The following is a 124,991-nucleotide window of genomic DNA, read 5'->3' as shown; positions in this document are numbered from 1 at the left end:
ACTGTCGCAGCACAGAATCAAGGAAGATATGGGATTCCTTTCCGAGGAAGCGGGTCTTCTCTCACTCTGACAGCACTGCTGGCCCCCAGCTCAGCTCTCTGACGGCACTGCGGACCCCCAGCTCAGCTCTCTGACGGCACTGTGGACCCCCAGCTCAGCTCTCTGACGGCACTGTGGACCCCCAGCTCAGCTCTTACTGACAGCACTGCGGACCCCCAGCTTAGCTCTCTGACGGCACTGCGGACCCCCAGCTCAGCTTAGCTCTCTGACGGCACTGCGGACCCCCAGCTCAGCTCTTACTGACGGCACTGTGGACCCCCAGCTCAGCTCTTACTGACAGCACTGCGGACCCCCAGCTTAGCTCTCTGACGGCACTGCGGACCCCCAGCTCAGCTTAGCTCTCTGACAGCACTGCGGACCCCCAGCTCAGCTCTTACTGACAGCACTGTGGACCCCCAGCTCAGCTCTTACTGACAGCACTGCGGACCCCCAGCTCAGCTCTCACGGACGGCACTGTGGACCCCCAGCTCAGCTCACTGACAGCACTGCGGACCCCCAGCTCAGCTCACTGACGGCACTATGGACCCCCAGCTCAGCTCTCACTGACGGCACTGCGGACCCCCAGCTCAGCTCTCTGACAGCACTGCGGACCCCCAGCTTAGCTCTCTGACAGCACTGCGGACCCCCAGCTCAGCTCAGCTCAGCTCTTACTGACAGCACTGCGGACCCCCAGCTCAGCTCTCTGACGGCACTATGGACCCCCAGCTCAGCTCTCACTGACGGCACTGCGGACCCCCAGCTCAGCTCTCTGACGGCACTGCGGACCCCCAGCTCAGCTCTCCCAGGAGACCCCTGCCCAGCCACAGGAGGGTGCTGTTGAGCAGTGAGCTGCCAGTGACGAGAGAGTCCTGCTCCCAGTGATGTCTGGACTGGGGGGTTAATCTGCGCTCTGGGCTCCTGTTCACTGTGAGATTTTCACTTCCATCTGGAGTGGCCAGACTGGGGCCTTGGAGTGGAGAGATAGGAGGGACAGGGACAGGCGGGACAGGGGCAGGGACAGCGGGGTGTAACACCAGGAGCCTGCATTGCGCTCAGTCACTGTCATCTGCCAGCGGGATCGTTACTGAGGGCTGGCGTCACAGACTCGTTAGAGCAGATCATTCTCGTTAGTATGGACAGTGCTGTCATGTGTAGGATACCCCACTGTCTGTGGGGGGTGTGTGTCTGTGTACTGTGTGTGGCTGTGGGGGGGGGTGTCTGTGTCTGTAGTGTGTGTCTGTGGGGGGGGGGGTGTCTATGGGGGGTTTGTGTCTGTGTCTGTACTGTGTGTGTCTGTGTACTGTTTGTGGCTGTGGGGTGTGTGTGACTGTGTACTGTGTGTGTCTGTAGGGGGTGTGTGTGTCTTTACTGTGTGTGTCCGTGGGGTGTGTGTATCTGTGGGGGGGGGGTGTCTGTGGGGTGTGTGTCTATGTGGGGTGTGTGTGTCTGTACTGCTGGTCTCTCTCTGCTGTCCTGCTCCTCTAATTCGATGTTCCTCTGCTCTTCCTCTCCAAGTGTTAAGCTGTGACTGACGCAGGCTGAGATAAAGAGATTCTTCTCAGGACAAAAGCTTGTTATCATTCTGCAGGAAAACAATGACTCACCTCACACTCCCTCCTACTCTCAACGCACTTCTTGGGACTAGAAGAGTCCAGAGCCCTGTAACTGGGCTGTGTCAGTGTCCACAGGGACTAGAAGAGTCTAGAGCCCTGTGACTGGGCCGTGTCAGTGTGTCCACAGGGACTAGAAGAGTCCAGAGCCCTGTGACTGGGCTGTGTCAGTGTGTCCACAGGGACTAGAAGAGTCTAGAGCCCTGTGACTGGGCTGTGTCAGTGTCCACAGGGACTAGAAGAGTCCAGAGCCCTGTGACTGGGCCGTGTCAGTGTGTCCACAGGGACTAGAAGAGTCCAGAGCCCTGTGACTGGGCCGTGTCAGTGTGTCCACAGGGACTAGAAGAGTCTAGAGCCCTGTGACTGGGCTGTGTCAGTGTCCACAGGGACTAGAAGAGTCTAGAGCCCTGTGACTGGGCCGTGTCAGTGTGTTCACAGGGACTAGAAGAGTCTAGAGTCCTGTGACTGGGCTGTGTCAGTGTCCACAGGGACTAGAAGAGTCTAGAGTCCTGTGACTGGGCTGTGTCAGTGTGTCCACAGGGACTAGAAGAGTCTAGAGCCCTGTGACTGGGCTGTGTCAGTGTGTCCACAGGGACTAGAAGAGTCTAGTCCTGTGACTGGGCCATGTCAGTGTGTCCACAGGGACTAGAAGAGTCTAGAGTCCTGTGACTGTGCTGTGTCAGTGTCCACAGGCACTAGAAGAGTCTAGAGTCCTCTGACTGGGCTGTGTCAGTGTGTACACAGGGACTGGAAGAGTCTAGAGCCCTGTGACTGGGCTGTGTCAGTGTCCACAGGGACTAGAAGAGTCTAGAGTACTGTGCCTGGGCCGTGTCAGTGTGTCCACAGGGACAAGAGGAGTCTAGAGCCCTGTGACTGGGCCGTGTCAGTGTGTCCACAGGGACTAGAAGAGTCTAGAGCCCTGTGATTGGGCTGTGTCAGTGTGTCCACAGGGACTAGAAGAGTCTAGAGTCCTCTGACTGGGCTGTGTCAGTGTGTCCACAGGGACTAGAAGAGTCTAGAGTCCTGTGACTGGGCCGTGTCAGTGTCCACAGGGACTAGAAGAGTCTAGAGTCCTGTGACTGGGCTGTGTCAGTGTGTCCACAGGGACTAGAAGAGTCTAGAGCCCTGTGACTGGGCTGTGTCAGTGTGTCCACAGGGACTAGAAGAGTCTAGTCCTGTGACTGGGCCATGTCAGTGTGTCCACAGGGACTAGAAGAGTCTAGAGTCCTGTGACTGTGCTGTGTCAGTGTCCACAGGCACTAGAAGAGTCTAGAGTCCTCTGACTGGGCTGTGTCAGTGTGTACACAGGGACTGGAAGAGTCTAGAGCCCTGTGACTGGGCTGTGTCAGTGTCCACAGGGACTAGAAGAGTCTAGAGTACTGTGCCTGGGCCGTGTCAGTGTGTCCACAGGGACAAGAGGAGTCTAGAGCCCTGTGACTGGGCCGTGTCAGTGTGTCCACAGGGACTAGAAGAGTCTAGAGCCCTGTGATTGGGCTGTGTCAGTGTGTCCACAGGGACTAGAAGAGTCTAGAGCCCTGTGACTGGGCTGTGTCAGTGTGTCCACAGGGACTAGAAGAGTCCAGAGCCCTGGGACTGGGCCGTGTCAGTGTGTCCACAGGGACAAGAGGAGTCTAGAGCCCTGTCACTGGGCTGTTTCAGTGTGTCCACAGGGACTAGAAGAGTCTAGAGCCCTGTGACTGGGCCGTGTCAGTGTGTCCACAGGGACTAGAAGAGTCTAGAGCCCTGTGACTGGGCTGTGTCAGTGTGTCCACAGGGACTAGAAGAGTCTAGAGCCCTGTGCCTGGGCCGTGTCAGTGTGTCCACAGGGACAAGAGGAGTCTAGAGCCCTGTGACTGGGCCGTGTCAGTGTGTCCACAGGGACTAGAAGAGTCTAGAGCCCTGTGATTGGGCTGTGTCAGTGTGTCCACAGGGACTAGAAGAGTCTAGAGCCCTGTGACTGGGCTGTGTCAGTGTGTCCACAGGGACTAGAAGAGTCCAGAGCCCTGGGACTGGGCCGTGTCAGTGTGTCCACAGGGACAAGAGGAGTCTAGAGCCCTGTGACTGGGCTGTTTCAGTGTGTCCACAGGGACTAGAAGAGTCTAGAGCCCTGTGACTGGGCCGTGTCAGTGTGTCCACAGGGACTAGAAGAGTCTAGAGCCCTGTGACTGGGCTGTCAGTGTGTCCACAGGGACTAGAAGAGTCTAGAGCCCTGTGCCTGGGCCGTGTCAGTGTGTCCACAGGGACAAGAGGAGTCTAGAGCCCTGTGACTGGGCCGTGTCAGTGTGTCCACAGGGACTAGAAGAGTCTAGAGCCCTGTGATTGGGCTGTGTCAGTGTGTCCACAGGGACTAGAAGAGTCTAGAGCCCTGTGACTGGGCTGTGTCAGTGTGTCCACAGGGACTAGAAGAGTCCAGAGCCCTGGGACTGGGCCGTGTCAGTGTGTCCACAGGGACAAGAGGAGTCTAGAGCCCTGTGACTGGGCTGTTTCAGTGTGTCCACAGGGACTAGAAGAGTCTAGAGCCCTGTGACTGGGCCGTGTCAGTGTGTCCACAGGGACTAGAAGAGTCTAGAGCCCTGTGACTGGGCTGTGTCAGTGTGTCCACGGGGACTAGAAGAGTCTAGAGTCCTGTGACTGGGCCGTGTCAGTGTGTCCACAGGGACTAGAAGAGTCTAGAGCCCTGTGATTGGGCTGTGTCAGTGTGTCCACAGGGACTAGAAGAGTCTAGAGCCCTGTGACTGGGCTGTGTCAGTGTGTCCACAGGGACTAGAAGAGTCCAGAGCCCTGGGACTGGGCCGTGTCAGTGTGTCCACAGGGACAAGAGGAGTCTAGAGCCCTGTGACTGGGCTGTTTCAGTGTGTCCACAGGGACTAGAAGAGTCTAGAGCCCTGTGACTGGGCCGTGTCAGTGTGTCCACAGGGACTAGAAGAGTCTAGAGCCCTGTGACTGGGCTGTGTCAGTGTCCACAGGGACTAGAAGAGTCTAGAGTACTGTGCCTGGGTCGTGTCAGTGTGTCCACAGGGACAAGAGTAGTCTAGAGCCCTGTGACTGGGCTGTTTCAGTGTGTCCACAGGGACTAGAAGAGTCTAGGGCCCTGTGACTGGGCTGTGTCAGTGTCCACAGGGACTAGAAGAGTCTAGAGTCCTGTGACTGGGCTGTGTCAGTGTGTCCTCAGGGACTAGAAGAGTCTAGAGCTCTGTGACTGTGCTGTGTCAGTGTCCACAGGGACTAGAAGAGTCTAGAGTCCTGTGACTGGGCCGTGTCAGTGTGTCCACAGGGATTAGAAGAGTCTAGAGCCCTGTCACTGGGCTGTGTCAGTGTCCACAGGGACTAGAAGAGTCTAGAGCCCTGTGACTGGGTTGTGTCAGCGTGTCCACAGGGGCTAGAAGACAGTAGACGCTGGTGTATTAAAGGTGTTTCTATTAATACTGAGTGATTCTGGGGTAGGGAGGTCATGTGTGAACAGTGAGCTAAGTTTAGTGGCTGGTATAAATAATGATTGTGCACTGAAACTTGGTTATGAAATGTTCTTAGTTAGCGCAACCCAGTATGGGAGCTCTCTGCAGCTGAACACGTGCCGCTCAGGCCTGTGAACACAGTGAGTGTGTTGTCCTTCCAGACCAAATTCAAGTGTTTTTAGGAGTGCTGTGTTCTGTCACAGTGACTGTAAGAGACACTTCAGTCTAATCTGCTGATCTGACAACATATGATGTGATTAGAACTGAGGTCACCTGTGTGTCTGTCTGTGCGTGTGTGTGATTGTGTATGGTTGTATGTGACGGTGTGTCAGCACACTGGCAGTGGGAAGGATCTCTCAGGCCCTGACACACTGAGGGACAGTCTGTCTGTGTGTGTATGAAGGACAGGGCCTCAGCAGTTCATCTCATTCCACAGGAAGTGGCCTGATTTAGATCATTAACACTGCACTGAGAGAGAGAGGGGTTCATACAGACACACTGACTGGACACTCCAGTACATTAACACTACACTGGGAGAGAGAGGGGTTAATACGGACACGCTGACTGGACACTCCAGTACATGAACACTGCACTGAGAGAGAGAGAGGTTAATACAGACACACTGACTGGACACTCCAGTACATGAACACTGCACTGAGAGAGAGAGGGGTTCATACAGACACACTGACTGGACACTCCAGTACATGAACACTGCACTGAGAGAGAGGGGTTAATACAGACACACTGACTGGACACTCCAGTACATTAACACTGCATTGAGAGAGAGAGGGGTTCATACAGACACACTGACTAGACACTCCAGTACATTAACACTGCACTGAGAGAGAGAGGGGTTCATACAGACACACTGACTGGACACTCCAGTACATGAACACTGCACTGAGAGAGAGGGGTTAATACAGACACACTGACTGGACACTCCAGTACATTAACACTGCGAGAGAGAGAGAGAGGGGGGTTAATACAGTCATGGCACTAGGAGAGAGAGGGGGGAGGGGATAATTAGTCTGTAATTAGGTGGTCAGAGGAGTAAATCTCTCTCAATCTGTTGGATCCGAGAGGGAAACAGAGCAGCAACACAGAGACAGAGGACAGAGACTGAACGCTCGGGTTCGATTGCGAGAGGGGTGCAGTGACCCAGGACCAGGAGGAGAGCCGGAGCTGCTGATCAGACGGAGGTGAGAAAGTAGCACAGGGAGCAGCATGAGCTGTAAAGACACTCACACAGTCAGGTCAGCTTTCATGTTTCTGTTTATTTAACTGCTGTCTTTCACACAGCCAGCCTGTCTGTATCTGTCCGTCTGTCAGTTTGTCCGTCTGTCCGTCTGTCTATCTGTCTGTCTGTCTGCCTGCCTCTCTCTCTCTGTCCGTCTGTCTGTCTGTCTGTCCGTCCATCAGCCTGACTATCTGTCTGTCCATCTGTCCGTCTGCCTCTCTCTGTCCGTCTGTCTGTCTGTCTGACTACATGAATCAAAGTAAGATTTTCAATATTGAGATTGGTTTAATTCCTCCAGTCCCAGTTATTTTGAGGAAGGGTGATATTTTCTTCTTTACCAGAAATTCTTGAGATTCTGCCTAGTGTTGTACACTGCTTTAATGATATGATGATATGATGGAAAATGAACAAGGAAAAGAAGCCAGCTATCAAGACTTATCCATGGACACCAGCATGTCTACTGTGCAGAACAGCAACAGAAAAGAGTATTTTAATACTGGAGACAATGTGAAATCATCCATATCCATTTCCACTCCCATTACTGGTGACAGTGGGATTCAGGTTTAATCCACATCTAATTCAGTACAGATCTACTGCGTTGGGAATGTAGCTCCTACTGTAACAGACTGGTCTACTGCACTGGGACTGTAGCTCCTATTGTAACAGACTGTTCTACTGCACTGGGACTGTAGCTCCTATTGTAACAGACTGTTCTACTGCACTGGGACTGTAGCTCCTATTGTAACAGGACTGTTCTACTGTACTGGGACTGTTGCTCCTATTGTAACAGACTGTTCTACTGCACTGGGACTGTAGCTCCTACTGTAACAGACTGTTCTACTGCACTGGGACTGTAGCTCCTACTGTAACAGACTGTTCTACTGCACTGGGACTGTAGCTCCTATTGTAACAGGACTGTTCTGCTGTACTGGGACTGTAGCTCCTATTGTAACAGACTGTTCTACTGCACTGGGACTGTTGCTCCTATTGTAACAGACTGGTCTACTGCACTGGGACTGTAGCTCCTGTTGTAACAAGACTGTTCTACTGCACTGGGACTGTAGCTCCTATTGTAACAGACTGTTCTACTGTACTGGGACTGAAGCTCTTATTGTAACAGGACTGTTCTACTGCACTGGGACTGTAGCTCCTGGGGCATGTTTGCCCCTAGAAAATGTTTTAGCATATTGTGTAAAAAATCAAAGCTATGAATGATTTGTTATCATTTTTATCAGATAACCAGGTGACCTGAGCACTGAGAGATCCATTAATCACCAGAGAACAGATCATCAAGAGATCCATTCTTCACCAGAGACAAAGATCAGAGAGATCCATTCTTCACCTGGGAAACAGATCACTGAGATCCATTCTTCACCAGAGAACAGATCACTGAGAGATCCATTCTTCGCCAGGGTGACCTGATCCCTGAGACCCCTGTGACGAGCCTGCTCGGGGTGATCTGCCAGCTCGCTCGTCCCATCAGCCCCCTCTCTGCGCCCTGGGACCGCCATGCTTCCTGCTGCCCGCCCCACCCCCCTCCTCCTCCTCCTCCTCCTCGGGCTCCTCCTGGCGGGGCCGGCCCCGGCCTCGGCCCCGGGGCCCGAGCTGCCCAGGTTCGTGTGCACCCCGCTGCCACCGGGCGCGGACCCGCAGTGCTCCGGAGCCGAGGGGCCGGGCTGGGCGGGGCTGGGGGACGAGGCGCAGGCCACCATCCTGCGGCTGCGCGAGACGCTGGTGCAGCAGCGCGAGACCCTCCTGGACCAGCGGGACACCATCCGCGAGCTGACCGCCAAGCTGGCGCTGTGCCAGGGCTCCGGCCGCGCCCCGCAGCCCCGGCCCGGCCCCCCGCCCCGCGCCCAGCCCCGGCCCCCGGGGGGAGCCGGCACCCCCTCGTCGCCTGAGCAGGTGGGCCGCGTGCTCCAGGCCCTGAGGGAGCGGCTGGAGAGCCTGCAGGTGAGGGGCAGGGGGGCAGGGGCAGGAGGGTGGGTGGTCGAGAGGGCAGGTGGGCAGGGGGGCAGGAGGGTGGGTGGTCGAGAGGGCAGGTGGGCAGGGGGGCAGGAGGGTGGGTGGTCAAGAGGGCAGGGGGGCAGGGGGGCAGGAGGGCGGTCAGTTGTGCAGACGCAGTCAGGCCCTCCAGCTCTCAGGACGTCTGGTGCTCTTGGGACAGATGTCATTACAGCAGGGGGCAGTGAACTGATCACAGTCGATTAGGCTGATCCACTCTGACAGCTCCTTAAGTAGGGCGTGATCTAGTGCTGGGTAATCTGGATAGACTTAGAGGAGCTGAGGACAAGAGGAAGGAGAGAGACCTATTATACTGAACTGGGACTGTAGCTCCTACTGTAACACACTGTTCTACTGTACTGGGACTGTAGCTCCTATTGTAACAGGACTGTTCTACTGTATTGGGACTGTGGCTCCTATTGAGAGAAGACTGTTTCTTCTCTAGGATTTGGCCTTAACAAGCCATGTTCTGAAGAAGTTAGTCTGAATTACCTGCCAGAGGAGGGTGAACTGGCCCAGCCAGGCCCCTCAGTGTCTCAGCTCTGAGCAGAGTGTTGTTCAGCTCAGTGACTTGATGACTCTCCCAAGTGAGGCGGTTCTGTAAACAGCCCTCTCTCTCCAGCAGTCCAGGAACATCTCCAGCTCATATTCCTCCTCACTCCGAGACCTCCTGCAGAGGAAGATCAGCGCTCTGGAGCAGCAGATGCACCACCAGTCTCTTTCCCATGGCAACGCAGGGGAGCACGAGAGTGATGACCATGATCGCCATGGCAACCACAGTGATGACCACCACCACAACGATGATGATGACCACCACCACTATGATGACCATCACCATGACGATGACGACCACCATGATGATGATGATCACCACCATGAGGACGATGACCACCACCACGATGACGATGACCACCACCACGACCACTATGATGACCACCACCATGACAATGACCACCATCACAACGATGATCACCATGACATCAGCAACGAAGCAGATAGCTACGCCCACCCCCGACTGGCCTATCACCAGGGTCAGAGACCTGCTGCCCATGGGCTGCACTCGAACAAACTGGACGCTGTGCTGAGCCACCTGCACCACCGCAGCTCAGACCACGGTAACAGACCTGTTCTGCAGTGTGCTGGGCTCGACTAGACAGGTCTGAACTGTTCTGCAGTGCACTGGGCTCTGCTAGACTAGTCTGAACTGTTCTGCAGTGTGCTGGGCTCGACTAGACTGGTCTGAACTGTTCTGTAGTGCACTGGGCTCTGCTAGACTAGTCTGAACTGTTCTGCAGTGCGCTGGGCTCGAGTAGACTGGTCTGAACTGTTCTGCAGTGCACTGGACTCTGCTAGACTAGTCTGAACTGTTCTGCAGTGCACTGGGCTCTGCTAGACTAGTCTGAACTGTTCTGCAGTGTGCTGGGCTCGACTAGACTGGTCTGAACTGTTCTGCAGTGTGCTGGGCTGGACTGGACTGGACTGGACGGGGCGGGCCTGGACTGGGCGGGGCGGGCTATGGCTGGGTGGAGTGGGGCGGGCCTGGACTGGGCGGGGCAGACTATGGCTGGGTGGGGCGGGGCTGGACTGACCCCTCCTGCTCCCCTCTGCAGGTTCTCACAGGAAGCCCAGGGGCCGGGCCGGGTTCCAGATCGGCTTCCCCATGCGCACCAACTACATGTACGGGCGCGTGAAGCACACCCTCCTACACGAGCTGTTCGCCCTCACGCTCTGCGCCTGGCTGAAGGGCGGCGCCGGACCCGGCCTGGGCACGCCCTTCTCCTACTCCGTCCCAGGACAGGCCAACGAGCTGGTGCTCATCGAGTGGGGCAACAACCCCATGGAGCTGCTGGTGAACGACAGGGTGAGCAGCAGGGAGTCTGGAACAGAGCAGGGGGAGTCTGGAACAGAGCAGCAGGGAGAGTCTGGAACAGAGCAACAGGGAGAGTCTGGAACAGAGCAGCAGGGGAGAGTCTGGAACAGAGCAGCAGGGGAGAGTCTGGAACAGAGCAGGGGGAGAGTCTGGAACAGAGCAACAGGGAGAGTCTGGAACAGAGCAACAGGGAGAGTCTGGAACAGAGCAGCAGGGGAGAGTCTGGAACAGAGCAGCAGGGGAGAGTCTGGAACAGAGCAGCAGGGGAGAGTCTGGAACAGAGCAGCAGGGAGAGTCTGGAACAGAGCAACAGGGAGAGTCTGGAACAGAGCAACAGGGAGAGTCTGGAACAGAGCAGCAGGGAGAGTCTGGAACAGAGCAGCAGGGAGAGTCTGGAACAGGAGAGAAGAGAGAAGAGAGAAGAGAGGAGAGAGGAGAGAGGAGAGAGGAGAGAGGAGAGAGGAGAGAGGAGAGAGGAGAGAGGAGAGAGGGGAGAGGGGAGAGGGGAGAGGGGAGAGGGGAGAGGGGAGAGGAGAGAGGAGAGAGGAGAGAGGAGAGAGGAGAGAGGAGAGAGGAGAGAGGAGAGAGGAGAGAGGAGAGAGGAGAGAGGGGAGAGGGGAGAGGGGAGAGGGGAGAGGGGAGAGGGGAGAGGGGAGAGCTCACAGTTATTCACACTGGTCTGCTCTCCTCTGCAGGCAGTCACTCTGCCCCTGTCTCTGACCGATGGGAAGTGGCACCACGTGTGTGTGACCTGGACAACTCGGGATGGCCTGTGGGAGGCGTACCAGGACGGGGTGAAGAGGGGTTCAGGGGAGAACCTGGCCGCCTGGCACCCCATCAGACCCGGGGGCGTCTTCATCTTGGGGCAGGAACAGGTACCCCTGGGGTGTTCTAGAGCAGCGATGGCTTATACTTGAAGCTACGTGCATGTGATTAGACTGAGAGTTAGTGTCAGTCAGGGTCACTGTGCTGTAGTGTTCAGTCAGTCAGTGTCTCTATGAGGAGGGTCCAGTCAGTCAGTCAGTCAGTGTCTCTGTGCTGTAGTGTCCAGTCAGTCAGTCAGTGTCTCTGTGCTGTAGTGTCCAGTCAGTCAGTCAGTGTTGTGTCTCTCCAGGACACGCTGGGCGGTCGGTTTGATGCCACCCAGGCCTTCGTGGGTGAGATATCAGACTTGCAGCTCTGGTCCCACGTGCTGACGGCCCACGAGATCTACAGCCAGGCGTCCTGCGGCAGTCACATGACCGGTGACATCATCGCCTGGGCCGAGACCCTGCTGGAGCTGCATGGCGGAGTGACCAAGTACCCCTTCGACCCCTGTCACTGACTCCCCCTGCGCCCCGAAACTGCTGCCCCCAACATGGACACGGACCTGAGAGCCCGGAGCTTCACTGGAACACTGGTCAGCCAGGACCCAGCAGAACCCAGCAGGATGCAGCAGAACCCAACAAAACACACTCCACTGCAGTCAGACAGAACCCAACAGAACCCAGCAGAACCCAACAGAACACACTCCACTGCAGTCAGACAGAACCCAGCAGAACCCAGCAGAACACACTCCACTGCAGTCAGACAGAACCCAGCAGAACCCAGCAGAACCCAGCAGAACACACTCCACTGCAGTCAGACAGAACACGCTTCTCTTCACTTTGACTCTTTGAGACACAGCAGCCTGACAGCACAACAGCTGTCAGGCTGCTGACAGCGAGACTCACACACAGAGCAGGGCGGCGTCATGTCAGACCAGCCCCCCAAACCCTCACCCCGACAGCAGGGGTCTACCAACACTGTCCCAGTGCACCCAGACCAGTAACACTGCTCTCTGTGACTCTATAGAGTCTATAGGATGAGGGAGTGTGAGTGTTGTTACAGTGATACTGCTGTCTGTAACTATAGAGTCTATAAGATGAGGGCGTGTGAGTGTTGTTACAGTGATACTGCTGTCTGTGACTCTATAGAGTCTATAGGATGAGGCAGTGTGAGTGTTGTTACAGTGATACTGCTGTCTGTGACTCTATAGAGTCTATAGGATGAGGGAGTGTGAGTGTTGTTACAGTGATACTGCTGCCTGTGACTCTATAGAGTCTATAGGATGAGGCAGTGTGAGTGTTGTTACAGTGATACTGCTGTCTGTGACTATAGAGTCTATAGGATGAGGGAGTGTGAGTGTTGTTACAGTGATACTGCTGTCTGTGACTATAGAGTCTATAGGATGAGGGAGTGTGAGCGTTGTTACAGTGATACTGCTGTCTGTGACTCTATAAAGTCTATAGGGTGAGGGAGTGTGAGTGTTGTTACAGTGATACTGCTGTCTGTGACTCTATAGAGTCTATAGGATGAGGAAGTGTGAGTGATACTGCTATGAGCCTAGCTTTGTGGATCAGTCAGTTTAGCAGTACTGCTCAGTGGACAAGAGAGTGATCACCTGGTCTCTGTGCTGCTGTCCTGTCTGCAGGTCTGTTCAACTAGAGGGGTTTCGTCACGTTGGCTGGTGACGTCAGTCCTGAACTGGGCTCCTTGCTATCTGATACCAGATTCTTTAGAGTCTTCTCCATTTTCTTATTTATCTCTGTTTTCATTCCTTGTCGGCCAATACCAACCCTGTTAAGTGTTTTTATTCCTGAGGTCTTGTTTGTTTACAAAAAACAAATAAAGAAATTGTTGAAAGTGACAAGAGGCGTCATTGCTCGATTGGCAGCTGCAGAGCGTTTCTTCTGCTCGGGTCACAATGGGAGGACTGCCGCAGCTCTCAGTGACGACACTGCAGACTCACAGGGGGTCCCTGTTACGCCACTTCAGGAGCTGCAGGAAGATGAGCACCACAGGGAAAGGTAGACATGAGAGCAGTAGAGACTTTACACTGAGAGTGGTGGAGGGCGGTGATATTGAGGTTCTGACTGTTTGGAAATGGATGGATGAGATTTTGAACTTGAATCAAATGAACTTGCTGTGTGGATCAGTCGGGGTTAGCAGTACTGCTCACTGGACAGTTGAGTTATCAGATAGATGGACACACATCTTCACTGCAGGATTGCTCCTGACCTGAGCGAGCAGGGTGCCTTGTCGCCCTCCGGTGGCGAAGTGGCGTATCGCGCCCGTGTGTGGTTCTGTATTCCTGCAGGACTCGTTACTCATGAATTACACCCATTGTATCCCGTCTGTTTCTCTGTGATCACAGAACTTCAAATTCAAGAGCTTTATTGACGTGACCGAAGAATTAGTTTCCAAAGCAGAAGCAATTTCTTCTTATTATTATCATCATCATCATCAATATCCATCCATTTTCTAAGCGCTTCTTCCAGTGGAGGGCCGCAGGGGGGCCAGAGCCCATTCCAGCAAGCAGGCAGGCAGCAGGTGGGGTACACTCACACTCGCACCAGGGGCGAGCTTCCCAGAAGCCCATTAAGCTACTAGTGTGCCTCTGCAGTGCGGGAGGAAAGCAGGGCGCCTGAAGGAACACGGGGAGAAATTCTGGGTTTAGATGTGTAAATTTGGGGAATAATATTTCCTTAACCCCAGAGTATCTGTCACAGTGCAGTAGGAAGTGCACCTCTGTCTCTATTTCTCCCCGCTGGCAGTGGGAGCACAGCCTGTCCTCTCTGGACAGTCAGGTCTGCCTGTGTCCAGTTTCTCTGGTCAGGCTGTGGTCACTGAGCCTGTCAGTAGTGTTGTTAAGTTTGTGTGTGAAGCCCAGTGGGTAAGATAGTGTTGTGATTTGGATGATTGTGATTGGTGTTGCTGTAGCTGTGCTGTCCTGAGACTGGCTGGTGTCAAGACCAGCTGTATTCTGGGATCAGCAGGGCCTAGTGGTGGTATGAATTGTGGTCTCTGTTTCTCAGGTGTAACCAGTGTTTGATTACACTGTTCTGTATGTTTATCAATAGTGGGTATTGGCCTAATTCAGCCCTGCACTCGCTGTTAGCTGTTTTCCCTGCACATGGAGGATGTTTCTACAGATTGATTAGAGTTTCTACAGAGCGTACTCCTGGTCTGTGAGGGGACCCCGCACTTCACTGCCGTATAGGGCAATGGGTTGGATTACACTTTCAAATATTTGGAGCCAGATTCTTGTTGGTGGGTTGATGTTGAAGAGCCTCCTTCTTATTGTGTAGAAAGCCCCGAGTGCCTTTTCCCTCAGTGTCTTCACCCCAGGTCAAAACTCCCGGAAGAGCTGATGGTGAGACCGAGATATGTGTAGCTGGATGTGTGCTCCAATGTGTTGTTGTTCAGTGTGAATTTGTACCTGTTTCCCTGAGGTCTGGCTTTCTTCTGGAAAACCATAACTCTGGTCTTGTCCAGATTGACTGTCAGTGCCCAGGTCTGACAGTACTGCTCCAGCAGTGCCAGGTTCTGCTGCAGCCCCTGTTCTGTGGGCGACAGCAGGACCAGGTCATCTGCGTAGAGCAGGAACTTGATTTCTGTGTCGTGTAGTGTGAGACCAGGAGCTGCAGACTGCTCCAACATTCCTGCTAATTCGTTTATATAGATATTGAACAGTGTTGGGCTCAGGCTGCAGCCCTGTCTCACCCCACGATCCGAGTTAAGAATTCTGCCCTTTTGTTTCCAATTTTCACTGCACACTTGTTCTCTGGGTACATGTATTTAATTATGTCTTAATTATGACCGTACACCACTTTGAAGGAGTTTGGAAAAGTCCTTATTTGTCGGGGGGATGGCCGTGCTTGTTTGTAAGTGTGTGGGGCGAATATGTGCTCGTGTGTGCTGAGGAAGATCCGACTCTTCCTCAGGGCAGCACGCCAGCTCTGTGAAGTAGCCCCCCTACAAACAGCGCCAATGAGGAAACCCCCCTCATTCGTTAGTGCTAAGTTTGTGCCGGCCTGTGCTGTTGAAGTCGCGTTCGTGCTGCTTTCGCTGCCGAAATATAGCGCCTTGGTTATCGGGTGACCATGTGACCATGCACGGCGACTTTGAGCCCCAGTGACCCCGCCTGCCGAGTTCAAGCGTCTGTTACCGGTGCGAGAGGAACAGCTCTTCAGGTGTGATCCTCTGTTTGCCCGGTGGATTTTGCATTTAATATCAGTGTCTTCTGTGCGTTTGTGTGAGCAGGAGAATTAGATTTGTCACATACCCTAATCAGAAAAGTTGCGGGTGTAGTCTCAAAAAGCGAACACTAGCAAACATTTGCATGTTCTTACCAAGAGGCTTGAACGAGCACGTCTTAATACTTCGTCGCGGTGTGCTTTTTAAAATCTGAAGAAGTGATCAGTTTCTCACCGTCTCCTTCAATAAACACGCGCACCGAGGGACGTGTAAAGATTTGACCCGTCAGCCGAGCCACGTGTTCAAAAAGCCTCGAATCTGAAACTTTACGACCAACAAGACACAAAGCACACTCGTCAACGTGAAAAAGAACCAGGGTGTTTTTTAAGGGGCGCTACGTACGAGGTTGTCGCGGGTAGTAAATAACACAGCCGAGAAGCAACACTGGAAAGTCCACCGTCTCAAACCTGCAGACCGCGGCAATATCGGAAACATATTTTTTATTTTCACACGACAGAAGTGAACACATATCGGAGACCTTTAAGAACCTGTCATGACCCGCGTGCTCGTGTCGCAGCGCAGACGGCCGACCAGCGCGGTGACGTCACCGCCCTTCCCTGGGCATGATGGGAGATTTCTCTTCGGCTCTTTTTCCCCTTTTTTGTTATTTTTTTATTAAACGTAAAGAATTTGCAACTACAACCAGAGGATCAGAAACAGGTACAAGAGAAAAAAAACATTTAACCACCAGAGGTCATGAAGTAAATTATGTGATAAAATTGTATTGTGTACATATATCATGTTTTCCTTGCTTTATTATTTCTGTTTTTTTAATAGAATTTAAATAGTGTTTCAACATGCATGCGTTTCCTGTATGAAATAAAAATCAGCCCTCACTTTTTTACAAAACAAAAAAACGCTTTTCTTTTTACAACATTTTGAGTACCTCTGGCATTAATAGAGAAAATAGAAAAAGACACAAAAGCAGATCACTAACTCTAAGATTGTCTAAATTATTGAGTTTTTCAAGAACCAGAACTATAGCAGTCCTTAATACATAACTACACCATTCCAAACTAACACGAAATAAACACTAGTATATACTGCTATAACAAATAAAACCAAACATAATCATTAACTGAGCAGTCACTGGGAGCGGGTCTCCTTCCCCTCCACAGAGGCCCTCACTCCCACAAAGCAGGCTCTCCTCCCCTTTCTGGCAGCTTCAGCCTGGGGCCACAGCTGGCTCCTGGTGCTCCTGTCCGCGGCAGACAGGTCCTCTGCAAACCTCAGTTTGTTCTCATTCAAATACTCATTCCCTCTCGCCCCTCGCCACAGCGTGTCCCTCGCCGTCCTCTTGGTGAACTGTATTATAATCGATCTGGGGCGCCCTTGCCCAGACATGTTCGCTCTCCCGAGCCTGTGAACAGAGTCAATGTCCTCATCACGTTCCTCCTTAACTCCGAGTCATTTTAAACTCCATCGTCGACGGTATCTGTCTGCATTGTTCACTTCCAATTCAAGTTCTTTAATATGCTTTTCTTGTTCGGTATTTACTTGTTTAAGAACTTTTGCTTCACTCTTTAAGTCCTCACCCTCTTTAAACACACAGTCCATGGACTTTTTTAGACCTTGGATTCCGACTGTGTTAAATGGAATCGTGTCCTTCAGCTCACCCAAGCTCTGTGCCATCATGTTGAAGATGTTGGTCTGGAGCTCCTCCAGCGTCAGCTCGCCCCTTCCTCTCCTGGCCGCTGGGGTTTTCACAGGTGGCTGGGCAGGGACTCCGGCTCTTCCTCCGGCAGCTGAGTCTCGCTCGGGTACGAGTGCATCTCCAGCACTCTTCCACGTCCCCTGCAGCTGCTTCACTTTCCTCTTTCGTTGCCATCGATTTTCTTGGAGTGCCATACATATACGATTGAGGTATCTTAGACTTCTCCTTCGAAGACCCAGCACCCTCCTTTCTTTTCCCAGTGCTACTCATATCGAAATTCTTAAATATAAAAAAAGCTTATTTTTTTCAATTATAACTGGAGTTTAAACAACTAGTGTTAAACCCCTATTTTCTGTAGTAAAAAAAAACCCAAAATAATAAAATTCAGGTCATGAAAAACTAAAAAAAAAAACTCCTCAACCTCTAAACTTTACCTCCCAACTGAACGCCATCTTGAACGCTCCCCGATTTCCCTTTGGCTCAGCGGGCTGGGTCCCTGGTGAGTGACGCCGGAGGCCCGGGTTCGAGTCCCCAGCGGTGGGGGGCCGCGGTGGGCGCTTACCCTCGTGAACCCGAGAGTGACACAGTATTTACAGGGGTCTCGTGCGCAAACATGAAGCGATGAGCTCACAGTCCTTGTATCTTTGTGTTTCCGGCCAGTCTTGGTGCGGAATACAGCGTGAGGGCACACCTGCCCGCCGGAGACACAGGTGTGGGCGCCTGTGTTAGATCCTCGGGTGGAGTCGAGTCTTCTGTAGTCTGCGATGTACTGACCCGGATACGTCTGCTTGTCCTGCTCCATGAAGTTGCCCACCCGCCCGTCGAACAACACAAACGACGAAACTCACCGCAATCGTTTGTGCTGCGTTTGTGCCGGCTTGTGTCGCTGTAAGTAGCGTTTGTGCTGCTTTCATTTCCGAGATATAGCGCCTTGGTTTTTCGGATAATCACATGACTATCTACATGGTTTACGGGTACCAAAAAACTCGGTACTTGAACTCCTGATTGTGATGAAAACAATGGGGGCAATTTGTTTTCCGAGTCTGGTCGGGTGGGGTGACTGTTTCAATATAGCGCCTTCTTTTCCTGGCTGTGACGTCACTCTGTGACGTACAAAACAGCACAGTCACGACCACCAGATCTTTCAGTTGTGATCTTTTGATCAGTCGACTTTGCATCCTTTACGTGAATAAACAGTCTCACATTTAGGGAGGAGTTACTATGTTAGTTCAGTGGGTTAGGTGTTTTCTTTTAATTTTTAACCATGTTCTCGAAAATGTATTGCTTGTGTACTCCTTTCACTGGTGAAGAGACACCAGTTTTCCAAATTACAGCTGGTACAACACGAGAGCCCATATTCACATTTTTAGGTATTAATTTCAAGATCGATATAATTTAACAATAAAAAACAAAATTGAAAGCACGAGCATAATAATATAATGATCATAGACTTTATATTTCTATTCCTTTTTTAAAGTACAAAGCAGAAGGTATTTCCCCTACCTTAAATATACGATGACAATTGTTCAAATACCATCTATTCATTACAGAAAGCACCGGAGACAGTTATCCTGCACATAAAAATGTATTTATTTCGAAGAGTACGGGACATTGTGAATCAATAAAGACGTTAGAATAAAAAAAGCCGATGTTGTTATTTTGCAAATAAGTGAAGCATTTTAAAACTAGATTCTCATTGCCAGTGAACAAGCCGATCCACCTGGCGCTGCTGGCTTGAACAGCTCTCAGACCCGTGATTGGCTAAACCCCCGAACAGCTCGGGCTGCGATTGGGTGATGAGAATCGATACTCTGATTGGGTAAAGCGCCACAGCGGAAGTTCCGAGAGCATGTAGGCACACAGGTGACGGATGTTCTTCTTGGTCCAAACACTGTAGCCCCGGTTAACCGTGTATGCTGTATGAGCACACTGGATCTACAGTAACACATCCATTGGTTTCCAGCTACTGATCAATCTAAGAGAAGTCGCACTGAGGTCAAAACTGAAGAGCAGACAAAGAATGTCATGGCATCCACAGCGCGTTCACGACTCCGATTGCATGTCACGATAGGAGTGCGCGCATCACGATCACATCGCGATACTCATTGCGACTGGCGCATCACAGTCATGGCGCCACTGTCGCGACATTAAGTCCATATATCGCGGTATGACATATCCCGACAAAACGCCCCCGCCACCATGTCGCGACATGGAGCCCGCATATCGCGATGTGGCGTAACCCTGTCAAAACGGCCACTCCTCTGTCGCGACTTGGAGCCCGTATATCGCGATATGACATACCCTGACAGGATATGCTGACCCTATGTTGCGACACAAAGTCCATATATCGCGACACGTCCTATCTAGGTATATTATGTCCTGATATGAGACCTTTGTTGCAACTGCGGTGCCAGGGTGGCATGGAAGCAAGGCGCCAGTCATGATATACACTGCCACGATATACATGCGATATACGTGGGGTCCCTATCATGACATGCTGCGGAGGGCTTGTCGCGATGGTATCCCACAGTTACGCGTTTGGCAGCAGCGTGTCACGGTAGGGAAAGAAAAAGGAAAACGTGCCTTAGAAAATAAAAAACACAGATCTTACAATCACGGTGCTTTTATGTTCTTTACAACTACAGGTTTATGTCACAGATGGTTAACTTGTTGGCATGCGTCATGTCTTAGTATTATTCACATCTAAGGAGGCTCATATGTTTATGGATATTGATTGTCTTTAAAATGTTAACTATTTAGAGACTGACGTTTTACAATCCAGTAAACTGTGCGCATTGCTATAAAATCCAAAGCAAAAAGTTTTCTTACAATGCTTATTAAGGTCTACCGTCACAAAACACAGTATGTTAAAGAAGTAAAGAATTAAGTATAAAATTGCACCATCTGGTGTGTTACACTGTTCAAAGAAACGTACTGGATTAAAGCTCTGTATTGTTCCCCGACCACGAAGGTGTGAAATTGCAAAGGCTGAGGTCAACTGATGAAAAGATCACAACTGAAAGATCTGGTGGTCGTGACTTTGCTGTTTTTGTATGTCACAGTGACGTCCCACCCAGAAAAAGAAGGCGCTATATTGAAACATCCAACAGACTGCCCCCTTTGTCTTCATCACGATCAGGAGCTCAAGTATCGAGCGTGTTGGTACCTGTAACCCTGGTTGTAGATAGTCACGTGATTACCCGAAAAAGCAAGGCGCTATATCTCGGAAACGAAAGCAGCACAAACGCTACTTTCAGCGTCACAGACCAATGAGGGGGGTTTCACCGTCCGTGCTGTTCGTACGGGGGCAGCTTCACGGAGCCGAGTGTGTCCCACTGTCCCGAGTGGGAGCGCGGATCGCTCTCTCTCCCGTCTCTCCCACAGGCGGAGCGGCGGCCAGCGGGCGGGGCCGCGGGAGAGGGGGGTCGGGTCGCTCCTGTGTGCGCCGGCCCGGCAGCCGGAGCCCCGTTATCTCATTGATATTCCGCCCGGGTGGGGGAGAGGGGGAGCGGCGAGGGACATTGTCTGGGAGAGAGAGGGAGGAGGGGACGGCTGAGCTCCGAGGCGCTGGGACTCCGAGAGGAAGCCGTATCGCCGCCTGGAGAAAGGAGACGGGAGACTGGAGACCGGGCTCGGCGCTGTGTGGTTTCGGATGATGGGCAGGGAAACGGTAAGAAATCCGGGGGCAGCGGCGAGCAGGCGGGGAGACCAGACCGCCGGAGGCGCAACAGGTGGCGACGCGGCTCCGGAGGGTCCCGGGGTCGCGGGGGGAGACGGCGTGGCTGCAGTCCGGGAAAATATCGTCGTTTCTTGTTGTTGTCGCGGTCAACCGCGCCGGCCCCGGAGTTGCGAGAGATTCAGGGGGAAAAACCTGGAAATGGTGCTTTTTCAGCCGGCGGGACGGCCTGCGCGCTGGCGGAGAGACCCCTGAGGGGATCCGGGTTCGCGGCCGCCAGTCTCACCCGCTCCCCCCGACCGGGCAGACCGAGACAGACCGAGAGGCCGGTAAGATGATACACGACCCGGACTGGGGCTCCGGGACTCTGTAACGGACCTTTGTGAGCACCTCGCTTTCTTCTTTTAATCTTTTTTTTTAATTTAAACACCCCAAATACAAAAAAATGAGACAGAATATTAAAATAGATACAGAAATAGACACTTCACAACCAGAGGAATTGACAATAAAAGCTGAAAATGATACTTTTTACATATCGCCATTGTAGGTCTTGACTTTTGATTCTCTATATTTCTAATAGGATTTAAATAAAAAGGGAATTCTACCTTAAAAGTGCGAATAGAGGGAGCAGTATTAGATCATTTACTTTAGTGGATGAAGTATTTCACCAAAATAATGAACAGATTAATAATACAAAACACATCCTTTATCCAAATCAGAACTTTCTCTCCGCAGACCAACACAGCAGCACGAAACGGGAGGACCTCGCCGTGTCCTGTGCCCCTGACGCGCTACACGCACGCTGCTGGAGGAGATCACAGCAGAGACACGGGTTCGGGTACGTTCGCGCACACGCCGTGTTGGATCAGACCCAGTCGCATCCTGCGTTGGCAAACAAAACCGTTTTCTCTTCCCCGACTGTTGACACTGCAGTGTGTGGAGGGACAGTCCTGCGCCCTGTTCTCCTCAGACCTTCCCTGCTCTCGGAGGAGACGGTTGAGTCCGATGCTGAACGGGCCAGCTCCCTGCTCCCCCGACTGACCCTCCTGCTCCAGCCCTGCAGGGGGCGCCCTGTTTGACAGGGGTCCAGCGGTCAGGAGGAGGTGAGGGGCCACAGGGGGCCGGCCCGAACCGGAGTCCAGTCAGACCGGCGGGCGTCTCACTGCTCTCCGTGCTCTCCCTGCAGGTTTGGGGTGACAGGAACTCAGGGTCCCTGCGGAAGTCAGGCAGCCATGTCTCGCTCGGACGAGGTGAACAAGATGACGGAAAATGTTTACAAGGTGAGAGGAGCCCACGAGGACTCAAGAACACGAGAGGAACAGGACTCTGCTTCTGCTGTGATCATTCACTCCTTTCCCTGCTCTCTCCTCACTTTTCCATGAATATCGTCCTTACTGTCCTGTGACTGGGCCGTGTCAGTGTCCACAGGGACTAGAAGAGTCCAGAGCCCTGTGACTGGGCTGTGTCAGTGTGTCCACAGGGACTAGAAGAGTCTAGATCCCTGTGACTGGGCCGTGTCAGTGTCCAAAGGGACTAGAAGAGTCTAGAGCCCTGTGACTGGGCTGTGTCAGTGTGTCCACAGGGACTAGAAGAGTCCAGAGCCCTGTGACTGGGATGTGTCAGTGTGTCCACAGGGACTAGAAGAGTCTAGATCCCTGTGACTGGGCCGTGTCAGTGTCCACAGGGACTAGAAGAGTCTAGAGCCCTGTGACTGGGCTGTGTCAGTGTGTCCTCAGGGACTAGAAGAGTCTAGAGCCCTGTGACTGGGCTGTGTCAGTGTCCACAGGGACTAGAAGAGTCTAGAGCCCCGTGACTGGGCCGTGTCAGTGTCCACAGGGACTAGAAGAGTCTAGAGCCCTGTGACTGGGCTGTATCAGTGTGTCCACAGGGATTGGAAGAGTCTAGAGCCCTGTGACTGGGCTGTGTCAGTGTCCACAGGGACTAGAAGAGTCTAGAGCCCTGTGTCTGGGCTGTGTCAGTGTGTCCTCAGGTACTAGAAGAGTCTAGAGCCCTGTGACTGGGCTGTGTCAGTGTGTCCACAGGGACTAGAAGAGTCTAGAGCCCTGTGACTGGGCTGTGTCAGTGTCCACAGGGACTAGAAGAGTCTAGAGCCCTGTGTCTGGGCTGTGTCAGTGTCCACAGGGACTAGAAGAGTCCAGAGCCCTGTGACTGGGCTGTGTCAGTGTGTCCACAGGGACTGGAAGAGTCTAGAGCCCTGTGACTGGGCTGTATCAGTGTGTCCACAGGGATTGGAAGAGTCTAGAGCCCTGTGACTGGGCTGTGTCAGTGTCCACAGGGACTAGAAGAGTCTAGAGCCCTGTGTCTGGGCTGTGTCAGTGTGTCCTCAGGTACTAGAAGAGTCTAGAGCCCTGTGACTGGGCTGTGTCAGTGTGTCCACAGGGACTAGAAGAGTCTAGAGCCCTGTGACTGGGCTGTGTCAGTGTCCACAGGGACTAGAAGAGTCTAGAGCCCTGTGACTGGGCCGTGTCAGTGTGTCCACAGGGACTAGAAGAGTCTAGAGCCCTGTGACTGGGCCGTGTCAGTGTCTCTTGTCCAGAAACACACCTGGTCCTCCTTGTGTCTGTTTTCCCGTCCAGGTGATCCTGGAGCAGTTCAATCCCAGCCTGAAGAACTTCGTCTCCATGGGGAAGCAGTATGAGAAGGCGCTGACAGGTACCTCACAGCGCCGCGCCCGCCGTGCCCGGAGCCCACTCGCCACTCTAACCTCGCCCCTCTCTCCTGCAGGGGTCACCGCTGCCGCCAAGGGCTACTTCGACACACTGGTCAAGCTGGGGGAGCTGGCCAGCGACAGCCAGGGGTCGAAAGAGCTGGGTAAGAGGGGCAGGGCAGCACAATAATATTTCCTTACACTTATATAGCGCCTTTCTGGACCCTCCACTCTAGGAGCTTTACAGGTAATGGGCATCCCCTCCACCCCACCTGGATGATGCTCCAGTACTCTCCCCACACCAGCTCTCAGTGGGGAGGAGAGCAGAGTGATGAGGCCAGTTCAGAGAGGGGGGTTATTAGGAGGACATGATTGGTACAGACCAGGGGGAAATTTGACCAGGACACTGGGGTAACACCCCTACTCCTCTCGAGGAACGCCCTGGGATTGTTAATGACCACAGAGAGTCAGGACCTTGATTTGACGTCTCATCCGAAGGATGGCGCCTTTTACAGTCTAGTGTCCCCGTCACTGTACTTGGGCATTAGGAGCCACACAGCCTGCAGGGTGAGCGCCCCCTGCTGGCCCCACTAATACCTCTCTAAGTAGCAGCCTCAACTCTCCCAGGAGTCTCCCCTCCAGGTACTGACCAGGCTCTCCCTGCTGGGCTCCAGAGGGCCGTGAGCTGGGTGAGAGTGCCCCCTGATGGGCTCCAGTGGGCTGGCAGTGACCTGCAGGGTGATGTGGCTGCTGGCCAGCTAAGCTCTCCAGATCCTGCCTGCATCCCCCTGGTCCCTCTGACGCCCCTGAGCCTCTCCTTGTGACTCCGAGGACGCTGGGACACGCAGAGAGAGGGGCCATTGTTCCAAGATTAACAGCCTGAACCACATGACCTCATTGTGCTGCCAGCAGTGGGGGAGGAGAGAGGCTGGCCACTGCCTGGAGAGAATCACTAACCCAGAGTCTCGCACTGATTACAGTCCCAGTGAAGAACTAATCCAGCTCCCAGTCCAGCCTGGAGAGTCTCAGACTGCTCTGTCAGTGTCAGTGGAGTCTGATTATAATCCCAGTGAATCACTTATCCAGCTCCCAGTCCAGTCAGTCCAGTCCAGCCTGGAGAGTCTCAGACTGCTCTGTCAGTGTCAGTGGGGTCTGACTATAATCCCAGTGAAGAACTAATCAAACATATAGTTAACAAAATAAAGTTAAATAAAGTATAACAAATGTATCTCTTGAAACATTGAATTTTGGCATTTTAAGTGAATTTTTAGTTTTTGAATTCCAACAGTCACAGCATTCTGCTCACCTTCTAGGTGATACACTATTTCAAATGGCAGAAGTCCACCGGCAGATTCAAGTCCAACTGGAAGAAGTGGTTAGTTTATAAAAGTTTATCTTTTGTTAAGAATTTATGAGATTAATAAACTGGACCTACAGCTATATTTCCTTTTTTGCTCTCCACAGCTAAAGCTGTTCCACTCTGAGCTCCTCTCTCAACTGGAGCAAAAGCTGGAGTTGGATGTCAAATACCTGACTGTGAGTTTTCCTGGGGACAGATACCAGTGTCCTTCATGTACTGTAGTGCAGTACAGTGACTGTGAGTCTCCCTGGGGACAGATACCAGTGTCCATCATGTACTATAGTCCAGTACAGTGACTGTAAGTTTCCCTGGGTACAGATACCAGTGTCCTTCATGTACTATAGTCCAGTACAGTGACTGTGAGTCTCCCTGGGGACAGATACCAGTGTCTTCATGTACTATAGTCTGGTACAGTGACTGTGAGTCTCACTGGGTACAGATACCAGTGTCTTCATGTACTATAGTCCAGTACAGTGACTCTGAGTCTCCCTGGGTACAGATACCAGTGTCCTTGTTGTACTTTAGTCCAGTACACTGACTGTGAGTCTCCCTGGGTACAGATACCAGTGTCCTTGATGTACTTTAGTCCAGTACACTGACTGTGAGTTTCCCTGGGTACAGATACCAGTGTCTTCATGTACTATAGTCCAGTACAGTGACTGTGAGTCTCCCTGGGTACAGATACCAGTGTCTTCATGTACTATAGTCTGGTACAGTGACTGTGAGTTTCCCTGGGTACAGATACCAGTGTGTTCATGTACTATAGTCTGGTACAGTGACTGTGAGTTTCCCTGGGTACGGATACCAGTGTCCTTCATGTACTATAGTCCAGTACAGTGACTGTGAGTCTCAGTGGGGACAGATACCAGTGTCCTTGATGTACTATAGTCCAGTACAGTGACTGTGAGTCTCCCTGGGTACAGATACCAGTGTCTTCATGTACTATAGTCTGGTACAGTGACTGTGAGTTTCCCTGGGTACAGATACCAGTGTCTTCATGTACTATAGTCCAGTACAGTGACTGTGAGTCTCAGTGGGGACAGATACCAGTGTCCTTGATGTACTATAGTCCAGTATAGTGACTATGAGTCTCCCTGAAAAAACTCTTCTTCCCTGTCTGACTTTGTCAGGCCACGCTGAAGAAGTACCAGTCTGAGCGGAGGTCTAAGGTCGACTCAATTGAGCGCTGTCAGTCGGAGCTGAAGAAACTGCGCAGAAAGAGCCAGGCCAGCCGTCACCCTAATAAATACGGGGACAGAGAGATGCAGGTACCTCCCTCTCTACCCTTTCAGTTTTTGTTTTATTAAAGAATGTGACTCTAGATTGTGTTCTAATCAGTGTGTCTCTAGTCCTGTAGTATAGTGTGATTACAGCACAGTGCAGTATCACACATCAGAAATCACAGTGCTGTCTCTCAATGCTCTAGTCCTGCAGTACAGTGTGATTACAGCACAGTGCAGTGTAGTGCAGTGTCACACATCAGAAATCACAGTGCTGTCTCTCAATGCTCTAGTCCTGTAGTACAGTGTGATTACAGCACAGTGCAGTATCACACATCAGAAATCACAGTGCTGTCTCTCAGTGCTCTAGTCCTGTAGTACAGTGTGATTACAGCACAGTGCAGTGTAGTGCAGTGTCACACATCAGAAATCACAGTACTGTCTCTCAGTGCTCTAGTCCTGTAGTACAGTGTGATTACAGCATAGTGCAGTGTGGTACAGTATCACACATCAGAAATCACAGTGCTGTCTCTCAGTGCTCTAGTCCTGTAGTACAGTGTGATAACAGCACAGTGCAGTATCACACGTCAGAAATCACAGTGCTGTCTCTCAATGCTCTAGTCCTGTAGTACAGTGTGATTACAGCACAGTGCAGTATCACACATCAGAAATCACAGTGCTGTCTCTCAATGCTCTGGTCCTGTAGTACAGTGTGATTACAGCACAGTGTCACAGACTAACCAGATTTGAAATTGCTGACTCGGCTGTAACTCAGACAAACACAAAAGGTCCCATTGAACCCAGTCAACTGTTTGTTCTTTCAAGGAGGAAATCAGATCAGATTAGGGTAAAGGGACAAATCCGTCTCAGCTGACAGAGCGAAGGGGATGTTTTTCTGTCTCGCCTGCTGCTGTTTGGGGGACAGGACGTGACCCCCCTTTACTTCCTGGATTGGCTCGTGTTGATCGGCAAGATCACCTGACCTGACTCAATCCTTCTTAAGTTTTGTTAAAGAGATACTTATAAGCAGAACATTACAATAAAATCACATTATCTGAGAACTTCCCTGTCTGTTCCTCAGGCTGGGACAGGGGATCACACACTGTATTATTAATATTGAGAGACAGGCTCACTGTCTGTTCCTCAGGCTGGGACAGGAGATCACACACTGTATTATTATTATTGAGAGACAGGCTCACTGTCTGTTCCTCAGGCTGGGACAGGAGATCACACACTGTATTATTATTATTGAGAGACAGGCTCACTGTCTGTTCCTCAGGCTGGGACAGGAGATGACACACTGTATTATTATTATTGAGAGACAGGCTCACTGTCTGTTCCTCAGGCTGGGACAGGAGATCACACACTGTATTATTATTATTGAGAGACGGGCTCACTGTCTATTCCTCAGGCTGGGACAGGAGATCACACACTGTATTATCATTATTGAGAGACAGACTCACTGTTCCTCAGGCTGGGACAGGAGATCACACACTGTATTATTATTGAGAGACAGGCTCACTGTTTAATCCCAGAGTATCTGTCACAGTGCAGTAGGAAGTGCACCTCTGTCTCTATTTCTCCCTGCTGGCAGTGGGAGCACAGCCTGTCCTCTCTGGACAGTCAGGTCTGCCTGTGTCCAGTTTCTCTGGCCAGGCTGTGGTCACTCAGCCTGTCCTCTCTGGACTGTCCAGTTCGTAGAGCTGATGAGCCGCCGGCAGGGGGAGCTGGACACGCTGGTTGCCGTGGGTTACCGCTCGGCGCTGACGGAAGAACGGCGCCGTTACTGCTTCCTGGTGGACCGGCAGTGTGCTGTGACCAAGCTGCTGATTGGCTACCACTGCAGGGTGAGAGCAGGAGCCCGGGCGCGGGGTGGGGGTTCAGGGGACAGGGGCGCCAGCACCTCACACCTGGCTCTGTTCCCAGGTGAGGGAGCTGTTGTCTCAGAAACTGTCGTCGTGGCAGCAGTCCTGTGCCCAGCCCACCCGTCTGCCAGAGAGGGCACTCAACCTGGTTCGACAGACAGCACCCTCCCCCGGGGCTGCTGGGATAGCAGAGGTCCTCCGTGCCGCCAAGCTGGGTGCCAGCGCATCCCTGGAGCAGGTGAGTGAATCTGTGTGTGTTTGGACTATAGAGCAGGTGAGTGAATCCATGTGTGTTTGGACTGCAGAGCAGGTGAGTTAATCCATGTGTGTTTAGAATCTAGAGCAGGTGAGTGAATCTCCAAAGTGACATAATAATTAAATATTTAATCAATGTATTCAGAGAGGAAGTGTGCAGTAAAAATTGGAAACTAAAGGATCAAATTCTTCACCAAAGGCCGTGGGGTGAGACAGGGCTGCAGCCTGAGCCCAACACTGTTCAATATCTATATCAATGAATTAGCAGGAATGTTGGAACAGTCTGCAGCTCCTGGTCTCACACTACACGACACAGAAATCAAGTTCCTGTTCTACGCAGATGACCTGGTCCTGCTGTCGCCCACAGAACAGGGGCTGCAGCAGAACCGGGCACTGCTGGAGCAGGACTGTCAGACCTGGGCACTGACAGTCGATCTGGACAAGACCAGAGTTATGGTTTTCCAGAAGAAAGCCAGACCTCAGGGAAACAGGTACAAATTCACACTGACCAACAACACATTGGAGCACACATCCAGCTACACATATCTCGGTCTCACTGTCAGCTCATCTGGGAGTTTTGACCTGGCAGTGAAGACACTGAGGGAGAAGGCACTCAGGGCTTTCTACACAATAAGAAGGAGGCTCTTCAACATCAACCCACCAACAGGAATCTGGCTCCAAATATTTGAAAGTGTAATCCAACCCATTGCCCTATACGGCAGTGAAGTGTGGGGTCCCCTCACAGACCAGGAGTACACCCAATGGGACAAGCACCCCACAGAAACTCTGCACATGGAGATCTGTAGAAACATCCTCCGTGTGCAGAGAAAAACACCTGACAACGGATGCAGGGCCGAATTAGGCCATTACCCACTGTTGATAAATATACAGAAAAGAATATTAAAGTATTGGCTATACCTAAAAAACAGCGACCAAAATTCCTACCACCACAAAGCCCTGCTGAGCCAAGAGCTGAGCCCAAAACAGAGCCCCCTGAGCCAGCTGGTCCTGAGGCTCACCGACCTGAGCCACACCAACACTAACCAGCCTCAGGACAGCACTGCTAGAGCACCACAACCCAGATTCAACCACATCACAGCACAGATCAAACAGCAATATCTCACACACTGGGACACACACACACAAACACAACATAAACTGGAATGCTACAGAACCTTAAACAGACAATACACACTAGCTGAATATTTGACCAAAATAAAAAATAACAAACAGAAACAGACCCTGACGAAGTACAGGCTCAGTGACCACAACCTGGCCATAGAAACTGGGCGACACAGGCAGACCTGGCTGCCCAGAGAGGACAGGCTGTGCTCCCACTGCCAGCGGGGAGAAATAGAGACAGAGGTGCACTTCCTACTGCACTGTGACAGATACTCTGGGATTAGAGAAACATTCTTCCCGAAATTCAGAAATCTAATCCCAGAGTTCCCACACCTGCCAAAACCACAACAGGTCCCAATCCTACTGGGAGAGGGAGGAGGGAACTCAGTTGATCTGGCAGCCCAGTATGTGATCTCCTGTCACAGCCTGAGGAACAGTGAGTCCGTCTCCCAATAATGCTCCAGCCGCCTACAGTATATGTCGATATTATATAATATGTCTTTGTTGTAAATGTCTGTAACATGTCTGTAGATTTTATTTTACTTCTATTTTTTGTTTTGTTCTATGTTAATTTTATTATTTTTATTTGCTTTGGCAACACTGATTGTACTTATCGGTCATGCTAATAAAGCACCTTGAATTGAATTGAATTGAAATTGAATGGGTGTGTGTTTGGACCCTAGAGCAGGTGAGTGAATGGGTGTGTGTTTGGACCCTAGAGCAGGTGAGTGAATGGGCATGTGTTTGGACCCTAGAGCAGGTGAGTAAATGGGTGTGTGTTTGGACCCTAGAGCAGGTGAGTGAATCCGTGTGTGTGTTCGGACTCAGAAGAAGTTAAACCCACAGTTTTGTGTGATTCTCGGCTGCGCAGTGCTGATCGATTAACCTTGCATTTTCTGTCTCTCTCAGAGGCTCTCTGTCCAGGAGGTCCCGCCTCTCCTCAATGGAGACGCTCAGTTTCGGTCCCGCGCCCCGCCGAGCGCTCAGAAAGAGTCTTCCAAGCATTCACCAGCCCAGACCGCCCGCCCTCACACCCAACAAGCCCATCACGGGCCCCAGCTCGGCAACCACAGCTTGACCACTTCACAGCAGCCTCCTCTCCCTTCATCCGCCCACAGTGTGTCACTCTCCCACAATCCCCCCGTTTCCTCTTCCTCATCTGTCAGCCAGAGTCCTCCACCAGCCCACAGTTCCCTGCAGGGCCCACCTGTGCCCCAGAGTGCCCCACAGAGTCCTCCGCAGTCCCACAGTGCCCCGATGTCTCGTGCACTCACCCCACTGCCTCCCCCAGAAGGCACCGGTAGTCCTCCTCCTTCCCACAGTCCCCTGCCACCCTCCCGCCCATCGGAGCTGTACTCCACCGCCACCCTGCCGTTGCCACGGAGACCAGTCAGCGAGGCGCGCCTGGGATTCCTGGGTGAGTCCGGGGCCGGGGGCCGGGGGGCTGCTGGGATCGGGCGGGGAAATGTGACCGGCGCTCTGCTCTGTCTCTGTGTCCCAGGGAGCACTCTGCCCCGCATCCTGCCCCTGTCCGCACCCGCGCGCGTGGAGGCGCTGTTCCCCCACTCGCCTCAGGGGGGCGCCGGCGAGGCCGCCGCCGGGGGGGCCTGTCTGCTGCACTTCCTGGCCGGAGACACGCTGACCCTACTCATCTCTGAGCCCCGCGAGGGCTGGCACTACGGGCAGAACGAGAGGACTGGCCGGTAGCCCTGTCTGTCCCCCTGTCTGTCCGTCTGTCCGCCTGTCTCTCCTTCTGTCCCCCTCTCTGTGCCTCTCTCCCTCTATACTTACTTACTGTCTCTGTGTCTATGAGTCTCTGTCTAACTTGGTTTGTCTCTTCTCTCTCTTCTTCAGGAAAGGCTGGTTTCCTTTCTCGTACACTCAGCCCTGCGAGAATTCACCTGATCAGCCCGACACCAGGTCTGCACTGTGTGTCTATCCTGCACACTGTGTGTGTCTGTCCTGTCCCGCACACTGTGTGTCTGTCCCGCACTGTGTGTCTGTTCTGCACACTGTGTGTGTCTGTCCTGTCCCGCACACTGTGTGTGTCTGTCCCGCACTGTGTGTCTGTTCTGCACACTGTGTGTGTCTGTCCTGTCCCGCACACTGTGTGTGTCTGTCCCGCACTGTGTGTCTGTTCTGCACACTGTGTGTGTCTGTCCTGTCCTGTGTGGATCTGTACTCTGGGTGTAGTGTGTGTGTGTATCTGTACTACTCTGGGTGTTGTCTAGTGTGTGTGCTGTAGTGTGTGTGTGCTGTGTTGTGTGTTTGTCACACACTCCCTCTCATTATTCCCTCAGCTCTCCTCCTCTCTCCAAGCTCAGCAGCACCAGTACCGGCAGCCTGCACACGCTGGGCTTGGGTCCGAGCCGCTGGGCCGCTGAGCTGGGCGATGAGCGCTGCCCTGTGAGCTCCTTCCACCCCCGACCCCGGCCCTGCAGCATGGTGAACCCCGACACCTGCACGGTCAGACACCCCTCTCTCTCTCAGTGCAGTGTTCATGTACTGGAGTGTCCAGTCAGTGTGTCTGTATGAACCCCTCTCTCTCTCAGTGCAGTGTTCATGTACTGGAGTGTCCAGTCAGTGTGTCTGTATTAACCCCTCTCTCTCTCTCACAGTGCAGTGTTCATGTACAGGAGTGTCCAGTAAGTGTGTCTGTATGAACCCCTCTCTCTCTCTCAGTGCAGTGTTCATGTACTGGAGTGTCCAGTCAGGGTGTCTGTATGAACCCCTCTCTCTCTCTCACAGTGCAGTGTTCATGTACAGGAGTGTCCAGTCAGTGTGTCTGTATGAACCCCTCTCTCTCTCTCAGTGCAGTGTTCATGTACTGGAGTGTCCAGTCAGGGTGTCTGTATGAACCCCTCTCTCTCTCTCACAGTGCAGTGTTCATGTACAGGAGTGTCCAGTCAGTGTGTCTGTATGAACCCCTCTCTCTATCTCAGTGCAGTGTTCATGTACTGGAGTGTCCAGTCAGGGTGTCTGTATGAACCCCTCTCTCTCTCTCCAGCTGATAGCTGAGATGACATCACCTCCGTCTTCTCCCACAAGGTATGAGATTTATTTAAAAACAGTTAAAGTGTCTCTGGGATTTGTGACTCAGACAGTCCTGCTCCCAGTTATATGTGCCTCCTGGCAGTGTGTGTGATCGAGAGTGATCGGCACTGGTGGTCAGTGTCAGTGTCCGGCTGTGCGGTGTGTGTGATCGAGAGTGACCGGCGCTGGTGGTCAGTGTCAGTGTCAGGCTGTGCGGTGAGTGTGATCGAGAGTGACCGGCACTGGTGGTCAGTGTCCGGCTGTGCAGTATTGGTCTGTTGTTGTGGCTGTGATTACCTGAGCTGAGCCCCTGACTCCAGCTCCTTGCTGGTGGTGGGGCTGATCTCCCAGGCAGGCAAGGTCAAAGTTCAAGCTGTCTTCAGTGCCTGACGCCTTCCTGCTCCCTCTCTCCCAGGACCAACCCCTTCGCTCACGTCCGGCTCCGGAAAACAGTGACCAACGACCGCTCAGCCCCGCTGATCCAGTAGGAATCTGGACCGGGACTGGACCGGGACCGGCCCTGCTCGGCCAGAGGTCACTGTCTGATGAGACCGAGCAATCTCCCCAGAACTGTGGAGAAACTTTGCACTGGTCTGAGGAACAGAGTGAGTCTGTTCTTTAAAACAGCCAGATCACCCTGTACTACACTGCACTACACTACACTACACTGCACTACACTACAGCAGTGTTACACTGCACTACACTACACTGCACTGCACTACACTACAGCAGTGTTACACTGCACTACACTACACTACAGCAGTGTTACACTACACTACAGCAGTGTTATACTGCACTACACTACAGTGCACTACACTACAGCAGTGTTACACTGCACTACACTACACTGCACTACACTACAGCAGTGTTACACTGCACTACACTACAGTGCACTACACTACAGCAGTGTTACACTGCACTACACTACACTGCACTACACTACACTACACTACAGCAGTGTTACACTGCACTACACTACACTGCACTACACTACAGCAGTGTTACACTGCACTACACTACACTACAGCAGTGTTACACTGCGGTGCACTGCACTACACTACACTACACTGCACTGCACTACACTACACTACGCTGCACTACACTACACTACAGCAGTGTTACACTGCGGTGCACTGCACTACACTACACTGCACTACACTACACTACACTACACTACAGCAGTGTTACACTGCGGTGCACTGCACTACACTGCACTGCACTACACTACACTACACTGCACTACACTACACTGCATTACACTACAGCAGTTACACTGCACTACACTACACTACAGCAGTGTTACACTGCACTACACTACACTACAGCTGTTACACTACACTACACTGCACTAAAGCAGGGTTACACTACACTACACTGCACTACACTACAGCAGTGTTACACTACACTACACTACACTGCACTACACTACAGCAGTGTTACACTGCACTGCACTACACTACAGCAGTGTTACACTACACTGCACTACACTACACTACAGCAGTGTTACACTACACTACACTGCACTACACTACAGCAGTGTTATACTGCACTACACTACACTACAGCAGTGTTACACTGCACTGCACTACACTACACTACAGCTGTTACACTACACTACACTGCACTAAAGAAGGGTTACACTACACTACACTGCACTACACTACACTGCACTACACTACAGCAGTGTTACACTACACTACACTACACTGCACTACACTACAGCAGTGTTAAACTGTACTACACTACAGCAGTGTTACACCGCACTACACTACACTACAGCAGTTACACTACACTACACTGCACTACACTACACTACACTACACTACAGCAGTGTTGCACTACAGTCCAGTGTAGTAAGTTCAGCAGTGTTACAGTAGAGTATCACACTTCAGACATGATGCAGGTCCGGCCAAACCACATGTCCCAGACACCCTCCTCCGCTGCTCTTTGTGTAAAGAAGCACCTCCTGCGTCCCTCAGACTCTGGAGAACTGAGCCCGTTTCCACTCGCTGTTCCCCTGAGAGCTGTTTCGGCGGTCGTTCTCATCAGGCAGCTGAGCCTGGCGTCATCAGAGCCGGTGTGGTACCGTCGCCGGGAAGCAGGGGGCGCTGCTGAGCCACCGCTGGACTCCAGGGGGACTGGCTACACCTGGCATTGGGTGCTGCAGTTGGAGAGAACTGGTGTTTTATCGGAGGGCAACACAACTAATCCGGGGGGGACAGACTGTGGAGCCTTCCTTTAAACATAAATACTGGTGTCTTAGTACTAAGAGTAGCAAAGGACAAAACTACATTTCCCATTCTCCCCTTCTGTTGCGATCAACAGGAAAGACTCATGGGATGTGTAGTGTGTGCTCTGTAAATGAAAATGGACTTATTCCCTGTGTAACAGAGCACAGCTTCACAAAGGCCACTGTGAGATACTAAATCCTAACTTGACACAGAAGTGCCACCATGTGACGATAGGTTTTCACTGCGTATTTACAGTGACAACGGTTAGAGGAAATAGGTGTGTGTTGGTAGACTAGATTCAAACACTAGATCACTGACAGAACTACAGGAATAGACTGGAAGGAAAATCTGAGATTCTAATGGTAATTTAATTTTCTTTTTTTTATTAGTACTGTTTAGTTATTTGGAAACAAGGAGGAGACTGGAGGGGTCTTGTCATGTGAGGGAGGGGAACTACAACTCCCACAGTGCTGTTAGCCTAAGCCCTCGCTGCTGTACTTGGGTTCCTGCTGCAGGTGCTCATGGAAGTTGTAGTTTTCTTTCCCCCGGCTGGCGGAACAGCTGAAAGGCTGTTTTTTGAGGAGAACTCTCAGACGAACGGAAACTACAAATACCACAATGCAGTGGATCACCTCAGCAGACACGCAGGAGACTTCCATTCAGCTGGTGCTAATGGGAGCTGTAGTTCCGTTAACATGCAGAAATTAAGCAGAACCATATCTGGTTCGTCTAACCCAGGGGGCTCTAGCAGCAGCGACGGGGTAAACTTGGCAGGGTTGCAGCACGGTCTCATGGGAGTTGTAGTTTCTTCACCGACGTTCAGGAGAAAAAGTTACAGGGGAGTGAAAGGAGCAGGGTGGACTATATCTCCCACAAACCCACAGGGCACAGCAAGGGCTTATGGGAGCTGTAGGCTCTCTCTGCTCCATGTGTCTTTGGACTGGGAAAGGAGGTGGAAGCTGTGTGAGGATGTGAAGGAGTGAAGGAGTCAGGGGGTCGACAGGGAAGGGAAGGGGACAGTGGGGCGACCAGAGGGCGACAGGAAGTGGCGAGGCATTCGGGTACGTGCGGGGGGCCATGGCTGACACCCCCTCTGTCTGTGGGGCTCAGGACACTGCAGCGCAGACTCGTGATGACCGGGGGGGCGCCCAGCGTCTGAACACGAACGGGGATTTACTGGTGGTATTACAGCGGCTCCAGCTCCACAGCCGGCAGTCCGCTCCTGGCTTTCCAGAGACGCGCGGGCTCGGTTTCGATCAAGTCCAGAAACGGAACCCGGGATCGAAAATGTCCGCAGGCATCTGGTAAAACCTGGAGTGGATCGGTCTGCTGTCACTGCCGAGATGAGTGTAATTGTTCTGCATGTTGGTCTTTACTCTACCAGAGTGTAGCCAGATTAACAGAGAAGAGTAACTGTAACGACATTAAATAATCACAGTAGCACAACTGCGCTTTTTTATAGCTGTTTAATTTTGTACTTTCTTTAAGCACTGTTTTCTTAACCCCTGGTAACTCTAATATAGAGTCACAGACAGCAGTATCACTGTAACACCACTCACACTCCCTCATCATATAGACTCTATAGAGTCACTGACAGCAGTATCACTGTAACAACACTCACACTCCCTCATCCTATAGACTCTATAGAGTCACAGACAGCAGTATCACTGTAACAACACTCACCCTCCCTCATCCTATAGACTCTATAGTCACAGACAGCAGTATCACTGTAACAACACTCACACTCCCTCATCCTATAGACTCTATAGAGTCACAGACAGCAGTATCACTGTAACAACACTCACACTGCCTCATCCTATAGACTCTATAGAGCCCATACAGCAGTATCACTGTAACACTCACACTCCCTCATCCTATAGACTCTATAGAGTCACAGGCAGCAGTATCACTGTAACAACACCCACACTCCCTCATCCTATAGACTCTATAGAGTCACAGACAGCAGTATCACTGTAACAACACCCACACTCCCTCATCCTATAGACTCTATAGAGTCACTGACAGCAGTATCACTGTAACAACACCCACACTCCCTCATCCTATAGACTCTATAGTCACAGACAGCAGTATCACTGTAACAACACTCACACTCCCTCATCCTATAGACTCTATAGAGTCACAGGCAGCAGTATAACTGTAACAACACTCACACACCCTCATCCTATAGACTCTATAGAGTCACTTACAGCAGTATCACTGTAGCAACACCCACACTCCCTCATCCTATAGACTCTATAGTCACAGACAGCAGTATCACTGTAACAACACTCACACTCCCTCATCCTATAGACTCTAGAGTCACAGACAGCAGTATCACTGTAACAACACTCACACTCCCTCATCCTATAGACTCTATAGAGTCACAGACAGCAGTATCACTGTAACAACACTCACACTCCCTCATCCTATAGACTCTATAGAGTCACAGGCAGCAGTATCACTGTAACAACACTCACACTCCCTCATCCTATAGACTCTATAGTCACAGACAGCAGTATCACTGTAACAACACTCACACTCCCTCATCCTATAGACTCTAGAGTCACAGACAGCAGTATCACTGTAACAACACTCACACTCCCTCATCCTATAGACTCTATAGAGTCACAGACAGCAGAATCACTGTAACAACACTCACACTCCCTCATCCTATAGACTCTAGAGTCACAGACAGCAGTATCACTGTAACAACACTCACACTCCCTCATCCTATAGACTCTATAGAGTCACAGGCAGCAGTGTTACTGGTCTGGGTGCACTGGGACAGTGTTGGGGGACCCTCTGCTGTCGGGGTGAGGGTCTGGGGGGCTGATCTGACATGATGCCGCCCTGCTCTGTGTGTGAGTCCCGGTGTTGTGCTGCTGTGCACCCTCTCTTTCTGAAATAAAGACTGCTAGCTCCTGCCTGCCTGAGTCGTGTGTTGCTTTCGGGGTGAGGAAAGATGTGGGGCGCCCCTGGAGTGGGGGTGCAACATCTGGCGCCACTCTATCAGGGGCTAACGAGGAGCCGGACGCGAGCTTCAGTCAGACAGAAGTGTTTAATGAGCGACAGGATGTACAGCCCGCAGACGACAGGGTTCACAACTTCTTCATCCAGTCCAGCGTCGGGCCCTGGGGGTCACAGGGGTGGCTGGGCACCTCGGGCATGTTCCCGTCATCCCTCAGGGGCACTGAAAGGAGAGACCGAGGTCAGAGCGCACTCTGTCACAGATGGAAGGACCTGTCCCTACCCCAGTCAGAGTGGACCAGCCCAGCCTCCACCCCCCCAATCAGAGTGGACCAGCCCAGCCTCCTCCCCGACCCAATCAGAGTGGACCAGCCCAGCCTCCACCCTCCCCCCCCAATCGAGTGGACCAGCCCAGCCTCCACCCTCCCCCCCCAATCGAGTGGACCAGCCCAGCCTCCACCCTCCCCCCCCAATCGGAGTGGACCAGCCCAGCCTCCACCCTCCCCCCCCCAATCAGAGTGGACCAGCCCAGCCTCCACCCTCCCCCCCCCAATCAGAGTGGACCAGCCCAGCCTCCACCCTCCCCCCCCAATCGGAGTGGACCAGCCCAGCCTCCACCCTCCCCCCCCAATCGGAGTGGACCAGCCCAGCCTCCACCCTCCCCCCCCCACCTCAGAGTGGACCAGCCCATTGGTGGGGCAGGAAGGAGACTCACCAGGATAGTTGTAGGGTACGGCCATGTTCATGGGCCCCGCGTACTTGGTGTAGGGGCTGATCAGGGGGAAGAGGACAGCTGCAGAGACAGAGGTACAGGCCTGGTCAGACTCTCGGAGCGGATCACACCGCCGCGGACCCGACTGACATCGCGGCTCTGTAAAACCCGGAGCGGATCACACCGCTGCGGACCCGACTGACATCGCGGCTCTGTAAGACCCGGAGCGGATCACACCGCCGCGGACCCGACTGACATCGCGGCTCTGTAAGACCCGGAGCGGATCACACCGCCGCGGACCGGACTGACATCGCGGCTCTGTAAGACCCGGAGCGGATCACACCGCCGCGGACCCGACTGACATCGCGGCTCTGTAAGACCCGGAGCGGATCACACCGCCGCGGACCGGACTGACATCGCGGCTCTGTAAGACCCGGAGCGGATCACACCGCCGCGGACCGGATTGACATCGCGGCTCTGTAAGACCCGGAGCGGATCACACCGCCGCGGACCCGGACTGAAATCGCGGCTCTGCAAGACCCGGAGTGGATCACACTGCCGCGGACCCGGACTGACATCGCGGGGCTGTAAGACCCGGAGTGGATCACACTGCCGCGGACCCGGACTGACATCGCGGGGCTGTAAGACCCGGAGTGGATCACACTGCCGCGGACCCGGACTGACATCGCGGGGCTGTAAGACCCGGAGTGGATCACACTGCCGCGGACCCGGACTGACATCGCGGGGCTGTAAGACCCGGAGCGGATCAGACGGACACAGAGACAAACACAGGCGGTCAGACAGACACGCTGATGGACAGACGGACGGGCACTGGGAGAAAGACACGCTGATGGACAGACGGAAGGGCACTGGGAGAAAGACACGCTGATGGACAGACGGAAGGGCACTGACCCAGCGCCCCGATCCCGCACGCCACGGTCACCACAGGCTCTCTGCTCCAGGCGCCCTTCAGGAAAGCTGCCACACCTGTAAGGAGAGGAACAGGGTCACCGGGACACTACCGCAGCCCCGCCGGCAGACATGCACACAGCCCAGCGGCCCAGCCCGGGCCGACCCGACCCGCTGTACTCACGTCCAGCCATGATCTCCACCGGGAAGCAGCAGGGCCGAGAGGGCTTCTGGGAAGGGGGGCCGAGCCCGACAGATATTTAACGACAACCGGAGCTGCTTCGGCGCCATTTTGGTTCAACATTTCAGCCCTTTTGCGGGGCTTTTGCGACCTCCTTCTCGGAGCCAAAATGGCGCTAGCTTCGTCGCGCCACACTCGTTACCGTAATCACCCACGAAAGGAAGAGTTGCGCACTCGAGATCGGTAAACACTGTAATGTTCTTTGTTTCCTGTTGCTACAAAAGCATATGTTTTTTTTATTTCTCTTAGTCCGAATCCTATCTCAGCCGTAAAATGATGGCATTTTAACTCTTAAAACACATTTTCAAGTTTCGATTAAAAAATAATTTTGCACGTAAGAGGGTTGCGCTACGTATTTTACGGTAAGAAAAGCGGTTGATGACGCAAAATTCGTGCGCCTCTTCCAAGCCTGAAGACGAGCGTCTGCAGTCTGTTAACTTGGCGTTGTTTGGCCTGATTTAATTTAAATAAATGTAAGTCCCTGACAAAGCGGCCATCCGCAGACGGCGCGCTGAAGGAGAAGACACCGGGGATACCTGTGGCCTGGACTGTAGATCGTAGCATCCGGTAAGACGCAAATAGAGACTGAGGCGGAGCTGTACAGTTAGAGGAAACTGAGAACAGCGAAGTGTGTGATTACAGCAGGCAGGGGTTACCGCAGTAATAATCATAATCGCTGACACTCCATCCCGCTTTACAGGTAATGGGGATCCCCTCCACCACCCATGTGCAGCCCGACCTCAGTAGGGGAGCAGGGACTCCTCTCCTGTGGGCAGTGTCAGGGCAGTAGTGTAGTGAAGTGTGTGTTGGAGCAGTGGAGGTGTCGCACAGCTCTGTGCACCAGGGACTCCTCTCCTGTGGGCAGTGTCAGTGCAGTAATAATAATTATTGCTTACACTTATATAGCGCTTTTCTGGACACTCCACTCAAAGCGCTTTACAGGTAATGGGGATCCCCTCCACCACCACCAATGTGCAGCCCCACCTGGATGATGCGACGGCAGCCATAGTGCGCCAGAACGCTCACCACACATCAGCTATCAGTGGGGAGGAGAGCAGAGTAATGTAGCCAATTCATAGAGGAGGATTATTAGGAGGCCATGATTGGTAAGGGCCAATGGGAAATTTGGCCAGGACGCCGGGGTAACACCCCTACTCTTTTCGAGAAGCGCCTAGGGATTTTTAATGACCACAGAGAGTCAGGACCTCGGTTTTACGTCTCATCCGAAGGACGGCACCTGTTTACAGTACAGTGTCCCCGTCACTATACTGGGGCATTAGGACCCACATGGACCGCAGGGTGAGCGCCCCCTGCTGGCCCCACTAACACCTCTTCCAGCAGCAACCTTAGTTTTTCCCAGGAGCTCTCCCATCCAGGTACTGACCAGGCTCACACCAGTTTAGCTTCAGTGGGTTCCAGTTGTGAGTTGCAGGGTGATATTGCTGCTGGTGTAGTGTAGTGTGTGTTGGAGCAGTGGAGGTGTCGCACAGCTCTGTGCAGCAGGGACTCCTCTCCTGTGGGCAGTGTCAGTGCAGTGGTCCAGAGTGCGCGAGTAGCTGCTGCCCCAGGGGATTATGGGGGACTGGACCACACAGGACCCTGTGCTGGTCGAGAGGGAGCAGCACCCCCTGCTGGTCTGTGAGAAGGCCGCGTGACCCCTGCCCATCGCTGTCCCTTAGGCAGGATGATGGAGGACTTCTCCGGCCTGGCTCTGCCCCCCCTCTTCGGGGGCAACATCCTGGAGGCGGAGCTGGAGACGGAGGGGGTGGAGTTCGTGGATGGGGGCGGGGTCTCGGAGGAGCCAGGGGCAGAGCTGCGTGAGGAGGCGGAGCAGAGGGAGAGGGACAGGAGGAAGTACCAGGCGCTGAGCCGGCGCTGTAAGGAGCTGGAGCAGGTGGGGCGCCGGGCCCGGCCGATCCGATCCCTGCCGCGGGGGGAGGGACAGGAGCTCACGGGCTCTTTCCATGTCTACCGCTCGCTCTCTCTCTCCCTCAGGTGAATGAGAGAATCTTGTCCCGCCTCCACCAAGTGTGCCGGCTGACGCGGCGCCTGAAGAAGGAGCGCAGGTGGGCAGGAGGAGGGGCCTGAAATGGCAGGGCTTGCAGGACTACACTTCCCACAGTGCCTTGCGGCGGCTCCATCAAAGGCTCATGGGGGTTGTAGTCCCCTTGTCTGTGGAGCACTACAGCTCCCGCTGGCGGAGTGCCTCTGGACTGTGACTGGAGATCTTACCCTCAGGCAGCTACAGGGCCCACAGCCCGCTCCTGCGTCATGGGTGCGAGTCTCTGAGCCCTGGCCATGGCGCCTGGCGGGCTGGGTTCAGCAGAACTGCTAGGTGTTCTGCGCTTGGTCTGAAATAGGCAGTAAGAATTTTAGAAACTACATTTCCCACAGTCCCCTGCAGTGGGCAGGCAGGGCCTCGTGGGAGCTTTAGTTCTGTGGCTGAGACAGCAGGTGCCCTGACCCTTGTCTGTCTGCTGCAGGTTCCTGATGAAGACGCTGACTTCCTACGGGGACGACTTCCGCAGCGCTCAGCTGACCCTGCTGCTGGAGGTGAGGGGGCGGAGCCAGTGTGATGAGGGGCGGGGTGTGGGTGAGTCACTTCCGTTGCCGTGACTCCTTGCTGTTTGTTCCAGGAGGAAGGCGGGGCCCCGGCGGACTCTGCCCACGGTGGGGAGGAGGAGGGACTGCACGAGCCCTCTGGCTCCTCCCCCTCGTCCGTCCTTCAGCCAGCAGCCGGGCCCAGGAAGAAGAGGCACCGCGGCGCGCGGGAGAGAGACCGGGAGCTGCAGGTGAGTCCCTGACCGTCCCTCCTCTGTCTCCACCAGCGGCACGTCCTGTCCCTGTCCCTCCCTCTCCCTCTCCCCGCCAGCGTCCTGTCCCTGACCGTCTCTCCCTCTCTCCGCCAGCGTCCTGTCCCTGACCGTCTCTCTCTCTCAAGTTCAAGTTTATTGTCATTATACTCATAAACATGGTATATGGTATAACGAAATGCTACTTAGCTAGCTCTCGGACATAAGTAGTACAAAGAAAAAAACAACAACAACAACAATACAATTGTGTAACAAAAGAAAGACAGAGACAACAGGCAGTGTGCAAGAAAACAACAACAGACGATGTGCAAAAACAGCAACAGGCAATGTGCAAAAAAAACCCCCAAAAAAACAACAACAACAGGCAATGTGCAAAACAACAAAAGGTAACAGGTTATGTGCAAAAAAATGTATCAACAGAATGAAATAAAGGGATAGAAATTATGGGGAGTGAGCCTTTGACAGTGAGCCTTTGTGGTAGAGGGAGATTTTCAATGTGTGTTTGGGTTTTTGGTAAGAAAGAAAGAAGGAGGTTCAGATCATAGGTGAGAGGTGAGGTGAGAGTGAGAGAGGCTGGGAGTTTAACAGTTTGATAGTGCGGGGGTAAAAACTGTCTCTGAGTCTGGTAGTCCGGGCCCGAATGCTCCGGTACCGTTTTCCAGATGGTAGCAGATCATAAAGTCTGTAGCTGGGGTGTGTGGGGTCTTTGATGATGCTTAGAGCTTTCCTCAAGCACCGTCTGTCATAAATGTCCTGGATAGATGGGAGGGTAACCCCAGTGATGGACTGGGCAGTTTTCACCACCCGCTGTAGGGCTTTGCGGTCAGCAGCACTGCAGTTGCCACACCACACTGTGATGCAGCCTGTCAGTGTGCTTTCTGTAGTGCATCTGTAAAAGTTAGTGAGGATCTGGGGACATATCTTAGCCTTCTTCAACCGTCTTAGGAAGTACAGGCGCTGTTGAGCTTTCTTGATCAGACAGGTGGTGTTGAGAGACCATGTGAGGTCCTTGGTGATGTGGACGCCAAGGAATTTAAAGTTACTGACCCTTTCCACTTCAGTCCCGTTGATGTGGATAGGGGCATGTCCGGTTTGCAGTTTCCTGAAATCAACGATCAGCTCCTTGGTTTTGCTGACGTTGAGGGTGAGGTTGTTGTCATCACACCACGTTGTAAGGAGATTGACCTCCTCCCTGTAGGACCTCTCATCATTGTCTGTGATCAGACCTACAACTGTGGTGTCATCGGCAAACTTGATGATGGAGTTGGTGTTGTGTTTGGCCTTCCAGTCGTGGGTATAGAGGGAGTAGAGCAATGGACTAAGCCACACCCCTGGGGGACCCCAGTGTTCAGAGTTAGTGTGCCGGAGGTGTGGTTTCCAAGCCTGACAGCCTGAGGTCTGCCTGTCAGAAAGTCCCGAGTCCAGTTGCATAGGGTGGTGTTGAAACCCAGTGCACTGAGTTTCTTGACTAGTTTCTCTGGGATGATAGTGTTAAAAGCTGAGCTGAAGTCAATGAATAGTAGTCTTGCGTATGTGTTCTTTTTGTCCAGATGGGATAGGGCCGTGTGTGTGGCAATGGAGATTGCCTCATCTGTGGATCTGTTGGACCGGTAGGCAAACTGGTACGGGTCCACTGTGTTTGAGATGGTGTCCTTAATGTGCTTCATGACCAGCCTCTCGAAGCACTTCATGATGACAGGTGTTAGTGCCACTGGTCGGTAGTCATTAAGACATGTCACTGTGGTTTTCTGTGGTATTGGGATGATGGTGGTTGTCTTGAAGCAGGTGGGGACTACGGCTTGGGCCAGAGACATGTTGAAAATGTCTGGGAATACACCCGCCAGTTGATTGGCGCAGGCTCTGAGGACGCGACTGGGTATGCCGTCGGGTCCTGCAGCCTTGCGTGTGCTCACTTTTAGCAGAGATCTCCTCACCTCGTCTGCAGACAGTGAGAGCAGCTGGTCAGCTGCGGAGGGGGCAGTCCTGATGACTGGTTCTGTCTTGTTGGCTTCAAACCGAGCATAGAAGGTGTTGAGCTCATTAGGCAGGGAGGCATCATGGGCAGCCTCCCTCTCCCCGCCAGCGTCCTGTCCCTGACCCTCTCTCTCTCTCCCTCTCCCCGCCAGCGTCCTGTCCCTGACCCTCTCTCTCTCTCCCTCTCCCCGCCAGCGTCCTGTCCCTGACCGTCCCTCCCTCTCCCTCTCTCCACCAGCGTCCTGTCCCTGACCGTCTCTCCCTCTCCCTCTCCAGGCGGAGCCGCAGTTCAGCGGGTACCCCAGCCCCCCCGACTTCAGCTGACCCGCGGGTGCTGAGCCCCTCCGCAGCCCGGATCCACGGCTGGCCTGTGGGAGAGGAGCCCACTGCGTCCACAGTCCAGACATCACTGGGAGCAGGACTCTCTCGTCACTGGCAGCTCACTGCACAACAGTGCCCTCCTGTGGCTGGGCAGGGGTCTCCTGGGAGAGCTGAGCTGGGGGTCCGCAGTGCCGTCGGAGAGCTGAGCTGGGGGTCCGCAGTGCCGTCAGTGAGCTGAGCTGGGGGTCCACAGTGCTGTGATTGACTGTTTCTGATTGTAAAAATAGGGATTTTTAATATAATTATTGAAAATAATAGGAAAAAAAGGTTGTTGATCCATTATTTCTTTTAACAAACACAAAGATGAACCTCAGAGCAGCCTCTGTAAATGTGTCAACAATAAAGGAGAAAGGGCTGTTGGCAATGGAGCTGTGTGCTGTTCGTGGGAAATCTGGACTCGCCAGGGTTTGAGACCGGGCTGCTTGCGGGCTCACAGCGGTTAAGGGTTCGACCAGCCATGGAGGTCTCAGGTAATGTTGTAAACGGGTGAGGGCAGAAGAACTTCTGAGACGCATGCATACACGCGCACCACGGCCAGTTTTCCCACTTTGACCCACCGGTCTGTCTTCAGACTGTGGGAGGGGACTGGAGCACCCAGAGGATACCTGTGTGAACACGGGGAGAACATGCAGACTCCACACAGACAGCACCCCAGGTGTGTCTGTGGGCTTGTCCCCTGTGCTCACACTGTCCTGCTCTGTCCCTGTGTGTGTCTGTGGGCTTGTCCACTGTGCTCACACTGTCCTGGTCTGTCTGTCTGTCTGTCTGTCTGTCTGTCTGTCTGTCTGTCTGTCTGTCTGTCTGTCTGTCTGTCTGTGTCTCCGGGTGTCTGTCTGTGTGTGGCTGGATATCTTTATGTCTTTCTGTGTGTGTGTCTCTATGTCTCTGGGTGTCTTTCTGTGTGTGTCTCTGGGTGTCTCTGTGTGTGTGTGTCTGGGTGTCTGTCTCTGGGTGTCTCTCTGTGTGTGTCTGGGTGTCTCTCTGTGTGTGTCTGGGTGTGTCTGGGTGTCTGTGTGTCCAGTTGCTCCCGGCTCTCAGCGCCGCAGCTGTTCCGTTCAGCGGGTCTCTGTCGTCTCTGGTGCCGGGCGCAGCGGGAAGAATAAAACCATAACAAGATCAAGGAGCTGTTTACCGGCCGCGGCGCCGGCGTGTGTGCGCGCCCGTGTGCGTGGCTGTGTGCGTGATCGCGGTCGTGTGCGGGGAAGCGGCTTTGCTGGGGCTGCGAGAGGAAACACAAAGCGAGGCTGCGCTCGGGGGGAGACGGACGGCGGAGGCTGCGGGGGCCATTGTGCTCGGCTGGAGGAAAACAAGGCGCAGGCGGGGGGAGGAGCGGCTCCGCGGCTGCATACACACACACACGCCGCGGCCGGAGAGCTTCCCTCCGCCGGGGGGGGCTCGGATGACGGTGTCGTCGGCGCCCCGAAGATGCTCGGACGGCGCTGGGTGACCGTGCTGGCGGCCGCGATGTCGTACTTCAACCCGGAGAGAGCGCTCGGAGCCCCGCAGGCGGAGGGTGAGTGGGGCCGGGGCTGTGCGCTGCTCCAGCCGTGTCGCGCACGATGTCGCGTCCCTCGCCCCGCCGTCCTCATTGTCCGCGAGCGGCTGTGTCCGGTGTCGGACCCGGTTCGGCTGCTCTCCCAGCGGCACCGCAGCGCCGGCCGAGTCGCCGGGCTCCGGGACGGGCTGCAACGGCCGAACACGGGCCTGACGCAGCCGGCTGTGTTCGGGGTCCGAGCGTGGACAGTGTGCTGTCCCACAGGACTCCGGGATAGGTAGGGTGACATGAGCTCTGTGCATGTCGGGATCATGGTGCTTAACACAGCTGGGGTACTGTGTTCAGGTGCAGGTGTGATTATAGCAGAGACTCCAGACCCACTGTGAACACTCCTGGGGTACCGTGTTCAGGTGCAGGTGTGGTTATTGCTCTTACAGCAGAGACTCAAGCCCCACTGTGAACACTCCTGGGGTACTGTGTTCAGGTGCAGGTGTGATTATAGCAGAGACGCCAGCCCCAGTGTGAACACTCCTGGGGTACTGTGTTCAGGTGCAGGTGTGATTAAATCAGAGACTCCAGAAACAGTGTGAACACTCCTTGGGTACTGTGTTCAGGTGCAGGTGCTCTTATACCAGAGATTCCAGCCCCACTTTGAACACTCCTGGGGTACTGTGTTCAGGTGCAGGTGTGGTTATTGCTCTTATAGCAGAGACTCAAGCCCCACTGTGAACACTCCTGGGGTACTGTGTTCAGGTGCAGGTGTGGTTATTGCTCTTACAGCAGAGACTCAAGCCCCACTGTGAACACTCCTGGGGTACTGTGTTCAGGTGCAGGTGTGATTATAGCAGAGACGCCAGCCCCAGTGTGAACACTCCTGGGGTACTGTGCTCAGGTTCAGGTGCAGGTGTGGTTATTGCTCTTACAGCAGAGACTCAAGCCCCACTGTGAACACTCCTGGGGTACTGTGTTCAAGTGCAGGTGTGATTAAATCAGAGACTCCAGAAACAGTGTGAACACTCCTGGGGTACTGTGTTCAGGTGCAGGTGCTCTTATACCAGAGATTCCAGCCCCACTTTGAACACTCCTGGGGTACTGTGTTCAGGTGCAGGTGTGATTATAGCAGAGACTCCAGACCCACTGTGAACACTCCTGGGGTACCGTGTTCAGGTGCAGGTGTGGTTATTGCTCTTACAGCAGAGACTCCAGACCCACTGTGAACACTCCTGGGGTACCGTGTTCAGGTGCAGGTGTGGTTATTGCTCTTACAGCAGAGACTCAAGCCCCACTTTGAACACTCCTTGGGGTACTGTGTTCAGGTGCAGGTGTGGTTATTGCTCTTACAGCAGAGACTCAAGCCCCACTGTGAACACTCCTGGGGTACTGTGTTCAGGTGCAGGTGTGATTATAGCAGAGACGCCAGCCCCAGTGTGAACACTCCTGGGGTACTGTGTTCAGGTTCAGGTGCAGGTGTGGTTATTGCTCTTACAGCAGAGACTCAAGCCCCACTGTGAACACTCCTGGGGTACTGTGTTCAAGTGCAGGTGTGATTAAATCAGAGACTCCAGAAACAGTGTGAACACTCCTTGGGTACTGTGTTCAGGTGCAGGTGCTCTTATACCAGAGATTCCAGCCCCACTTTGAACACTCCTGGGGTACTGTGTTCAGGTGCAGGTGTGGTTATTGCTCTTACAGCAGAGACTCAAGCCCCACTGTGAACACTCCTGGGGTACTGTGTTCAGGTGCAGGTGTGATTATAGCAGAGACGCCAGCCCCAGTGTGAACACTCCTGGGGTACTGTGTTCAGGTTCAGGTGCAGGTGTGGTTATTGCTCTTACAGCAGAGACTCAAGCCCCACTGTGAACACTCCTGGGGTACTGTGTTCAAGTGCAGGTGTGATTAAATCAGAGACTCCAGAAACAGTGTGAACACTCCTGGGGTACTGTGTTCAGGTGCAGGTGCTCTTATACCAGAGATTCCAGCCCCACTTTGAACACTCCTGGGGTACTGTGTTCAGGTGCAGGTGTGATTATAGCAGAGACTACAGACCCACTGTGAACACTCCTGGGGTACCGTGTTCAGGTGCAGGTGTGGTTATTGCTCTTACAGCAGAGACTCAAGCCCCACTGTGAACACTCCTGGGGTACTGTGTTCAGGTGCAGGTGCTCTTATACCAGAGACTCCAGCCCCACTTTGAACACTCCTTGGGGTACTGTGTTCAGGTGCAGGTGTGGTTATTGCTCTTATAGCAGTGACTCAAGCCCCACTGTGAACACTCCTGGGGTACTGTGTTCAGGTGCAGGTGTGATTATAGCAGAGACGCCAGCCCCAGTGTGAACACTCCTGGGGTACTGTGTTCAGGTTCAGGTGCAGGTGTGGTTATTGCTCTTACAGCAGAGACTCAAGCCCCACTGTGAACACTCCTGGGGTACTGTGTTCAAGTGCAGGTGTGATTAAATCAGAGACTCCAGAAACAGTGTGAACACTCCTGGGGTACTGTGTTCAGGTGCAGGTGCTCTTATACCAGAGATTCCAGCCCCACTTTGAACACTCCTGGGGTACTGTGTTCAGGTGCAGGTGTGGTTATTGCTCTTATAGCAGAGACTCAAGCCCCACTGTGAACACTCCTGGGGTACTGTGTTCAGGTGCAGGTGTGATTATAGCAGAGACGCCAGCCCCAGTGTGAACACTCCTGGGGTACTGTGTTCAGGTGCAGGTGTGGTTATTGCTCTTACAGCAGAGACTCAAGCCCCACTGTGAACACTCCTGGGGTACTGTGTTCAGGTGCAGGTGCTCTTATACCAGAGACTCCAGCCCCATTGTGAGCACTCCTGGAGTACTGTGTTCAGGTGTGATGACATGGTTTTCAGTGAGTGAGAGACGGGGCTGTGGACAAGCTCTGTGACAATCATGACTGACCAGGGAGCTGCCTTGTAGCCCCTAGCTCACTCAGGAACAAGACTGAGAACAAGAGGCTCTTCTGTGGACAGAGAGGGGTGGGGAACAAGCTGCCCAGCCGTGTTGTTGAAGCCGATACCCTGGCTTCTCTCCAAAAACAGCTGGATGAGCTCCCGCAGTCAGGACACCAGGCTCTACTGTACGCAGAGAAGGGTGGGGAACAAGCTGCCCAGCCGTGTTGTTGAAGCCGATACCCTGGATTCTCTCCAAAAACAGCTGGATGAGCTCCTGCAGTCAGGACACCAGGCTCTACTGTACGCAGAGAGGGGTGGGAGAGGGGAACAAGCTGCTCTGGCTTTTCTCCAGACACAGCTCTGGTCAGGACTGGAGGCACTACTGCACACAAAGGGTGGTGGGGGTGGAGAGCAACCTGCCCGGCTGTGTTGCTGAGCTGCCCTGGGTGAGCACGCGCCTCTGCGCATCGACTCCCTGCTGAAGTTCTGGCAGCGCTGTGCTGAGGCTCGGCCCTCGTGCCCTGCAGTGTGGCGCTGTGCTTGTAACCTCTGACCTCGTTCTCTTTCACAGATGGCTCCCTGCACTCAGCTCACCACCTTGAGGTACCCGATTACAAAATGCCCCCCTTCTCCTCCTCCGACTGAGTGATTTCTCTACTTCTCACCCTCCTACACTCTGTTTAACACGAGTGCTTCTCTAGTATCAGCGCTACGTCTAACCCCCCCGTCTCCCCCTGCTTCTTGCAATGGTTTCTCCCAAGAATGTTCCACATGACGTCTCTCTCCCTAACTCCCCTCTCCAGACTGGAATGGTTGCTCCCAGTTCCCTGCTCTTGTTCAATTTTCCGATGGTCCTTGGTTTCATCCTTAAAAACTCTTTCTCAATCCTCTCGTGAATTGTTCCCTGTTCCCAAGAGCTCGCTCTGAGCTCTACAAGTATTTTAACAGTTGAATACTTTTCTGCTTATAACAGTATTATCTAATATTTCCTTCTATTTTCCAATACAGTAATACTTACTGACAGACTGTCTCTTTCTCTTTTTCTCCCTGTGAGTTACTGTGCTGTAGTGTCTAGTCAGTCAGTCAGTCAGTCAGTCAGTCAGTCAGTGTCTCTGTGCTGTAGTGTCCAGTCAGTCAGTCAGGGTCACTGTGCTGTAGTGTCCAGTCAGTCAGTCAGGGTCACTGTGCTGTAGTGTCCAGTCAGTCAGTTAGTCAGGGTCACTGTGCTGTAGTGTCCAGTCGTCAGTCAGGGTCACTGTGCTGTAGTGTCCAGTCAGTCAATCAGTCAGTTAGTCGGAGGTGATGGAGAGGGTTAGTCGGAGGTGATGGAGAGGGTTAATCGGAGTTGATGGAGAGGGTTAGTTGATGTTACTGTATTACTATGGTGTGACACTCTGTCTCTCTCTCAGTTTCTCAGTCCAGAGGTCTCAGTCTGTCTCCTCCTCCCTACGTCGTCGTCCTCATCTCCTGCTCTGGACTCGTCTCCTTTGTGCTGCTGCTGATCGCCTGCCTCTGCTGCAAACGAGGAGGAGTTGGTTTCAATGTGAGTCTGTCTGTCCACCCTTATGTCCTGTACTGTCCAGTCAGTGTGTCTGTATGAATCCCTCTCTCTCTCAGTGCAGTGTTAATGTACTGGAGTGTCCAGTCAGTGTGTCTGTATGAACCCTTCTCTCTCTCAGTGCAGTGTTAATGTACTGGAGTGTCCAGTCAGTGTGTCTGTATGAACCCCTCTCTCTCTCAGTGCAGTGTTCATGTACTGGAGTGTCCAGTCAGTGTGTCTGTATGAACCCCTCTCTCTCTCAGTGCAGTGTTCATGTACTGGAGTGTCCAGTCAGTGTGTCTGTATTAACCCCTCTCTCTCTGTGCCCCAGGAGTTTGACAATGCTGAGGGGGAGGAGTGTTCAGGGGCATCAAGCCCCCCGCCTGAGGACAGTTTGTCTTCCTGTCCTTCTTTGCCAGAGGTCTACACCCTCCCCCTGAGGGACCGGCCGCACAGCGCCACCCTACAGGACACTGCTGGTACTCCACCTCTCTACAGTGTCTATGCTGTGTGTCTGCACAGCGTGTCTTTGCTGTAATGCGTGTCTTTGTGTTTGTACTGCATGTGTACTGTACTTTGTGTAGTGTGTGTTTGTAGTGTACTGTGTGTAGTGTGTGTTAACACTGCTCTCTGGCTCTGTGCTCCAGACTGTTTCAGAAGACACACTCTCAACTACCTGTACCGCACTGTACTGTGTGTGTGTGTGTGTGTGTGTGTGTGTGTGTGTGTGTTAACACTGCTCTCTGGCTCTGTGCTCTAGACTGTTTCAGAAGACACTCTCAACTAACTGTACTGTGTGTGTTTGTAGTGTACTGTGTGTAGTGTGTGTTAACACTGCTCTCTGGCTCTGTGCTCCAGACTGTTTCAGAAGACACACTCTCAACTACCTGTACTGTGTGTGTTTGTAGTGTACTGTGTGTAGTGTACTGTGTGTACTGTGTGTACTGTGTGTAGTGTGTGTTAACACTGCTCTCTGGCTCTGTGCTCCAGACTGTTTCAGAAGACACACTCTCACCTACCTGTACTGTACTGTACTGTACTGTGTGTGTGTACTGTGTGTACTGTGTGTAGTGTGTGTTAACACTGCTCTCTGGCTCTGTGCTCCAGACTGTTTCAGAAGACACACTCTCAACTACCTGCAGGAGATTGGAAATGGCTGGTTTGGAAAGGTGAGAGACTGAGCCCCCCCTGTCAGCCCTCCATCACCCCCTCTCCCTCTGTCAGCAGCTCATGCCCAGCCCTGTCCTATCTCCCCTGTTTTCAATTTCTCCTCTGTGTCCACTGTCTCCCCTGTGTCCTGTGTCCTGTCCATTGTGTCCACTCTGTCCTGTGTCCTGCCCATTGTGTCCACTCTGTTCTGTGTCCACTGTCTCCACTGTGTCCTGTGTCCCCTGTGTCAGGTGATCCTGGCCGAGGTGCTGTGTGACTGCAGCTCGTCTCAGGCAGTGGTCAAGGAGCTGAGGGTCAGCGCCAGTCCCCTGGAGCAGCGCAAGTTCCTGTCTGAATCCGAGCCTTACAGGTCAGTGTGAGTGTGTGGGTCTGTGTGCAGTCTGTGTGCAGTCTGTGTGCAGTCTGTGGGTCAGTGTACAGTCTGTGTACAGTCTGTGGGTCTGTGTTCAGTCTGTGTTCAGTGTTCAGTCTGTGTTCAGTCTGTGTACAGTCTGTGTACAGTCTGTGTGCAGTCTGTGGGTCAGTGTACAGTCTGTGTACTGTCAGTGTGAGTCTGCAGGTCAGTGTACAGTCTGTGTACAGTCTGTGTGCAGTCTGTGGGTCAGTGTACAGTCTGTTTACAGTCTTTGGGTCAGTGTGCAGTCTGTGGGTCAGTGTACAGTCAGTGTACTGTCAGTGTACAGTCTGTGGGTCAGTGTACAGTCTGTGGGTCAGTGTGCAGTCTGTGGGTCAGTGTACAGTCTGTGGGTCTGTGCAGGTCTGTGTGCAGTCTGTGTACAGTCTATGTGCAGTCTGTGGGTCTGTGTACAGTCTATGTGCAGTCTGTGGGTCAGTGTACAGTCTGTTTGCAGTCTGTGGGTCAGTGTACAGTCTGTGTACTGTCAGTGTACAGTCTGTGTATCAGTGTACAGTCTGTGTACAGTCTGTGTGTCAGTGTACAGTCTGTGTGCAGTCTGTGGGTCAGTATACAGTCAGTGTGCAGTCTGTGTGTCAGTGTACAGTTTGTGTACAGTCTGTGTGTCAGTGTACAGTCTGTGTGCAGTCTGTGGGTCAGTATACAGTCAGTGTGCAGTCTGTGGGTCAGTGTACAGTCTGTGTACAGTCTGTGTGTCAGTGTACAGTCTGTGTACAGTCTGTGCAGTCTGTGTGTCAGTGTACAGTCTGTGTACAGTCTGTGTGCAGTCTGTGGGTCAGTGTGCAGTCAGTGTACAGTCTGTGTGTCAGTGTACAGTCTCTGTGCAGTCTGTGTGCAGTCAGCGTACTGTCAGTGTGCAGTCTGTGTGTCAGTGTACAGTCTGTGTACAGTCTGTGTGTCAGTGTGCAGTCTGTGTGCAGTCTGTGGGTCAGTATACAGTCAGTGTGCAGTCTGTGGGTCAGTGTACAGTCTGTGTACAGTCTGTGTGCAGTCTGTGGGTCAGTGTACAGTCAGTCGACACTCTGTGTACAGTCTGCGGGTCAGTGTGCAGTCAGTGTACAGTCAGTGGGTCAGTGTACAATGTGCAGTCAGTGTACAGTCAGTGGGTCAGTGTACAGTGTGCAGGTCAGTGTACAGTCTGTGTACAGTCTGTGGGTCAGTGTACAGTCTGTTTACAGTTTGTGGGTCAGTGTGCAGTCTGTGGGTCAGTGTACAGTCAGTGTACTGTCAGTGGGTCAGTGTGCAGTCTGTGGGTCAGTGTACAGTCTGTGGGTCTGTGCAGGTCTGTGTGCAGTCTGTGTACAGTCTATGTGCAGTCTGTGGGTCAGTGTACAGTCTGTTTGCAGTCTGTGGGTCAGTGTACAGTCTGTGTACTGTCAGTGTACAGTCTGTGGGTCAGTGTACAGTCTGTGTGTCAGTGTACAGTCTGTGTACAGTCTGTGTACAGTCTGCGGGTCAGTGTGCAGTCAGTGTACAGTCAGTGGGTCAGTGTACAGTGTGCAGTCAGTGTACAGTCAGTGGGTCAGTGTACAGTGTGCAGGTCAGTGTACAGTCTGTGTACAGTCTGTGGGTCAGTGTACAGTCTGTTTACAGTTTGTGGGTCAGTGTGCAGTCTGTGGGTCAGTGTACAGTCAGTGTACTGTCAGTGGGTCAGTGTGCAGTCTGTGGGTCAGTGTACAGTCTGTGGGTCTGTGCAGGTCTGTGTGCAGTCTGTGTACAGTCTATGTGCAGTCTGTGGGTCTGTGTACAGTCTATGTGCAGTCTGTGGGTCAGTGTACAGTCTGTTTGCAGTCTGTGGGTCAGTGTACAGTCTGTGTACTGTCAGTGTACAGTCTGTGGGTCAGTGTACAGTCTGTGTGTCAGTGTACAGTCTGTGTGCAGTCTGTGGGTCAGTATACAGTCAGTGTGCAGTCTGTGTACAGTCAGTGTGCAGTCTGTGTGTCAGTGTACAGTCTCTGTGCAGTCTGTGTGCAGTCTGTGAGTCAGTGTACAGTCAGTGTACTGTCAGTGTGCAGTCTGTGTGTCAGTATACAGTCAGTGTGCAGTCTGTGGGTCAGTGTACAGTCTGTGTACAGTCAGTGTGCAGTCTGTGTGTCAGTGTACAGTCTGTGTACAGTCTGTGCAGTCTGTGTGTCAGTGTACAGTCTGTGTACAGTCAGTGTGCAGTCTGTGTGTCAGTGTACAGTCTGTGTCCAGTCTGTGGGTCAGTGTGCAGTCAGTGTACAGTCAGTGGGTCTGTGTGCAGGTCTGTGTGCAGTCTGTGTGTCAGTGTACAGTCTCTGTGCAGTCTGTGTGCAGTCAGCGTACTGTCAGTGTGCAGTCTGTGTGTCAGTGTACAGTCAGTGGGTCTGTGTGCAGGTCTGTGTGCAGTCTGTGTGCAGTATGTGGGTCAGTGTACAGTGTGTGGGTCAGTGTGCAGGTCAGTGTGCAGTCTGTGTACAGTCTGCGGGTCAGTATACAGTCTGTGTACAGTCTGTGGGTCAGTGTACAGTGTGCAGGTCAGTGTACAGTCTGTGTGCAGTCTGTGGGTCAGTGTACAGTCAGTCGACACTCTGTGTACAGTCTGCGGGTCAGTGTTCAGTGAGTGTACTGACTGCAGGTCAGTATACAGTCAGTGTACTGTCAGTGTGAGTCTGCGGGTCAGTGTACAGTCTGTGTACAGTCTGTGGGTCAGTGTGCAGTCTGTGTACTGTCTGCGGGTCAGTGTACAGTCAGTGTCCAGTCTGTGGGTCTGTGTGCAGGTCTGTGTGCAGTCTGTGGGTCTGTGTGCAGTCTGCGGGTCAGTGTACTGTCTGTAGAGTCTGTGGGTCAGTGTGCAGTCTGTGTACTGTCAGCGGGTCAGTGTACAGTCAGTGTCCAGTCTGTGGGTCAGTGTACAGTCAGTGTCCAGTCTGTGGGTCTGTGTGCAGGTCTGTGTGCAGTCTGTGGGTCTGTGTGCAGTCTGTGTGCAGTCTGCGGGTCAGTGTACTGTCTGTAGAGTCTGTGGGTCAGTGTACAGTCTGTGTACAGTCAGCGGGTCAGTGTACAGTCTGTGTACAGTCAGCGGGTCAGGGTGCAGTCTGTGTACTGTCTGCGGGTCAGTGTACAGTCAGTGTCCAGTCTGTGGGTCTGTGTGCAGGTCTGTGTCCAGTCTGTGGGTCTGTGTGCAGTCTGCGGGTCAGTGTACTGTCTGTAGAGTCTGTGGGTCAGTGTGCAGTCTGTGTACAGTCTGTGGGTCTCTGGGTCTCTGTACAGTCTGTGGGTCAGTGTGCAGTCTGTGTACAGTCTGTGGGTCAGTGTGCAGGTCTGTGTACAGTCAGTGGGTCAGTGTACAGTGTGCAGTCAGTGTACAGTCAGTGGGTCAGTGTACAGTGTGCAGGTCAGTGTACAGTCTGTGTACAGTCTGTGGGTCAGTGTACAGTCTGTTTACAGTTTGTGGGTCAGTGTGCAGTCTGTGGGTCAGTGTACAGTCAGTGTACTGTCAGTGGGTCAGTGTGCAGTCTGTGGGTCAGTGTACAGTCTGTGGGTCTGTGCAGGTCTGTGTGCAGTCTGTGTACAGTCTATGTGCAGTCTGTGGGTCTGTGTACAGTCTATGTGCAGTCTGTGGGTCAGTGTACAGTCTGTTTGCAGTCTGTGGGTCAGTGTACAGTCTGTGTACTGTCAGTGTACAGTCTGTGGGTCAGTGTACAGTCTGTGTGTCAGTGTACAGTCTGTGTGCAGTCTGTGGGTCAGTATACAGTCAGTGTGCAGTCTGTGTACAGTCAGTGTGCAGTCTGTGTGTCAGTGTACAGTCTCTGTGCAGTCTGTGTGCAGTCTGTGAGTCAGTGTACAGTCAGTGTACTGTCAGTGTGCAGTCTGTGTGTCAGTATACAGTCAGTGTGCAGTCTGTGGGTCAGTGTACAGTCTGTGTACAGTCAGTGTGCAGTCTGTGTGTCAGTGTACAGTCTGTGTACAGTCTGTGCAGTCTGTGTGTCAGTGTACAGTCTGTGTACAGTCAGTGTGCAGTCTGTGTGTCAGTGTACAGTCTGTGTCCAGTCTGTGGGTCAGTGTGCAGTCAGTGTACAGTCAGTGGGTCTGTGTGCAGGTCTGTGTGCAGTCTGTGTGTCAGTGTACAGTCTCTGTGCAGTCTGTGTGCAGTCAGCGTACTGTCAGTGTGCAGTCTGTGTGTCAGTGTACAGTCAGTGGGTCTGTGTGCAGGTCTGTGTGCAGTCTGTGTGCAGTCTGTGGGTCAGTGTACAGTGTGTGGGTCAGTGTGCAGGTCAGTGTGCAGTCTGTGTACAGTCTGCGGGTCAGTATACAGTCTGTGTACAGTCTGTGGGTCAGTGTACAGTGTGCAGGTCAGTGTACAGTCTGTGTGCAGTCTGTGGGTCAGTGTACAGTCAGTCGACACTCTGTGTACAGTCTGCGGGTCAGTGTTCAGTGAGTGTACAGTCTGTGCAGTCTGCAGGTCAGTATACAGTCAGTGTACTGTCAGTGTGAGTCTGCGGGTCAGTGTACAGTCTGTGTACAGTCTGTGGGTCAGTGTGCAGTCTGTGTACTGTCTGCGGGTCAGTGTACAGTCAGTGTCCAGTCTGTGGGTCTGTGTGCAGGTCTGTGTGCAGTCTGTGGGTCTGTGTGCAGTCTGCGGGTCAGTGTACTGTCTGTAGAGTCTGTGGGTCAGTGTGCAGTCTGTGTACTGTCAGCGGGTCAGTGTACAGTCAGTGTCCAGTCTGTGGGTCAGTGTACAGTCAGTGTCCAGTCTGTGGGTCTGTGTGCAGGTCTGTGTGCAGTCTGTGGGTCTGTGTGCAGTCTGTGTGCAGTCTGCGGGTCAGTGTACTGTCTGTAGAGTCTGTGGGTCAGTGTACAGTCTGTGTACAGTCAGCGGGTCAGTGTACAGTCTGTGTACAGTCAGCGGGTCAGGGTGCAGTCTGTGTACTGTCTGCGGGTCAGTGTACAGTCAGTGTCCAGTCTGTGGGTCTGTGTGCAGGTCTGTGTCCAGTCTGTGGGTCTGTGTGCAGTCTGCGGGTCAGTGTACTGTCTGTAGAGTCTGTGGGTCAGTGTGCAGTCTGTGTACAGTCTGTGGGTCTCTGGGTCTCTGTACAGTCTGTGGGTCAGTGTGCAGTCTGTGTACAGTCTGTGGGTCAGTGTGCAGGTCTGTGTACAGTCAGTGGGTCAGTGTACAGTGTGCAGTCAGTGTACAGTCAGTGGGTCAGTGTACAGTGTGCAGGTCAGTGTACAGTCTGTGTACAGTCTGTGGGTCAGTGTACAGTCTGTTTACAGTTTGTGGGTCAGTGTGCAGTCTGTGGGTCAGTGTACAGTCAGTGTACTGTCAGTGGGTCAGTGTGCAGTCTGTGGGTCAGTGTACAGTCTGTGGGTCTGTGCAGGTCTGTGTGCAGTCTGTGTACAGTCTATGTGCAGTCTGTGGGTCTGTGTACAGTCTATGTGCAGTCTGTGGGTCAGTGTACAGTCTGTTTGCAGTCTGTGGGTCAGTGTACAGTCTGTGTACTGTCAGTGTACAGTCTGTGGGTCAGTGTACAGTCTGTGTGTCAGTGTACAGTCAGTGTGCAGTCTGTGTACAGTCAGTGTGCAGTCTGTGTGTCAGTGTACAGTCTCTGTGCAGTCTGTGTGCAGTCTGTGAGTCAGTGTACAGTCAGTGTACTGTCAGTGTGCAGTCTGTGTGTCAGTATACAGTCAGTGTGCAGTCTGTGGGTCAGTGTACAGTCTGTGTACAGTCAGTGTGCAGTCTGTGTGTCAGTGTACAGTCTGTGTACAGTCTGTGCAGTCTGTGTGTCAGTGTACAGTCTGTGTACAGTCAGTGTGCAGTCTGTGTGTCAGTGTACAGTCTGTGTCCAGTCTGTGGGTCAGTGTGCAGTCAGTGTACAGTCAGTGGGTCTGTGTGCAGGTCTGTGTGCAGTCTGTGTGTCAGTGTACAGTCTCTGTGCAGTCTGTGTGCAGTCAGCGTACTGTCAGTGTGCAGTCTGTGTGTCAGTGTACAGTCAGTGGGTCTGTGTGCAGGTCTGTGTGCAGTCTGTGTGCAGTCTGTGGGTCAGTGTACAGTGTGTGGGTCAGTGTGCAGGTCAGTGTGCAGTCTGTGTACAGTCTGCGGGTCAGTATACAGTCTGTGTACAGTCTGTGGGTCAGTGTACAGTGTGCAGGTCAGTGTACAGTCTGTGTGCAGTCTGTGGGTCAGTGTACAGTCAGTCGACACTCTGTGTACAGTCTGCGGGTCAGTGTTCAGTGAGTGTACAGTCTGTGCAGTCTGCAGGTCAGTATACAGTCAGTGTACTGTCAGAGTGCAGTCTGTGTGTCAGTGTACAGTCTGTGTACAGTCTGTGCAGTCTGTGTGTCAGTGTACAGTCTGTGTACAGTCAGTGTGCAGTCTGTGTGTCAGTGTACAGTCTGTGTCCAGTCTGTGGGTCAGTGTGCAGTCAGTGTACAGTCAGTGGGTCTGTGTGCAGGTCTGTGTGCAGTCTGTGTGTCAGTGTACAGTCTCTGTGCAGTCTGTGTGCAGTCAGCGTACTGTCAGTGTGCAGTCTGTGTGTCAGTGTACAGTCAGTGGGTCTGTGTGCAGGTCTGTGTGCAGGTCTGTGTGCAGTCTGTGTGCAGTCTGTGGGTCAGTGTACAGTGTGTGGGTCAGTGTGCAGGTCAGTGTGCAGTCTGTGTACAGTCTGCGGGTCAGTGTGCAGTCTGTGTACTGTCTGCGGGTCAGTGTACAGTCAGTGTCCAGTCTGTGGGTCTGTGTGCAGGTCTGTGTCCAGTCTGTGGGTCTGTGTGCAGTCTGCGGGTCAGTGTACTGTCTGTAGAGTCTGTGGGTCAGTGTGCAGTCTGTGTACAGTCTGTGGGTCTCTGGGTCTCTGTACAGTCTGTGGGTCAGTGTGCAGTCTGTGTACAGTCTGTGGGTCAGTGTGCAGGTCTGTGTACAGTCAGTGGGTCAGTGTACAGTGTGCAGTCAGTGTACAGTCAGTGGGTCAGTGTACAGTGTGCAGGTCAGTGTACAGTCTGTGTACAGTCTGTGGGTCAGTGTACAGTCTGTTTACAGTTTGTGGGTCAGTGTGCAGTCTGTGGGTCAGTGTACAGTCAGTGTACTGTCAGTGGGTCAGTGTGCAGTCTGTGGGTCAGTGTACAGTCTGTGGGTCTGTGCAGGTCTGTGTGCAGTCTGTGTACAGTCTATGTGCAGTCTGTGGGTCTGTGTATAGTCTATGTGCAGTCTGTGGGTCAGTGTACAGTCTGTTTGCAGTCTGTGGGTCAGTGTACAGTCTGTGTACTGTCAGTGTACAGTCTGTGGGTCAGTGTACAGTCTGTGTGTCAGTGTACAGTCTGTGTGCAGTCTGTGGGTCAGTATACAGTCAGTGTGCAGTCTGTGTACAGTCAGTGTGCAGTCTGTGTGTCAGTGTACAGTCTCTGTGCAGTCTGTGTGCAGTCTGTGAGTCAGTGTACAGTCAGTGTACTGTCAGTGTGCAGTCTGTGTGTCAGTATACAGTCAGTGTGCAGTCTGTGGGTCAGTGTACAGTCTGTGTACAGTCAGTGTGCAGTCTGTGTGTCAGTGTACAGTCTGTGTACAGTCTGTGCAGTCTGTGTGTCAGTGTACAGTCTGTGTACAGTCAGTGTGCAGTCTGTGTGTCAGTGTACAGTCTGTGTCCAGTCTGTGGGTCAGTGTGCAGTCAGTGTACAGTCAGTGGGTCTGTGTGCAGGTCTGTGTGCAGTCTGTGTGTCAGTGTACAGTCTCTGTGCAGTCTATGTGCAGTCAGCGTACTGTCAGTGTGCAGTCTGTGTGTCAGTGTACAGTCAGTGGGTCTGTGTGCAGGTCTGTGTGCAGTCTGTGTGCAGTCTGTGGGTCAGTGTACAGTGTGTGGGTCAGTGTGCAGGTCAGTGTGCAGTCTGTGTACAGTCTGCGGGTCAGTATACAGTCTGTGTACAGTCTGTGGGTCAGTGTACAGTGTGCAGGTCAGTGTACAGTCTGTGTGCAGTCTGTGGGTCAGTGTACAGTCAGTCGACACTCTGTGTACAGTCTGCGGGTCAGTGTTCAGTGAGTGTACAGTCTGTGCAGTCTGCAGGTCAGTATACAGTCAGTGTACTGTCAGTGTGAGTCTGCGGGTCAGTGTACAGTCTGTGTACAGTCTGTGGGTCAGTGTGCAGTCTGTGTACTGTCTGCGGGTCAGTGTACAGTCAGTGTCCAGTCTGTGGGTCTGTGTGCAGGTCTGTGTGCAGTCTGTGGGTCTGTGTGCAGTCTGCGGGTCAGTGTACTGTCTGTAGAGTCTGTGGGTCAGTGTGCAGTCTGTGTACTGTCAGCGGGTCAGTGTACAGTCAGTGTCCAGTCTGTGGGTCAGTGTACAGTCAGTGTCCAGTCTGTGGGTCTGTGTGCAGGTCTGTGTGCAGTCTGTGGGTCTGTGTGCAGTCTGTGTGCAGTCTGCGGGTCAGTGTACTGTCTGTAGAGTCTGTGGGTCAGTGTACAGTCTGTGTACAGTCAGCGGGTCAGTGTACAGTCTGTGTACAGTCAGCGGGTCAGTGTGCAGTCTGTGTACTGTCTGCGGGTCAGTGTACAGTCAGTGTCCAGTCTGTGGGTCTGTGTGCAGGTCTGTGTCCAGTCTGTGGGTCTGTGTGCAGTCTGCGGGTCAGTGTACTGTCTGTAGAGTCTGTGGGTCAGTGTGCAGTCTGTGTACAGTCTGTGGGTCTCTGGGTCTCTGTACAGTCTGTGGGTCAGTGTGCAGTCTGTGTACAGTCTGTGGGTCAGTGTGCAGGTCTGTGTACAGTCTGTGGGTCAGTGTATAGTCTGCGGGTCAGTAGACAACAGCCACTCACACTGACACACAACACACAGAACACACATCCCCTCACAATGTGTGTGTTGTGTGTTAGTGTGATGAGTAGTGTGTATTGTGTGTCAGTGTTGTATGTGTTGTGTGTCAATGTGAGGGGTTGTGTATTGTGTGTCGGTGTGAGGGGCTGTGTGTTGTGCGTTGCTGGCAGTGTGATAGGCTGTGTATTGTGTGTCAGTGTTGTGTGTGTTTTGTTTCAGCACTGGCAGTGTGACGGGTTGTGCGTTGTGTGTTGCAGGAGTCTCCAGCATCCTCACATCCTGCAGTGTCTGGGTCTCTGCACTGAGAGCATCCCCTTCCTGCTGGTCATGGAGTTCTGTCAGCTGGTGAGTCTGGAGTGCTGCCCTTCCACAATGCTCCTGTCCCGGCTCCTGTCCCCGCTCCTGTCCTGCTCTGCTCCTCTCCTGCTCCTCTCTCTGGACTGAGGTCCAGATCATACTCATGTGTCTCCTGTTGGGGTGTCCCAGGGCGATCTGAAACGATATCTCCGTGCCCAGAGGAAGTCTGATGGCATGACCCCTGACCTCCTGACCCATGACCTGCTGACCTTGCAGCGCATGGCCTATGAAATCACTTCCGGGTTGCTGCACCTGCATGAGAACAACTACATCCACAGGTGAGTGAGTAGCAGGCAGGTCAGTGTGAACAGCGCCCATGTGTTGTTACCATGTTGCTGAGGATATGAGGATACAGCACAGATTGACACAGTAAAGGCCAGGTCAGGAGAAAGATCCCACAGTGACCTGCCTGTCCTACTGTCCGCTGTCTGGAGAGTCACCCGCTGATGCAGGGCTGCACACAGGCCTGCAAACAGAGCTACACACAGGGCTGCACACAGGGCTGCACACAGCAACACAGGTATACACAGGGCTGCACACAGAGCTACACACAGAGCTACACAGAGCTATATGTAGAGCTGCACACAGAGCTACACACAGGGCTGCACACAGAGCTACACACAGAGCTACATAGGGCTGCACACAGAGCTACACAGGGCTACACACAGGGTTACACACAGAGCTACACACAGGGCTACACACAGGGCTACACGCAGAGCTGCACACAGAGCTAAACACAGGGCTACACACAGAGCTCCACACAGGGCTACATAGAGCTACACACAGGGCTGCACACAGAGCTACACAAAGGGCTACACAGAGCTGCACACAGAGCTACACACAGAGCAGCACACAGGGCTACACATGGCTACACACAGGGCTACACACAGGGCTGCACACAGGGTTACACACAGAGCTACACAAAGTGCTACACGCAGGGCTATGTAGAGCTGCACACAGGGCTGCACACAGAGCTACACACAGAGCAGCACACAGGGCTACACAGGGCTGCACACATGGCTGCATACAGGGCTGCACACAGAGCTACACACAGGGCTGCACACAGGGTTACACACAGAGCTACACAAAGTGCTACACGCAGGGCTATGTAGAGCTGCACACAGGGCTACATAGAGCTACACACAGAGCAGCACACAGGGCTACACAGGGCTGCACACATGGCTGCATACAGGGCTGCACACAGAGCTACACACAGGGCTGCACACAGGGCTACATACAGCTACACACAGGGCCGCACACAGGGCTACACAGGGCTGCACAGAGCTACAGAGGGCTACACACCACACAGTACTGTAGCCCTAATTGAAGGCACTGTGAGTGAAGTCTGTCATGAACAGACTGTACAGCACTAAAACACTTGATGTCTGTTCACAGTGACCTCGCCCTGAGAAACTGTCTCTTAACCTCTGACCTCACAGTACGCATTGGGGACTACGGCCTGTCTCACAACCACTACAAGGTATCTGTCTGTGTGTACTCTACCCTTGTACCCCTGTGTCCTGTGTGTCCAGGAGGATTGCTGCCTGACTCCAGACTCGGTGTGTGTGTGTACTGTACCCCTGTAACCCTGTGTCCTGTGTGTCCAGGAGGATTGCTGCCTGACTCCAGACTTGTGTGTGTGTGTGTGTACTGTACGCCTGTACCCCTGTGTCCTGTGTGTCCAGGAGGATCGCTGCCTGACCCCAGACTCGTGTGTGTGTGTGTGTGTGTTGTACGCCTGTACCCCTGTGTCCTGTGTGTCCAGGAGGATCGCTGCCTGACTCCAGACTCAGTGTGTCCCTGTGTCCCTGTGTCCAGGAGGATTACTTCCTGACTCCGGATCGCCTGTGGATTCCTCTGCGCTGGATCGCCCCTGAGCTGCTGCAGGAGTTCAGGGGAGGCCTGGTTGTCACAGACCAGACCAAGACCAGCAACGTCTGGTGAGGGTGTGAGGGTGAGGGGGTGAGAGAGTGCGTGGGTGAGAGAGTGAGGAGGTGAGAGAGTGAGTGGAGTGAGAGGGTGAGGGGGTGGGTGAGAGAGTGAGGGGGTGAGGGTGAGGGGGTGAGAGAGTGCGAGGGTGAGAGAGTGAGTGGGGTGAGAGAGTGAGAGGGTGAGGATGAGGGGGTGAGAGAGTGCATGTGTGAGAGAGGGTGAGGGGATGAGAGGGTGAGGGGGTGAGAGAGTGTGAGGGTGAGAGTGAGAGAGTGCGAGGGTGAGGATGAGAGGGTGAGAGAGTGAGATGGTGAGGGTGAGGGGGTGAGAGAGTGCCAGGGTGAGGGGGTGAGAGAGGGTGAGGATGAGAGGGTGGGGTGGGTGAGAGAGTGAGTGGAGTGAGAGGGTAAGGATGAGGGGGTGAGAGAGTGAGAGGGTGAGGATGAGAGGGTGAGGGGGTGAGAGAGTGCGAGGGTGAGAGAGTGAGAGAGTGCGAGGGTGAGGATGAGGGGGTGAGAGAGTGTGAGGGTGAGAGAGTGCAAGGGTGAGGATGAGAGGGTGAGAGAGTGAGACGGTGAGGATGAGAGGGTGAGGGGGTGAGAGAGTGCCAGGGTGAGGGGGTGAGAGAGTGAGAGGGTGAGGATGAGAGGGTGGGGTGGGTGAGAGAGTGAGTGGAGTGAGAGGGTAAGGATGAGGGGGTGAGAGAGTGAGAGGCTGAGGATGAGAGGGTGAGGGGGTGAGAGAGTGCGAGGGTGAGAGAGTGAGAGAGTGCGAGGGTGAGGATGAGGGGATGAGAGAGTGCGTGGGTGAGGATAAGGGGGTGAGAGTGAGAGAGTGCGAGGGTGAGGGAGTGAGGGAGTGAGACGGAGAGTGTGCTCCTCAGCCTCTGCCCTGTCTCCAGGTCCCTGGGTGTGGTGATCTGGGAGCTCTTCGAGTTCGGCGCCCAGCCCCACAGGCACCTCAGCGACGAGGAGGTGCTGACCTTCGTGATCCGCGAGCGGCAGATCACCCTGGCTCAGCCCCGGCTCCGGCTGGCGCACGCCGACTACTGGTGAGGGCCTGGAGCCGCCGCCCGCCCGCCCGCCCGCCGCCCCCACTGCCCGGCCTGCGCTCATGTCCTGGCGTGTCTGTGTGTCGCAGGTACGAGGTGATGCAGTCCTGCTGGCTTCCGCCAGCACAGCGCCCCTCTGTGGCCGACGTCTTCCTGCTGCTGTCCTCGCTGCGGGCGGCAGAGCTGGCGCTGGGCCGCAGCGGCGCGGAGGAGGGCGAGGGCGAGGGGGGCGGCCGGCGGCGGCGGGCGGGCGCGCGGGCCGAGGAGTCTTTCGAGCGGCGCTGGGACTCCCTGCGACCCCCCGCCTTCCAGATCACGGCCTCGGCCCGCGAGCGCGAGGAGGGGCCGCTCGTCGCCAACGGCAACTCCTTCCCGCTGCTGGAGCCGGTGGGCCACCCCGTGCCCCCGCCCCCGGCCGACCTGGACGACATCCTGACCGTCACGGAGACCAGCAAGGGGCTCAACTTCGAGTGCTTCTGGGAGAGAGCCCACCGGGGGCGGGGCTACAAGCCCCTCCCCTCCGCCCGCCCCCCGCCCGCCCCGCCCCGCCACTCGCTGGACACGCCCACGGTGGTCCCGGTGATCAGCGCCCGCAGCCCCTCCCTGGCCAGCGAGTACTACATCCGGCTGGAGGAGCAGGCCGCCCCCGCGGGCCCCGCGGGCGAGCTGGAGCTGGTGGAGATCCGGGCCGGCCGGCGGGGCTCCCGGGTGCGGGTGCTGGCTCCTGGCGCCGGGCTGGTGGAGGCGGGCCGCGCGCCCGGCGCCCGCGTGACGGACTTCGCCGTGGTGGACCTGGGCGGCAGTGAGGCCCCGCCCCTCTCGCCGTCGGCAGCCAATCCGCTGCACTCGCGGCCCCTCCCAGCCCCTCCGCGGGCCCCGGGTTCGGTCCACGCGCCCGCCGCTGCGCCGGAGGCCCCGCTGGTGACCTTCGACCTCCTGGGCTTCCAGCGGCCCCGTCACGCGCTGCCCCCGTCCCCGTCCCTGTCCCCGTCCCTCCCTCCTCCTCCTCCTGCCCCCGCGCTGTCCCCATCCCTGCCGCCCCCCCTGTCTGCCCCCCCGCCGCTGCCCCCCCTCCCAGCTGCCCCGGGGCTGCCGCGGGCCCTGCCCGGGCAGGAAGCGCCGTCGCCGCTGCACCTGTTCCTCACGGAGGTGTCGAGCAGCCGGGCCGCCTGGGCCGAGCCCCCCACCGAGCTGTTCCTCACGGAGATCGGCGCCGAGGTGGACAGCGCCAGCCCCGGCCCCGCCTGGGCCTCGCGGTGGGACCCGCAGATCCCGGGGGCCGGAATCCAGAGGTCCCGCTCGCTGCTGGGAGACATAACGCCGGAGAGCTTCGCAGCCGTTGCCCTGGCTTACGAGGCGAGCCGGCAGCCAGGCGTGAGGGGCCCCCCCGACCGCGCGGAGGAGACCCCCCGGCCAGCGGAGGGGCGCGAAGGCCAGCGTCCAGCGCCGTCTGTGCAGAGAGGCGCCGGGATTTGTCCTTCGTCCCTGGAAACAGACTCCCCGGCAACCGGATCACTGTCTAGCCCTGTCACCCCGGCAACAGAATCAGGCTCCAGGTTCGTCACCCCAGCAACCGGATCAGGCTCCAGCTCTGTCACCCCGGCAACTGGATCAGGCTTCAGCTCTGTCACCCCGGCAACCGGATCAGGCTTCAGATTCGTCACTCCAGCAACAGAATCAGGCTCCAGCTCTGTCACCCTAGCAACAGAATCAGGCTCTAGCTCTGACACCCCGGCAACCAGATCACTGTCTAGCTCCGTCACCCCGGCAACAGAATCAGGTTCCAGCTCCGTCACCGCGGCGACAGAAACAACCTCCAGCTTCGTCACTCCGGCAACAGAATCAGGCTCCAGCTCTGTCACCCCGGCAACCAGATCACTGTCTAGCTCCGTCACCCCGGCAACAGAATCAGGTTCCAGCTCCGTCACCGCGGCAACAGAATCAACCTCCAGCTCTGTCAGCCTGGCAACCGGATCACTGTCTAGCTCTGTCTCCCCGGCAACTGGATCAGGCTCAAGCTCTGTCACCCCGGCAACAGAATCAGGCTCTAGCTCTGTCACCCCGGCAACTGGATCAGGCTCTAGCTCTGTCACCCCAGCAACAGAATCAGGCTCAAGCTCTGTGACCCCGGCACCTGGATCAGGATCCAGCTGTGTCACCCCGGCAACAGAATCTGGCTCAAGCTCTGTGACCCCGGCAACCGGATCAGGATCCAGCTGTGTCACCCCGGCAACAGAATCAGGCTCTAGCTCTGTCACCCCGGCAACAGAATCAGACTTCAAAGCAGCCGCTGGTCTAAAGCCTCCTGACAGCTCGGTCAGTACCGGGGACTCCCAGCCGCCCGCTGACCGGTCCAGGGAGGCCTTTCTGACGGAGATCCGCTTGGCTGAGACCTTCCTGACGGAGATCATGAGTGCGGAACTCCCTGGCCCCGCGGGGTCCCCCTACCGGCACCCCAAACTGAGCTCCCGCTCCGAGCGCCTGGAGATCCTGTCCCCCACCAGCCCCCGTGAGCTGGGCCCTGCCGCCTGGGGGGACCCCACAGCCCCTCGACTTGGGCAGCTGGGGTCACTCTCAGCAGCCCCTGGGCCTGAGGAACTGCCTCGACCCACAGACCCCGCGCCTGAGGAACTGCCCCGGCCCACAGACGATGGCCCTGAGGAACTGCCCCGGCCCACAGACCCCGCGCCTGAGGAACTGCCCCGGCCGCCGAGGGCTTTCGTGTTCTCCGAGATCATGCCGAAGAACGGGCTACTGCTGCAGGGACAGGCTGGGGGCGAGAACGGGGGGACCCCGAGGGCTCGAGCCCGCGCCGAGCTGTCCCGCCAGGCTCACGTGCGCTCCGTGTCCGTGGAGCCAGACACCCTGCTGCTCGACCCGAGCTTGGGCGCCCTGGTTCCGGCTCGAGTCCGGCCAGGAGTCTCCGCAGTGGGCGACTGTGCCGCCCTTCAGCCGGGGGGGGGTGTCTCTGCCGCCGGAGCAGAGAATCTGGGGACAGACGGGGCTCCCGGGGATCCTCCAGCAACCCCTGACCTCTCGCTCTCCGCTGCCACCCCCACTGACTCTGCCCTTTCTCCCATGACCTCCAGCTCCTTGGACTGCCTGACCCCGGGTGACCCCTGGGAGGGAGGGGCCTGGAGGGCGCTGGGGGCGGAGACTCCACACCGAGACTCCGCCTACTTCTCCGATGGCGACGGGGAGGTGGAGGGGCCTGCCAGGAGGGTGGGGCCGGACGGAGGGTGGGGCCTCAGCAGGGGAGAGAGAGGCAGCCTGGGAAAGCTGACGGGGATCCAGGAGAGGACGGAGGAAGGGGAGAAGGAGCAGGGAGGAGTAACTGCGGAGAGCGGGAGAGAAGAGAAACCGGGCTGGGGAAGTCTGGAAACCCTCGTGGGAGACTGCGGAGGATGGCGCGTTGAAGAGTCTGTCCTCAGCCGAGACGCCTTCGTGTCCCCGGTGATCGGACAGGTGGGAGACCCCCGCCAGGCCGCGGGGAAGGGGATCTCGGAAGAGCTCCCGGCGCGGCTGGTGTTCTGCACGGAGGAGCTGAGGGATCCTGCCCGGATTCTTGGCACGCGAAGCAGGGAGCCGAGACCGAAGAGCGTGGGGCCGAGCAGGAGCGTGGAGGAGGAGGCAGGAGCACGTTCGGGAAAGACGGGATGTCTCCCGGTTGGGGAGGGGTTTGTGGACCGCGAGGCGCACCCCCTTAAAGGGGACCTGGCCTGGAGCCCCCCCAGGGAGGAGACTCCCCTTCCCTGCTCCTCTGACCAGGAACAGAGTCTGGATCTTCCTGCGGGAGCTGGAATAGGAGTCCGGAAGGATGGTTCCGGGAACAAGAGCTTGGTAGCCCCGGAATTTCAGCTCCAAGAAGCCAATGAATTGGGTCTGAGGGGCCCCCGGGGCCCCGGCAAGGATGAGCCTCTGGAACCGGACTCCCAGAAGCCCCTGTCTCAGGGGGTGGGAGGGGAGAACCCGGAGCCCGCAGGTTCGGGAGTGACGGGGGCACCGGAGGGGCTGGGCGGTCTCGAGCGTGCCCCGTCTCCGGCGGAGAACGACCAGTGGGCGGCAGGAGAGGGGAGCCCCACCGCCCGCGAGGTCATGGGGGACGTCGGCCGCAGAGTCTTGGCAGAGAAGGAGAACGACGAGCTGGCGGGAGGGGAGCCACACCCGGCCCTCCTCGAGGGGCTGGCAGGACCCGGCACGGCGGCCAATGACGAGACGCTGGGCTGCCCGGGGGAGCAGGAGAGGCACAGCGATGCCCCGGGGCCACACCCGGAGGTGCGCCAGGAAGAGAACGCCGAGATTCCAGAGGCACGCTCCGAAGGAGACGGCGAGGGCGGGAGGGAGGGGGGCTCGCCGGAGCTGGAGAACCTGGAGAATCCAGGTGCCTTCCCAGCAGCCCCCCGTGTGAGCGCCTCGCGAGTGATGGAATGTGACGGGAACAGGGAGTCTTGCTCCCGGCCTGTGGATTCAGGAGGCGAGAACCAGGACTTCAACGAGTGGGCTGGGCCCGATCCCGGCAGGACCGGAGAGGCGGGCTTCTGCCCTCGTCCGCTCACAGAGAACCTGGAGCAGGCAGCCGAAGGTCCTGGCGGCGTCGAAAATCAGGAATGTGGCCCCAGGCATCCGCTTGGCGAGATAGGGAGCCGGGAGATCCGGCCGGATCGTGACGGAGAGCCTCTGGAGGGAGCGGACTGTTGCCTGTCCCAGGTATCCCACGCACCTGCGCTCTACGCAGAGGCAATCCCAGGGCAGCGCCACAACAATCGGGGCCCGTCTCCTCCTCCGGCTCGGGATGTGTCTCCCCCCACTGTTCCGTCGGGCTCCGGAATCGCAGATGAGCTCCCGGCTCCCTCCCGGAAGACCGGGCCCGAGGATCTGTCCTGGAGAAACCGGGATCTGTTTGGCCACCTTTCGGGTTGGCAGGAAGGAGCGGAGGAGGGGGGGCCCCTGGACGCGGCCCGGCGGCCCCTGGGCTGCCTGTGGCGGGACCTGGAGGAGGAGCCGCTGGAGGACTTCGAGACGCTGGAGCGCCTGTGCCTGCAGGGGGAGGAGGTTGCGGAAGACGGGGGCCTGCTGGGGGGGCTCTTCCTGGAGAGCCTGGGGCTGGGGGAGGAGCTGGCGGGGCGGACGGACCGGGGAGGAACCGAGCGGCCCCCTGGGGGCCATGATCTGCGAGTGTCCGCAGAGAAGAGCTCCCGGTCCTTGGGAGCCGATTCAGGAAGAACGGCTGGCGCCCCAGCAGACTCCGGAGCGGGCAGCCGGAGGAGCAGAGCAGCCCCAGAGAGCTCCCACCGTGGGGCCGCCCCCCTGACCAGCTCCCCCCACTCGGACAAGAGGGGTCAGAGGTCACTGTCCAAACTGCCGGCCAAGAATGGGCTGATGATGCAGGTGAGAGAGTCGGTCAGTCAGTGTCCATCCTGTTTCAGTCTGTGGGGTCGATGTGCCGCAGTGTCCAGTCTGTGGGGTCGATGTGCCGCAGTGTCCAGTCTGTGGGGTCGATGTGCCAAAGTGTCCAGTCAGTGGGGGTCGATGTGTTGCAGTGTCCAGTCTGTGGGGGTCGATGTGTCGCAGTGTCCAGTCTGTGGGGTCGATGTGCCACAGTGTCCAGTCTGTGGGGTCAATGTGCCGCAGTGTCCACTCTGTGGGGGTCGATGTGTCGCAGTGTCCAGTCTGTGGGGGTCGATATGTCGCAGTGTCCAGTCTGTGGGGGTCAATGTGTCGCAGTGTCCAGTCTATGGGGGTCGATGTGCCACAGTGTCCAGTCTGTGGGGGTCGATGTGCCGCAGTGTCCAGTCTGTGGGGGTGGATGTGTCGCAGTGTCCAGTCTGTGGGGAGCGATGTGTCGCAGTGTCCAGTCTGTGGGGGTCTATATGCCGCAGTGTCCAGTCTGTGGGGGTCGATGTGTCGCAGTGTCCAGTCTGTGGGGGTCGATGTGTCGCAGTGTCCAGTCTGTGGGGGTCGATGTGCCGCAGTGTCCAGTCTGTGGGGTCAATGTGCCGCAGTGTCCACTCTGTGGGGGTCGATGTGTCGCAGTGTCCAGTCTGTGGGGGTCGATGTGCCGCAGTGTCCAGTCTGTGGGGGTCGATGTGTCGCAGTGTCCAGTCTGTGGGGTCAATGTGCCGCAGTGTCCACTCTGTGGGGGTCGATGTGTCGCAGTGTCCAGTCTGTGGGGGTCGATGTGTCGCAGTGTCCAGTCTGTGGGGGTCGATGTGTCGCAGTGTCCAGTCTGTGGGGGTCGATGTGCCGCAGTGTCCAGTCTGTGGGGGTCGATGTGCCGCAGTGTCCGGCCGGCACTGATGTAGGGTCCTGTCCTCTGTACTGTCTTGAGTCACACGCTCTCCACCAGGTTTGTCAGGAGAGGCTGCAGTTCACCCTGAGCGAGAACGTCAGCAGAAACGTCCTGTGGGGGGCGCCGGTGAGCGAGGCAGTACAGCTCCGGCCCTGGGGGCAGCCCGACGACAGAGAGAGGGACACGAAGGAACGGTGAGGACCACAGGGCTCCGGGAGTCCAGCGACACACAGTGCATAGCTACACACAGCCGGTCAAAGTCCTGGTTCTCACGGATGGCTAGTGTCCGATTGTGAGATCCCGATGCTGGTGCTGATGCTCTAGAACCGAACCACCTCTGTCAGGGAGAGCTGCGGCTGTCCTCCCTCTGATGCCTGCTCTCAGATGTAGATGCGAAACTAGTATCTCCAAATTTGGGAGGAGTGAAAGGAGAAGTTAAATTATTTGATTTACTTAGATTTAAATAACCCAGCAGGAGATAATCGCTGATCACTCAGGTTTCTGTCCTACATTGGTCTTAATTTTTGGATCCTGTCGCTTATCAAGCTGAGTGGTTAAATTGTCTAATCATTCTTCTTAGAGCTGTTTTTACACCCTGGTGAGAGACGTTTCACCTGGGCAGTCATCCTCTGCCATGTGAGGAGGAATAGCCTTCTGAGAAGTGATAGAATTGTATTATAAATTCTCTATTTTCATGTTGTGTTAAAGTTTAGTTACTTATTGATCACCCATGAGTGTGACCATTTTCGTTCTTTTTGCTCATCTCATCTTCCTTTGTCTGCAGCAGATGTGATGTTACGTTTGAAAGTCCCAAGGACAGCAACTTTGAGTCTCACCCAGCACAGCTTCCTGGGAAGGTGGAGAATATCGACGCTGCTGTCAGTGATCCAGCTGTCATGATTGGACGAGACGCAGGGGTTACACCTCCTCTACCTGTTACCAACCAATCAATGAAAGGTAAGACTCCCAGTGCAGGACAAAATACAATTTCTTAGCTCACATTCTGTGTATATATAAATGGTATCTGTTTTAAACTTTCTCCATGCTAAATGTGTCTATAGGGTCTGTATTGATCCCTCTGTGTGTGAGGAGTGTATCTGGGGTTTGTATTAGGGTCTGTATTAATCTCTGTGTGTGAGAAGTGTCTCTGGGGTCTGTATGAGGGTCTGTATTAATCTCTCTGTGTGAGGAGTGTCTCTAGAGTTTGTATTAGGGTCTGTATTAATCTGTGTGTGAGGAGTGTCTCTGGGGTCTGTATTAATCTCTCTGTGTGAGGAGTGTTTCTGGGGTCTGTATTAATCTCTTATCTAGGTGTGACTCTCATTGTTTCTCTTCTTCCAGCGAAGCTCGCCCGTCTCTCCCTCTCCCTGCCCCCTCTTGCTCTCTCTCTCCCTGTCTCACCCAACCCCTGCAGAGGATTCTGGGAAGGGGCTGAAGAAGGGGTCAGGGTAGGTCGCCGAGGGAGAGGAAGTGACCCAGATGAGGAGGAGGAGGAGGAAGAGGACGAGGAGGGGGCGGGGCGGGTGATCGTTGTCACGGAGACAGATGTGGAGAGGCGGCTGGGCCTGCGCAGTCTGCTGAAGTCTCCTCGTGAGCCGATGGAGAGAGAGAGGGAGGGCGAGAGAGACAGATCACGCAATGTGTCCTTCTTTGATGATGTCACCATTTATCTCTTTGATCAGGTCCGTTTGTCTGTGTGTCCATCAGTACTGTCAGTCTGTGTCCATCAGTACTGTCACTGTGTGACTGTCAGTCTGTGTCCGTCAGTACTGTCAGTCTGTCCATCAGTACTGTCAGTGTGTGACTGTCTGTGTGTGTCCATCAGTACTGTCAGTGTGTGTGCCACTGTATGTTTTCTCTGCTTGTGTATCCCATTGTGTGTGGAAACACTGGGCGAGTCTGATGGAGTCTCACACTCTGTTCTCCTCCCTCCCTGCAGGAAACGCCTACAAATGAGCTCAGCTCTGGCTCTGCCCCCACCAGCCCCACCCCTTCCTGTGATGTCACAGGAGACCCCGCCTCCAGGACACAGGAACTGGGTTGGTCCTGTTACGTTAGTAACCTGCCCTGAACACCTTGTGTCTCATTAATAACTAGATGAGTATATGATCCTGGCCTGGACTATAGATACTGTACTCTCTACGTGTGGTAATTTATTGTATATCAGTGAACTGGTTATTATATGGTATCCGTGTGTCAATTAAGGACTACAGTTTCAATGTAGATGAATAGTCCTATTACAGCAGGAGCTGCAGTAATTGTGTATTGCAACAGCAGGGAAACAGGTAGATTATTTTGCTCCATGCTGAGAGGAAAGGGGGACTCTTCAGGCACAGGATTCCTCAGGGAGGAGAAGTTGTTTGCTTTGCAGAATCCACTGCTGTTATTCCCCTCCTGTCCACTAGGTGTCGGAGGCGCCAGAGAGGACCCTGTGATCGGCGTCGGGGGGGCGGAGTCCAGGCTGCCGGCGCTGCCGTCCCGGTTCACTGTTAGCCCCGCCCATGACCCCCATTTAGTCTGAGCGTCCGAGTGCCCGCCCCCCCCCCCACCCCCCCCGCCGGCCACGCCCGCTCGTGCCCCGGTCCCTCTCCTCCCGACCTCTGACCTCTGACCTCCGGGAGGGCGGTGTTACCTCTGAGGCCCCGGGTTCGAGCCCCTGGGGCAGGAGCTGTGGAGGAGCGTGGGGGTCGGTGTCGGAAGAGGTCGATGATCAAAAGCAGTTTTATTTATTTGTCGGAGGGTCACGTCTGTCGGCACCGGACCGCTTTAGTGCTGCAGGCCGAAGAGTTAGGGTTCTGTCGGGCCCATGTCTGTGCCTGTACTGGTACTAGAACTGGGTTCTACTGGACCTGCACAGCTGGACTAATAACTCAATATGAAGAACAGGTCTGGGAGAGGAGATCACGGCATATTTCTAATATTTACTTTCTTGGTCTTAATAAACCATTTTTTACAATCGTTGTTGCTGAGATGTCTACTGACGCTGTCTGTGTTTGTGTCTTGTTTCTCCTCTGTTTGTTGATTAATGTCAATTAACTTGCGTTGTTTAACGAGCTGGTTTCAAAATATATTGTACAAATTAAAAGATCGGAACTGTGACACATTTAATGAAGTTTGATTAAAATAAATTGTACTGTCTTCTATTAAAACATCTCTAGACTCTCATTTATGTTCTTAGACTCAGTGTCCTGTACAATAGGAGCTACAGTCCCAGTGCAGTAGAACAGTCTGTTACAATAAGAGCTTCAGTCCCAGTACAGTAGAACAGTCCTGTTACAATAGGAGCTACAGTCCCAGTACAGTAGAGCAGTCCTGTTACAGTAGGAGCTACAGTCCCAGTGCAGTAGAACAGTCCTGTTACAATAGGAGCTACAGTCCCAGTGCAGTAGAACAGTCTGTTACAATAAGAGCTTCAGTCCCAGTGCAATAGAACAGTCTTGTTACAACAGGAGCTACAGTCCCAGTGCAGAAGAACAATCTTGTTACAATAGGAGCTACAGTCCCAGTGAAGTAGAACAGTCTTGTTACAACAGGAGCTACAGTCCCAGTGCAGTACAACAGTCCTGTTACAATAGGAGCTACAGTCCCAGTACAGTAGAGCAGTCCTGTTACAGTAGGAGCTACAGTCCCAGTGCAGTAGAACAGTCCTGTTACAATAGGAGCTACAGTCCCAGTACAGTAGAACAGTCTGTTACAATAGGAGCTACAGTCCCAGTGCAGTAGAACAGTCCTGTTACAATAGGAGCTACAGTCCCAGTGCAGTAGAACAGTCTTGTTCCAACAGGAGCTACAGTCCCAGTGCAGTACAACAGTCCTGTTACAATAGGAGCTACAGTCCCAGTACAGTAGAACAGTCTGTTACAATAGGAGCTACAGTCCCAGTGCAGTAGAACAGTCCTGTTACAATAGGAGCTACAGTCCCAGTGCAGTAGAACAGTCCTGTTACAATAGGAGCTATAGTCCCAGTACAGTAGAACAGTCTGTTACAATAGGAGCTACAGTCCCAGTGCAGTAGAACAGTCCTGTTACAATAGGAGCTGCAGTCCCAGTGCAGTAGACGTCACTAATCTCACGCTGCGTAACCTGGAGAAATCACATGGGCACAACGCGTTCTTTTAGGCCTCCACGCGAGAGCGACTGTGACGTCATCAACCGGCGACGGGAGGTGACGCAGTTTGTGCGGTCGGTGTGCTGGAAGCTGTGAAGCTCGAACTGTTTTCGCTTAGATCTCCGGACCTGGTTTGTTTATCTGACCACCCGAGAAGCAGAAAGAAGGGGAAGAGGTAAGAGATCGCTTCCTTTCGCTGGGGCGGAGAGTGTTTCAGTCCCCGGAGCGCTGCTGTAGAGGACTCTGCGGTTTCAGCCGAGTCTCTTAAGATTGATGAGATGAGGGGTTTGTTGGGGCTCTGCTCTCTCTCAGATGTCTTTGGCGGACGAGCTGCTGGCGGACCTGGAGGAGGCTGGAGACGAGGGCGACGAGCCGGGTCTGTACCCGGGGGCAGAGGGGGCCGACGGAGCGGACAGCGATGGGGAGGGTGGGGCGGAAGGCCCGGGGGGGCTGGCTGACATCCCGGAGGAGATGGAGGTGGATTACAGCGGCACAGAGAGCGTCACCTCCATCGCCAAGCTGAGACACAGCAAGTCGGTGAGTCCCGCCTGTATCCGCCTGACTGCAGACTGCTCGGTGTGAGAGACAGTTAGTTCAGGGCTCGGTTTGTGTGTGAGAGAAAGACAGTTCAGGGCTCAGTGTCTCTCAGGCTGTGATTGACGAGGTGTGACTTGTGCTGTGAAATACCTCTGTTCTTTGTCTTTCTAGTTTGCAGAGATAATGGAGAAGATCAGTCAGTACATTGGTAACCAGCGCAAGACCTCAGAAGGTAAGAGCGAGTGGGTGGCGCCGGCGTGATGCTGTGCTGGCAAGTCTGTTCTGACCCGACTCTCCCTCCCTCTCTCACACAGTCTCTGGGCCGGTGGAGGCCGACCCGGAATACAGGCTGATCGTGGACGCCAACAACCTGACCGTGGAGATCGACAACGAGCTCAGTGAGTGTCCGGCCTGCAGCCTTCCTCCCACGACTCTCAGCACAAAGGGGTGCCCACTGTTCGCAGTCCTGTGCGCTCTGTGGGTCCTTTCTTCCACACTGACCATCTCCCCCTCTGTCCTGCTGTTCCTCTTTCTCCCAGATATCATCCACAAGTTCGTGCGAGACAAGTACTCCAAGAGGTTTCCAGAACTGGAGTCTCTTGTGCCAAACTCTCTGGACTACATCCGCACTGTCAGGGTAGGAACCTCAGTCCTGACTGACTGTGACTGGAGTCCCTGGTGCTGTTGATCTGGGCCTGGCTAACGTCTCAGATTCCTGAGCTTAAACTGCGTGACCAGCTCACTATCTGTTCCTCAGGCTGGGACAGGAGTTCACACGCTGTATTATTATTATTATTATTATTATTATTATTATTATTATTATTATTATTGAGAGACAGGCTCACTGTCTGTTCCTCAGGCTGGGACAGGAGGTCACACACTGTATTATTATTATTGAGAGACAGGCTCACTGTCTGTTCCTCAGGCTGGGACAGGAGGTCACACACTGTATTATTATTATTGAGAGACAGGCTCACTGTCTGTTCCTCAGGCTGGGACAGGAGGTCACACACTGTATTATTATTGAGAGACAGGCTCACTGTCTTTTCCTCAGCAAGGGACAGGAGGTCACACACTGTATTATTATTGAGAGACAGGCTCACTGTCTATTCCTCGGGCTGGGACAAGAGGTCACACACTGTATTATTATTATTGAGAGACAGGCTTACTGTCTGTTCCTTGGGCTGGGACAGGAGGTCACACACTGTATTATTATTATTATTATTATTATTATTGAGAGACAGGCTCACTGTCTGTTCCTCAGGCTGGGACAGGAGGTCACACACTGTATTATTATTATTGAGAGACAGGCTCACTGTCTGTTCCTCAGGCTGGGACAGGAGGTCACACACTGTATTATTATTATTGAGAGACAGGCTCACTGTCTTTTCCTCAGCAAGGGACAGGAGGTCACACACTGTATTATTATTGAGAGACAGGCTCACTGTCTATTCCTCGGGCTGGGACAAGAGGTCACACACTGTATTATTATTATTGAGAGACAGGCTTACTGTCTGTTCCTTGGGCTGGGACAGGAGGTCACACACTGTATTATTATTGAGAGACAGGCTCACTGTCTGTTCCTCGGGCTTAGAAAAGGAGGTCACACACTGTATTATTATTATTGAGGGACAGGCTCACTGTCTGTTCCTCGGGCTGGGACAGGAGGTCACACACTGTATTATTATTGAGAGACAGGCTCACTGTCTGTTCCTCGGGCTGAGACAGGAGGTCACACACTGTATTATTATTATTGAGAGACAGGCTCACTGTCTGTTCCTCGGGCTGGGACAGGAGGTCACACACTGTATTATTATTATTGAGAGACAGGCTCACTGTCTGTTCCTCGGGCTTGGAAAGAAGGTCACACACTGTATTATTATTATTGAGAGACAGGCTCATTGTCTGTTCCTCAGGCTGGGACAGGAGCTCACACACTGTATTATTATTGAGACAGGCTCATTGTCTGTTCCTCAGGCTGGGACAGGAGCTCACACACTGTATTATTATTGAGACAGGCTCACTGTCTGTTCCTCAGGCTGGGACAGGAGCTCACACACTGGGCTGCCAGTTCAACTGAGTTCTCTCCTGCCCCTCCCAGTAGGATTGGGAGTTTTTGTGTTTCTGGCAGGTGTGGGAATTCTGGGATTAGATTTGTAAAGTTGGGAAAGAATTTCTGTTCATGGAGGTTGTTTTTACAGACCTATGTGTGTAGGGCTTTTATGAGTGTAATCACCGAGTGTGATCCTGGTCTGTGCGTGTACCTGTCTTGGTCTCAGGAGCTGGGGAACAATCTGGACAAGTGTAAAAACAACGAGACGCTGCAGCAGATCCTGACCAACGCAACTATCATGGTGGTCAGTGTGACGGCCTCCACAACGCAGGGGTGAGACTGAGCAGCATGGTTGCACGCTGACCGCTGGCTGAGTGACTGACTGACTCACAGATGATCCTGTTGAAGTGCTGTATCCCCGTGTGGAGTCATACGGACTCCTGTGCGTCTTGGTTTTGCGCAGGGTGTTGCTAGGCGACGAGGAGCTGCTGCGATTGGAGGAGGCATGCGACATGGCCCTGGAGCTCAACCAATCGAAACACAGCATCTACGAGTACGTGGAGTCCAGGATGTCCTTCATCGCCCCCAACCTGTCCATCATCGTGGGGGCGTCGACGGCCGCTAAGATCATGGGTGAGACCGCGTGGCTCCCCCGTCCTTCTCGGTGCTGTGGGCTCATGGGGACAGCAGGGCTGTGACGGAGCCGTCTCTGTCCCTCTGTCTCAGGCATAGCCGGGGGCCTGACGAACCTGTCCAAGATGCCGGCCTGTAACCTGATGCTGCTGGGAGCTCAGCGCCGCTCCCTGTCGGGCTTCAGCAGCACCTCCCTGCTGCCCCACACCGGCTACATCTACCACAGCGACATCGTGCAGTCGCTGCCCCCGGTGTGTCCGCCAGCGTTTGTCTCTCTGTCCCTCATCTCTGTCCTGCGTCTCCCTGTCTGTCCCTTGTCTCTGTCCCCCGTCTCCCTCTCTGGCTCTCGATCAGTCTGTCTGTCCCGTGCCTCTCCGACTCTCGATCAGTCTGTCTGTCCCTGAGGTAGTGTGAGGAAGCTGTAGATCATGTGCGCCTGCTGACGGGGTATGTTTGTCCAGGACCTGCGCCGGAAGGCAGCCCGGCTGGTGTCGGCCAAGTGCACCCTGGCGTCCCGAGTGGACAGCTTTCACGAGAGCTCCGACGGCAAGGTCAGCCCCTCTGCCCCAGCCGCCTCCCCCGACCCCTGACCCCCTGATCCCTGACCCCTCTACCTCGGCTCTGACAGGTGGGGTACGACCTGAAAGAGGAGATCGAGAGGAAATTCGACAAGTGGCAGGAGCCACCGCCCGTGAAGCAGGTGAAGCCGCTGCCGGCTCCCCTGGACGGCCAGAGGAAGAAGAGAGGAGGGCGGAGGTGCGTCTCGCCAGCTCCCCCTGTCTCCCAGCAGCATCGCGTCTGCTTCAACCTCTCGCTCCCTCTCTCACAGGTACCGCAAGATGAAGGAGCGGCTGGGGCTGACGGAGATCAGGAAACACGCCAATCGCATGACTTTTGCCGAGGTCTGTATTAATCTCTGTGTGTGAGGAGTGTCTCTGGGGTCTGTACGAGGGTCTATATTAATCTCTGTGTGTGAGGAGTGTCTCTGGGGTCTGTACGAGGGTCTGTATTAATCTCTGTGTGTGAGGAGTGTCTCTGGGGTCTGTACGAGGGTCTGTATTAATCTCTGTGTGTGAGGAGTGTCTCTGGGGTCTGTATTAGGGTCTGTATTGATCTCTGCGTGTGAGGAGTGTCTCTGGGGTCTGTGTAGCTCTCGGGTGGGGGTGTTGGTGTCTCTGTGTGAGCCCTTGTCTCTTCCTCCTCTAGATCGAGGACGATGCCTACCAGGAGGACCTGGGCTTCAGCCTGGGACAGCTGGGAAAATCTGGCAGCGGCCGAGTGCGACAAGCACAGGTCAACGAGGCCACCAAGGCCCGAATCTCCAAGTCCCTGCAGGTAACCTGGTCACTGTGCTGTCAGTGTCCAGCCAGTCAGTCGGTGTCTCTGTGCTGTCAGTGTCCAGCCAGTCAGTCGGTGTCACTGTGCTGTCAGTGTCCAGTTGGCCGCTCATTGACCAGTGTTGACCCTGTCCTCTCTGTCCCCAGCGGACCCTGCAGAAGCAGAGCATGGTGTACGGGGGCCGCTCGACAGTCCGGGATCGCTCGTCGGGGACCAGCTCGAGCGTGGCCTTCACCCCACTGCAGGGGCTGGAGATCGTGAACCCGCAGGCCGCCGAGAAGAAGGTGGCTGAGGCCAATCAGAAGTACTTCTCCAACATGGCCGAGTTCCTGAAAGTCAAGAGAGAGGGCGAGGGCAAGCCCTGATGGACTACAGCCCCCACACTGCACTGAGGGGGCATGTGACCAAAACTCCCATAGTCCACTGCGGCAGTGTGGGACTACAATTCCCACAATGCATTGCAGCAAAAGAAACCTATACAGAGCAGAGTAAGGACACATGACTTCAGAGTTCATGGGGCTGTGTAACAACACAGCCCCCCCATAGGCCGATGGACAACAATCCTCCAGGGTTTAATATTGTGTAGCTGGACTGCTGACCCCTAGGTGTTATAGAGAGAGCTCTTCACTGAGCTCGCCGAGAAGAAATAGATTTGCAGGCAGGACCTTTTTGACTGCCATTTTTTTGTGCTTGTGAGTGTCTGCCCCTTGGCTGGGGCTCATTTTTATTCTGTTCCTGCAGTGAAGCAGGTGACGCATTTGGACTGGTGCAGCTCGTCAGCGTGTGTCCTGTAATTCACACCTGTAATTAACTGATGTGTGTCCCACAGGGTTTGTCACTGCAGTTTTTTTTTAATAAAATGATTTATAGAAACCAGAGTCCTCGTCTTGCGTGGTCGTGTCGAGATCTCCCGGGCCCTGCTGGGACTGTGTGGATAAACTCTGGGAATCGGGAAGAGTCCCTCTCAGTCCTGAAGGAGCCCTGCGGGTCTCGTGTCGGAGTGCGAGTCAGTGTGACACTTCACATCCTGAAGGACAGTCCCACAGGGACAGCAGGGTCAGTGACCAGCGATCAGGACAGTGGGGTCACGGACAGTCCTGCGTCGTCAGTGACCAGCGATCAGGACAGGGGGGTCGCGGACAGTCCTGCGTCGTCAGTGACCAGTGATCAGGACAGCAGGGTCACGGACAGTCCTGCGTCGTCAGTGACCAGTGATCAGGACAGCAGGGTCACGGACAGTCCTGCGTCGTCAGTGACCAGTGATCAGGACGGGGGTCACGGACAGTCCTGCGTCGTCAGTGACCAGTGATCAGGACAGCGGGGTGGCAGACAGTCCTGTGTCGTCAAGTGACCACCGATCGGGACAGGGGTCGCGGACAGTCCTGTGTCGTCAGTGACCAGCGATCAGGACAGGGGTCGCGGACAGTCCTGTGTCGTCAGTGACCAGCGATCAGGACAGCGGGGTCGCGGACAGTCCGGCGTCGTCAGTGACCAGTGATCTTTCTCTCCTGCAAGGAGTTTTATAATTTTTTTTATTTTAGAAAAAAACATTTTACATATAAACCACCATTATTCATCCTTACTTTTACAATGCACTTTCGACTATACATCACAAGCAGAAATTGTCTATTCCTGTTTGTTCCCCTAGTATTTTACAATTCTATAACGTTTAAACAAAACCCTATACATTCAAAATGAGGAAGATGTATTTAATTGTTTTTTAAAATTATCCCGAGCATCCGCTTAGGAGACAGAGGAAGTGAGCTTTTCATGGGGAGTTTTCAGTTTTGCACAGGTTATCGATAGAGATTCAGATGCATTTTGCGAGAAAAGTCGATTTGAAATGTTAACTGAACACATACATTTGCAAACTAAACCCAGTTTACTTTCTAGATGGTTACAGGCTCTATTACAGTCCTCTCACTGTCCCCTGGTACACAGCCACTGCGTCTTGTCAATTTAAAGATTGATTCTCGTTGCAGAGATCAGCTTCTCATAGATTAAAGGAAAATTACTGCTTGTGTTTTGTTCGGCGTGCCGTAACAACTCTTTCCATAAGGAACCCCACACAGCGCGGCAATATTCAGAACGAAGCGTAGGGACGCGTTTCCGGTGTTTTCGCCATACTTCCGTATACGTCATCAAAAATCGCTCCTCGCGTCTCCAGTCTCCCTCCTCCAATCAGCGAGCAGTATTTATACCTTTGACCTTCCCGTTTCACCAATCACAGCAGAGCAACCGTAGCTATGATTGACAGCGCTGCGGTCTAATGGAGACGTGACTTCAGCTTTTAGTAGCCAATAGGAAGTGGGCTAGGGCGGGTCGCCAGGCCAACCGGAGTATCGGGGGGTTTCTGGCGGCCATCTTGGATCTGTGGGTGATTGTCTCAGCCAGAGTAAAAAAAAAACAATAAGAAAATTTACCCAATAATTCGGGTGAAAAAGGCTTGTGGAAAGGCAAGGCAAGAAGAAGACGGTGGCCGAGGACGTTAAGGTAGAGAGGGCGGAAAAAACCCGGGAAGGAGGGATGGGATGCTCTAGAAAACGGGTAAAACAATGAAGCGTCAAAAGCGGTATTTCTCTTTTCCCCAAACGAGATGAATTCCGCGCCGCTGGCGGCAGAGGGCCGTGTCGGCTCCGGGGGCAGGGGGTGGGCTCTGCTCTGCGGCTGCGGGACGTTGGCGGCTTCGAACTGCAGTTTCGCTCTGTTTTGAGCTCAGCGGGTTTTCATAGTCGCAGGCGAATTGCGCAGCAGCCGGATCGGTCTGGAGGCTGTGATAGCTTTCAGACGGATATTCGTGCTTCATAGTGTTCTCTGTAAAAGCAAGAGAAGTATTGCCTCAAGCCTAAGCCCATCTCCTGGTGTGTCTCTGGAAGACTGGTGCTGTTCTGTAGGGCGACTCGGTGTGGAAAACTGACCTGCAGAAACAGGTGGCTCAGCTAAGTTTTGGATTTTATTTTCAGGTTTGTCATTGTACAAGAAATGGGGAAAGTTATCATTATTTCTAGACCATTGAATACTAATAACATTACAGTAGAACAGTCCTGTTACAGTAGGAGCTACAGTCCCAGTGCAGTAGGACAGTCTGTTACAATAGGAGCTACAGTCCCAGTACAGTAGACCAGTCTGTTACTGTAGGAGCTACAGTCCCAGTACAGTAGAACAGTCCTGTTACAGTAGGAGCTAGTCCCAGTACAGTAGAACAGTCCTGTTACAGTAGGAGCTAGTCCCAGTACAGTAGAACAGTCCTGTTACAGTAGGAGCTACAGTTCCAGTACAGTAGAACAGTCATTTTACAATAGGAGCTACAGTCCCAGTGCAGTAGACCAGTCTGTTACAGTAAGAGCTACAGTCCCAGTACAGTAGTCTGTTACAATAGGAACTACAGTTCCAGTGCAGTAGACTAGTCTGTTACAGCCCTTTAAAAGAAAGCTGTAGTGAAAGTCTAGAGAAGTGGTTGCTTCCTGTCCTGTAGCTGTGGCCTGTGTGTCTGCTCTGACCCCTGTGTCTCTCAGTGACAGACGGAATGAAGACAGCGCCCTAGTCCCAGAGCCATGGCTGACAAGAGAAAACTACAAGGTCAGCAGACCGGTGTTCGCTGTTCCCTGTCCTCGTGAGGCAGCGCTGTCGCCGGCTGTGTTAACGCTGTCTCTCGCGCAGGTGAAATAGATCGATGTCTGAAGAAAGTCGCGGAAGGCGTGGAACAATTCGAGGACATTTGGCAGAAGGTGAGCGAACGGCGCCGCCTCTTCAGTGCTCGGGTCCCCGTCATGACCTCGCCCGGACTAACCTCTCGGCTCCTCTCCCAGCTTCACAACGCAGCCAATGCTAACCAGAAGGAGAAGTATGAGGCTGACCTCAAGAAGGAGATTAAGAAGTTACAGGTGAGACACTCTCTGTGGACTCTGCTGGTACCCGGGACAGTGGAGACGGCTCTCTTACACCCCTCTCTCTCCCTGCAGCGGCTGCGAGACCAGATTAAGACGTGGGTGGCATCAAACGAAATCAAGGACAAACGGCAGCTGGTGGAGAATCGCAAACTAATTGAGACGGTGAGGGAATGAGGTTGGACTCTAGACTCTTCTAGTCCCTGTGGACACACTGACACAGCCCAGTCACAGGGATCTAGACTCTTCTAGTCCCTGTGGACACACTGACACGGCCCAGTCACAAGGATCTAGACTCTTCTAGTCCCTGTGGACACACTGACACAGCCCAGTCACAGGGCTCTTGACTCTTCTAGTCCCTGTGGACACACTGACACAGCCCAGTCACAGGGCTCTAGACTCTTCTAGTCCCTGTGGACACACTGACACAGCCCAGTCACAGGGCTCTAGACTCTTCTAGTCCCTGTGGACACACTGACACAGCCCAGTCACAGGGATCTAGACTCTTCTAGTCCCTGTGGACACACTGACACAGCCCAGTCACAGGGCTCTAGACTCTTCTAGTCCCTGTGGACACACTCACACGGCCCAGTCACAGGGCTCTAGACTCTTCTAGTCCCTGTGGACACACTGACTCAGCCCAGTCACCGGCTCTAGAGCAGGAGGCTGTGCCGTGAGTCTGAGCCCCAGCTCCTGTCTCTACCCACAGCAAATGGAGCGCTTCAAGATCGTGGAGCGCGAGACCAAGACCAAGGCCTATTCTAAGGAGGGCCTGGGACTCGCACAGAAGGTGGACCCGGCGCAGAAGGAGAAGGAGGAAGTCGGGCAGTGGCTGACGGTGCGTGTTTCCTCCACCAGGTGGCGTTGCTTTGCTGACGTGTTGGGTGTTCGCGTGCTAACGGTTCTCTCTTCCTCAGAACACGATCGACACTCTCAACATGCAGGTGGACCAGTTTGAGAGTGAGGTGGAGTCTCTTTCTGTCCAGACCAGGAAGAAGAAGGGAGACAAAGAGGTTAGTCTGTCCCTTGCTGTGTCTCTGTCGATGTGCATCCAGGCCTGCTGTGAACAGTGAGCTCAATTGGTATTAATCCTCTGTATCTGTACAGCCCTGACCTCTGTCTGCAGCATCACCACTACTGTATGAACCCCCTGCCTGTACAGCCCTGACATCTGTCTGCAGCATCACCACTGTATTGACCCCCTGTGTCTGTACAGCCCTGACCACTGCCTGCAGCATCACCAGTGTATGAACCCACTGTGTCTGTACAGCCCTGACCTCTGTCTGCAGCATCGTCACTGTATTGACCCCTGTGTCTGTGCAGCCCTGACCTCTGTTGGCAGCATCACCACTGTATGAACCCACTGTGTCTGTACAGCCCTGACCTCTGTCTGCAGCATCGCCACTGTATTGACCCCCCTGTGTCTGTACAGCCCTGACGTCTCTGTCTGCAGCATCACCACTGTATTGACCTCCTGTGTCTGTACAGCCCTGACCTCTGTCTGCAGCATCACCACTGTATTGACCCATGTGTCTGTGCAGCCCTGACCTCTGTCTGCAGCATCACCACTGTATTGACCCCCTGTGTCTGTGCAGAAGCAGGACCGTATTGAGGAGCTTAAGCGCTTCATAGAGAAGCACCGCTACCACATCCGGATGCTGGAGACCATCCTGCGGATGCTGGACAATGACTCTGTGCAGGTGGAGTCGATCCGCAAGATCAAGGACGATGTGGAATACTACCTGGACTCCTCGCAGGACCCCGATTTTGAGGAGAACGAGTTCCTGTACGACGACCTTGACCTGGAAGACATCCGTACGTGAAGACCGTAGTAACGTGTCTGTCAGTCTGGGTGTCTGAGAGTCTCTCTGTCCGGGGGAGGTTGTGGGGGTCGGTATAAGAGGTTGTGTGTGTGTGTGTGTGTGAGGGTGGGTGACAGGGTGTGAAGGTGGGTCCAGGTGTGTGTGTGTGTGAGAGGATGGGTCAGGTGTGATGGCGAACTCTGTCTCTCCCTCTGCAGCCCAGTCTTTGGTGGCGACGTCTCCTCCGGGACACTCTCACATGGAGGACGAGATCTTCAACCAGTCCAGCAGCACCCCGACCTCCACCACCTCGTCCTCGCCCATCCCACCATCGCCAGCCAACTGCACCACGGTGAGCCCCCGGTCAGCACCAGCTCCTCCTGAGAGGAGGTCCCGGCCTGTCCCGAGTGCACTGACTCCTCTCTCTCTTCCAGGAGAACTCGGAGGATGACAAGAAGCGTGGCCGCTCCACGGACAGCGAGGTCAGCCAGGTGAGGCTGTTCACTCCTCCCGCCTCTCTCGGCGCAGTGTGGGGCCAGCGCGCCGTAGTAACGCTCTCTCTCCCCCTGCCACTTCTCCTCTCAGTCTCCAGTGAAGAACGGCAACCCGTCCTCCTGCTCCTCCTCCTGCTCCTCCTCCTCTTCCAGCACCTCTTCCTCTTCGCTGCTCTCCATGGCAACCGTCGCCGGGAGCGCCGGGGCGGGAGGGAACAGCGCCGGGGGCAACAGTCTCCTCGGCAACATGGGCGGTCTCCTGCCCGGCCCGGGGGGCTTCCCCTCAGGGGCGCAGCAGCAGAGCCAGCAGCAGCAGCAGGTGCCGCCCTCCAAGACCACGGGGGCCACCCCGGGGGGCAACAGCACCCCCAGCCCTTCCAGCCTGCTGCTCCTGCCCTCCTCCTCCTCCTCCTCCCCCGCCGGCGCCCCCAGCTCCGGCCCGGCAGCGGCCGGCTCTCCTGCCCCGGCTCCGGCGGGCGTGCCCCCCGCGGCCCCTGGCCTGGGGCTGGGCCTGGGCCTGGGGAAAGTGGTGGGCTCGGGGGCGGGGGGCAGCGGCGCCGGACCGGTGGGGCCGATCGCAGGGCTGGGGCTGTCTGGAATGCCCCCCAGCCCTCTGGGCTCCATGGCCGGGCTGCTGTCCGGCTCCACCCCGACTCCCTACGCCCAGGCGGCGGCCGGGGGGGGCAGCGGCGGCACGGGCGCCGGGGGCAGCAGCAACGGGGCAGGTGCCGGCGCCGGGGGGGCTGTGGGGCTCCTGGGCTCCAGCCCCGGAGGGGTCAGTGGTGTCAGCAGTGGGATCCTGGGGCTGGGATCTGCGCCGGCGGGCACAGGAAACGCAGCTCAGGGCCTGAGCGGCGGCGCCGGAGGGGCAGGCGGCGGGGGGACCGCGGTGGGGACCCCGAGCTCTGCCCCCGCCGCGGGGAACGGCGGCAGCACCGGAGGAGTGTCTGGCAGCGGCGGGCCGGCCAGACCCCCCAGCGGACAGAAGCAGAACGGGAGCACCAGTGAGTGGCGTCGTGCGTGTGCGTGTGCGTGTGCGTGTGCGTGTGCGTGTGCGTGTGCGTGTGCGTGGCTTCGCGCTCGTGCTCAGTCGCTCCCTCCCTCTCCCTCTCAGGTTACAGCGCCGTGGTGGCAGACAGCACGCAGGAGTCGAGCCTCAGCAGCAGCCAGCCCCCAAACAGCCAGCCCCCCTCTCTGGGCACAGTGTCCAACCCAGCGTGAGCACCTCCCCTCAACCCTTCTGTCTGTTTCTCGGGGGGCAGTGTGTAACCACTCCTCTGTCTGTCTCTCTGTCTCTCGGGGGGCAGTATGTAACTACTCCTCTGTCTGTCTCTCTGTCCGTCGGGGGGCAGTGTGTAACTGTCTGTCTGTCTGTCTGTCTGTCTGTCTGTCTGTCTGTCTGTCTGTCTGTCTGTCTGTCTGTCTGTCTGTCTGTCTGTCTGTCTGTTTCTCGGAGGGCAGTGTGTAACTACTCCTCTGTCTGTCTCTCTGTCTCTCGGAGGGCAGTGTGTAACTACCCATCTGTCTGTCTCTCGGGGGGGAGTGTGTAACTACCCCTCTGTCTGTCTCTCGGGGGGGAGTGTGTAACTACCCCTCTGTCTGTCTCTCGGGGGGGAGTGTGTAACTACCCCTCTGTCTGTCTCTCAGGAAGGAGGCTGTGGTCAGCAGTGGTTCCAGCCTGCTGGGCTCTATGACTTTGCCCCCTGGCTCCCCCTCCCCGTCCTACAGTGAGGGCAAACCGGGCCAGAGCCTCCTGAACGGACCCCACAGCTACTCGCAGGGCGAGGGCATCAAGGTAGGGGTGTGGTACCGGCCCAGGGCGGCCCGGTGCGGCACGCGGCCAGAGCTGACCCTCTCTGTCTGGTTGCAGGCCCCGGAGCTCAGCTCACTGAAGTCCATGGCGGAGAGGGCGGCCCTGGGCTCGGGCCTGGACGGAGACATCCCCTCCCTGCATCTCACAGACAGAGGTGAGGCCCTGAGGAGCAGACCGTCTTGGGACGGCTGTAATAGTTGCTTACGTTTTTCTGGACACTCCACTCAAAGCGCTTTACAGGTAATGGGGAGCCCCTCCACCACCACCAGTGTGCAGCCCCACCTGGATGATGCGACGGCAGCCATAGTGCGCCAGAACGCTCACCACACACCAGCTCTCAGTGGTGAGGAGAGCCTGGTGGGGATTATTAGGAGGCCATGATTGGTAATGGCCAATGGAAAATTTTACACCCCTACTCTTTTAGACAAACGCCCTGGGATTTTTAATGACCACAGAGAGTCAGGACCTCGGTGTTACGTCTCATCCGAAGGAAGGCGCCTGTTTATAGTATAGTGTCCCCGTCACCATACTGGGGCATTAGGACCCACATGGACCACAGGCTGAGCGCCCCCTGCTGGCCCCACTAACACCTCTTCCAGCAGCAACCTTAGTTTTTCCCAGGAGGTCTCCTATCCAGGTACTGACCAGGCTCACGCCTGCTGAGCTTGAGTGGGCTGCCAGTTGTGAGTTGCAGAGTGATATGGCCACTGCTGGCTGCTATACAAGACACAGGGAGAGACGGCAGGACTGTGTTAGACAGACACCTGTTCCTGCTGCGTCTCTGCATCTCTCCTCTCACTGGGCCTGTTCCCTCTGTGTCTCTCTGTGTCTCTCTGTGTCTCTCTGTGTCTCTCTGTGTCTCTCTGTGTCTCTCTGTGTCTCTTCTCTCGCTGGTCCTGTTCCCTCTCTGTCTCTCTGTCTCTCTGTCCAGAGAGAGACGCCCCTACCTTGATGCCCTCACCCTGCGAGTAGCTGTGGGGTCCGTTTAGGAGGCTCTGGCCCGGTTTGCCCTCACTGTAGGACGGGGAGGGGGAGCCAGGGGGCAAAGTCATAGAGCCCAGCAGGCTGGAACCACTGCTGACCACAGCCTCCTTCCTCTGTCTCTCTCTGTGTCTCTTCTCTCGCTGGCCTGTTCTGTCTCTGTGTCTCTGTGTCTCTGTGTCTCTGTGTCTCTGTGTCTCTGTGTCTCTGCTCTCGCCGGACCTCTCTCTGTGCTGTTAATCCGTCTCACTCTGTGTCACAGACCTGTTCTCCAGCTCCACTGCTCCCCCGGGTCCCCCGGCGGCCCCCCAGGCCACGCTCTCCGAGGTCAGTATCCCACCCTCTCTGGGGGTGTGTCCCCTGGGGCCAGTGCCCCTGTCCAAGGACCAGCTGTACCAGCAGGCCATGCAGGAGTCCGCCTGGACGCACATGCCTCACCCCTCTGACTCTGAGAGGATCAGGTACTGGTCTGTGCCGACCCCTGACCCCTGTCTGTCTGTCTGTCTCTGTGCTGACCCCTGTCTGTCTGTGCTGTTCCCCTCTCCTGCGCCGACCCCTGACCCCTGACTGCGTCTGCGCCGACCCCTGACCCCTGGCTGCGTCTGCGCCGACCCCTGACCCCTGTCTCTGTGTCTGTGCTGACCCCTGTCTGTCTGCGCTGTTCCCCTCTCCTGCGCCGACCCCTGACTGCGTCTGCGCCGACCCCTGACCCCTGTCTCTTCTGCTCCCTCTCCCAGGCAGTACCTGATGAGGAACCCGTGCCCCACTCTGCCCTTCCACCACCAGGTGCCCCCGCCCCACTCGGACTCGGTGGAGTTCTACCAGCGCCTGTCCACCGAGACGCTCTTCTTCATCTTCTACTACCTGGAGGTGAGGCGGCCGCGCGGCGTGGCGCTGCGTGACGTGGTGCTCTCTGCCCTGGGCAGGCTGGGCACTGACTGCGGTTCTCTGCAGGGCACCAAGGCGCAGTATCTGGCAGCAAAGGCTCTGAAGAAGCAGTCCTGGCGGTTTCACACCAAGTACATGATGTGGTTCCAGAGGCACGAGGAGCCCAAGACCATCACAGACGAGTTTGAGCAGGTGAGACCCCACCCCCCCTGATGCCAGAGCAGTGAGAGGGCCGAGAGAGCCGGTGGCGAGCTGACAGATCCTGCTGTGCCTGTCTTGCCCAGGGCACGTACATCTACTTCGACTACGAGAAGTGGGGCCAGAGGAAGAAGGAGGGGTTCACCTTCGAATATCGCTACCTGGAGGACCGCGACCTGCAGTGATGGGCAGGAGAGGAGGCGAGGGCATTCCCGGCTGACCACCCACTTGGACTGGATTACTCCTGAACCGGCCTGCCTGGCTCCTCTCGGGTCACCGGTGCCCAGAGGCCTGCCGGACTCGGGCAGCATGCCGTGAGAGACTCCCTGGTTTGGGTTTTGTCTTGTTTCGAGAGATCAGAGAGACTGACGGATTTTTCTTTCCGAGATGTGAATTTCTCCCCTTCCCCGTCCCCGGTCCTTCACAAGCAGAAACTGAAGCGTTTCGTTTTCTTTCGTCTTTCGTCTCCTGTTCTGCTCCGCCGGCGTCACTGAGCGATGTGGCTCAAGAGGGGAGAAAAACCTACAGTAAATACAGGATTGTAAAATATTAATAAAGATTCCTTTTCAGAAAGTCGAGGCGTCAACTGTGTGTCTGTCTCTTCTGTTTCTATGTCAGTACTGTCCCCTGAGCGGGACTGGACTGGACCGGGCCCTGTCCCCTGAGCGGGACTGGACTGGACCGGGCCCTGTCCCCTGAGCGGGACTGGACTGGACTGAGCCCAGTCCCCTGAGCGGGACGGGACGGGACTGGACTGTGCCCAGTCCCCTGAGCGGGACGGGACGGGACTGGACTGAGCCCTGTCCCCTGAGCGGGACGGGACGGGACGGGACTGGACCGGGCCCTGTCCCCTGAGCGGGACGGGACTGGACCGGGCCCAGTCCCCTGAGCGGGACGGGACTGGACCGGGCCCAGTCCCCTGAGCGGGACGGGACGGGACTGGACTGAGCCCTGTCCCCTGAGCGGGACGGGACTGGACTGAGCCCTGTCCCCTGAGCGGGACGGGACTGGACTGAGCCCTGTCCCCTGAGCGGGACGGGACTGGACTGGGCCCTGTCCCCTGGGCGGGACTGGACTGGACTGGGCCCTGTCCCCTGAGCGGGACGGGACTGGACTGAGCCCTGTCCTCTGAGCGGGACTGGACTGGACCCTGGTTCCTCTTTCCTCTGAGCAGGACTGGAATGTACTAGATTCAAGGAAAAACAGGTGAGATCTGTCTCCTGTCTGCTGATGTGACTTGACTTCTGCTCATTTACAGCGGTGGAGTTGTGCTGTTTATTGTGTGAGATTGATTCAGTGCGAGTCCAGTGTACTTTGTCTCGGACGTGTTTGGGGAGGGTGAGAGGAGTGAGAGTCCAGCTGTGATTTCTGGGCTGCAGACTTGGGATAAGGGGGTGAGGAGGGTGTCTGTGTTTTTCAGGACTGCTGGTGCTGACTGCGTTTATTACCGGGAAGCTGTGTGCTCTTCTGCTGTGTGAGATCACCGCGTCTCGTCTCTGTGGGCTGATGGGTGTTGAAATGTGAACTGGGAGCCGAACAATCCTGTGTGTTAATTGAAAATCGGGAAATGTTCTTTTTCACAGCTTCTGTCTGTGGTCTGTTGTCTTACAGTCTCTGCTTGAGGACAGTAACCAAAGCCACAGCTGAGCACGAGTCCGTCTTCTTGAGTGGTTCTGGAGACCCGGGTCCCAGCATGCCCAGCATGAGCCCTGTAGGCCGACCTGGTTCAGAGGAGAGAACCTTTACAATGTGTGGCAGTCTGAAAGTCTGACTGTGTGGAGGTGTGATGGTGTAACAGTCTGACAGTCTGGCGGTGTGGCATTCTGGCGGTCTGACAGTGTGACGGTGTGATCAGGGCTTTAAAATTTGAGCTGGAAAGTGACAGATCTCTGATCCAGAATGGACACAAGTGTGACAGGCAGGGACAGATTTTTGCTGGAATGTGCAGACAAACTGTTCTGGACTGTAGCAGAGAAGCACAGTTAACAGAATAGTGGCTGAAAGATCTGCAGGCAAACTGCTGCGGAAAACAAGTTAATTTCCTGCCACAGAGCCAGCGTGTCAGAACCAGCAGGTGATGGAGGAAGAAATAAAACTGATCAGAAGACAAAGAGACGAACACAGAAACTGACAAACTGACCCTCGAGTAGAACATTTGTGATGAGAACATGATTTCAGTCAACACACTGCACTGAGCCAGTTAGCTTGATGAAAAGACATGTTCAGGAAGACCATTGATAGAGACAAGTGTTCAGGCACCTTCAGCACAACATCCCACTGAGGCTCATCCAGAGCTGGTGAGAGTGTCAGTCTGAGGCTCTTGGCCTGGAGCTGGTGGCTGCCGTGTCACTGAGGCTCAGGGCCAGGAGCTGGACTGGATACAGATACAGACATTGCGGTCAGTGGAGTCTTATTTTAAGACTTAGTTTTGGAATCAAAACTTATTATTGTGACTCTTCAAAAAAATACAATTTACCTTTGAATATTTGTCATTTGACATTTGACTTATGAATATGGTATTTACCCAAGATGACTAATAAATTCATTACTGTTAAATGTTCTTCTTTCGAATTTCCTCTTACATAGTACAACAAAATATCAAAATCATTGATATAAAATCTTAGTATTCTATATTTCCAGAGAATTCCCATGACGTGAATTTAAGTGCTGTGTCTGGCGACTTCTGGCGCTCAGGGTGGGCAGGAGGTAGCCAGTTTAAGAAGCACTTAGTGATGAACGAGCGGGTCGGGGAGCACGTAGATGACGAAGGATTTAACGTGCTACTTCAGTTACGATGGGTTTTGGGAAACACTCGTAAATTAACGAATAATCTTAAGAGCGAGTTTACGATGTTCTTAGCGCTACGATGCTTTCGGGAAACACCCCAGACTTCCAATGGATCCGGACTGGATCAGACTTCCACTGGATCTGGACTGGATCAGACTTCCACTGGATCCGGACTGGATCAGACTTCCAATGGATCTGGACTGTCAACAGAGGAAATCAGCGCGGACTACCGGATGCCTCTGTGGAGTTACCGCCCTCGACGAGTGACGCGGCACTTGGCCAATCAGCGCGGACTACCGGCTTTTTCCGCGGAGTTTCCGCTCTGAATTTGAGAGGCTCCGCGGAGATTTCTTAACAACTCAAACACGCATTGAAATCTACCTCTACCTTACATGTCAGAAAGCCCACTCCCCATAATTTTCTATCCTTTTATTTCATTCTGTTGATGCATGTTTTTGCACATCTGATGTTGTTTTGCACATTACGTGTTACCTTTTGTTGTTTTGCACACTGCCTGTTGTCTCTGTCTTTCTTTTATTATACAATTGTATTGTTGTTGTTTTTTTGTACTACGTATCGTCTGAGAGCTAGCTAAATCGCATTTCGTTATACCATATACCCGTCTGTGAGTAGGATGACAACAGACATGACCTGGAACTGGAGCAGGCGGCTGTTGTCCAGTCACACAGCTTCAGCCCCGACACTTCTCCGCATCCCGGCGGGCGGTGACACTTCTGAGAAATGTCCACTGGGCGGCGACAGAGATACACGAGTCTATGGAGGCGAGTATCACAGCGCTGTTGCAGACTCTTGATGTGCGGAGATTGAAAATCAGTCTAGATGATAACTGTGACCTTTCTGAAAGCAGCATGGAAACCTAACAACATTTATTTTGGTTATGTTGTGGTTTAGAAACATTCTGGACTGTTTTACAAACTTATATAAAGAAAGAGACTAATATTCATATGACTTTTAAATAAATTAATTTGTTACATTTGAATCCCATTGAAAGTAAGATGAAAATATCGTTTGTATTTTTTAAATTATTATACTTGCACGATATAATAATTAACGGAGTGGTGTGGGAAGAAACCCATGTTTGAACACTTTAAAACAGATTTAAAGACGTACCGTACCGTGTTTAGTTGTAAGAACGTTGAAGCACGGACCTTATCCGCATTTACCTTGTTTAATCTTTTTTTTAAATAAAATGTACATGTATTATTGCATTTATCCCTAACATACGCTTGATATGTTATATGTATTCTTGTTGTATTGCATTTTTTGTTCACTCTAAATCAGTGGTTCTCAAACTTTTTGGACCAAGTACCACCCCTAATCCAACCAAAGCATCCAAGTACCACCTACAAGTCACCATCTCATAGGAACCCCAGAAATTCTCAATGACCAACATGAGCGCATGTGCACACACACTCACACATACATATAATAAATATTATAATAATAAACTTTGTTTGATATATTAAAATGTGGCTTCTCAAAGTGTTTTACAGAAAAAAAAACATAAAAATAAAAAAGCACCATTTCAGTGAGAGGGGTGAGCCTGTTTAGTCGAGCAAAGCAGATGTGAATTAATTTTTCGAGCCTTGATACAATTCACAACAGTCTAACAGATTTTAAATCGTCAGGCATTTTCTTGACGGCAAAGGTCTCGCGGTGGATGTTGCAATGAAACCATTAATTTCTGGAGCAACGTCTCTAATTCGTGCAACTACACCCCTGTGTCGGCTTGTCATTGCTCTAGCACCGTCTGTACAAACTCCGACACATTTTATCCAGTCGATGTCATTCTCTTCGATAAATTCATTCAGAAGCTGAAATGTGTGCTCTCCTGTAGTTCCTGTTGGTAGCGGTTTACAGAACAGAAAGTCCTCACCCTTACCCTGACTTACCCTCAAACTCATATCTAACGTAAACGAGCAAATTGGCCAAATCGACTACAGACTCATCTAATTGCAGTGAAAAACATCTGCTCATCTTAACGCGCTCTATCAGTGTACTTTTGATATAATCCTTCATTTCAATAATTCTATGAATGACTGTGTCTTTCGGGGGGACAGCAGGTCGAGCTGTTCAGCAGCTTTTTCTCCACACATAATAGTGTGGGGCTTACCTGCTTTAGCAATCCGCAAGCTTGCATTTTTCCACGTTTCCGTTTTTATCTCAGTGTTTAAGTATTTATTTCATGCGCATGGGAGAGAAACACAGAGACGCTCGGTGTATTTTTCTCAAATTAACTCAGAACAGTTCTTAAATATTTTTCTGTTATTTTTCACGCTTTCCTGTGCTCACAAGATTACCAGCGTTCGTAGCACGCATTTCTATGCATTCCTGTTTGCAACGTTGGCATTGTTCCAAAATCACGCACATTCTCCTTTCTCCCTATTACAGTAGCTTTTTTTAAATACAATTAGATACAGTAGCTTTTTTTAAATACAATTGGTCACTTGCGTCCGTAGCATGCATTCCTATAGAGTGGAATAGATTTTTTCAGCGCACACAACACAGTTCCAGGGTCATTTGGCGTACCACTTGGCGGCACGCCACGTACCACTGCCGGTACGCGTACCACAGTTTGAGAACAACTGCTCTAAATAATACCACAGACGCGAGTCAATGACGTCAGAAGGATGTCGCCCACAGGGCTTATGGGTAATGTAGTCTCTGTAGTTCTCTGTGATGCCCTGCCCACGTTTTTCGCTGATTTGATTGAACATCAGAATTAATTATTTTAATACCATTTCAGCGTGTTTAGCATGTCATGGATTTCTGTGTCTCTCCTAGGTGTTCCCTTGTGTGTACTTTTATTTAATTTAAAATTTATCCACCCGGCACATAAAGAAAACCCACTGTGGGTGTGTCTGTGGGTTTCTTAGCTCGCCTATGTTTATTTTACTTTGTCAATAAAACGTGTTTGCAGTGGCCACGGAGCTGCAGAAGTTGTTGCCGGAGCGGATCTGACCTCCAGCAGGTCAACAGTCGGCTTTTTTAAATCTAATTAGTGAGAAAAACGGGAGCTGTAGTTGAAAGTTGTCAGGAGCATCTTTGCGGATATTATATGAGGGAGGAAGAACTGTTGAGAAGCGCAGCCGGTTGTGTGTAGCAGGCTGTGGGACAGGACTGTCAGGGAAACACGCAGCTGGTGGAGAAATATCAGCACTGGACACTAGACTCACACCGCTGGGATCACTGCACCATGAGCGAGTCCGTCAGCTCCTCCTCCTGCTGGGGTGTGTTACTGCAGGATTGAGGAATCTCTGGTCTCTGGTCGCGTCGTGATCTCCATGTGGAGGTGAAACGGTGAGAGACGGCCAGTGTTGGTGAGACCGGTGGGTTGATTGTGCTGTGGTGTGAGTGTGTGTCTGTGTGCCCTAAAGGGGGTTTTTAATAGTATGGGGTTTGTGTGTTCACTTGTATGCAGACCACTGGAGATACAGGTTGTTTTTTGGCAGGCAGACTAATGGCTGCATATTCAATTCCAGCTTTGTCATTCCCTGGGGGAAACGTGTTTCAATTAACAGTACTGATGTTGCCAAACCAACAAGTGGGACAGTGTTTGAAAATCCTTTCAATGAAAGATTTGTCGAAAACTGTTGCTATTGTTCTGTTTAATTTGAGGTCACCGAGCTTATAAATGGCCTCACAACATTTGTCTCGTTTCAGGTTTCTCTGACCCGGAGAGTGAACAAAGAAGTGATAAGGGCCCATAACACCTAAGCTCGGCACTCTCACACTCCTCAGCCACACAAGCTTCCTTCTGGTAAAATACTGGGCAAGCCCCTTTCTGACAGGGACAGTGGAAAACCCCCTGAGGGAGATGGGCTGAGGGGAGGAATAAAACCATCTGAGCCGGAACGGAGCGCGCTCCCGATTCCCACCAGACCCGGGAGACGACACAGGCAGCACAAGGGAAGCTGCGGAGCGCGTGTTCACGGAGGCAAGGACCTATTGACGACCACGGGAGACATTGGCAACGGAACAAAGGTACTGTACAGAGACTTTCAATACCTGAAGGCAAGGAGCGAGAAACCGGCCCGGCTAACCGCTCCAAACTGAGGAGAATGGAATACAGTTCGCGGGAGGATTTCTAGTGGAACCTGAACGGAGTCTGGGGAAATGGGACCGGCCTCTCGTTCACTGGGGCCATCAAAGACTTTACAGGTACGAAGAAGAATCGTTCGAGTGCCCACTCTTCAGTACTTGACAGAAAAGACTGCTGTCCCGCTGGATTCATTATGACCCTTGGAAGGACCTTTTGTTGCTGCTGTTTTTGTTGTGTCTTTGGCTGATGGTGAATGTGGATAGAAAAAAGGTCTCTTATACGATACACGTGCTTGTCGCTGGTCTGTGTGGACATTGGTGGTTCTGGGAGATCAACAGAACCAGTGGTAATGTAGAGGGGCCCTAGCACCTCGTTTCCATTGCTAGATGGCGTAGTCATATACGGATGCAGCCATTCAAAATGCATGGGGTATTTTGCGGTACACCGTGGTGGGCGTGTCTTATCAAAACGCAGTTTCACACAGTATCACGTGGTGTAACACGTCATTTGACGTCATACCTGAAAGTATCCGGAATCACCTTGTAAAACCGCCAGGAGGAGCCAGTAAAGGTTAACCTCTCATGTACAGCATTTAAGCTTTTAAACTTAAACTGTGTATTACAGCATGTTAATCATCAGTCATTCAAAAGTTGGTATGTTTTATGAAAGCAAGATTGCTAAGTTGGGCAAAAGTAAACAACCTACCTTTATCATAAATATTTTAATTATGCAGAAATATTTAATGCATCAAAGCCTTTACAGAGGATATTACTAATAGTATTAATAATGAATGACTTTGGACAAGCTGTAAACTCAAAAGTATTACGCTGGTCCACATTCTTCCTAACCGTCATTTTAAATGAAAATACTTTTATTTTTTTCATTGACAAACACCACAGCATTTCGTTTAATTAATTAACAAGGACGGGACATTACCTAGCCAATATGATAAAGGAATAAATGACTTTTTTGTTTATTTCTTTAGCACATTTATTTGAACATTTCCATCGATTGTACAAGCACTGAAAAACTGTTCAATCCCTAGTTCGTCGGGCATTTTCTTTTAGTATAACAGACATAAAAACTCCCTTGCTTTTATCAGAGCGTTTCATAATTTCTAACAACGAAAATTATTTAAACTGCGACACTTTTATCATTCAACAAGATCTCAAAATATCACAAGGATCCTCAAGAGATCAACAAAGACAACAGAAAAAGATATGTGTATAAGATACTGTCCATGGGAATCCAAGCTTTTTTATCTACGCTAAGAAGTACTGTAGTCTTTAAAATTTCTTCATCACACAGTGAAGTCAAAATTCCGGGATGTGCCTATATTAGAAAATATAGGACTTCTTCGTATGTATGTCAGGCAATCAGACTTCAGGACTGGAATTATCCGTTTTATAATGGGGAATATAGTGTAAAATCCTGGGTTCGATAAAATATTTCAGGCATTCATGTGAAGGACAACAGAGCTTTCACTAACCGATTATCATTATTATCATTATTATTAATAATGATATTAATTTAAGTGTCTAAATATCTAAAAATATGTATCTATATAGCAGGTAGTATCACTGTATTCCACTTTTTTTTGTAAACACGGAAAAACAGATTCACAACGCGACACTGTGTCACTGTGTAAAAAAAAGGGTTTGAACACCCTAAATTGTAATAAGCTGCTGAGCTAAGAATAGGAATGTTCCTGCTGTCAGAGGGGGTGGAAAGTGCCTGCGGTCATTTAATTAGTATTACAATTCACACTGATTCCCTTGCGAAGATATGGACATAAGAATATTCGTGCGTGGTCTAAAAATGGCATTAAGTAATATGATCAATAATAGTAAACTGTAACATGCTGTAACAAGATCGGGTAAACTGGGAAGAAAATGCTTTCAGAGAAAATGTTTCAGGTGTGAAGAACATAGATCTCCAATGCAATTTCAACCAAACCTGTTCCCACACACCCTGCCCCCACTGCCATTAGAATATACACAAAGCACTGAAATCTTTCGAGCTAATGATCAGGTGACCCGAGAGAGAGCGAGAGAAACACCAAGGGGTGTGGAACCAGGGAACTATTTACATGGAAAAAGGGCGAGCTCCCCAGACTGTCTGTCCGTTTCACTGTTACCTGGATACCTTTTTATTTAGAACTCACTCTCCCCTTGTCTGTCTGGCTTCTTTTAATCCTTCTGTGCCCGGATTGCAGCGGGTAAGATGTTTGTCCAAGAAAAAAAAGAGAAATTTCACCAGAGCCTCTTCTCTTCTTGTGTCTAATTTTTAGTTTAGAAGGATTCAAGCAGGATTTTAGATGAAAGGCAGAGACCTTAATCAAGCCCAAATCATTATTGAACCCATTCAGAGTCTACATTACATTTTAGAGTTTCATTCTAAGCAGAAGACCCTCACATCTGAAGAAGGCTTGCATTTTCTCTCTTCTCTTTTAAGCATGTGTACAATGCTGTAATACAATTTAAAATAATTTAAAGTTTAAACAGTATCAACTAAACTTCATTAATATAAGTATCGAGTGGTATTACATAAATACAGCTTTTTAGTATAGATTACACTTTTCTAAAATGTATTTAAAAAATAAAAATGATTACATTACAATCTAATCTTTCCACATTTGATCCCAAAATCCCAAGAAAAATAAATCTAAATGGGGAGAAGGCTATGCTGAAAGTTTATTAAGATACTTAGAAGACAAATATAACAATTTATGTTGCATTTGTCTGATTGTGAATAAAAAAATACATTTAATTAAACGCGTTTGCGATTTATATCAAGATAAATGTTTATATTGTAACGCATGCTGTACAGCCTCTATTTCTCTAAAAAAATGTAAAAGATCATTTGCGCACCCTAAGAGGGGGGGTCTACTCTCAGTGACAGCTGATAATCCTCCGTACACTCAAATGAAAAATTAATAATGCCAATGTAAATGTCATATTTACAATTTGTTGATAATAGAAATATTAAGTTCTCTAAAGCTTTGTGATAGTTTACCCAGGCAGCAAAAGATCAGCTACACTGGGAAGATACGACACCGAAGATATGATTAATAACCTTTTAAATCTGAAGGGAGATCTAAAGGGATCCCCCCCCCCCCCACACACACACACGATAGAATCAGGAAGCGTTGTCAGGAGGAAAGAAGGTGACTATTCATTGTTATTAAAAATGACTTAAATAAAAAATGTTGTGATATTTAGAAATATAAAAAGTCCATTCATTGTCCATAATATTGCTATTTTATTTTAAAAAAGAAATGTTTGTTAAAAGAAAAGTCGTGGCGCTGGCTGGATTTGAACACCCAACCTGTGGTTCAAAAGTCGGGCACGTAGACCCCACATGAGGGGAGGTGAAACAGCCCTACACATACAATATCAACAGACATTGTACAGTGTGTACTATTGTTTTGCACTATATGAATATAATTATATCGTTATTAATTTCTTTAGATACGCGATTCCATATTATATTAGCAGAAAAGCTTAAAACTACCACTTTTTATACACGTTATTTCATGTTAGTTAAAGAATTCAATGCTTAAAATGTTTAGGGAGAAATGGAATACTGGTGTGTATTTTTTCTTTAAAGTACCGAGACCAGCCATATACTGTAATACTGTTCGTTTATGTTCCAAAATTAATGTCATTTATGGCCTTCACACGCGTTATGCTCCTATTCTTTTTATGCTCAGCTACTAAGATTTCCCTTCGGTGGTAAAATTCCATATAAATATTCAATACTAAAACGGGCACAGTAAAGACATTTCAGTCTTTCTACGACCGACCAATGCACCACGAGTGCCCCTGTCGGTCAACCGAACACTCTTTGAACACTACAGCACAGTGGAGCTAAGAGCTGACTCAGTGTGCTCTTCTGGACACAGCAGTTACATTGGGATGCCAAATGTTTGCAAAAACGTGTTTATCTCGGCTGAAAAACACATTTTGACAACTTCTGCACAGTGGGGCTAAGAGCTGACTCAGTGTGCTTATATGGCCACAGCAGTTTCACAAAACGCGTTTATCTCGGCTGGAAAACACGTTTTGAAAGTGTGTTGTTCCTGCCCCATAAGATACATTGGGGTGACCAGAGTTTGAAAAAACGTGTTTATTTCTGCTGAAAAACACATTTTGACAACTTCTGCACACTGGGGTTAAGGCCTGACTCAGTGGGCTCTTCTGAGCCAGGTAGTTACATTGGGATTCAACAGTCTGAAAAAATGCGTTTATACTGGGCTGAAAAACACGTTTTGAAAAGTGTGCTGTTCCTGACCCATAAGTTACATGGGGTTGACCAAAGTTGCAAAAACATATTTATTTCTGCTGAAAAACATGTTTTGACACATTTTGCACACTGGGGTAAAAGGCTGACTCAGTGGGCTCTTCTGAGTCAGGCAGTTACATAGGGATTCAACAGTCTGAAAAAACGCGTTTATTTCGGGCTGAAAAACACGTTTTGAAAAGTGTGCTGTTCCTGACCCATAAGTTACATGGGGTTGACCAAAGTTGCAGAAACATGTTTATTTCTGCTGAAAAACACGTTTTGACACTTTCTGCACACTGGGGTAAAAGGCTGACTCAGTGGACTCTTCTGAGCCAGGCATTTACATAGGGATTCAACAGTCTGAAAAAACGCGTTTATTTCGGGCTGAAAAACACGTTTTGAAAAGTGTGCTGTTCCTGACCTAAAACGCGTTTTTTCAAACCTTGGAATCTCAATGTTACTGCTAGGCTCAGAAGAGCTCAATGACTCAACTCTTAACCCCAGTGTGCAGAAGTGGTTGTAGTGATTCATAGCCGTTCAGGGACGCCAAATATGTAAGAAAACTGGCTCTCTGAAGGCACCAGTTCTGTAGGGTTTGGGCATTTACTGAGACAATTATTAATTGTAGCAGTAAATCACAAAGTTGATTCTTTTGATGGCTTTAGAATCCAACCATCCGACATAACTCAAACAACGCGCACACACAGGTACTAATACACGAGGATACATTTATTAATACATAGAATATGCATGTATACCTAACAGATCTTATCGAGAGGGTTATCAGAATACAAAAGATATATATTCAATCAGTTACGAAGTGTTACATATATCAAGAGGACATACGTTCAGTATATCATTCATTAAGACCGTTTCGTAAAGTGAACTTGGTTACAACTTCTACATTAGATACTCGAAACAAGTACATAACTCTTAGGAATTAAATTGATATCAACTGGTTTGGATAACAATTGAATTCTCGAGCTGTAATGCAGTGAAGTTGAATACTCATCCAATCTTTGGGGATTCAGATCTCCTGCGGGCACAAAGAAACAGTTGCAGGCTGTTGCTTTCCAATCAGCACTCTCTGGCTCGGTGCCAGGCTGTGCTGTGCGGCTTGCGACGGTGCGCTGCGGATGCTCACTGACCGGCTAGTTAGTGTTGGCTTTAACTAGCAAAGTTTGTGCACAGGAGAAAAGATGACTGTGGGTCCCAGCAAGTCAGGAAGAGGACCGGTTCATTCCTAATGAAGAGCTAGTTCTGAATAGTGATTCAGCTGTCCACAGTTCCGACCTGTTCACGAGGCCTGCTGCTGGTTACTCTCTGGCAACCTCCACTCTAGACTCTTAGAACAAAGGAAAGTTCTGGCACTCGGACACACTGGCCGTTCCGTGGTTGTCCGGGCTGAGTCTCAGGATGGTCAGGAGGCGCGCTGCGAGGATGTCCTGCCCTTGGGAGCCTTCTGCTCCTGGGCCGTCCTGCCCTGGAATTCTCCTTTGAATTCCCTTTAGAATTGTCCACAGAATCCTCCAGAAATCTTGAATCTTACTGAATCTGAATCTGAATCTGAATCTCACAGGCTCTCTGTGTTGCCTGTTTTTACCTGGAGGAACTTCAGCTCATTGATTGGCTGAAAGTTCCATGGGCATCAGAGTCCCACGTGGGTTACTCGGCCCTACCAGTCCCTGATTGGTTGATCAAGGTGAGATATGAGTCACTTACTCCTGACACTTAGTAATGCAGTCCAGATGTCCAACTGGCACTCCCTAGACAGATAGGCACCAATGGATGACCATTGATCATGATAGCCAGGCTTAGCTAAGGGCATCCCCGTCTGGGAGTTTGTTTCTTATCAAAAGAAAACATCTTAAATCAGCTTGCATGAATTCTTTCTCTGTGGCTGCACCACAGAGATGGAGGGTGAGATGGGGCCTCTTTTAGGAGCATACCAACGCTTAATTCTTTCTTATTATTAAGCCTCACCGCTACATATCCCCCCTTTTTGAAGGCCACGAGGTCCCGAGGCATTGTTGCCTTCAAAACAAAACAGAGTTAAGTGATGTCCCTTGCCATTAGAACATTAACCTTAAATGTCCACATTACTCCTCGAGAATTCATACCGGAACCAGCATTGGATACAAACAGGATGAATAACATCTGGAGTATGTATAAACACGGTAGGAGACATTATCTAAGTCTAGGAGTACACATCAGGAAGTTCACTGTCAATATCTGATACCTCTGTAGTAGATATTTGGGGAGAAGTCACTTCCTTTCTTTTGACATGCTACCTTTGACTCATTCGTGCTACCCAGAGTACATCTTGATGTGAGAGTACATCATTCAGAGTACACTGTCAGTCATGATCCAGCTACCCGGCAGCAGTGTTACAATAACACCAGTTCCTGTTCCCAGCCCCCCGATAAACCACAACACCTGTGTTGGGTATCTGCTAGGGTGGTTTGGAGGTTTGTTCCATTAAAGCAAACTAACTACCTGTACCTCTTCAGGGCTTACTGTTTCTTGGATTTCTATCCAATTCAATAGTGTGGCACCTGAAGGCATCCAAGACCTCAAGTTTGGTCTTATATTGTCTGGTTCTAGACCGTACAGTTTTAAGTCACCAAGCTGTACTATGGCCTCCTCGGGAACTTACAGGAAAACTATTTGGTTAGGTAGCTGCATTGTGGTAGCTGTATCATACCTGTCACAAGTCACAGTGTCAGTTAAATGTGGTGTGTTGACCAGCCATTTACGTCCCACCTGCTCTTCATGGGGTTCATTAACCTCCCTCTGCTCGTTAGTAGCTTTACACCCTTCATTGGTGAATCGTTAAGACACAGCCAATGGATAGCTTTGGTAGCCATACCCATCTCAAGATTTGGAACCAAATTCAATCTTGGATTGCCTTCTGGGTGAGCTATGAGTGATGGGGTTAATGTCACACACTCCTCTACTGAGAAGAGTGGAATCAAGTCTGTTGGGATTTGTGCCATGGCTAGACTGGCTACAGTGGCACTAAACTCCCTTAACAGGTCTTGTGTCAACATTCTGGCCTGTTGCACACAAGCATAAACCCACTGTATAACACCAACAATCATGTCCACTGGTTGGGGAATAAGGTTTAACCCTGTTGCATAGGAAGTTGCCTGTAGGGTTTCCCCTAAGCTTTCCAACTTTTGCTGCTGTTGATACAGTCTGTCACTACCCTCTGGCATCTCTGACACCTGCCTTCTTGGGGCAGTCAGGGTGAGAGTGCCAGTAGCACACAAACCTACCAGAAATAGCAAACGTGCAACAGTGGCGGCAGCAATCAGTCCTCCCAAAAGTCTTTTCGGGTGGCTGATCCCAGTCATCTCCTTCTGAGTGACTGTTGCCTTTCTAAGCTGGCGCAGCGTGTACATGGTGTCTTTCTCAGTATGCCCTGTGGCAACTTGGGCACCAACATCCTGGAAATCTGTGGAGATCTGACGCAGCGGCTGATGCTGCTCCTCCTTTTCCAGGGCATCTGCTTTTTCGATTTGTCCATGCCTGTGCTCTAGGAACCCTGCAGGGGGCGGTGCAGCGGTGGAGCATGCCTGACCCTCGGCTGAGTGGTCATCTGGAGCACCTGAGTGATCTGGGATTGTTACCCCATTCTCACTGTTCAGGTCCACCCTGCACACTTCCTGATTGAGGAATCCCTTTATCGGCATGTTTACAATCGTTCGCTGGGCGTGGGTGTAGGACACCTGCTCGCTCCCCCCTTCCCTCGCTAGGGGTTCAGGGAGCTGCCCCAGCACTGGGATACTTAGTTCACTGTCATTGAACTTACTATCACCCACCAGGCCCATGTCAGTGCAGGCGGGGATTCTGACACCTCTCTTTGCGATGTCCTGCACTGGCAGGCGGGTGACTTGACCATCCAGCTCCAGTCTGGCTGAACCACTGTTGGTGAGACTCAGACTGACAGACTGAGCTGGTGGCTGTAAGAAAACCAGCTCGGCTTTCATTCCCTGTCCCTTCTGGGGGACTGGGTGTGTTGGAAACCCTGCCGTTGAGGCAGGAACAATCAGGTCAGTCTCACTCACTACCTGGTAGTCGTGAGAAATAATGTTACCTGACTGCAGGTTCCCTGGGTCAAAGCAGAGGGAATCGGCATCTGGGATCAGGTGTGTCCACAGCGCAGTAGTCTCAGCGTCCAGCTGGACCTCCTGTCTAACCTGTGAATGTTGCACCAGGGGCACCTGGCGGTGGCCCTGTGACAGCTGCTCAAGCAGATCCTCACTAATAGAGGACCTCTCAGGGCTAAGGGTGGGGGCTACATCACCAACCTGCTCTCCTGCCATCTGGATCCTTTCCACCACTGCGGGGTGGTGGTCCTGACCCCTCTTGGGTGCCAGGGTGCACAGGGAAAGCTCCTTTTCATCGCCAGGTGGGGAGATCTGCTCCTCTTTAGGGATGTAAAAGGTGTGTGCTTTACCTGGTGGATCAGGCGGCTGCTTGGAGCACCGCTCCTGTGGCAGGGAGGCTGTTGAGACCTCGGCCGGGACACGACTTCCCTGTATATTCGGGGAACAAGAAAATATTTTTATTTCTTGTCCAGAGGGAACAGAAGGAATCTCCGCATGGGCTTCTGTGTTCGGTGGGCACTGTGTGAGCACAGTCTGCCTCTTGACCCCCCTTTCCTTCTGTACAGAAGGCTTAGGAGCCTTGACCTGTTTCCACACCTTGCCTTTCTGGTGATCCACCAAAGGTTCCTCTCTGAGTCGCATGCCCTTTTCTTTTTCTACCCGTTTGAGCTTGCCGTGTGACATCAAACACCTTTCAACCTCAGTGTCAATCAGTGTCTCACTGGGTAAGACATCTCCCATGGCAGCCTTGAGGTAAAAGCTTCCTGCTTTTCCTCTCTGTTTTACTGCCTGCTCTCTGACTTCAGGGGTGGAGTCAGCACTCGCTTGGGAGTGGCTGACCTTATCCAGGCAGGAACTCTTCCGCTCAATCAGATAGACTGAGGGAGGGAGAGGGGGCGGGTCTCCGCCTCCTCCAGTGGAGAGTATCAGCTCATTCACGCTTCCGGCAGCCTTGGGGAGCGGTTGTCCCTGTCCTAATAAAGCTTGTTCAAGCCTGGCCAGGCGGGCGGCTACTGAATCCTTTTGTTCAGCTTTATCTAGCCCTTTCCCTCCCCCGGTGTTCTCATGGCACTTAGGACGCTGGGTGCGGTCCTGTGTGAGTGCTTTGGAACGGGGCTTAGCCAGCTCAGGAGCCTGTGCTCCTTCGAGCAGGGGGGAGTTAACCCTCCTGGCTCTGACGGCGAACACAGTCGCTTTAACAGCTTTTTGCTCAGAGCGACTTTGGACATCATACTCCCAGGCTTTCTGCACGAATCTCTTAATATCAGTCATTTTCATGGTCTGTGCATCTGTATGCATTAAGATCATCTTTCTGACTGATGGGTGGAGATTCGCAATGAATAAACCCTTGAAATGTGTGTTCTCTTCGCAACCCTCATCATTTCGCCCTGCAAAATAAGTTCGTCTAAGTCTCTCGTAATATTCGCGAGGGGACTCTGCTCTCTCGTGCTTAATGTTAAGGGCGACGGCTATCGCGGCAGTCGGGTCAATAAACGCACTGTATTCTTCGATAAGTGCTTGACATAGCTGCTCAAAGTCATTACAGACTTCTTTCATCTGCCTAGCCATCCACTCATGTACAGCTCTGCTGGTAGTTTTTCTAACCAGAAACACTTTCTCCTGTTCTGTGGCGTTTGGCAGGTACTGCAGGTTATACCTGAGGTCCTGAATATAACTCTCGATATTATTCTCTGACACTGCGGGGTCAAATCTCTCTATGTCCTTCGCTAGCTCTCTCAGAGAATGGAGATTTATTCTCCTAGCTTCTCCGCTGACGGAGATATGGAAGAGATCGTGGTCAGACCTGTCGCTGCTAGAGAGAGTGCTTAATAGCGACTCGAATTCAGACCTTTTAGCAACCATCGTTAAACTTAAAGAGTATTACTTTTAAGTACGAAATCACAGTTTTACCACAGAAAACCACAAGATCAAGTATGCAATCAACCAGGTAGATCGCAAAAGATCACAAAACAATCAAGCACTGCTTAAAGAGCAAGGGGAACTTTTTCTTTCGGCTTTCAGCACACTTTATTGTCGTGTATGAAACCCGCGGCGTTTTATATTGAATTATTCCGCTTGGTTGACTCATTTCAGTCTTGCCACGCCCACCCAGGGACGCCAAATATGTAGTGATTCATAGCCGTTCAGGGACGCCAAATATGTAAGAAAACTGGCTCTCTGAAGGCACCAGTTCTGTAGGGTTTGGGCATTTACTGAGACAATTATTAATTGTAGCAGTAAATCACAAAGTTGATTCTTTTGATGGCTTTAGAATCCAACCATGCGACATAACTCAAACAACGCGCACACACAGGTACTAATACACGAGGATACATTTATTAATACATAGAATATGCATGTAAACCTAACAGATCTTATCGAGAGGGTTATCAGAATACAAAAGATATATATTCAATCAGTTACGAAGTGTTACATATATCAAGAGGACATACGTTCAGTATATCATTCATTAAGACCGTTTCGTAAAGTGAACTTGGTTACAACTTCTACATTAGATACTCGAAACAAGTACATAACTCTTAGGAATTAAATTGATATCAACTGGTTTGGATAACAATTGAATTCCCGAGCTGTAATGCAGTGAAGTTGAATACTCATCCAATCTTTGGGGATTCAGATCTCCTGCGGGCACAAAGAAACAGTTGCAGGCTGTTGCTTTCCAATCAGCACTCTCTGGCTCGGTGCCAGGCTGTGCTGTGCGGCTTGCGACGGTGCGCTGCGGATGCTCACTGACCGGCTAGTTAGTGTTGGCTTTAACTAGCAAAGTTTGTGCACAGGAGAAAAGATGACTGTGGGTCCCAGCAAGTCAGGAAGAGGACCGGTTCATTCCTAATGAAGAGCTAGTTCTGAATAGTGATTCAGCTGTCCACAGTTCCGACCTGTTCACGAGGCCTGCTGCTGGTTACTCTCTGGCAACCTCCACTCTAGACTCTTAGAACAAAGGAAAGTTCTGGCACTCGGACACACTGGCCGTTCCGTGGTTGTCCGGGCTGAGTCTCAGGATGGTCAGGAGGCGCGCTGCGAGGATGTCCTGCCCTTGGGAGCCTTCTGCTCCTGGGCCGTCCTGCCCTGGAATTCTCCTTTGAATTCCCTTTAGAATTGTCCACAGAATCCTCCAGAAATCTTGAATCTTACTGAATCTGAATCTGTATCTGAATCTGAATCTCACAGGCTCTCTGTGTTGCCTGTTTTTACCTGGAGGAACTTCAGCTCATTGATTGGCTGAAAGTTCCATGGGCATCAGAGTCCCACGTGGGTTACTCGGCCCTACCAGTCCCTGATTGGTTGATCAAGGTGAGATATGAGTCACTTACTCCTGACACTTAGTAATGCAGTCCAGATGTCCAACTGGCACTCCCTAGACAGATAGGCACCAATGGATGACCATTGATCATGATAGCCAGGCTTAGCTGAGTGCATCCCCGTCTGGGAGTTTGTTTCTTATCAAAAGAAAACATCTTAAATCAGCTTGCATGAATTATTTCTCTGTGGCTGCACCACAGAGATGGAGAGTGAGATGGGGCCTCTTTTAGGAGCATACCAACGCTTAATTCTTTCTTATTATTAAGCCTCACCGCTACATGGTCAAAACGTGTTTTTCAGCAGAAATAAACACATTTGGGCAACTTTGGTCAACCCCATGTAACTTATGGGTCAGAAACAGCACACTTTTCAAAATGTGTTTTTCAGCCCGAAATAAACACGTTTTTTCAGACTGTTGAATCCCTATGTAACTTGCAGAAACATCTTTATTTCTGCTGAAAAACACGTTTTGACACTTTCTGCACACTGGGGTAAAAGGCTGACTCAATGGACTCTTCTGAGCCAGGCAGTTACATAGGGATTCAACAGTCTGAAAAAACGTGTTTATTTCGGGCTGAAAAACACGTTTTGAAAAGTGTGCTGTTCCTGACCCAAAACGCGTTTTTTCAAACCTTGGAATCTCAATGTTACTGCTAGGCTCAGAAGAGCTCAATGACTCAACTCTTAACCCCAGTGTGCAGAAGTGGTCAAAACGTGTTTTTCAGCAGAAATAAACACATTTGGGCAACTTTGGTCAACCCCATGTAACTTATGGGTCAGAAACAGCACACTTTTCAAAATGTGTTTTTCAGCCCGAAATAAACGCGTTTTTTCAGACTGTTGAATCCCTATGTAACTGCCTGGCTCAGAAGAGTCCACTGAGTCAGCCTTTTACCCCAGTGTGCAGAAAGTGTCAAAACGTTTTTTTCAGCAGAAATAAACATGTTTCTGCAACTTTGGTCAACCCCATGTAACTTGTGGGTCAGGAACAGCACACTTTTCAAAACATGTTTTTCAGCCCGAAATAAACGCGTTTTTTCAGACTGTTGAATCCATATGTAACTGCCTGGCTCAGAAGAGCCCACTGAGTCAGCCTTTTACCCCAGTGTGCAAAATGTGTCAAAACGTGTTTTTCAGCAGAAATAAACATGTTTTTGCAACTTTGGTCAACCCCATGTAACTTATGGGTCAGGAACAGCACACTTTTCAAAACGTGTTTTTCAGCCCGAAATAAACGCATTTTTTCAGACTGTAGAAAACCTATGTAACTACCTGGCTCAGAAGAGCCCACTGAGTCAGCCCTTAACCCCAGTGTGCAGAAGTGTCAAAACGTGTTTTCCAGCTGAAATAAACATGTTTCTGCAAATTTGGTCAAAACCATGTAACTTATGGGTCAGGAACAGCACACTTCTCAATACGTGTTTTTCAGCCGAAATAAACGCGTTTTTTCAAACCTTGGAATCTCAATATTACTGCTAGGGTCAGAAGAGCTCACTGACTCAAGTCTTAACCCCAGTGTGCAGAAGTGGTAAAAACGTATTTTTCAGCAGAAATAAACATGTTTCTGCAACTTTGGTCAACCCCATGTAACTTATAGGTCAGGAACAGCACACTTTTCAAAACGTGTTTTTCAGCCTGAAATAAACGCGTTTTTTCAAACCTTGGAATCTCAATATTACTGCTAGGGTCAGAAGAGCTCACTGACTCAAGTCTTAACCCCAGTGTGCAGAAGTGGTCAAAACGTGTTTTTCAGCAGAAATAAACATGTTTCTGCAACTTTGGTCAACCCCATGTAACTTATAGGTCAGGAACAGCACACTTTTCAAAACGTGTTTTTCAGCCCGAAATAAACGCGTTTTTTCAGACTGTTGAATCCCTATGTAACTGCCTGGCTCAGAAGAGTCCACTGAGTCAGCCTTTTACCCCAGTGTGCAGAAAGTATCAAAACGTGTTTTTCATCAGAAATAAACATGTTTCTGCAACTTAGGTCAATCCCATGTAACTTATGGGTCAGGAACAGCACACTTTTCAAAACGTGTTTTTCAGCCCGAAATAAACGTGTTATTTCAGACTGTTGAATCCATATGTAACTGCCTGGCTCAGAAGAGCCCACTGAGTCAACCTTTTACCCCAGTGTGCAAAAAGTGTCAAAACGTGTTTTTCAGCAGAAATAAAAATGTTTCTGCAACTTTGGTCAACCCCATATAACATATGGGTCAGGAACAGCACACTTTTCAAGTGTTTTTCAACCCGAAATAAACGTGTTGTTTCAGACTGTTGAATCCCTATGTAACTGCCTGACTCAGAAGAGCACACTGAGTCAGCAATTTACCCCAGTGTGCAAAAAGAGTCAAAACGTGTTTTTCAGCAGAAATAAACATGTTTCTGCAACTTTGGTCAACCCCATGCAACTTATGGGTCAGGAACAGCACACTTTTCAAGACGTGTTTTTCAGCCCGAAATAAACGCGTTTTTTCAAACCTTGGAATCTCAGTATTACTGCTAGGGTCAGAAGAGCTCACTGACTCAAGTCTTAACCCCAGTGTGCAGAAGTGGTCAAAATGTGTTTTTCAGCAGAAATAAACATGTTTCTGCAACTTTGGTCATCCCCATGTAACCTATAGGTCAGGAACAGCACACTTTTCAAAACGTGTTTTTCAGCCCGAAATAAACGCGTTTTTTCAGACTCTTGAATCCCTATGGAACTGCCTGGCTCAGAAGAGCCCACTGAGTCAGCCTTTTACCCCAGTGTGCAAAAAGTGTCAAAACGTGTTTTTCAGCAGAAATAAACATGTTTCTGCAACTTTGGTCACCCCCATGTAACTTATAGGTCAGGAACAGCACACTTTTCAAAACGTGTTTTTCAGCCCGAAATAAACGCGTTTTTTCAGAATGTTGAATCCCTATGTAACTGCCTGGCTCAGAAGAGTCCAGTGAGTCAGCCTTTTACCCGAGTGTGCAGAAAGTGTCAAAACGTGTTTTTCAGCAGAAATAAACATGTTTCTGCAACTTTGGTCAACCCAATGTACCATATGAGTCAGGAACAGCACACTTTTCAAAACGTGTTTTTCAGCCCGAAATAAACGTGTTATTTCAGATTGTTGAATCCCTATGTAACTGCCTGACTCAGAAGAGCCCACTGAGTCAGCCTTTTACCCCAGTGTGCAAAATGTGTCAAAACGTGTTTTTCAGTAGAAATAAACATGTTTCTGCAACTTTCGTCAATCCCATGTAACTTATGGGTCAGGAACAGCACACTTTCGAAAACGTGTTTTTCAGCCCGAAATAAACGTGTTTTTTCAGACTGTAGAAAACCTACGTAACTGCCTGGCTCAGAAGAGCCCACTGAGTCAGCCCTTAACCGCAGTGTGCAGAAAGAGTCAAAATGTGTTTTTCAGCAGAAATAAACATGTTTCTGCAACTTTGGTCACCCCCATGTAACTTATAGGGCAGGAACAGCACACTTCTCAAAACGTGTTTTTCAGCCGAAATAAACGCGTTTTTTCAGACTGTTGAATCCCTATTTAACTGCCTGGCTCAGAAGAGTCCACTGAGTCAGCCTTTTACCCCAGTGTGCAAAATGTGTCAAAATGTGTTTTTCAGCAGAAATAAACATGTTTCTGCAACTTTGGTCATCCCCATGTAACTTATAGGTCAGGAACAGCACACTTTTCAAAACGTGTTTTTTAGCCTGAAATAAACGCGTTTTCTCAAACCTTGGTATCTCAATATTACTGCTAGGTTCAGAAGAGCTCACTGACTCAAGTCTTAACCCCAGTGTGCAGAAGTGGTCAAAACGTGTTTTTCAGCAGCAATAAACATGTTTCTGCAACTTTTGTCAACCCCATGTAACATATGGGTCAGGAACAGCACACTTTTCAAAACGTGTTTTTCAGCCCGAAATAAACACGTTTTTTCAGACTGTTGAATCCCAATGTGACTGCCTGGCTGAGAAGAGCCCACTGAGTCAGCCCTTAACCGCAGTGTGCAGAAAGAGTCAAAACGTGTTTTTCAGCAGAAATAAACATGTTTCTGCAACTTTGGTGACCCCCATGTAACTTATAGGGCAGGAACAGCACACTTCTCAAAACGTGTTTTTCAGCCCGAAATAAACGCGTTTTTTCAGACTGTTGAATCCCTATTTAACTGCCTGGCTCAGAAGAGTCCACTGAGTCAGCCTTTTACCCCAGTGTGCAAAATGTGTCAAAACGTGTTTTTCAGCAGAAATAAACATGTTTTTTCAACTTTGGTCAACCCCATGTAACTTATGGTCAGGAACAGAACACTTTTCAAAACGTGTTTTTCAGCCCGAAATAAACGCGTTTTTTCCGACTGTTGAATCCCTATGTAACTGCCTGGCTCAGAAGAGTCCACTGAGTCAGCCTTTTACCCCAGTGTGCAGAAAGTGTCAAAACGTGTTTTTCAGCAGAAATAAACATGTTTCTGCAACTTTGGTCATCCCCATGTAACTTATAGGGCAGGAACAGCACACTTTTCAAAACGTGTTTTTCAGCCCGAAATTAACGCGTTTTTTCAGACTGTTGAATTCCTATGGAACTGCCTGACTCAGAAGAGCCCACTGAGTCAGCCTTTTACCCCAGTGTGCAGAAAACGTGTTTTTCAGCAGAAATAAAGATGTTTCTGCAACTTTGGTCATCCCCATGTAACTTATAGGTCAGGAACAGCACTCTTTTCAAAACATGTTTTTCAGCCCGAAATAAACGCGCTTTTTCATACCTTGGAATTTCAATAGCACTGCTAGGGTCAGAAGAGCTCACTGACTCAAGTCTTAACCCCAGTGTGCAGAAGTGGTCAAGACGTGTTTTTCAGCAGAAATAAACATGTTTCTGAAACTTTGGTCATCCCCATGTAACTTATGGGTCAGGAACAGCACACTTTTCAAAACGTGTTTCTCATCCCGAAATAAACGCGGTTTTTCAAACCTTGGTATCTCAATATTACTGCTAGGGTCAGAAGAGCTCATTGACTCAAGACTTAACCCCAGTGTGCAGAAGTGGACAATACTTGTTTTTCAGCAGAAATAAACATGTTTCTGCAACTTTTCTCAACCCCATGTAACTTATGGGCCAGGAACAGCACACTTTTCAAAACGTGTTTTTCAGCCCGAAACAAACGCGTTTTTTCCGACTGTTGAATCCCTATGTAACTGCCTGGCTCAGAAGAGCCCACTGAATCAGCCTTTTAACCCAGTGTGCAAAATGTGTCAAAACGTGTTTTTCAGCAGAAATAAACATGTTTCTGCAACTTTTGTCATCCCCATGTAACTTATAGGTCAGGAACAGCACTCTTTTCAAAACGTGTTTTTCAGCCCGAAATAAACGTGTTTTTTCTAACCTTGGAATCTCAATATTACTGCTAGGGTCAGAAGAGCTCACTGACTCAAGTCTTAACCCTAGTGTGCAGATGTGGTCAAAACGTGTTTTTCAGCAGAAATAAACATGTTTCTGCAACTTTGGTCATCCCAATGTAACGTATGGGTCAGGAACAGCACAGTTTTCAAAACGTGTTTTTCAGCCCGAAATAAACACGTTTTTTCAGACTGTTGAATCCCAATGTAACTGCCTGGCTGAGAAGAGCCCACTGAGTCAGCCCTTAACCCCAGTGTGCAGAAAGAGTCAAAACGTGTTTTTCAGCAGAAATAAACATGTTTCTGCAACTTTGGTCACCCCCGTGTAACTTATAGGGCAGGAACAGCACACTTCTCAAAACGTGTTTTTCAGCCCGAAATAAACGCGTTTTTTCAGACTGTAGAAAACCTATGTAACTGCCTGGCTCAGAAGAGCCCACTGAGTCAGCCCTTAACCCCAGTGTGCACAAAGAGTCAAGACGTATTTTTCAGCAGAAATAAACATGTTTCTGAAACTTTGGTCATCCCCATGTAACTTATAGGGCAGGAACAGCACTCTTTTCAAAACGTGTTTTTAAGCCCGAAATAAACGCGTTTTTTCTAACCTTGGAATCTCAATATTACTGCTAGGGTCAGAAGAGCTCACTGACTCAAGTCTTAACCCTAGTGTGCAGAAGTGGTCAAAACGTGTTTTTCAGCAGAAATAAACATGTTTCTGCAACTTTGGTCATCCCAATGTAACGTATGGGTCAGGAACAGCACACTTTTCAAAACGTGTTTTTCAGCCCGAAATAAACACGTTTTTTCAGACTGTTGAATCCCAATGTAACTGCCTGGCTGAGAAGAGCCCACTCAGTCAGCCCTTAACCCCAGTGTGCAGAAAGAGTCAAAACGTGTTTTTCAGCAGAAATAAACATGTTTCTGCAACTTTGGTCACCCCCGTGTAACTTATAGGGCAGGAACAGCACACTTCTCAAAACGTGTTTTTCAGCCCGAAATTAACGCGTTTTTTCAGACTGTTGAATCCCTATGGAACTGCCTGGCTCAGAAGAGCCCACTGAGTCAGCCTTTTACCCCAGTGTGCAAAAAGTGTCAAAACGTGTTTTTCAGCAGAAATAAAGATGTTTCTGCAACTTTGGTCAACCCCATGTAACTTATGGGTCAGGAACAGCACACTTTTCAAAACATGTTTTTCAGCCCGAAATAAACGCGTTTTTTCAAACCTTGGAATCTCAATATTACTGCTAGGGTCAGAAGAGCTCACTGACTCAAGTCTTAACCACAGTGTGCAGAACTGGTCAAGACGTGTTTTTCAGCAGAAATAAACATGTTTCTGAAACTTTGGTCATCCCCATGTAACTTATGGGTCAGGAACAGCACACTTTTCAAAACGTGTTTCTCATCACGAAATAAACGCGTTTTTTCAAACCTTGGTATCTCAATATTACTGCTAGGGTCAGAAGAGCTCACTGACTCAAGTCTTAACCCCAGTGTGCAGAAGTTGACAATACTTGTTTTTCAGCAGAAATAAACATGTTTCTGCAACTTTGGTCAACCCAATGTAACAAATGAGTCAGGAACAGCACACTTTTCAAAACGTGTTTTTCAGCCCGAAACAAACGCTTTTTTTCCGACTGTTGAATCCCTATGTAACTGCCTGACTCAGAAGAGCCCACTGAGTCAGCTTTTTACCCCAGTGTGCAAAATGTGTCAAAACGTGTTTTTCAGCAGAAATAAACATGTTTCTGCAACTTTTGTCATCCCCATGTAACTTATAGGTCAGGAACAGCACTCTTTTCAAAACGTGTTTTTCAGCCCGAAATAATCGCGTTTTTTCAAACCTTGGAATCTCAATATTACTGCTAGGGTCAGAAGAGCTCACTGACTCAAGTCTTAACCCCAGTGTGCAGAAGTGGTCAAAACGTGTTTTTCAGCAGAAATAAACATGTTTCTGCAACTTTGGTCATACCAATGTAACGTAAGGGTCAGGAACAGCACACTTTTCAAAACGTGTTTTTCAGCCCGAAATAAATATGTTTTTTCAGACTGTAGAAAACCTATGTAACTGCCTGGCTCAGAAGAGCCCACTGAGTCAGCCCTTAACCCCAGTGTGCACAAAGAGTCAAGACGTATTTTTCAGCAGAAATAAACGTTTCTGCAACTTTGGTCAATCCCATGTAACTTATAGGGCAGGAACAGCACACTTTTCAAAACGTGTTTTTCAGCCCGAAATTAACGCGTTTTTTCAGACTGTTGAATCCCTATGGAACTGCCTGGCTCAGAAGAGCCCACTGAGTCAGCCTTTTACCCCAGTGTGCAGAAAGAGTCAAAACGTGTTTTTCAGCAGAAATAAACATGTTTCTGCAACTTTGGTCACCCCCATGTAACTTATAGGTCAGGAACAGCACACTTTTCAACACGAGTTTTTCATTCCGAAATAAACGCGTATTTTCAGACTGTTGAGTCCTTATTTAACTGCCTGGCTCAGAAGAGACCACTGAGTCAGCCTTTTACCCCAGTGTGCAATATGTGTCAAAACGTGTTTTTCAGCAGGAATAAACATGTTTCTGCAACTTTGGTCATCCCCATGTAACTTATAGGTCAGGAACAGCACTCTTTTCAAAACGTGTTTTTCAGCCCGAAATAAATGCGCTTTTTCATACCTTGGAATTTCAATATTACTGCTAGGGTCAGAAGAGCTCACTGACTCAAGTCTTAACCCCAGTGTGCAGAAGTGGTCAAGACGTGTTTTTCAGCAGAAATAAACATGTTTCTGAAACTTTGGTCATCCCCATGTAACTAATGGGTCAGGAACGGCACACTTTTCAAAACGTGTTTCTCATCCCGAAATAAACGCGTTTTTTCAAACCTTGGTATCTCAATATTACTGCTAGGGTCAGAAGAGCTCACTGACTCAAGTCTTAACCCCAGTGTGCAGAAGTTGACAATACTTGTTTTTCAGCAGAAATAAACATGTTTCTGCAACTTTGGTCAACCCAATGTAACAAATGAGTCAGGAACAGCACACTTTTCAAAACGTGTTTTTCAGCCCGAAACAAACGCGTTTTTTCCGACTGTTGAATCCCTATGTAACTGCCTGACTCAGAAGAGCCCACTGAGTCAGCTTTTTACCCCAGTGTGCAAAATGTGTCAAAACGTGTTTTTCAGCAGAAATAAACATGTTTCTGCAACTTTTGTCATCCACATGTAACTTATAGGTCAGGAACCGCACTCTTTTCAACACGTGTTTTTCAGCCCGAAATAAACGCGTTTTTTCAAACCTTGGAATCTCAATATTACTGCTAGGGTCAGAAGAGCTCACTGACTCAAGTCTTAACCCCAGTGTGCAGAAGTGGTCAAAACGTGTTTTTCAGCAGAAATAAACATGTTTCTGCAACTTTGGTCAACCCCATGTAACTTATAGGTCAGGAACAGCACACTTTTCAAAACGTGTTTTTCAACCCGAAATAAACGTGTTATTTCAGACTGTTGAATCCCTATGTAACTGCCTGGCTCAGAACAGTCCACTGAGTCAGCCTTTTACCCCAGTGTGCAGAAAGTGTCAAAACGTGTTTTTCAGGAGAAATAAAAATGTTTCTGCAACTTTGGTCAACTCAATGTAACATATGGGTCAGGAACAGCACACTTTTCAAAACGAGTTTTTCATTCCGAAATAAATATGTATTTTCAGACTGTTGAGTCCCTATTTAACTGCCTGGCTCAGAAGAGACCACTGAGTCAGCCTTTTACCCCAGTGTGCAATATGTGTCAAAACGTGTTTTTCAGCAGGAATAAACATGTTTCTGCAACTTTGGTCATCCCCATGTAACTAATGGGTCAGGAACAGCACTCTTTTCAAAACGTGTTTTTCAGCCCGAAATAAACGCGCTTTTTGATACCTTGGAATTTCAATATTACTGCTAGGGTCAGAAGAGCTCACTGACTCAAGTCTTAACCCCAGTGTGCAGAAGTGGTCAAGACGTGTTTTTCAGCAGAAATAAACATGTTTCTGAAACTTTGGTCATCCCCATGTAACTAATGGGTCAGGAACAGCACACTTTTCAAAACGTGTTTCTCATCCCGAAATAAACGCGTTTTTTCAAACTTTGGTATCTCAATATTACTGCTAGGGTCAGAAGAGCTCACTGACTCCTGTCTTAACCCCAGTGTGCAGAAGTGGATAATACTTGTTTTTCAGCAGAAATAAACATGTTTCTGCAACTTTTCTCAACCCCATGTAACATTTGGGTCAGGAACAGCACACTTTTCAAAACGTGTTTTTCAGCCCGAAATAAACGTGTTTTTTCAGACTGTTGAATCCCTATGTAACTGCCTGGCTCAGAAGAGCCCACTAAGTCAGCCTTTTACCCCAGTGTGCAAAATGTGTCAAAACGTGTTTTTCAGCTGAAATAAACATGTTTTTTCAACTTTGGTCAACCCCATGTAACTTATGGTCAGGAACAGCACACTTTTCAAAGCGTGTTTTTCAGCCCGAAATAAACGCGTTTTTTCAAACTTTGGAATCTCAATATTACTGCTAGGATCAGAAGAGCTCACTGACTCAAGTCTTAACCCCACTGTGCAGAAGTGGTCAAAACGTGTTTTTCAGCAGAAATAAACATGTTTCTGCAACTTTTGTCAACCCCATGTAACATTTGGGTCAGGAACAGCACACTTTTCAAAACGTGTTTTTCAGCCCGAAATAAACGTGTTTTTTCAGACTCTTGAATCCCTATGTAATTGCCTGGCTCAGAAGAGTCCGCTGAGTCAGCCTTTTACCCCAGTGTGCAAAATGTGTCAAAACGTGTTTTTCAGCAGAAATAAACATGTTTCTGCAACTTTGGTCAATCCCATGTAATTTATGGGTCAGGAACAGCACACTTTTCAAAACGTGTTTTTGAGCCCGAAATAAACGCGTTTTTTCAGACTGTAGAAAACCTATGTAACTGCCTGGCTCAGAAGAGCCCACTGAGTCAGCCCTTAACCCCAGTTTGCAGAAGTGGTCAAAACGTGTTTTTAAGCAGAAATAAACATGTTTCTGCAACTTTGGTCATCCCCATGTAACTTATAGGTCAGGAACAGCACACTTTTCAACACGTGTTTTTGAACCCGAAATAAACGCGTTTTTTCATACCTTGGAATCTCAATATTACTGCTAGGGTCAGAAGAGCTCACTGACTCAAGTCTTAACCCCAGTGTGCAGAAGTGGTCAAAACGTGTTTTTCAGCAGAAATAAACGTTTCTGCAACTTTGGTCATCCCTATGTAACGTATGGGTCAGGAACAGCACACTTTTCAAAACGTGTTTTTCAGCCCGAAATAAACACGTTTTTTCAGACTGTTGAATCCCAATGTAACTGCCTGGCTGAGACGAGCCCACTGAGTCAGCCCTTAACCCCAGTGTGCAGAAAGAGTCAAAACGTGTTTTTCAGCAGAAATAAACATGTTTCTGCAACTTTGGTCACCCCCATGTAACTTATAGGGCAGGAACAGCACACTTCTCAAAACGTGTTTTTCAGCCCGAAATAAACGCGTTTTTTCAGACTGTAGAAAACCTATGTAACTGCCTGGCTCAGAAGAGCCCACTGAGTCAGCCCTTAACCCCAGTGTGCACAAAGAGTCAAGACGTATTTTTCAGAAGAAATAAACATGTTTCTTCAACTTTGGTCATCCCCATGTAACTTATAGGTCAGGAATAGCACTCTTTTCAAAACGTGTTTTTCAGTCCGAAATAAACGCGCTTTTTCATACCTTGGAATTTCAATATTACTGCTAGGGTCAGAAGAGCTCACTGACTCAAGTCTTAACCCCAGTGTGCAGATGTGGTCAAAACGTGTTTTTCAGCAGAAATAAACATGTTTCTGCAACTTTGGTCATCCCCATGTAACTTATGGGTCATGAACAGCACACTTTTCAAAACGTGTTTTTCAGCCCGAAATAAACGCGTTTTTTCATACCTTGGTATCTCAATATTACTGCTAGGATCAGAAGAGCTCACTGACTCAAGTCTTAACCCCAGTGTGCAGAAGTGGAGAATACTTGTTTTTCAGCAGAAATAAACATGTTTCTGCAACTTTTCTCAACCCCATGTAACTTATGGGCCAGGAACAGCACACTTTTCAAAACGTGTTTTTCAGCCCAAAACAAACGTGTTTTTTCCGACTGTTGAATCCCTATGTAACTGCCTGGCTCAGAACAGTCCACTGAGTCAGCCTTTTACCCCAGTGTGCAGAAAGTGTCAAAACGTTATTTTTCAGGAGAAATAAAAATGTTTCTGCAACTTTGGTCAACCCAATGTAACATATGGGTCAGGAACAGCACACTTTTCAAAACGAGTTTTTCATTCCGAAATAAACGCGTATTTTCAGACTGTTGAGTCCCTATTTAACTGCCTGGCTCAGAAGAGACCACTGAGTCAGCCTTTTACCCCAGTGTGCAATATGTGTCAAAACGTGTTTTTCAGCAGGAATAAACATGTTTCTGCAACTTTGGTCATCCCCATGTAACTTATAGGTTAGGAACAGCACTCTGTTCAAAACGTGTTTTTCAGCCCGAAATAAACGCGTTTTTTCAGACTGTAGAAAACCTATGTAACTGCCTGGCTCAGAAGAGCCCACTGAGTCAGCCCTTAACCCCAGTGTGCAGAAAGAGTCAAAACGTGTTTTTCAGCAGAAATAAACATGTTTCTGCAACTTTGGTCATCCCCATGTAACTTATAGGTCAGGAACAGCACTCTTTTCAAAACGTGTTTTTCAGCCCGAAATAAACGCGCTTTTTCATACCTTGGAATTTCAATATTACTGCTAGGGTCAGAAGAGCTCACTGACTCAAGTCTTAACCCCAGTGTGCAGAAGTGGTCAAGACGTGTTTTTCAGCAGAAATAAACATGTTTCTGAAACTTTGGTCATCCCCATGTAACTTATGGGTCAGGAACAGCACACTTTTCAAAACGTGTTTCTCATCCCGAAATAAACGCGTTTTTTCAAACCTTGGTATCTCAATATTACTGCTAGGGTCAGAAGAGCTCACTGACTCCTGTCTTAACCCCAGTGTGCAGAAGTGGACAATACTTGTTTTTCAGCAGAAATAAACATGTTTCTGCAACTTTTCTCAACCCCATGTAACTTATGGGCCAGGAACAGCACACTTTTCAAAACGTGTTTTTCAGCCCGAAACAAACGCGTTTTTTCCGACTGTTGAATCCCTATGTAACTGCCTGGCTCAGAAGAGTCCACTGAGTCAGCCTTTTACCCCAGTGTGCAGAAAGTGTCAAAACGTGTTTTTCAGCAGAAATAAACATGTTTCTGCAACTTTGGTCAACCCAATGTAACAAATGAGTCAGGAACAGCACACTTTTCAAAACGTGTTTTTCAGCCCGAAACAAACGCGTTTTTTCCGACTGTTGAATCCCTATGTAACTGCCTGACTCAGAAGAGCCCACTGAGTCAGCCTTTTACCCCAGTGTGCAAAATTTGTCAAAACGTGTTTTTCAGCAGAAATAAACATGTTTTTTCAACTTTGGTCAATCCCATGTAATTTATGGGTCAGGAACAGCACACTTTTCAAAACGTGTTTTTCAGCCCGAAATAAACGCGTTTTTTCAGACTGTTGAATCCCTATTTAAGTGCCTGGCTCAGAAGAGCCCACTGAGTCAGCCTTTTACCCCAGTGTGCAAAATGTGTCAAAACGTGTTTTTCAGCAGAAATAAACATGTTTCTGCAACTTTGGTCAACCCAATGTAACAAATGAGTCAGGAACAGCACACTTTTCAAAACGTGTTTTTCAGCCCGAAACAAACGCGTTTTTTCCGACTGTTGAATCCCTATGTAACTGCCTGACGCAGAAGAGCCCACTGAGTCAGCCTTTTACCCCAGTGTGCAAAATGTTTCAAAACGTTTTTTTCAGCAGAAATAAACATGTTTTTTCAACTTTGGTCAATCCCATGTAATTTATGGGTCAGGAACAGCACACTTTTCAAAACGTGTTTTTCAGCCCGAAATAAACGCGTTTTTTCAGACTGTTGAATCCCTATTTAAGTGCCTGGCTCAGAAGAGCCCACTGAGTCAGCCTTTTACCCCAGTGTGCAAAATGTGTCAAAACGTGTTTTTCAGCAGAAATAAACATGTTTCTGCAACTTTGGTCATCCCCATGTAACTTATAGGTCATGAACAGCACACTTTTCAAAACGTGTTTTTCAGCCCGAAATAAACGCGTTTTTTCATACCTTGGTATCTCAATATTACTGCTAGGATCAGAAGAGCTCACTGACTCAAGTCTTAACCCCAGTGTGCAGAAGTGGTCAAAACGTGTTTTTCAGCAGAAATAAACATGTTTCTGCAACTTTTGTCAACCCCATGTAACATTTGGCTCAGGAACAGCACACTTTTCAAAACGTGTTTTTCAGCCCGAAATAAACGTGTTTTTTCAGACTGTTGAATCCCTATGTAACTGCCTGGCTCAGAAGAGCCCACTGAGTCAGCCTTTTACCCCAGTGTGCAAAATGTGTCAAAACGTGTTTTTCAGCTGAAATAAACATGTTTTTTCAACTTTGGTCAACCCCATGTAACTTATGGTCAGGAACAGCACACTTTTCAAAGCGTGTTTTTCAGCCCGAAATAAACGCGTTTTTTCAAACTTTGGAATCTCAATATTACTGCTAGGGTCAGAAGAGCTCACTGACTTAAGTCTTAACCCCAGTGTGAAGAAAGTGTCAAAACGTGTTTTTCAGCAGAAATAAACATGTTTCTGCAACTTTGGTCAACCCAATGTAACATATGGGTCAGGAACAGCACACTTTTCAAAACGTGTTTTTCAGCCCGAAATAAACGCGGTTTTTCAGACTGTTGAATCCCTATGTAATTGCCTGGCTCAGAAGAGTCCGCTGAGTCAGCCTTTTACCCCAGTGTGCAAAATGTGTCAAAACGTGTTTTTCAGCAGAAATAAACATGTTTCTGCAACTTTGGTCAACCCAATGTAACAAATGAGTCAGGAACAGCACACTTTTCAAAACGTGTTTTTCAGCCCGAAACAAACGCGTTTTTTCCGACTGTTGAATCCCTTTGTAACTGCCTGACTCAGAAGAGCCCACTGAGTCAGCCTTTTACCCCAGTGTGCAAAATGTGTCAAAACGTGTTTTTCAGCAGAAATAAACATGTTTTTTCAACTTTGGTCAACCCAATGTAACATATGGGTCAGGAACAGCACACTTTTCAAAACGTGTTTTTCAGCACGAAACAAACGCGTTTTTTCCGACTGTTGAATCCCTATGTAACTGCCTGGCTCAGAACAGTCCACTGAGTCAGCCTTTTACCCCAGTGTGCAGAAAGTGTCAAAACGTGTTTTTCAGGAGAAATAAAAATGTTTCTGCAACTTTGGTCAACCCAATGTAACATATGGGTCAGGAACAGCACACTTTTCAAAACGAGTTTTTCATTCCGAAATAAACGCGTATTTTCAGACTGTTGAGTCCCTATTTAACTGCCTGGCTCAGAAGAGACCACTGAGTCAGCCTTTTACCCCAGTGTGCAATATGTGTCAAAACGTGTTTTTCAGCAGGAATAAACATGTTTCTGCAACTTTGGTCATCCCCATGTAACTTATAGGTCAGGAACAGCACTCTTTTCAAAACGTGTTTTTCAGCCCGAAATAAACGCGTTTTTTCAGACTGTAGAAAACCTATGTAACTGCCTGGCTCAGAAGAGCCCACTGAGTCAGCCCTTAACCCCAGTGTGCAGAAAGAGTCAAAACGTGTTTTTCAGCAGAAATAAACATGTTTCTGCAACTTTGGTCATCCCCATGTAACTTATAGGTCAGGAACAGCACTCTTTTCAAAACGTGTTTGTCAGCCCGAAATAAACGCGCTTTTTCATACCTTGGAATTTCAATATTACTGCTAGGGTCAGAGGAGCTCACTGACTCAAGTCTTAACCCCAGTGTGCAGAAGTGGTCAAGACGTGTTTTTCAGCAGAAATAAACATGTTTCTGAAACTTTGGTCATCCCCATGTAACTTATGGGTCAGGAACAGCACACTTTTCAAAACGTGTTTCTCATCCCGAAATAAACGCGTTTTTTCAAACCTTGGTATCTCAATATTACTGCTAGGGTCAGAAGAGCACACTGACTCCTGTCTTAACCCCAGTGTGCAGAAGTGGACAATACTTGTTTTTCAGCAGAAATAAACATGTTTCTGCAACTTTTCTCAACCCCATGTAACTTATGGGCCAGGAACAGCACACTTTTCAAAACGTGTTTTTCAGCCCGAAACAAACGCGTTTTTTCCGACTGTTGAATCCCTATGTAACTGCCTGGCTCAGAAGAGTCCACTGAGTCAGCCTTTTACCCCAGTGTGCAGAAAGTGTCAAAACGTGTTTTTCAGCAGAAATAAACATGTTTCTGCAACTTTGGTCAACCCAATGTAACAAATGAGTCAGGAACAGCACACTTTTCAAAACGTGTTTTTCAGCCCGAAACAAACGCGTTTTTTCCGACTGTTGAATCCCTATGTAACTGCCTGACTCAGAAGAGCCCACTGAGTCCGCCTTTTACCCCAGTGTGCAAAATGTGTCAAAACGTGTTTTTCAGCAGAAATAAACATGTTTTTTCAACTTTGGTCAATCCCATGTAATTTATGGATCAGGAACAGCACACTTTTCAAAACGTGTTTTTCAGCCCGAAATAAACGCGTTTTTTCAGACTGTTGAATCCCTATTTAAGTGCCTGGCTCAGAAGAGCCCACTGAGTCAGCCTTTTACCCCAGTGTGCAAAATGTGTCAAAACGTGTTTTTCAGCAGAAATAAACATGTTTCTGCAACTTTGGTCATCCCCATGTAACTTATAGGTCATGAACAGCACACTTTTCAAAACGTGTTTTTCAGCCCGAAATAAACGCGTTTTTTCATACCTTGGTATCTCAATATTACTGCTAGGATCAGAAGAGCTCACTGACTCAAGTCTTAACCCCAGTGTGCAGAAGTGGTCAAAACGTGTTTTTCAGCAGAAATAAACATGTTTCTGCAACTTTTGTCAACCCCATGTAACATTTGGCTCAGGAACAGCACACTTTTCAAAACGTGTTTTTCAGCCCGAAATAAACGTGTTTTTTCAGACTGTTGAATCCCTATGTAACTGCCTGGCTCAGAAGAGCCCACTGAGTCAGCCTTTTACCCCAGTGTGCAAAATGTGTCAAAACGTGTTTTTCAGCTGAAATAAACATGTTTTTTCAACTTTGGTCAACCCCATGTAACTTATGGTCAGGAACAGCACACTTTTCAAAGCGTGTTTTTCAGCCCGAAATAAACGCGTTTTTTCAAACTTTGGAATCTCAATATTACTGCTAGGGTCAGAAGAGCTCACTGACTTAAGTCTTAACCCCAGTGTGAAGAAAGTGTCAAAACGTGTTTTTCAGCAGAAATAAACATGTTTCTGCAACTTTGGTCAACCCAATGTAACATATGGGTCAGGAACAGCACACTTTTCAAAACGTGTTTTTCAGCCCGAAATAAACGCGGTTTTTCAGACTGTTGAATCCCTATGTAATTGCCTGGCTCAGAAGAGTCCGCTGAGTCAGCCTTTTACCCCAGTGTGCAAAATGTGTCAAAACGTGTTTTTCAGCAGAAATAAACATGTTTCTGCAACTTTGGTCAACCCAATGTAACAAATGAGTCAGGAACAGCACACTTTTCAAAACGTGTTTTTCAGCCCGAAACAAACGCGTTTTTTCCGACTGTTGAATCCCTATGTAACTGCCTGACTCAGAAGAGCCCACTGAGTCAGCCTTTTACCCCAGTGTGCAAAATGTGTCAAAACGTGTTTTTCAGCAGAAATAAACATGTTTTTTCAACTTTGGTCAACCCAATGTAACATATGGGTCAGGAACAGCACACTTTTCAAAACGTGTTTTTCAGCACGAAACAAACGCGTTTTTTCCGACTGTTGAATCCCTATGTAACTGCCTGGCTCAGAACAGTCCACTGAGTCAGCCTTTTACCCCAGTGTGCAGAAAGTGTCAAAACGTGTTTTTCAGGAGAAATAAAAATGTTTCTGCAACTTTGGTCA

General features: G+C 51.4%; 7 protein-coding genes across 16 annotated transcripts; 6 read left to right on the top strand and 1 right to left on the bottom strand.

The window, feature by feature from the left end:
• Positions 1–4,919: 4,919 nt before the first annotated feature.
• Positions 4,920–12,886, top strand: LOC102686510 (neuronal pentraxin-1). Of its 3 annotated transcripts, none has more exons than XM_069182410.1 (6): positions 4,920–6,303; positions 7,577–8,294; positions 8,971–9,460; positions 9,956–10,206; positions 10,911–11,090; positions 11,330–12,886. In XM_069182410.1, the coding sequence occupies exons 2-6, from the start codon at positions 7,851–7,853 to the stop codon at positions 11,537–11,539; spliced, it is 1,575 nt and encodes a 524-aa protein (XP_069038511.1). In that variant the 5' UTR covers positions 4,920–6,303; positions 7,577–7,850; the 3' UTR covers positions 11,540–12,886. The 3 variants fall into 3 exon arrangements, with proteins under 3 accessions (XP_069038511.1, XP_069038509.1, XP_069038510.1); XM_069182408.1 differs by having other exon boundaries at positions 8,968–9,460; XM_069182409.1 differs by having other exon boundaries at positions 4,920–6,357; positions 8,968–9,460.
• A 7,327-nt stretch (positions 12,887–20,213) lies between these two features.
• Positions 20,214–37,281, top strand: LOC102686308 (BAR/IMD domain-containing adapter protein 2). Of its 5 annotated transcripts, none has more exons than XM_069182895.1 (17): positions 20,214–20,597; positions 20,820–20,932; positions 21,339–21,441; positions 21,537–21,706; positions 21,790–21,883; positions 23,201–23,435; positions 24,585–24,646; positions 24,736–24,807; positions 25,762–25,899; positions 27,546–27,698; positions 27,778–27,954; positions 30,003–30,510; positions 30,595–30,796; positions 30,948–31,013; positions 31,394–31,559; positions 32,101–32,141; positions 32,542–37,281. In XM_069182895.1, the coding sequence occupies exons 5-17, from the start codon at positions 21,836–21,838 to the stop codon at positions 32,612–32,614; spliced, it is 1,941 nt and encodes a 646-aa protein (XP_069038996.1). In that variant the 5' UTR covers positions 20,214–20,597; positions 20,820–20,932; positions 21,339–21,441; positions 21,537–21,706; positions 21,790–21,835; the 3' UTR covers positions 32,615–37,281. The 5 variants fall into 5 exon arrangements, with proteins under 5 accessions (XP_069038996.1, XP_069038994.1, XP_069038995.1 ...); XM_069182897.1 differs by lacking the exon at positions 21,537–21,706 and having other exon boundaries at positions 20,217–20,597; positions 23,201–23,276; positions 23,349–23,435; XM_069182893.1 differs by lacking the exon at positions 21,537–21,706 and having other exon boundaries at positions 20,215–20,597.
• Positions 37,282–37,396: 115 nt separating this feature from the next.
• Positions 37,397–39,235, bottom strand: ndufa3 (NADH:ubiquinone oxidoreductase subunit A3). The gene is made up of 4 exons (XM_069182899.1): positions 39,130–39,235; positions 38,949–39,023; positions 38,040–38,117; positions 37,397–37,547 (listed from the first exon to the last, which is right to left on the bottom strand). Exons 1-4 carry the CDS (start codon positions 39,137–39,139, stop codon positions 37,456–37,458), a joined length of 255 nt encoding a protein of 84 aa, XP_069039000.1. The 5' UTR covers positions 39,140–39,235; the 3' UTR covers positions 37,397–37,455.
• Positions 39,236–39,563: 328 nt separating this feature from the next.
• On the top strand, positions 39,564–44,722 carry tfpt (TCF3 (E2A) fusion partner). The gene is made up of 6 exons (XM_069182898.1): positions 39,564–39,753; positions 40,866–41,080; positions 41,182–41,252; positions 41,670–41,739; positions 41,823–41,978; positions 44,250–44,722. Exons 2-6 carry the CDS (start codon positions 40,871–40,873, stop codon positions 44,295–44,297), a joined length of 555 nt encoding a protein of 184 aa, XP_069038999.1. The 5' UTR covers positions 39,564–39,753; positions 40,866–40,870; the 3' UTR covers positions 44,298–44,722.
• A 630-nt stretch (positions 44,723–45,352) lies between these two features.
• Positions 45,353–73,416, top strand: lmtk3 (lemur tyrosine kinase 3). 2 transcript variants are annotated; one of them, XM_069182892.1, is made up of 16 exons: positions 45,353–45,867; positions 50,168–50,301; positions 50,630–50,777; positions 51,406–51,467; positions 51,699–51,817; positions 60,896–60,983; positions 61,125–61,273; positions 62,391–62,475; positions 62,814–62,935; positions 63,829–63,978; positions 64,068–69,366; positions 70,325–70,461; positions 71,055–71,224; positions 71,609–71,949; positions 72,207–72,306; positions 72,673–73,416. In XM_069182892.1, the coding sequence occupies exons 1-16, from the start codon at positions 45,780–45,782 to the stop codon at positions 72,786–72,788; spliced, it is 7,308 nt and encodes a 2,435-aa protein (XP_069038993.1). In that variant the 5' UTR covers positions 45,353–45,779; the 3' UTR covers positions 72,789–73,416. The 2 variants fall into 2 exon arrangements, with proteins under 2 accessions (XP_069038993.1, XP_069038992.1); XM_069182891.1 differs by having other exon boundaries at positions 71,052–71,224.
• A 992-nt stretch (positions 73,417–74,408) lies between these two features.
• prpf31 (PRP31 pre-mRNA processing factor 31 homolog (yeast)) lies at positions 74,409–79,814 on the top strand. Its single transcript, XM_069182842.1, has 13 exons — positions 74,409–74,550; positions 74,688–74,912; positions 75,084–75,144; positions 75,227–75,310; positions 75,452–75,549; positions 77,192–77,298; positions 77,429–77,598; positions 77,692–77,849; positions 78,060–78,149; positions 78,227–78,354; positions 78,428–78,500; positions 78,805–78,933; positions 79,083–79,814. The coding sequence occupies exons 2-13, from the start codon at positions 74,688–74,690 to the stop codon at positions 79,299–79,301; spliced, it is 1,542 nt and encodes a 513-aa protein (XP_069038943.1). The 5' UTR covers positions 74,409–74,550; the 3' UTR covers positions 79,302–79,814.
• A 1,447-nt stretch (positions 79,815–81,261) lies between these two features.
• On the top strand, positions 81,262–89,572 carry LOC102685094 (CCR4-NOT transcription complex subunit 3). 3 transcript variants are annotated; one of them, XM_069182676.1, is made up of 18 exons: positions 81,262–81,429; positions 82,452–82,515; positions 82,597–82,664; positions 82,746–82,820; positions 82,899–82,988; positions 83,533–83,661; positions 83,741–83,836; positions 84,419–84,638; positions 84,844–84,977; positions 85,060–85,116; positions 85,211–86,123; positions 86,234–86,336; positions 86,767–86,914; positions 86,990–87,086; positions 88,176–88,374; positions 88,651–88,783; positions 88,868–88,993; positions 89,086–89,572. In XM_069182676.1, the coding sequence occupies exons 2-18, from the start codon at positions 82,491–82,493 to the stop codon at positions 89,182–89,184; spliced, it is 2,712 nt and encodes a 903-aa protein (XP_069038777.1). In that variant the 5' UTR covers positions 81,262–81,429; positions 82,452–82,490; the 3' UTR covers positions 89,185–89,572. The 3 variants fall into 3 exon arrangements, with proteins under 3 accessions (XP_069038777.1, XP_069038778.1, XP_069038779.1); XM_069182677.1 differs by having other exon boundaries at positions 81,262–81,483; XM_069182678.1 differs by lacking the exon at positions 81,262–81,429 and adding an exon at positions 81,495–81,866.
• Positions 89,573–124,991: the final 35,419 nt, after the last annotated feature.

The sequence above is a fragment of the Lepisosteus oculatus genome, chromosome 23, assembly GCF_040954835.1.
Source record: "Lepisosteus oculatus isolate fLepOcu1 chromosome 23, fLepOcu1.hap2, whole genome shotgun sequence".
Lineage (NCBI taxonomy): Eukaryota > Metazoa > Chordata > Actinopteri > Semionotiformes > Lepisosteidae > Lepisosteus > Lepisosteus oculatus.
Note: the sequence above shows the minus strand (reverse complement) of the source record. Positions and strands in the feature narration are given on the sequence as shown.

Bases quoted from the DNA above. Each gene is read 5' to 3' on its own strand.
- LOC102685094 (XM_069182676.1), top strand. From the start codon at position 82,491: ATGGCTGACAAGAGAAAACTACAAG. The intron at 82,821-82,898 runs GTGAGACACTCT...CTCTCCCTGCAG, and splicing joins AGGAGATTAAGAAGTTACAG to CGGCTGCGAGACCAGATTAA. The intron at 84,978-85,059 runs GTGAGCCCCCGG...TCTCTCTTCCAG, and splicing joins CGCCAGCCAACTGCACCACG to GAGAACTCGGAGGATGACAA.
- tfpt (XM_069182898.1), top strand. From the start codon at position 40,871: ATGATGGAGGACTTCTCCGGCCTGGCTCTGCCCCCCCTCTTCGGGGGC. The intron at 41,081-41,181 runs GTGGGGCGCCGG...TCTCTCCCTCAG, and splicing joins GCTGTAAGGAGCTGGAGCAG to GTGAATGAGAGAATCTTGTC. The intron at 41,740-41,822 runs GTGAGGGGGCGG...TGTTTGTTCCAG, and splicing joins AGCTGACCCTGCTGCTGGAG to GAGGAAGGCGGGGCCCCGGC.
- LOC102686510 (XM_069182408.1), top strand. From the start codon at position 7,851: ATGCTTCCTGCTGCCCGCCCCACCCCCCTCCTCCTCCTCCTCCTCCTC. The intron at 8,295-8,967 runs GTGAGGGGCAGG...CTCTCTCTCCAG, and splicing joins AGCGGCTGGAGAGCCTGCAG to CAGTCCAGGAACATCTCCAG. The intron at 10,207-10,910 runs GTGAGCAGCAGG...TCTCCTCTGCAG, and splicing joins AGCTGCTGGTGAACGACAGG to GCAGTCACTCTGCCCCTGTC.
- ndufa3 (XM_069182899.1), bottom strand. The intron at 38,118-38,948 runs GTCAGTGCCCTT...CTGTCTCTGCAG, and splicing joins GTGCGGGATCGGGGCGCTGG to CTGTCCTCTTCCCCCTGATC. The intron at 37,548-38,039 runs GTGAGTCTCCTT...CTCTCCTTTCAG, and splicing joins CGTACCCTACAACTATCCTG to TGCCCCTGAGGGATGACGGG.
- prpf31 (XM_069182842.1), top strand. From the start codon at position 74,688: ATGTCTTTGGCGGACGAGCTGCTGGCGGACCTGGAGGAGGCTGGAGAC. The intron at 75,145-75,226 runs GTAAGAGCGAGT...TCTCTCACACAG, and splicing joins CCAGCGCAAGACCTCAGAAG to TCTCTGGGCCGGTGGAGGCC. The intron at 77,299-77,428 runs GTGAGACTGAGC...GGTTTTGCGCAG, and splicing joins ACGGCCTCCACAACGCAGGG to GGTGTTGCTAGGCGACGAGG.
- LOC102686308 (XM_069182895.1), top strand. From the start codon at position 21,836: ATGTCTCGCTCGGACGAGGTGAACAAGATGACGGAAAATGTTTACAAG. The intron at 23,436-24,584 runs GTAAGAGGGGCA...CTCACCTTCTAG, and splicing joins CCAGGGGTCGAAAGAGCTGG to GTGATACACTATTTCAAATG. The intron at 24,647-24,735 runs GTTAGTTTATAA...TGCTCTCCACAG, and splicing joins AAGTCCAACTGGAAGAAGTG to CTAAAGCTGTTCCACTCTGA.
- lmtk3 (XM_069182891.1), top strand. From the start codon at position 45,780: ATGCTCGGACGGCGCTGGGTGACCGTGCTGGCGGCCGCGATGTCGTAC. The intron at 62,476-62,813 runs GTATCTGTCTGT...CCCTGTGTCCAG, and splicing joins TGTCTCACAACCACTACAAG to GAGGATTACTTCCTGACTCC. The intron at 63,979-64,067 runs GTGAGGGCCTGG...TGTGTGTCGCAG, and splicing joins CTGGCGCACGCCGACTACTG to GTACGAGGTGATGCAGTCCT.